The sequence below is a fragment of the Lutjanus erythropterus genome, chromosome 11 (assembly GCF_056507025.1).
Source record: "Lutjanus erythropterus isolate fLutEry1 chromosome 11, fLutEry1.hap2, whole genome shotgun sequence".
NCBI lineage: Eukaryota > Metazoa > Chordata > Actinopteri > Lutjaniformes > Lutjanidae > Lutjanus > Lutjanus erythropterus.
In genome coordinates, this window is record NC_139327.1 from 14636782 (window position 1) to 14775855 (window position 139074).

Consider the following 139074-nt stretch of genomic DNA (forward strand, 5'->3'; position numbering starts at 1 on the left):
GTGTGACACATTATGAAGCAGGAAATATAACAGCAGAGACCCCAGACTGTTGAGCACTTGAAGTCTTACATCAAGCAAGAAAGAATTTCACTTCCAAAACTTCAACAATTACTGTCCTCAGTTCCCAAATGCTTACTGAGCGTTGTTAAAAAAAAAAAAAAAAAAAAAAGATGATGTAATACAGTGGAAAACATGACCCTGTCCAAACATTTTTGGAACATGTTGCAGGCATCAAATTCAGCATGAGTGTATATTTACATTTACATATCTTTTAAAAAAACAATAGTTTATCAGTTCAAGCATTAAATATTGTGTATTTGTACTGTATTCAGTTGAATACAGTTAATGCAAATAATGGCACAATGTTTTTATTTATGTTTTAATAAAAGATCCAAGTATTTTGGGGTTTGTAAATAAAATGTATTTTCTATGAACTTTGTATAGAATTACGTCTGTATGGACCATTCAAATGATAAAAATATTTAATGGCCTTTCTTGTTGCTTTATAAGGTTGAATGTGTGTTTATATGTCCTTGTTACTGTTTACAATACTTGAAACTGCAGCCTTTTCAGTCTTTGGTCAGAGGTGGGTTCTTTATGTATGTCTTGTATATAGAAAAACATCTTTGACATTGATTGAACTGTTGTTGTTACATGATAAAGTAGAGCCCTCATTTCAAAAATGTTGACCTGAGAAAAAAACACATCAGTGAATTGTTTTGCTAAAACTGCCATGCCCACTTTGTAACCTCCTTTCCTCTATCTGTTTTCTGATGATGATTAATTTGAAACCAAATTGCATCCAAATTATACCTCTATGCAATTACTGCAAGCCAATATTGATTCTGTAAACAAACAGCTGAATTTATTTACTAAAAAACCCTCCAAAATCACTCATATTACAAATGGTTATCTGTTCAATAATGAAAATAGACAAGCCTTTTCAAAAGATGATGATGAGTTGTACAAACTTTTGAAACATAATGCGTAATGCCAGCAACTCCAACTTAGAGGCAGTGAAACTTACAATATTTTTTCTTAATTTAACAAGTCTATTCTGAATCACTGACATCAAAGTTTCCTGTGTTCCACATTAATATTCATGTGTGAAGAAAAAAAAAACTCTCAAAATAAGACATGAAATGCAGATTAGCCTCTTGTGAGAAGATATGCAAATAGGAACCCAGACACTTGAAGCTTTTCTTTGCACATGAGCAAACACTCCACATGCACACATACTGTAAATATGCTTCTGTATTCAAATCTACCTACACACCATTTAAACAGAGTTTAAAATTCATAAGGTCACAATCATCTAAGGATTTCATTATAATTCTGTAAGGCCAAATATAGAAATAACCGGCAAGTTTCATATGTGTCTGAGCAAATCACAAAGTTATTGAATTACAAGAGCAGACTAGCTTTAATTGAAGGGTATTTTTGGCAGTATTCTATGAGGTAATACAGAGTAGACAGGTGGGTAAAGGAGTAAAAATAAATAAAACCCTCCCAAAACTTCATCACTACGTCGGAATCCTGTTAGATATTAAAATTCACACAACTTGGGAATAACTCAACATCACAACATGAGTTTTTGTGTGTTGCTCGTTGGTGGTCATGGGCAAACAACCTTGAAATGTCCCACATTTTCTCACATATATAAAAAAAAAAATCACCAGTCTAATGAACATAGTCTTTGGCACCTTAAAATGGAAGGACCATGTCATACTGAAGACGATGTAATTCTTTTACGGCTCAAACCAATGTGGACAAAACTCCCCCAGTTTAAGAGAATCTGCAATGTGTGCCTGTAACAAGTAACAAAATATTTGAAACTGAAACATTAAAACGGACTTCATTATATTGGAATATTATTCTGCAGAATTCAATATTAAAAGGAGTTTAAATTTAACATATTTAGTAGAAGTCCAGTGTTTGTGCATCTTTAAAAAAAAAACACCATACATATCTGCACCTGAAAGATCTCAAAAGCTCTACAGAAAGCTCCTTTATAATAGCAAAAAAGTACATTCACGTACATATTCTAAATTATTCAACATTAAAAGGAGCCTTAATTTATCCTATATAGTAGAAATCCAGTGTTTGTGCATCTTTTAAAAAAGTACCACATAGCTCTGCATCTAAAGCTCCACAGAAACCTCCTTTATGGTAGCAAACAGAAATACATTCCCTTCGTACTTAAATAAATATGACTGGACAAAACCAGGATTGAGCCTCAAAAAAGCAAAAGCAGAAGAATTCAGGCTTGCACTACACTAAAGATAAGAATAAATCGGTAATATGACATAAACCTTATCTTAATAAAATACTTCTCTCACAAGCTTTAAAAAAAAATCTTAATTCATGTGAATATCATATTCATGTAAAGGCTTTGATTCCACATATATTATTATGCATCTATGTAACCTATATTTACACTCTAAGATCAGACTTTGCTTTAAATCAATTTCAAATATATCTATTACATCAAACAGAAACTTACTGCCCAAAATGATTTTCCTTTGATGTCAGCAATCATGACCTATCATCGCTTTGTTCAAATGATGGATATCTCAGCTCGGAACAAGAGCCACATGTAAACTTACAGCGAGATAATTAATTGAAAATGGGTTAATTCCTCCCACTGCGCTAGTCCACATTAATGGGAAAGAGATAAGAAGAGTCTTAATAGTTGGTCAGACCTTCTTGGAGAAGTGTAGCCGGAGCAGGGCTTATCTAAATCCTCTTGGCAGAGCTATCTGAATGGTGAGAGGAGAGTGCAGAGGAGTGCTTAAATTTGCCTGAAAAGCAGCTCTTATAAATAAAGTAGCAGCAGGAAGATCTTCTGATAGCGCTCAACTTCACTGTTCTGTATTGACTAACTTATTCAATACTTTGTGTTACATAAAAAAGAACATATGAGAAGTAATATCACTTGATGGTGTGAATGAGTGTGCCATAGTAAGTAAAATATGGGTCGCACTTTATTTTTCAATGCACTAAAAAGGCCGTTACTACACTTTCTTAGAGGGTAGTTAAACTGTAGAATAAACTAAAGAGTGTTTTACATCCCATTGTTAGACCCTCATTAGACATTATTAGGAGGCAATTCAGAACATATTATAACAGAACTGTACGGTAAACTAAAGTGAATTCACATATCTTCTTCTTAAGACACACATTCTTTGGCTGGTCCTATACAATTAGCCAAGACCAACGTCATCTTGATATTGACCAACAGTATTACATCATTGTTACAGCTTATTAGTGTACTGTTGGGTATATAGTGTCTAATAAGGGTATAGTTGTGTTTGTTGAATGTCTAATAAAAAACATATTTCTAGTTTTTGTCTAATCTGCTACATTGTACAGCTTGTTATGTCTTTTTAGTGTTCTATAAAATAAAGTGCGACCAAATACGATAAGAGCCCTGGTTAAACTATTTAAAAACAGTCTTCTTTTAGTGCCTCTTCTCCGTCCTTGCCTCTGGAAGCAGCTGGCCTCTCCTGCTGGCTGAAAAGAATCATGTCCCTCCCGTGTGCTTGATGTCACCGAAAGCATGAGGCGACCTGAGTTTGGGTTACGACGCCGTCTCCGCCAAAGTGGCTTCGCCTTCGCTCTGCCTCAGCGACTGCCTGCTGGAGTCTCTGTCTGCCTCATCCTCTTCATCAGATCTGCCAAGACCCAGGTGTCTACGGCACACAGGGGGGCTATAGGGGTCAACACACAGACAGACACACCATTATATCATTACTTGGCAATGTATGGCAGAAACAAAAGTGAAAGGCGTAGAGAATAGAAAAGGTTGTTGTAAAAGTATGGAATGGGAAATTCAGGCTGCAGGATTACACTCCTCCCCAGGCAGTAAACAACGCATCCCCCCGAGGTGTGCATAGCATATGTGCACATTGTTATCATGGTGACTCACTCATTTTTATTTTTAATTAGTATATAGGAAAAATGCATCACAAATATTCTTGCTTCATGGTCATAGAAACAGTGTTACCAAGCTGAAGACACAAATAAAAAAAAAACACCCTACAGGAAAGTCAAGTAACATGACAAATATATAAACTTTCCATTGCATGTGGCACAGTGTTATATTAGCAGATAGTATGTGCAGTTAGTCAGCTATATGTCAAGAGAGGGATCATGCGAGGGATTAATTCAGGACTGATGAACTCAATAACTCATACAGCTCAGCTAACAAGAAATTTGTGTTCTGTATTCTACCTTGCTTCTACCCACCACACACTCATTAAAGGTAATTTAAACCCAAGGCTTTACATCCTTAGATTATGTTGTCATGACAACACATGGCATTGACAATCACTCCATGCATTTCTTGAAAGGCGACTTAATGTTCTGCAAAGACTTTGTACATCCACATTACCACTGGTAGTGCTCTTTAACACACACCCTGAGGACGCAAAGTGAAAAACAACTAGAAAAATGTGAAAAAGCAGAACTGTCTTCATGTGATATAGATTACAAAATCTACTACCAGTATGTTTTGAAGTATTAGATATTTGAAAAAGGTTTAAACAGTCTGCATTCCAGCCTTGACATACAAATTTTGGCACGTAATTTGGTAGGTTCTGATAGGTCACTATTGGTGACTTCCAGGGCTAAACTAGGTTGACGCTTTGTGAGATGAGCTAAAGATCAAAATGTACAACCCTCTGCATTTATAAAAATTGAAGAAAAATGTGTTGTTGTTATTAATTACTCTGTTAGGTTACTTGTGGAACTTCGGCTCTCTGAGTACCATAACAAATCCCAGAGTCCAGCACTTGAAATCAAGGTTGCCCCGTTGTCCTAGAGACAAATAAAATAGTTAATGGGCTACAAAGATATGGTGTTTGGGACAATTCTGGGGCCGTAGAGAAAAACTAGGCGTTATTTAGATAAACTGACCACATATTGGGAAATTTAAATCTCTCGTCTAAAAATATATTAAAGTCACATTTACAGACCCTACAGTGCATGTTAATGATGACTAGTTCACTGAATCATTCATGGTGCGTCGTGTAGGTGTATTGTTATAACATGCACCAAGGAACTGCCTGTGTAGTGACACTTTGTTTAAAGCACCAGTGTGATCGATTTAGTGGCATCTAGCAGTGAGGTTGTAGATCACTACCAGCTGAATAAACTTGGTCTCACTCTCCCCTTCCAGTCATGAAGGAGAAACTGCAGTGGCCTCAAAACTTGTGAAAGACGCAAGGAACCGGCAAGAGCCAGTGTTTGGTTTGTCTGTTCTGGGGTGCTGTGGAAACATGACAAAATGGCGTCCCCACGGAAGAGGACCTGCACCCTCTGTAGATACAAAAAGTTCATTCTACAGTAACAAAAACACAAGATTTGTATTTTCAGGTGATTCTACACTAATGAAAATATCCATAAGAATATTGTATTCAATTTCTGCCATATTCTGCCAACAAAAACCACCTAAATCTCATCTCATCTGAAACTGTATGTGCCAGTATCATCTTCAGTCCACTCAACACAGCCTAATTAACCCAACAGTGATTAACCCAAGAACCAGTGTTCAAGTACACAGACAAATCTGTTCAAGGACAACTGAAAACAGAAGCCACTGTCTTTTTTAAAATCACACAGGAGGAGACGATACAACTGTCAGTAAAATTACATTTAAAATAGATAGGCCTTTGAAGCTTCGAGCTAATCTTAGCGCTTTAATTATGATGCAAAGTGTTCACATCAAGTAATATCAGCAGTCATGTCAAACCTCTTTAAACTCTTTCAGTTAAAATGTTAAAGCAAAAATTGGCGTAATTTCATTTGTGCCTAATTGCCAACATCTGTTTGTGCTTGAAGAACAGCCACAGCCAGACATCCCTCTCTCAACACTATGTACTTATAACAGCATCAAACACAACATTAGGAGAAACACATTTGCAGATGTGCAATCCATCTCTGCAAAATGGAAACAGGAAAGTGCTGTAACACTGCTTCACAGCACTAGTATGTCTGATGACTGGTATTCCAGCACATCTCTTCTGATGGGTGAAATAAACATTGAAGCAATAAAGTGAAAAGTAATCTTCAGTGAATTGCAATGACGGATTACAGCATGCTTCTCGATAAGACAGATCTATGCCATTTAGAAATAAAACTGAAGTAACAGAAGTGTGTCAGTAATGCAAGCTAGAGGTATAACTACAAAATACAGCTGTAAATTTGTGATTTTTTTAAGTGACAAAAAATGTTGGCAGGTGCTTAGCTTGTTCGTAGGTTAGGCAATCCTCGTTGGTAAAAAAAACTAGCTCATTCGCATCCTTTCCAGTTTGGAAACGGTGTTAGATTGAATTCAAAATATTCACACAGCAAACTTAGTTAGTACAAGAAATCAAAGATGTAGCAGGCTCAATCTCAGGCTCCTGGGTTATCATCACACCAAGCATCACCTTCCACTGTTGGCATCAGTCACTGTCAGGCCTGTAGAGGTACTTCATGACCAAGTTATCCATCTTCTTCTGCTTCTTCTTGGTTTCCTTCTTGCCATGACCTGCAGGCTCCTTCTCATCATCATCAGACGGTTGTTTCGGGGCCCTCTTAACACTGCTGGAGCTGCGGTAGGAGATGGTCGAGTCGGAGGAAGAGGACTCAGAAGACTCAGATGAGGAGGAGGAGTCCTCTGACTCGCTTTTCTTCTTCTTAGATCTCTTCTTGGACTTCTTGCCCTTCTTCCCCTTTGAGCTCCTTTTGCTGTGTCGATCGTCTGAGGAGGAGTCGTCAGATAGAGAGACTTTGCTTTTCTTATCTCTACGACTGCGGGAGCTGCTGGTGCTCATGGTGCTGGATGGCCGGCTGCTGTAGTCCAGAGCAGAGCCTGAGGCAGATCGACGTAGGCTGGATGTGCTGCAGCCAAGCCCCTCGTCTTCTCCCTTCTTCTTACTGTCCTCGCTTCCTGGGCCCTTCTTCTCCTCATCCTCTTCCTCGCCACTAGACTCATCAAGCTTGCTGCGCTTGAACTTAATGGGTTTGAAGCTCAGCACCTCATTGATTGCAGCCTCCAAGTCAGGGTCCAAGTAGTTGCGGTGGGAGACTGTCTTAATCTCAGATGAATCTGGCAGAGCACTGTCTGAGGATCGTGGTTGGGCAGGGGTAGAAAAGCTGCGACTGAGGGAGCGGGGACTGTAAGATGAAATCCCGCCCTCACTGAAAGCCACACTCTTGCCATCATCGTCATCATCGTCATCATCTACATTCAGGCCGAATTCACTGAGGCCACAGCTTCGGGCAAGGGACAGGCGTGAGCTACTTCGTCTGTCGTCTTTCCAAGAGCTGCTGCGATGCAACAATCGGGGGCTGGTGCGGCTCACGCTGCTGATAGTCGACTTATTGTCGTCATCCATGTCCAGCATGCCCCGCCTGGTCGACATCCTGCTGGGGGCCACAGAGGATACCATGGACTCCTTATCAAATTCTGGACTGCTGCGGGAGGTCCAGCGGGAGTCCAAGCCCTTCCTGGCTCTGCTGGTGGCTTCAGAATAGGCCAGGGAGATGACGGAGCCTTTGTCGTCAAAGTCTTCCTGTGCCTGGCTCTTCTTCGAATCCTCCTGGAGATCTCCTGACTTGGACTTGGCTTTGCGAATTGAGGCGTGGTCTGGTGTGTCAGGTTGTTCTTTGAGAGTGCTGAACAAGGAGCTCTCATCACCTTTTCCTCCAATGGAGTCTTTCAGGTTGGACCGTTTCCTGTAGCTTAGGGAGCTCATGACAGACACTGATCTGTTCTGCTCGACGTCTTTCACATCTTTACTTCCCTCATTCATCTTCTCCTTACCTTCTTTCACTTCTTTGACATCTGCGTTTGCTGCATTTCTAAGGGGTTACCAAATGAGATCAACAGCGGAGAAAACCAACAGAACACAAAAAGAACAAATTAGAATATCTGAAAACTTAAAGGAATACATTAACCTCTTCCACTCCATCTCTTCCTACCATACTGTCTTAATTTTGTCCTTTTTAGGGGAGGGCAGGGGTCCTTAGGGGGAGACAGCAGTTCAACAGAACATGCCATATAGAAGTTATATATATAATCTGGAATCTGGAAACCTGAACCTTTAAGTGAAAGTTTAGAGGGTATAACAGCTTAGAACAAAATGATGGAAGTATATGGTGGTCATTCCCAAGTTCTATCATGTCTGAAGTTGTTGCAGCAGTTTTGAGGTTGATATGTTGATATGTTTATTACCATTCAAAATTTTTTTTAAAATGATTAAAAAATGGTCATGATCCCTTCAATATTTCTGCAAAAATTGCCTTTTCTGTCATTTTATAGGTCATTATATACAGAGAGGTCAGGTTTCACTACAGCTATGAGGCTTAACATTGTCACACATGAATACAATCAGGCTCACTGAATCCACATGAGTTTCATCTTTCCAGTCATACCCAATTTATGACATACCAATACAGTTAAGGGTATGAAGCATGCAGAAATACTGAAACAGAATAAGTGAAAAAACACATTTATACTGCATGCAAATGACTACATTATTTTTGTCCAAAACTGCAGGAGATTAGCATAAACTTTGCATGTCTGCATAAAACCCATTTTCACTTAGACATTTTGCTTTAAATATTTAGCTTTAACACTGAGTGGACGACAGCCTCTGAAAGAGAGTGATGGTGGACGTCCTTGTGGAGTTGAAGAGGTTAGACAAAACCTAATGTGCTAACTGAGACTCTAGATTTCGGTCCTTTGACACTTACTGTTACAGAATAAATCCGTCATTTTCATTTTGTCCTTGGGACCAGTCACAAGTCAGGGAACATATACAATACCTCTGGCTGTTGCCGTTCTGTACAGTGTATACACTGTATAAAGTGAGGCAATCAACCAGTGAGAAGATCTATCTAACTGTGGCAGAGGCGTCATTTAGCAGGCGCGCCAACTGGCCATGGGCCACTTCAATAAATTTGACAGCAGCCGCTTCCCCATTCCGCCTGCTGTCATTAGACAGATTACTGGTAGAGAGAGATGACACCTAATCACATGAAATACCCATCCTTCTGTTACAATCTGCCCCAGGTAATCCAGGGCCTTTTTGAGGCTGGGAATGTGGGTAGTTTTATCACTACGTTACCGCAGGGGTGCACATGGTTATCTGTCATGATGTAAAGGGATGTGAGCACTAACCTGGTGCTCTTCAGACTTCCCTCATCTGACAGGGTCTTTGTGGAGCCTTTGTTCTTCGAGAGCCATGACTTAACTCCATCCACACGATCCTCCACCTCTGAGTCTGTTTCTGTCTCATCCCCACTGCGAAGACACAAAATCAGCTTGTGAGAAGCACCCGAGACTCCAACACAACACAGCCGAAATATTCATCCTAACAAGTCATTTTTACATCTTCAAGTGTAAAAATCTCTCAATGAAGTGAGATTATTCTACTTGTTTTTAATATAAATCATCTTTTAACAATCTTCCCAAATCCTCACCCTACTTTTTCAGACTTTAAAAATAAACTGTCTTGTTCGACGATTCAGAATCAATTTAGTAAGAGATTTTCAGAAAAGAAAGTCCACTAAATGACTTGTTATGGGAATATTTTATGCAGTGTAACATCACAAGAATTACACAGGCAAAACAGTGGTTAGTTTTCACATCCCAGAAGCTTTTTGTTAGTAATTTCGTAGTTGCATTCATTCTCATTTAATAATATTGGTCAGTATGATGCAAGGCAATCCTGACAGGCTCCAGGTAAGCAGGTGTGAATCACTAATATCAACATAGTCAAGATGTTTCTTGACAGAATGTTCAGCAGACATGGATGAGTGAAGCAAATGCATTATCTGGGCAGCATGTAGATGAAGCTGTTGGAGGCATAATTAACTTGTTTGGCTGGTTCTGGGCTGCTAGCATCTGTGTGGCATGTCACCCACTCCTGGTGATTGTTATTGGAGTTGAGCCACGAGACAGCCCCGTGGCCCCGCGCTTGACATAACAATCAATATACAGAGACCTGTGGATCCCGATGAAAAAGCTCAGTAGATCCCACCTGGATAAGGTCAATTCTCATTCATTTCAAATTCATGGTGAATTTTCTGAATTATGCATCACATTGTCCTCAAATGTTAATGTGACAGGAAACGGTGAGGGAGAGGAGAGCAGAGCAGGATAACCTCAAAGGCTTGGTAGTACCAACAAGGATTCATTTTTAAACCTGATTAAATCATGATTTCATTTCAAATTATGTTGAACCAAACTTGAAAACTAATTCAAAATCAAGAAAGATTTCATTTAAACCTCTCTTTACATCTCAGTTTAGAGTAAAACCTAAACAGTTTTTACTCTAAAATGAGATTAAATTTAGTTTAATTAGTTCCACCAAAACTTTAAACTCCACTTTAGTCTGCCAGCCTGCAAAAAAACAATCTGCCAGTTGCTGCGCTGCAGTCTTTTTTTCTTGACTGTGCTGTTGTATGTCTTTAATCTATTATTTAGCCATACTTCTCCATTAATTCAGCCAACAATTTGGCCACAATACTTACCAGTTAGCTTACTCACGACCACTGTCATGACTAGGCTAACTTGGCTAACTAACTTTTTAGCTAACTAGCAAATAATCTAAGATTTTCCTGAGGAACACCGAGCAGCCAAAAGTTAAGATAAGAGAAAAAATGGAACTTTATTAATCCTGAAGGGAATTCTTGTGGGTGGTTGCTCCAAAATTACATCAACATCAGAATAACAATAGAGCACCAAATATAAGTGATATATAAAATATAAAGTGCTTAAGGAGTAAATGCCAGGAAACAGTGCAAAATAGAATAATAATAGAAGTAAAGTAAGTTAAGAACATAGGTTAATAATAGGTTAATTAACGTAGTATTGGTAGTTACATTGAAAAGTAATATTGGCAGTGATACTGGGAAGTAATAAAAAATCATATTGCATCAGATGAATGTAAAAACACCACATGATAATAAATGTAATATTTTACATGATAATAATAATGATGAAAAGAAATATTGAATATAAAAATATTACACATGATGATGAAAAATAATGTTGCACATAATATACTTTCATATAACTATAATAGAAAAGTAATTAACAGTAAGTTAACAGTTGAAATATGTTTGAGATTTACATGAAAAATTCTCCATTTGTTTGAGGACACACTGCGGTCCAACTTCTGCCTTTCTTGGCTACATGATGTGTGAAAATGAATTTTCACATTTCACAGAGACAGTTTTAAAATTCGACAAAAACGCATATGTTCTGGAGGCCTAAACTACATTTAACTTGTGTTGCTATAGTGAGCCCTGTCAGAAAAAATTACATTTTCCATTATACAGTTTTTGGTGTGAGAGCAGGATGGCGTACTGTATATTAAACACAATGTAGCAGTGGCAATGATGACAGGGTTGTTATAGAGGAGCTGCAATTTTCAATTCCTCTTGATTTACAACAGCCTTTGAGTTTCATCTCAACTATTATTCATAGCCTCACCAACCCATCAATCTTGGATATTTGCCTTGTTTATCTCTGAGGTGTAGATATATTTTATCCGGAGTCAACAGACAGCTGACTATCATTACAAATGAGAAACAGCGATGCAGGTAACAGATCTTGATTCTTGGACAAGCTTATCTATCTGAGCCTTGGAACATGTTGCAAAACGTTGCAAAAAATGCTTATAAGGAGCAGACACAATATTCAAAGAGGCGTGAGATGACAGCCAGACTGCTGAGCTCTGTCATTTGTCCACACAACACATATCCATCTATGTAGGTGTCCCAGTGAACAACGTACTATTTCCTTTGTCGTCAAGCTTTTTGTCACACATTCAGTCATGTTTCCTCTGAGAACAAAGTGTCCTCCCTCCTCCCTTCTTTTTTTTTTTTTTTTTTGGTGGTCTGCCTAAAAGCTAGTTTTTTTTAACACATGAAAGGTGGTGGCGGTGCTGGTGGTGTGCGGGTATAGTAAAAGAAAGAAGCGTTTCGTTCTTGGACTGGATGATATTCAGGCTTTCAAGCTTTCTAAGAGCATTAACATATTTAAGTTTCTCATCATCAACCTTACAGCCAGGCTTTCTGAGGTAATGATGATCTCACAGAGACTAAATGGCCTGATTATATTATTTTCCACAGGAAAACCTGTTCATTTCAGACTTTGAGAGGTGCTTCATGAGGCAGAAAGCGAAAATTGTGAGTCCAAGTTCAGCTATTATATGCCTTCCCTTTCCTTTCTACTCCCTCTCTCCTCCACTGCATGCCAAATACAACCGATAAAAGCCCACCAAAAGAAGATAATAGGTTCATTAACACTGGAAAGTTGATTACACGTGTTGCTCATTTGTCATCTCTGTGATACTTTGACTCTTTAACATGATATATTACACAACAAAATAGTGACACCAGCCCACAGCGAAATCATCTCCCTCTTCTGCCTCTCTCTAACACACACTCACATACACATGTGAAATAGAAGGTGGCTTGCAATTGAGTGCTGTGCAAATGGTGTCACAAACGATTTGTCCTTGGCCCCACACTACCAGCTAACCAGTCCTGAGGCTCATAGATACAAACAAGCCCCAAGAATTTAGAAGTGAACACTAATAGCTTCTGACAATTGGCCTGCGCTGGTTGTAAATCTTTGTCACAAAGACTTAGACTCAGCATCAAATCTCGTATGGCTTGGTTCTATCAGTTTAGCACTTGTGGTACCAACACCATGTTTTTGTGGTATGTGCTAATTATGTATTGACAGAAAAGAGCATAGGGCATCCGTAAGCTGGAATTACTGCTTTGTGGTTGTATGCCTCTGCCAAACTCTCAAGACTTGGAAGGAATTTAATAAAAAATAGAAACTGTGACTAAAATGAGTGCAAAGGACTGATAGAGGGCTTCAAATGTTTTGCAGAACATTATATTCCTAGTGAATCTGACCTTTGACCTTTTGGACATAAAACGTCATCAGCTCATCATTTTATCTCATTAAATAGTTGTTTTAAAATTTGTCATAATGAGCCTACGAAATCTTGAATTAAAAATCATTCAATCATACAAAATCATTTGTAGCAACTTTGGAGAAATTCATGTGGTCATGTGGTCAAAGTGACCTTAACCACCAAATTCTAATCAGTTCATCCTTGAGTGCAAGTAGATGTTTGTGCTAAGTTTGGAGAAATTTCATCAAGGAGTTCTTCAAATTTCACATTCATATAAATGGGGCAGACATGAGGTCACAGCGACCCTGACCTTTGACCTCAAAAATCTAAATAGTTCTTCATTGAGTCCAAGTGGAGATTTGTGCCACATTTGGAAAATATTGCGTGCACAACACTGGGATGTACACAAGGTCATAGTGACTTTTGACCACCAAATTCTAATCATGTTTCATTTGAGTGCAGCAAGCGGACATTTGCATCAAGTTTGAAGAAACTCCATCAAGGGCGTCTTGAGATATCGTGTTCACAAAAATCAGACGGACATCAGGTCACAGTGACCTTTGACCACCAAAATCTAATCAGTTCATCATTGAGTCCAAGGGGACTTTTGTACCAAGTCTGTAGAAATTCCGTCGAGGAAAACATAATGTCTCTGGCCACAGCTGTCGACAGCACAGAAGATAACAAGTGTACATGACTAACAGTCACTCATGATTTGTACCTTTTATCAGAGGTGAAAAAATACATCCTTTCCAGTCAGTGCATACTGATGGAAGCATTTACATAGCTTTTCATACTGCACGGTCCTATCTTATATGTAACCTCTCTACTTAAATGTAGCCTGCTACAGTCTGAGGGGAAGCCCAGCTTGAAAAACAGTAATTTAACCTGCATTATCTCCCCTCACAATAATCATAGCACAGCAGTTGTAACCTCTGTTTTCAAGCATTGAGTACAGAAATACTGAATAGAAATGTAAATCATCTGGAAAATCCACTTCATAATTAGAAGAAAAATCACCTCATCCATTATTGTTCATCAGTGCTGCTAATGCAATGATGTTGGAGGAGAGAAAATGCAATTAAGTAAACACGGAAAATCATTGCTCTTTTCCTTCAGTTGCACGAAAAGAAAAGTGGAGCGCCGATACACACGAGCAGAGTCTGATGAAAAATGGATAACAAAAAGCAAAGTGATAAAGAGCGTGGCGCCACGTCTCTTTGAGGAAGCAATCAGAGGTTAAAAAGTTATGGATGGGTATATCTGCTACAAAACTGAAGACTACATTTCTTTCATACGCTCTGATGAAGGTTTAAATTATTTAACATGCCACAAAGATTCCTTTCACTGCATAAAAAAACTGCAAGAAAATGGAATTCAGCCAGTCAAAGGCAAATATTTAACATTCACAACCAGTGACTACACATTTTAAAAGCAAGACAAGGTGAACATTTGTATTTCAAGTTAAGTGTTTCACAACACAATGTAATGAGATTGGATTAGTGGAGTATTTGCATGCGTGGAAATCAACAGCGGAGCGTTTCATTAGTGCACTGTGCCGTCACTGTCCACTTGCTGACTGTGCAGCCATAGTGTGCTGGGCTGCAGTCATTTCACAGTCACAAGCATCGCTCACACAGCTGTATTTGGGTCTTCAGGAGCAAGCAAAACCCACCGTGCTATGTTTGTGTGGGAATAATACAGATAATCTCTTTATGCTATACTTACAAAAAGTATAAAACAATATTTTTCACTGAAAATAAAACAGATATATTTCATATATTTCACTCATATTTTCCCATCAGACCATAATATGGAGGTAACACTAAGATGAAAAGAAAAAAAACAATCAGTAAAAGCAATGAAGTCATCATCTTAATTTAAAGGTATAGTATGCAGGATTTTTCTAAAAACATAATCCCTGTCAAACATCACTTATGACTAGGGGTGTCACTTTCAATTTCAATAATCAAAATCAAAGGCAAAATCTGATTCTCTTCACTCCTGTCCAATTACTGCATCCAACATGTGTCCAAATAAAAACACATTTTCAAAGATGACACAACACAGATTACCAGCTGCACTATCACATGTACACATCTTATTTCTTTTTTCAGAAGAATTTGAATTGTCAATGACAACTGTCAGTAAAGCTGCATGATATGATACAAAAATCATACTGCAATAATTTTGACAGATACTGCAATTGCTATATAATGCATGACTAGTGGGAATGAACACTTTTGTGTCACAATTTTTATTTTTACTGAAAAAATAAAAAAAACTTTAAAAACTATCATAATGTGACAAACGGGTTTTCTTACATCTGGTAGGCCATGTCATCTTTTGCAGTACTACAGTACTTCATTATAATGCTGTTTTGTCAAATATTTCTCCTTCGTCAAAAAAATGCAGCTTCTGTGATTTGTTTACTGCCTTTTGACATGTTGCAGTTTCGGATATATTTTGATTAATTGTGCAGCCCTAGTTGTCAGGGCAGGAAACCAATGATCTACCAACAGAACGGCAGTCAGTGCTAAAAAAAAAAAATGCTGAAATCGAAAAATCAAAAGTCAAATCGAACAGTTGAATTAGAGAATCGTGACACCCCTACTTATGACCCACTCAAAGTGCATGGTAGTGTCTGTATCTGGCTTTATTTTTTTTTTTTTTTTTGCTGTGTTTGGGACATTTCTAGAAGTCAACCTTTGGGCAGCGGGTGACTCGCCTGCAGCCAACAGCAGTGTGCAGGGTGTGAGGTCAGGACTCTATAAAAACATAAGGACAAGGTTACATCATCGTCTCCGTCTCTCTCATCTGCTCTCTGTTGCAGGTCTGTGTCTCTGTTTGATGGAGGGCAGGGCTGAGATCCACACACACACACACACACACACACACACACACACACACACACACACACACACACACACTGCTGTGAAACAATCAGAAAAGAACATTTAATGTCCCTCCATCTCTTCATTCACTCTCTAGCTTGCTCGCTGCTGTTCGCTCTAGTGGAGGAGGGGCCAACTTTGAATGGTGTGTTTACAAACAACCAGCAAATCCTGCATAGTATACCTTTAAGGGATTTTTTCTTACCTTTCAAACTAATAATATTGCACATTTATGTATATATCATATGAGTGATTTCATATGGATGTATCATAAAATGAAAATAATCCACAGTGTATTATTCCCAATACAAACTGAGTGAGAGATGGACTTGTTGCTTGTGATTTGGAAAAGCCACAGGGGAACAGAAGACGGGTAAAAGTCAACTCAGTGCAGAATAGCTCTAAGCCTAGATCCAAACAAATGCACAATGAAGGTGTCTGATGATGCTGCAAATTTAGAAAAAGGATGGTGCCTGATACAAAAATATTCACAGAGACAATGATGCAGTATTACCGCAGGTCCGTAATACTTTGCTGTTTTTCATTTGGCTCATATTTACCAAAGGAGTGAGACTGGCTGAAAGGAGAATGTCGGTGTTATTTAGACTTGTAGTCTATTTACTCCCTTTCTAGTTTACATTTCCTCTCACACTGAGCAAAGTATGCCATGCGCCATCAGATATTTCAAATAACTTCTTGTTGCTCTGAGAGTACAAAAACAAGCCCTGAGATCTCCAACGAGGCCAGCTGTGTACAGACACCTCCAGACACTTGGCACAAATAAAATGAAACTAAATGAAACACCAGGGCCATCCTTTAAGCAGAGCTTTTATCTGTGATGTATACCATAGACACAGCTTTCCATTCTACTTAAAATTACTTCTCCTTGCAGTGTTATTGTGAACAGCACAAACTGAAAGGATAAGGAATACTGCATGATTCTCTCTTGTGGTTGAAAATCGGCGAGAAAAAGCAAACTTGAAAACAGCCACAATGACGGAAACAAAGGATGCATTTTTCATTCTCACGTTTTGTTCTTTCTTTTCTGGTATTTTGTCACCATGTCTTGCAAACTGCCAGAAGTGTGGAATACACCAAAATGAGAACGGGGGAAAAAAGAGAAACAGAGAAGGTGAGATACACAAACAACAGCGTGAAAAGAGGACACAATGAGATAACAGCAAATAAATAGTTTTACACTTGCATATAAAACAACTATCCATTGTAAAGCAGTGACTCGGTAAATCAACTCATGCTGGCCTCCTTCTCAAACACAGCTGCTGTGTGTAATGTCGTCCTTTTCAGAGGTCTGTATTACTGCTGTCCGTGTTTACCTCAGTGGGCTCAGAGCTAGCATAACCCTCAACCCCCTCTGCAAAGAGGGAAGGAGTAACCAAACAGGGCGAACCATCACCGAGACAAAAGATCAGAAGCAGTGAGCCGAATTAAACCAAGGGAGAAGTATTTGGAGAACAAAGCGTAGTACGACTAGCAGAGTACAAAAGATATACTCTGGAGGAAGATGTAGGAGAGACAAAATGAAAAGATACACATTGTGATTGACAGGGTACTAAAAAAACTAGCAGCTCTCATTTGGTAAGTTTCTTGCAGCTTAGGGAGACAACTTGCGATGGTGCTCAGGTGCCGTATTACAGAAACCTCCTATCTTATGAGGGATTCAGTGCTATGTAGCGATGATTTTAACCAAATCGCCTGTACAGCATATAAGCAAACCTACAGTGGCAGCACAACTCATATAAAACACAAAAACCTACCAAGAGCCAGCGTCTGATTTGTCCATTTCAGGCTACTGTAGAAACAAGGCTGTGCAACATGGTGGACTACATAAATAAAAACAACTCATGCCACAGGAGCAAACACACAACTATTGTTATGTTCAGGTGATTATACACTCATGAAAACATTTTTGTGAATATCATATTTTATTTCTGCCCATAGATCCTCATAAACATTACACAATTGACTTTGAAGTCTTCAGTTAAGATAGGAGGAGTCTAAGACAGGATTTTTACCGATTTGGTATAACAGAAGCAAATTCTAACTTAGGTTAGGCTAGGAACTATCACTGCATCCAATGTCACATACTATGCACTACATACCAAAATGTGTACTACTGGTCACAGCATACTTTTGTGTAAATAAACAGCAGTATGCACATACTTGCCAAGCATATCGATTTCACAGGGGACAAATTTTCTTATGGAAAGTTATAAAAGGAAGGAGCAGCCTAAAATTTATATATCCTTAGAAAAACATTTGTAAAATGCTTGTTTTCTGTACTATTATTATTGAATTTAGAATTGGACTAATAGGCTAAATACTGTGGTCCTATTGTGTATTCCAGTTAATAATTATTTATAAGTCATCTGCAGGTATCTGTTACTTTTCATTCTGTTACTTTTATTCTTTCAAAGTCACCAGAATGCAAGTTTATGAAACTTAATTTTTTTTTCTTTTCAGAGCACATGTTATGTCACTTCTTGAAAGCATCCATGTCAGCTGGAGGCACGTCACCATGTGCCAGCAGTTATCTAATTTAAGAAATATGTCATGAAAAGACCTTACTTACATTTCTTACATTTCTATTGGTGTGTTACTGATGTTACACTCAAGCTGTCTTGGTCTCTGTTCGCCTTTGTCTGTTGTTACTACTGCATTGCATTGAGGAATATTCATGTTGGCATAGTGTGCAGTGCTTACATACTGTAATATTTCCCAAAAACTAGTATGCACCTTGGGTCCTATTAGTTTTATGCTCAAGTTTTGGACATGCTGAAAAATGTCACATACTGTTTATTAAATAGCATGTTAGTATGGAATTTTCAACGCAGCCATTGACTAATAAAATGTTTATCTGTAATGGCGTTTTTGCTAAATCAAGTCCTAATCTGAATTACCGTGGTTACCATACAGTTAAGTTTGGATCTGCGAGTTAGGAAGTTTCTGTAATACAGCCCCTGGCCTCTAACTACAGCACCATATTTACGGATGTACCAAGTACACATTACAGTGAAGCAAAGGCACTTTCATGTCAGTTTGTAGAAGATTAACGCTGCACTGTACCTGTTGATTAAGTCATCATTGTCATCACTCTCCATCTCGTCCTCTATGGCCGCCTGCAGGTCACCTATCCTCTTGAAGGCCAGCTTGAGGTCCACTTGTAAGCTCTGATTTGCTGCCTCTAAGCTCTCAATGTCCATTTCCTGGTGAATGGATCAGAGCACAGAAGAAGCACAGTTACCTCCTTCGGTGTGAACTCCAGTGAATCGTATCAAGTCTCCCAGCACCCAAAGCCTTACCAATTCATGTTTCTTGCGGCTCGCTTCGGCCTCCTTCTTGGACAGCTCTCCCATTTCTTCTTTCATGTCCCTTATCTGCCTCTGCATTCGCTTATTCTGGTCCTTCTCCCTGTTTTCTGCAGCGATGCGTTGGTTTCTCTCCTCCGTCATCTTTTCGAGGTTTTCCTTCAGACGGCCCACCAGGCTCTGGAGAGGATTCAAAGTGAAATGAGGGAACTTGTTCCCACAAAATGATCTGATTTGTTCTGTATTTACCCTTAAATGTTTGTCCCTAGCCCACCATAGTTGGTCACTGTTAAAGGTCCAGTGTGAAAGATTTATGGGGACTCATTGCCAGAATATGGCAGAAATTGAATAGAATATAAATAGGTATGTTTTGATTAGTGTATAATGACCTGAAAATAAGAGCAACATAATAATAAAAATGATAGAAATGAGCTGTTTATATAAACAGAGGGTGGGGGTCCTCTGTGGAGGCTGCCATGTTGAATCACCATATTTCTATGTTTCTACTGTAACCCTTTTTGCCAAGTTTTGCAGTGACTGTAGTTTCTCCTATACACTTGGAAGGGTGAAACTGGTCCTTTAACTGGACAAGCTTGTCATAAATCATTTGTTTTAGCCCAGTGAGTGCAGCCTGTTCATGAACTGAAACACATTTATCGGATTTCATCATTGGCAAAACAAACAGGACTGTTAGGTTGTTTAATCGACAATGCAATGCAATGTATCATTTCTGTAAGATCATCATATGTTTTTCAGAATTTACAAAATGTAATTTAAAAGAAAATGTGTAGATCCTATATATTATATTGTGAAATAGAAGCTAAAAATATTAAGAAATTGATGCAAGATAAAAGAATTGGGTAGTCGATACAGAGGAGCGATATTCAAGTTATATATGATATGTATTTGTATATATTTAACACATTTCATTTAAGTTGATCAGATATGAAGATGCAGATGTTGAGCTCGGGCATTGATGTGGATGTCTGTTGTTGTATGTCTTGTTTTGTTTTGTCAATAATTGTGGGTCTTTGTTTTGTTCAAAGTAGAAAGTGTACACTGAGACATCTAAATAAAATCTTTCAAAACATATATATATCAAGATATTATTTATAAGCCATATGGAGCAGCCCTATCAATGCCCCCTAAATTGCCATATAACTCGAACTGTTCCACTCTGTTTCATTCCAAAATGTCATCAAAGTGTAAAAAAGTAGAATTTCACGCCATGGTGCTTTAAGTCTTGCTGTCTGGAATCGGCAGACAAAAACATAAATTTAGCAGAGTCAGTAGTCATATTGAAGGGCCTGAAACAATTGGAAAATATAACTAGTAGAGCTGTCACAACCTGTCATCACAACAGCACTGTACTGTGAAGAGGGAATAGTTCAGGCTACAAGAGGTTAGATGCTGAAAAACGTCTCCGTAGTGGTGGTCCATGACTACGGGAATGTGATAGTCACAGATACATTAGACAGGATGATGTTATAGCCTACAGTAGATGACGTTACACTGTCCGTGCAACAGGACAGAAGATACTGGACAGAGACCTGCACAAAGACCCTGGTATGCGCCACTTAAAAATGAATGTGTTTGTACAAGCGGTTCTTGGAAAAGGCCCTTTGACTTGCATTTAAGTTTATAATGTTCACAGCCAAAACTGAAAGAAACTCGCAATAAATTCAAGTTATAGTCACTGACAGCTTTGACTTTCATCATTTTATTAAGGCTGCAACTAACTTTAGATTATTTTCATTGTGGAAAAATCGAGATATTATTTTTTTTTTATTAATATATTAGTTTAGTTTATAGAATGTCAGACAAATAATTGACTAATCCAGTAGTTTCCAAGCGTTTTCTGGAATGTCTCCTTCAGTGATGGGAAGCAACAGCTAACAAGGATTCAAGTTGAATATCTGAGAAATAAAGGTTAGCATCACAGCATCAGGAAATCCTTGTTTTTTTATTTCCCCTACCTAAATCTTTTTCTTTTTCAACTTAGTCTCATTCTATATGCCTCCCCTGCAGTGGCTCTACGGCCCCCAAGGCCCCAAACACTGGATTAATTATTGCAGCTGTACATTTTATAGTAATTTTCAAATGCAATTTTTAAGTTGCATTCATATTACAAATACACATCAAATTCCAGTGGTCAAAAATTACTCACTAGACCTTAGACGAATCCACAAACAAAAACATTTTGAACATGGTGTTTTTCTTGATAATGATTTATAATATTTTTTATTTCCTGATGTATACTTTTTTTTTTTTAGCAGCACCTCAAAGATATGGAGCTATGCAAGGGACACCGTACCCTCTCTTTATATAATCTCTGCCTCTCGATAAATATAAAATGAAATGTCAAATTTGCAATTACAGGTTCACAAAGCCTGTCTTTTACCTTTAGGAGGCACAGAGGATTATCTCACCTCTAAGCGTTTGATCTGTGTCCTCTCATACTCCAGCTTGGTCTCCAGCTCGCGGATCTTGGCCTCCTGACGGCACACCAGAGACTTTTCCACCATGGACTGTTCCTGGAACTCTAGCTGGCTCTGCAGAGAGTGGAGCTGGAGGAGGGACACACACACATAAACACACATATAATCACTCCCTGAGGAGCAGCACACCTCCTTCTTGACCTCTGCTTTGCCAGCTTCTCTGATGTGAGGATGTGACTATAAACTTAAGAGGCTGATGTTATGTGTGTGTATTAAAACTAAATTAATGTTCACTTTTTCACCCTATTTGTGTAAATTTAATCCATCTTGGCGCATGTAAATATTGTGCATCCAGCTTGAATAATGAGCTCTAGATAAGCCCGACAATCTACAATAAATGGTCAAAAGAGGAGCTTGTGGTTCAGGCTGAGTAGCACAGAGTCACAGTAATTTCACAGGCTTTGGGAGGGAGTCGAGCTTCATGCAAAGCACGTTTGTTCCATCTGTATCGTTTTCTCATGCCTGATAAAAGGAAGAAAGATACGTCACAACAAAACCGGCCCAAAGGGCAGCATGGCACCTAATGAGGGACTTTGCATCTGAGACAAGGAGGATTTGGAGTACGTCTTTGATATTACTAAAGAAGCCAGACTTCCCTCCTACTGGGGATGAGATAACCACTTCAAGGTCAGATGCTTTTGATGGCTATCACCGCGTTCTCTGGCAGGTTTTAACAATGCCTTACAGCCTGCTGTGCGTCTCTAGTGTAGCCAAAAATATTCTGATGGGAGGGCCTCGCATTTATTGAGTGGACCAAAGATTTGGCATGCGTTTAGTTTAATCTAATAAGAAAAAGGGTCTGCTGTTGGAGGGTGGCAAGAGCTCAGTTCTGTCCTTTAGAGAAATGATATTTGAAGCACATTCTGTTCGAGACAGATGCTTTTATTTGTTTAGTGGACTGCAACACTGAAAGGCCAGTTACTCCGAGCCTGAGTGAGTCTAATGTGCATGCAAACACACACTGAAGACTGCCGTATCCTCGCTAAATTCAGCTTTAACAGTCCAGAGGCAATTCATTTTGCAAACAAATGCATCAACAAATTAAATGGGCATGCATTAATACATGACATACATGACATGTTAGAGGTTATCCACTGAGCAAACAGCGCTCCATCAGAAATGCACAAACATTATTGTAAAAGCACTATTATCAACATGGGACTGCTGTAAATCAGGTGCATTAACCTTTTTACCACACGAAGCCACATTCATGTTGAGCCTCAATCATTTAGCTCACAACTCAAGCACAGTGTGCAGTAACTGAACCAATCAGCTCAGAAATAAGATAAATCATATTAGGATACTGAATCTCCAGGATTATCATCCACGCACAAATCTGCGAGTCGGTGACCTTAAGTCAGTTGTGCATGTGCTTATGTCATCATGCTAACATGCTCACAGTGATAATGTTGATGTTTAGCAGGAACACAGTTTCCATAGTTAACCATCATATTAACTTACTGTCTTGTTTGCATGTTAATATTTGCAAACTAGCACTAAACACCATAGGCTCCGCTATGCTGTAATGTGCTCTGTTGCTATTACTGCCCCCCAAGTACATCAGTTCCCAAAATGTTGAAATCAGATTTAAAACTCCAGTATAGTGCAAAATACAGAGATTTAGTAATGGGCTTTATCAGAAATGTGTGAACTATTTTGACAAGGGCCTGAATGTACAGTTACATTTATATAAAAAAAGTTAAATGATGATAATGCAAGATGAAAAGTTAAGTGATGTCTTGTAACACTTCATCCTGTGGAGAACATGACTGTGCATATTTTTTGGAAACATTACACTCTGACAGACGAAAGTCATTAGGATTCATCCTGTGGGGACCATTAATGTTTGTACAAAAAATCATGACAATCCATCTAATAATTGTTAAGATGTTTAATTCTGGACCAAAGCGTGAACCGATCGACACTGCCACTTGTTAGTGCCATGCTGCTAGGCTTAAAATAACCTTCAGAACAACAATTAAAGGGAAAATTTGACACTTTTTATGTGGATGTCCAGTCAGTGTTCATGGTAGATGTAGTCAACTGAAGCAATAAATTCCTCAGTGCTGTTGTACTGGCTGAGAAATTTGAGTTCTCTTGATTTCTCTTGAGCCATGCCTCTCTTATCGCCCCTCTCAGGCGATAAATGACAACCTCTCAGCCTACAGCTACAGTATTACTTTGTCGGTCAAAACATAGCATTAGATGACAAAAATACTCATTAACATATTCCCTGGTTATCCAGAGGCGAAGACCAGAAATACATGCTGAAATAGTCCCTAGTTTTTCCTGCATGCAGTGATGTCAGTGGATGCAGGGAAAACAACAGATTTTTCAGCATTAGGACTCAGGATTCTCAGTAATATAACACACACTGAGGTATTTGTTGCTTCAATGACTCCAGCAACATTAACTGGATGAAAAGTGCTGATTTTCCCTTTAAGTTCACACAATGCAGAATATAAATTAGAAAACTATCCAGTTTAAAGTAGAGCTGGAGGATAAAGTAATATGAAAAAACCATCTTTATTGAATTTTCCTTGATAACAATGATAAATTGTGGTTTTTCATAATCTCTCCAGTTATGTAGTTTGCTTGTATTTCATAAAAACTACATGTGAAATGGTCTGTGCATGGATTGGTAATCCTGATTAAGATGTCCCACATGTGAACATCACTTCTTTGTACAAAGAAACACTCAACAATCAGTCTTCGCCATGTTTGAGTTAATGCATATTAAAAGCACATAGCTACAGCCATTACTCATGCCAGAGCCAAAGAGCCTCAGAGCACAGAGCAGAAAGAGTTGATTTAAGATAAGAGATAAACTTGCTACAAGCTCTGCATTAACACAACACAAACCCAATATGGGCACACTACAGAGTTCCTGGGACAGTACAATATCTGTATTATTAGAAAAACTGATATTGGTCAGCATGGTAACATTTATCATGATCATTTTTTTGGTCATATTGTACAGCCCTACTTTACAGTAAACAACTCGAAAAGCCTTTAGTAACATTCACCACAGAATCGTGGATGCATGTTTTTTTCATTCAATTTAATGAACAAACATGCGAGCAAATATTGTGGTGATAACATCTAACCAATAACAGCTGAGCAAGGCAAATATCAAGTACAATAGTAATATAGAGCAGGAGTTTGAAATTTCAAAGAAGGCTCTGCTGCAAGCTTCTGTTGTGAGAACCTTCTTCATGTGTGAGAGTAAAATGGCAACTTTCACAGTTCTTCAATTGATGGTAATAATCATGTGAATCACACATAACATGGCCAGTGTGCAGTCAAAAGGTTTTGCCCAGTTATCACATTTTATCACATCAATAGTTAAATCATCTGATCACTATTTTCATACTTGTTTCCTATTGCCACCATTTCATTTCCCTAAGAATTTTCTGATATTTCAAAATAAAATGATGCATTTGATTGGAATGACAAACAAAACCACAGCTGTGATAAATCTGACATAGAAGCTGATGTATAAAGTTGAGAGATAATCACTGAAAGGACCAGAACGAGTAATTTAATCTAATTGGTTAAACCATTTAAACAAGCTTCTGACTTTATGTATATGACCCCTTCTTTTAAATACAAGTGCTGCTGAGAGGCGAAAGAACAATTTCTACCCCTGACTCTAAATCTTCGCTGATTCCTACTATTTAAATGCAAATTGCATTGCAATTTTGAGAAGAAAGCTGCCACAGAAACGAAGCAGGAGGGTTTTTTTTTTTTTGGTCACAATAATCAGAGAAACTCAGTGAAAAGCCGAAGTCTAATCAGAGAGAAGTGTTGAGGCAGCGGGCAAGTTCCTGGCAGGCAGCTGTAGTGCTTTTTGAATACTTCCTTGTACCTTTTCTTGGATCTCCTGCTTCTCCTTTGTGGCCTCTTCCAGCTGGGCCTGCAGGTCACTGATCTGGCTCAAGTCCCGGGCAGACTAGTACATACACACACACACACACGTGCACACACACACGTACACACAGACACAAAGTCAATAGTCAGAGAAATTGGGCTATGTGTGTGTATGTGAGAGAGAGTGTTGATGTATGCTTCAATTATCTGTAAATAACATCCTTTCAGTGTAAATGGTTAATAAACATAATACGTCCGTGCCAAATAATTATTCATGTGATCTGCTGTAGAACAGATTGCATCTCCATGATTGCAGAGCACACACTGAGTTTAGAGGGTATCATGTCCTCCAAACCTCAAAGCCGCTCTAGGTGAACATGCGGGAAAGAACAGAATGTTAATGTCAATGTTAAAGATGATATCCAACAATCTTTCAAACTAAACACAATTAAAGGTCCAGTGTGTAAGATTTATGGGGATTTACTGCCATAATATGGCAGGAGGAGTGGAATATAATATTCAGAAATATTGTCATTAGTGTATAATCACCTGAAAATAAGAATGATTGTGTTTTTGTTTCATTAGAATGAGCTGTTTATATCTACACAAGGCTCAGGTCCTCTTTTATCCGCCGTATTCATAGGCTGTATATTAAATAGTGGGTGGAGCCTTAAAGCCTTAAACATCAATTTTATACATACATATAAGCATATACCTTCATACATGTACATAAATCATATGAATTATATGAGAAATTATTTCTGTGGAAGTTCAAATCAAATATTTCATCCTATTGCAGGAAACTAAAGGAAAAGAGCTAATTTTAACCCATAATAGCAATAGCAGAACAACACAACACAACACAACACAGTACCCCATATCTTTGTTATTGTCAGGATCTCACTTTTATTTCTACCTATTTTTTTTAACTTGACCTTGTAAAATGATCTTTTCCTGCAAATTAAAATGTATAAGAAAAGAAACAAATCAGCTCGAAACACGTGTTGTTGAATATATACATTTTGCCAAGTAGCACAACAATGTTAAGTATTGCATTTTTATCATCCTGAAAACCCAGAGTTACATTACCTACTACTGTTTAGCTGTAATAAAGGAAACTTTGTGACCAGGCAGGCTGTCGTGATTTCCTGCTGAAAGGATGCGCCAAAACCAAGCAACGGTCAAATCACAGTATGTTACCCACCAGCTCCACACTGCACAAGCTCACAGAGGGGGCTCACCATGGGTGCCTCTACACACTTGGAAGGGGGGAGTGAGACAAGTTGTTTGCAATCTGCAAGGTCACCGCTATATGCCACTAAATCCTTCACAGTGGTCCTTTAACCAAATAGAAATTATGAGAGGATTTAGACTATTTTTGTGGTCTCTGTTCTGTTCCATTTTACTACTATTGTGTAATGGGATACTGACAAGGGTTTCCTATATGGAGGAGCAGGTCAGAGCATTGATAACCGAGGGATTCATACAACAGTACTTTCAAGGCTTTCAAACTCCCAGTCCAGGTGTTAGGCAGGTTGAGTTACCTGGGCAACTGCAGCTTTGTGTTTCTTCATCAGCTCGTTCATGTCCTCCTGATCCTCCTCCATACGAGACTGCAGGTCATTCTTCTCTCGCTGCAGACGGCTGACCTGCTCCTCCAACTGAAGAATTAAGAGAGAAGGAAACACACACACTTTAGTATGGAATGATAGGATTTATTCATGAGCTATTGAATATGATAAATGGTCATTAGCTGGCCAGGCCGTGGCAGTCTTGGAATCTCATCTAATGGCAATGAAACACAATCTGGATGGAGGTTCTGGCTGGAGGATGAGACCAATTGGAGATAATCAATTGGCTCATTTAGACAGGGAAAAGTGCAGCCAGTGCAGCATACTGGTGATGTCCTATTTAGAGTTCATCCTCTGCATTCAGGCAAGGGAGGGGGACTCAGGCCCTCAATATGCATTCTCTAATCTGAGACATTTACAAGACCTTCCCTTGCCATAAATGCAGCAATTAACAAGCAAGGCAAAGGCACACAGCACTCTGTGTGTCGTCCCCAGAGACACAAACATCCTCCGTCTACGAGTCTGAAATGCAGACAGTACTCTCATGAGACAGCCATTAATGAGCAGATGGAGAGAAAAAAAACATTCGACAAAGCTTATTTATCCATTAGAGCAAAATGTTGAAATCAGATATATGCCAAAGGGCATTTATTATTGTAATATCCCACCATGGCTTGATGATGTGTGCATATTAATTTTAGAGCCCTGCTGCACTTTGAAGAGTGCAAATTTGATAGGGAAAAAGCGCTCCATTAATTAAACATTGTTTGTTGTTTTTGGACTAATTTGTGCATGAAAAGAAGGGAACGGAAACATTAACACAAACAATTTCTCTTTTATCAAAACATCTGTGTCTGCATTGTGGTGAAAAAGGGGTAGGTATATTTCATTTTTCTATAAATGTGTGATATCATACACATTAACTAGTATGAACACACAAAAACCTATTGTGTTAGAAACATGTAGAACTGTTGGGCAGTCAAGCCTGCACAAGTCTAAACTTAGAACACAATTACTGCAGTCACACATTTTATTTTATTCTAATTTAAAGTGACCATATTAAACTCATTTTCAAGATTATACTTTTTATTTATAGAATAGGTTTACATGCTTTCATGTTCAAAAAACACATTATTCTTTTCATGTTGGCTGTACCTGCAGCACCTCTATTCACAGTCTGTCTGAAATGCATAATTTTTTCCCCCAAGATGGTTCTGCCTAATCCCACCTTACTACTCCTGTGCTGTGATTGCCAGCTACTACTGTGCTGTTATTTCCTGTCACTCGTTCCCTCAATACGCAATGCTGTTGCCTATTCTAACCCAACCCATGACCTTTTCCTCAGCCTACCCGTAGTTTTCTTGTAAACCTAACCAAACTGTAACTTAAAAGTGAAAAGAACGTCAAAGTTATGTCTGAAAAAAGTCAACAGTGACATTTTGCTTCACACAGGACACAAACCCCAGTCTCCTAGTAACAGGTACTAGCCAATCACAGCACGGGGTGAGACTCAGCAGAACAGTCTCAGGGGGAAAAAAGTATGTGTATGATACAGTCCAAAGCCCATTCCAAATTAACCAAAGTAACTCTGCATTATGCAAAAGTGTTACACAGTGATGTCACCAAGAGATGGAACAAAGGCTGGATTACAAACAAGGTGTTTCAGGAGCAGTGCTCTCTTTAGGAGTGAATAACTTCCTTTGGTGTGCACTTTGATCTTTACTACTTTGCAGATGTGTTACATGCACAAAAGAGCTATTTGAGAAAATATATATATACATATATATACAATAAATAAACCTTGATACAACATATGTTGCGTCCTCCAGACACATATCTAAAAGATGCCAAAACTCACCGACAGCTTATTTTTGCTCACGTCCTCCATTTGAATATGCAGGTCCTCTATTTCAATCTCCATACTCTTTCGAGCCTTCACTGCTGCCGCGCAAGTGAACTCTGACTCCTCCAGCTGTGAGAAACAGGAGGTAGGAAAAGGTGGCAAGAAGGAGGGGGTGAGGGACAAGCATTAGTGGGCCAAGATCAAGGATATCCTAACTCTGCATATGCAGAGGAATGTGGATTTATCAATCTGTGCATAATTTCATATTGTTGTTGGATTCACAAGCAGCTCGGATGGTCCTGCTCCCAAGTTGGGAATTGTTCCTTTTGACTTTGGTGTGTTCGTGAGCTTTTAAGTCATAATTTTTAATACAACATGGATGCTACAAAGGGTAGGGTAGGGTAACAAACACGGTATGGCTGGGTAAGGTAGCTAGAGAACGGTAGGGGAACATAAGTCGGGTAGGGTAGGGTACAGTACAGTAAGACTGGGTAAGATAGGGTAGGGAAGAACAGAGCAGGGTAGGGTAGGGTAAGGTAAGGTAAAATAGAGTAGGGTAGGGTGGGTAGATCACAGTAAGGTAAGGTACAGGTACAGTAGGGTAGGGTAAGATCGGGTGGGGTAAGGTAGGATCAGGTAGTGTACAGTAGGATATGGGAGGCTAGGGCAAGGTAGAACACGGTAGGGTAGGGTAGGGTAGGGTAGGGTAGGGTAGGGTAGGGTAGGGTAGGGTAAGAAAGTGTAGTGCAGGGTATGGTAGGTTAAGGAATGGTCAGGTCTGGTATAGTAGTGTGGGGTAGGATAGTGTAATGTGGGGTAGGGTGATGTAGGTTACAGTGGGGTAAACGGTAAGACAGGGTAAGCTTTAGGTAGGGTAGTGTAGGGTAGAGTAAAGTAGAGTAGTGTTGAGACTAGTGTCCTGGTGAAGATTCATCTTGGTTGCTCCGCCAGTATATTTTAAATCACAAAAATATTGCATTATCTGACTTTGTTATCAAGTTTAATCCTGACCAATAACTGACTAGGTCATTTTACATGAACAGCAACTAACACTTACAACCTAATATCATATTACAAATTACATTACAAAAACTGACATGCAATGACTGAATTAATTCGGTTATTAAGAAAACATTTAATTTTGTCCGCCATTTTTCTGCAAATATGACATCAACTAATACTCGGCAAGTTGTGTACCAAAATTTCCAAGTTGTTGCTTTGGGTTGAGGGGGCTTTCATGTGATGTTTTCCAGTCAGGAAATCATTTTTCTGATTATTCCAACACCACATGAATGCAGTATCTGAGTTCAAAAAGTGTCTTTTTTTATTCTATCACAGTTCTGCTGAGACACTGTTAAGTGTTCACTAGAGCAGCATACTTGATTTTTGAGCTGGGCGATCTCCCTCTTGCTGGGAGCGTTACTCTTCAGGTGGTCCAGCATAATCTGTGCATCAGCCAGAAGGACTTTGGTTCTCTTCAGGTCTTTCTTCAGCCTCTTCTCTGTCTCCACATCCCTCTGGCTCACCTGAATGACAAAGCAGCATTATCACACATACTCTATTTTTCTACCCTCCTTCAAAAAAAACCCGGAGCACCTCTCGAGCCTCAAAAGCACTTTCTTTCCAATCAAAAGAAGTGGCACACACTAAATCGCACACACTTAACTGCACTGACAGAGACCAGAGGCAGAGTGATGATGGAAGTACCTGGTCCTGGGTGTTCAGCAGTTTGGACTCAAGCTCTCTCCTCTCACGCAACACTTTCTGCTTGTCTTCATACTCCTCCTCCAGCTGCACCTCCATCTGTTTCAGCTGCAGGACACACGAGCAGTGTGTCAGGACGCACAAACAGATGATCAGCGATAAACAATGTCAGACATAACACACCATCGACCGTCCTGTTCGACATGGCTGCTCTCACAAGTCAAAGACGCATAGATCCCCCCTGAGCATCTGCTGGCCTCGACACTGCTTTTGAAATAAAATATTTATATTTACCTATCAAACTGCAGTTTTTTAAATTTATAATATAGATACAGATACAAACATTGTATTCTAATTTGTATTTATGTTGACTCAATATGCATGTACTGTGTTGGGTGGATGTAAATTTTTTATCTATTGTTGTGCTTCCTCATACATGACAACGTGTTATTTATACTTTCTTCTGATGAATACAGCATATTTGTAATCCACATGGGACACATTCTGATAACCAACATGAACTTGATATTCAAAAACCTTATACAACACACATTTATGAATACAAATGTGTATTGCCTTGACCAGGCCTGATTAACTGTTAGTTCAAGCTAAAGAGGCTGCAAATAGGAAAACTTTGCACAAGTCTAAGAGTGACGACGAGCAGCACCCACCTTCTTACCGCAGGACCGCCGGATCTCATCCACCTCTTCATCCTTACTCTCAATTTCCTTGGAGTGGGTCTGTCGCTGCCTCTCCATCTCCATCTCAAGTCGCAGCTTAGCCTGAGGGCATGATGACGATACAAATATAACAACACATGAAATAAAGGAACAAACCGAACAAGAATCTCTGGTTTTCTTCCAAAATTAGATATTTACAGTACCAGCTGCCTAATATAAGAGACAGACTCTTATGTTGTCTAATGTTTTATATGTTGGCACATTTCACTGTTTGAAAACTTGAGAAAAATGCCTTCGCCAGATTTTTGAGTTTTGAATAAATTCACACTCTCCACATTTGTTGTCCTTATTTTTCTTCTTTAGATAAGCTTGATATGTTTTAGAAACCAAAGAAAATTGGATTTCAAAACTTGTTCACAGTGAGATGTGATAAAACTCAAGTTTATCCAAACAAGAAAAGTAAATTACCTAAACAAAGCATTATTTATTTTTGTTTTGCTCTTACAGTGTGGTTGTTGTTGTTGTTGTTGTTGTTGTTGTTTTTTGTCATATCTTGAACCAAAAATATGGTCTCTCAGCCTTATTTTCTTTAGGTTGAGTCATAGTCTATATATTTTCATTTTAAGGGGATAAAATACCTACAACCATATACATCTAGAGAAAGAGTTAAAAGATGAAACAATAAGTTTGAAAAATTGCACCCACTTTTTCCAGTGTTGTATGAAGACTAAGTTTTTTAAGTTTCTCCATTTGTCTGTTTTCTGTTGATTTTTAATCTTTATTTTGTCTGGCAGTCTCATTAAGATTGAGATCTCTTTTGCATGAGAGGCCTGAGAACAAACTCACCCACAAAAACATAATTAGAAAACAGAACAATACAACTATACAATAACAGGGAAACAGCTACAAGAATCATAAAAAACAAAAGAATCTAGTCTGAGTGAAGTTTGCAGTTCATTTCATTTGAAAAGTGCATAATAACTGAAGTTCTGCCAACATTAGTGTGTAAATAATACTTATGTCACAATCCAATCCATCCAGTTATTTAAAGGATCATCCATATCATACATTTAGGGTTTAAGACACTGAATATGATGATAAAAGCAGCTTTTACCACTACTACTCAAATTACTCTCCACCCTGGTACAAAATACCACATCTGCGCCACACTGTACCTGCTCCAGCATCTGGATGCTTCCAGCCTGTTCATCCAGCTCCTCCTCCTGGTCTTTCACCTTGGCCTCCAGGTCACGAAGCTGCTTCTTGACCTTGGCCAGCGAGGCTTCATCCTTGGACTCCTGGGAGGACAGATCCTGTAGCTCTGCCTCCAGCTGCTGCACCTTCATGTTCGCGCTGCTCAATTCGATGTCCTTGTCCTGTGGGCGGAAGAGATGCACTTAATCGCACATCTGGACCAGCCCAGTTATGTCAAACAGAGACATGCGGTCCCTGAGAGAAGACATCAGAGTACATCAGAGGTACATCGTGTACAGTAGCTTACCTGCAGCTGCTGGCGGAGGTTAAACATCTCACCAGTGATTAAGTCTTTCTCTCGAGCCAGCTTCTCCCTCTGGCTCCTTTCTCTTTGTACCTCAGCCTGAGACTGGTTCTGCTCCAGGTCAAATCTGGAACACACACACACAGATACAGCTCAGCAAAATGTTGGTGGTACATAAGATTAGGGTTGCATATGGTTGAACAACTGAGTACCATAGGGCCAATGTGCAGAAGGCTGAAGTAGTCTAACATTAACTGTAGATGATTTAAGAGCATGACTGAAATTGCTTTTAACTTTATTTTATTTATTTATTTTATTCTCTTTTATACCTCACTGTTTTTATTTTATTATCTACTCCATAGCATATTTATTACTCTCCATTTTAACTCTTAGCTTCCATCTATTGCTGTTTTTACTGTCAGCTGTTTGGTTTGCATGAATTGTTTTACATCTCGATGCCATTTTAAATAAGTAAAACCTCCCAAATGGTCTTTCTAGGTAAAGTTAAGGGTTAATAATAATACTAAAACTGGTACAAGTGATCCAAGGTAGTTCCTTGTGAACAATATCTAACCCAAACTCATGTTATTTAGCAGCTTTTCAGTTTATGAGGCCATCCTCTCCATACACAGCCCAGCATAAGTTCAGTGCTACCTCGATTTCAGCCTCCACTGTTATCCCCTTCCATTAGCCATCAATTTACAATTGCGCTGTAATAATGTGCAAAATGTTTTCTTCAGTTGTCTAGGGCAGAAACACTTATGGTTAGTGAACTTAACAGCTAAGTGTTTCATGCTGTCAGCCCACTATAATTCCCTGTTTTTCTCTCTGAAGCGCAGCTGAAAATAATTTCACCCACAGAGCATCTTCAATTAGCCACAAGGGAGAGATCACATTCTGCCACAGCGATAGCTTCTCAAGTGCTTAAAGTCTGAGTCATTTTCTCGGCTAATGCAATTCCACAGATTACAGAACATTTCAGTCACTATTCAAATTAAAGAAAATGTTAGTGTTCTGCTGAGTGGGTCAGAGTGGCTCTGCCTGGACGTCCAAAGAGAAAGGAGAAATGTGTCCTCTGTACAGTGTGTCTAAAAGAAAGAAGGACAGCCAGATAGATAGAAAAGACAGCCAGAAAGACAAAGAAACTGAGACTGACTTCCTCTGTTTCTTCTCCAGATCGTGGTTACGGCTCTGCAGGCCCTCCAGGTGAAGCTTGGTGTCCTGCAGCTCTGCTGTCAGTTTCTGACACTTCTTCTTCAGTTGCTGCACAGAGCGCTGCACATCCTCATTATCTGTCTGCAAATCAGCCACCTGATGCAAACAAACACGCACACTTTTGTTATTGTTTTACGACAGTGCAATGCATATCATTATTCTTACAAACCTCCAATCCCAAAAAAGTGGGATGCTGTGTAAAACGTGAATGAAAAGAGAATGCAATGATCTCCAAATACTTTTGGACCTATAATCAATTTAATACAGTACAAGATTATTAATGTTCAAATTGATAAACTTTGTCATTTTTTTGTAAATATACACTTATTCTGAATTTGAAGCCCATAACACATTTTTAAAAAGTTAGGACAGGGGCCACAAAAGACTGTACAATGCTCAAAAAACACAAGTAAAGTCATTATGATGCAGTATGACTGTTTGGCGCCTGAAGTTGTATATTAAGCAAGAATGGGAAATAATTTCACTTTCAAAACTTCAACAATTAGTGTATTCAGTTCCCAAAAGCTTACTCAGTGTTGTTAAAACAAGAGATGATGTAACACAGTGGTAAATATGCCCCTTTCCTGGCTTTTTTGGAAGGTGCTGCTGGGATCAAATTCAAAATGAGTGTATATTTACAAAATTGAATATATCTTGCAATCAGTTTTTTATTAACATTACATCTTAGCTTTGTGGACTTGAGGTTTGTATAAGTAACTTGCCACAGTGTGGTAACCAAACATGAAAATAAAACTTGATTTGTTTATTGATTTAATATCAGAAAAAGTTCCTTGCCCTTCTCTCGAGTTGCCTTTTGCCCTGCTGCTCCGTCTCCAGCTTGTCATCAAACTCCTGCTGGAGCTTCTTTTTGGTGAAGTCCATTTCACGAATGGCTCGGTTGTATTTTATCCTCCACTCTCCTCCTGCAGGAAAGGCGTGCAATTCAGAAAATGCCTGTGTGACATTTGGGTGTCTCCTGCCTTTAATGCAGGCCTAGCAGGGTATACGACAAAAAGGCTCAAAAGCTCAGAAATGATGGATGCTGCGGATTATGGACTGCACTGTACTGCCTGCACTGGTTATCACATTCAAGGGGCCGAAATAATATAATCTTTCAGGAAATAAAACTTCTTTCATCAAATCCCGACCTTATAAGGTCAAAGAATTCGACAAGAAACCACAAAGAAGCCTTTGCGTTTCAGCTCTAATCTTGGATAAACCTGAGGTAAGAATTCAGAGCACACCACAATGGTAGTTAGAGAAGGACATGTCTAAGTGGCACTTTCCACAGTTCTTAGCCGACCCTAATTCTGGAGCTGTCAGAGGCTATCAGAACTATAACAGCGGCCAGGCAGACATTCAGGTTCAGGTTCATTTCCAAGCCTTATCATTTTAGAGGCTGTCCATTTCTCCTTCACATAGCAACACCGGCTCCTCCATCAGTGCTGCTCATTAGCATATATATAGCATAATGACAACTTGCAGGGCCACCGGCTCTGATCCCAACGATTATTTTCTCATTCATCTAAGAATTCTGATATGCTCTGTAATGGCTTGTCTGCTGAGATGGGTTGAAGGGGGGGGGGCGGGTGGGAAAGCAGAAAAAAAAAGTCTCCCGGACAATATGCTCTCAGCGGGAACTCTCTAACCCAGCAGGTGGAGACCAATCAGCAACAGGCATTAGTTGTATGCCTGGGAGGGAACATCTTAATCCCCTAGCGGTAAATCCCAAACTTGGAAAATATACTTAATAGCATTATGCAAGATGTGACCAAGTCTCACTGCCATGTCTCCTGCTGAAACAGTCGAACAAAGCCACCAATTCCCGCAGCTACAATTAGTCTAAGGGAGATTTTTCAAACTGTGCACATAATGCTGGTATGAGCTGTTCAGTAAATTATGCTTCTGACCTGAGCTGACATGCCCATTAGGCAGGCGAAGGCAGGCTGCTGCCAATGTCACCAAGTACAATTAATTAGGGAATTGAAAACAAATGTTTAAAAACAATGATGGCCAAGACTGTGATTCCAAAGAGAGAGAGAAGGCACTTCCTCAAAAATTGTTCTCCCTCAAATTCTGGACTTAAAACTAGACACATGGATGGACGACAGTCTCTGTTGTCTCTGGTGTCTACTCTAAGACTGGGTTGCACCAACAACAATGAATTTGATCTAAGAGTTCTAATCAGGGTTTAAACAAACTAGGTTTAAAATGAGTAAACCCAGATTGTTGCACAGTTAAACACAAATCTCTGTTTAGTAAAAAGTTAACAAGATGTTGAATTGTTTGCTAACTAGCTAAAAAAAAGGGTTCCCAAAATATTACACTGTTTTCTATCTAGCTAGAAAGAGAAGGTTGACAAAATGTTACATTGTCTGCTAGCTAACTAAAAAGTTTTAAAAATGGTTACACTGGTTCACTACTCACTATATAGTCCAGTACATAATAAGTGTTTAGTGTCAGAAAATGTTTTTTCTTACTCACTGTATAGTTCGCTACATAGAAATGTTTAGATAGGGAGTAGGGAGCAGTGAATAAGTGAATGATTCTGGATAAACTTTTGTTTGCTAGCTACCTAAAAAGCAAAAAAAAAAAAAAAGGTTACACTGTGTTACAAAGAGTTACAAAGTTTCAAAGAGAAGTTTCATCTTTCTTCATTTTAAGCATGGGTTTGGTTTGGTGACTTAATCAGATTTACAAATTCATTCTTTTTTTTTTTTTTGGCAACCCAGACTAAGTGACTAATAGCAGCTTCTGGCTCAACTAACCATCATCATTGTCATCGTCGTCTATCTCGCCGTTGAGCTCCGACGTTTTCATCAGCCGAGCTTCCATCACCTCCATCTCCTGGGATTCTAACTGTTTCTTCATGGCATCATACTTGGCCTGGGATGCACAGATTAACACATCAATCAAAAAAGAGCTTTTGAAATATAATTATGTTACAGTATATATTAAGATCAATATATGAATATCAGTGTGTGCATATGTGCCTGCAGATCCTTCATGTCCTTCTCCAGGCGGAGTCTCTCTGATGTCTCAGTCTCCAGCAGCTGTGATGCTGACTCACTAGTGCTTCTCTCATCAGCAAGTTCTGCCACCAAGTCTGTGATCTGGACACAAACACACACACATAGACACAGGGTGTAATGCAAAACTATAATCAAATCTTTTACTGAAGTGAAATGAACCTAACTCTGCCACCAATCTTAAACACCGTTCTCCCAGCATGCATTGTCACAGGCGACAGGACCCACCCTGCTCTCCAATCGATCCGTGTTCAGTCTCAGCTCATTTCGCTCTTTCTCCACCCGCTCGAGCTTCAGTTTCTGCTGCTGTATCTCCTCCTGGAGCACAGAATGTAGCTTTATAAATTACATGTAATATTATGAGTAAAACTTTGATATCTTAAGTATTACAAGAAACATTAAAAATGGAAAACAGGAAGTTCAATACTGCAGTGGTAGGTAGTGCATTAGAGGCTATCCAGCTGAGAAGAATCTATAAGGTTGGGTGCATAAGACAGAAAGGTCTCCTCACGTCTTTGCTTCGCATCTGATCCTCAGTGAGCTGGACCTTAATGAGGGGCTGGACTGTGGTGAAGAGCTTCCACCATGGCCAGTCCTTCACACCACGGTTCTTGTTGATGTTTTTCTGGATACAGCGGATCGCCAGATCCTGAATCTAAACACACATGCAGAGAAGAAGCAGTCATCAAAGAGGAACACTTACAGGAACGCAGGTGTTTGTTGTAGCGTACACACACAGAGACACACATTGAGTCAATGAAATATAAAGATGCAATATAACAATTTTTTCAGCCAATAATTTCAGACTTTTGTGTTTTAAAAAGATGTTTATATAGCCTGTAGTTTATGCACATCTGAGGGTAACAAAGATGTAATAAGACATTGTAAGTGTACATTAAATATTTACTGATGGTGTTCATGTTAACTGTGTTAAGGGACACATGTTTCAACTTCACAACACGGGTCACAAAGAGCATTGATAAATGGTTAATTGTGGTTAAGTAATGCTTACATAACCTGTACAATAATTTATAGTTTAGGTTATTAGCTATAATCCATAAAATGGAGGATGGACAAGTAAGTGGACAATGATTACCTTTAAATAAGTATTTATATGTTTTCTCTTAAAAAAATGCCTTAGCTGTGAAATTCATGACATACATTTTAATTAATAACTTTATTAACCATATACTAGTATTAGTTAGTACCTTAATTAACATTTAAACCCTTAATAAATGTTAACAAAACACATTTGTTGACAGTTGCTTAATGGTTATTATTGTATTTAAGTTTTAATTAACTGTTAATGCTTATGACTGTATTAACTGTTAATTGCTTTTATATAAACTATTAAATAATGCATAATTTAATACTTAAGTTAACATGAACACATTAGTAAATGATCGCTAGACACATGAGTTAAGTGTTTATTAATTGTTAGTCAATTTCTCCATTAACTAATGTTATTCAATGTACCCTTCTTGTAAAGTGTTAACAAATTTTTAAAATAAACCATTTGTTCATTTTGCCTTGTATAGAGCAGTTTGTCTATTAATTCATATGAAATGCTTTGACAATCTGTCAAATCAGATATTATTATAGCTAATATTTATCATCTATAATTTTATTATCGGAATAATAAATGACAATTATCGTGCATCGCTAATATTAATATAATCTATAAGTTGTTTATCAACAGAGAAAATAATGGCTGAACTGTAATATGTCCATTATGTGGTGTTAAATGTGGTATATGGAAACAGATGGTTTGAATGCATTGTAAAGCACAGGTATCATAGGAAAGCTGTGTCTAGAGGTCCATGAAACAATGCCAGAAAATTAAGAAAATCTTAATTGCTCAGTGGGATAACTGCTTTACAGAGCTCATCTACTGTTAGCATATCATCCCCGGCACTGATGAACAATATTTGAAAAACATTTCACTCCACATTCTTGTGTTATATTGCCTGTGTATTGGGCTAGCAGCTATCCCAGGACTTGCCAGTCTCCTCTGGAGAGTTTCTGCAGAGTGTGTTCCAAGGCTGGAAGCTAATTTCTGATTAATTAAATCAAACATGTTGGCAGCTAATTCCAAGTATTACACATTTTCCATGCTGCTTATGCATGAGGCTCTCTAGCAGCAGCAGCAGCAGATTATGGGCAAACCCAATTAAAGCAACACAATTCACAGCATCAGGTACATTTCACCCTGAAGGTACTCTCTATGACCAATTAGGATTTGTCACACAGTGAAAGGCGTAACATGGAGCAAAATGCAGCAAATCTCTGACAGAAGATTTAAGCAGGTCTCACTTGTCATATTTAGTCTAAAATGAATAGAAAACAAACAAAAGATTACACTACATGAACACCGTGGATGAACATTTCGGTATTCATACCACATTAAGAGGATGCGACAAGTGTAAAACTGTGTGATGTGAATTAGGATTGTGAGCCAAGATTGAGACAAAAACATGTTTCCTATTCTCTTCCTTACAATTCCACATGTACACAGAGGTGTTTTTAGTGTGTGTGCATGTATATGTATGCAAGAATGTTTGTATATAGGTTAGACACCTGAGTGCTGTGATATATACGTTATATTAATTGTGATATTATGTGTATATGCTTATTATCCCCATTATGCGATTGCTTGTCTGCTTGCTGTGTGATTTTCGCTTGTCCACAGCTAATCTCAAATACTCCTGAACCTATGCGCCTAATTTTGTAATTTGTGCACATTCATGACTATATGCTGAAGTACTGCTGTGATTCAAAATTTTTGAAAAACCTTGAAAAATCCTCTTTTATGGCTCCACACTGGCAACAGCCCTGGCCTGAGGCATTAGGTTTTCAGGTCATTCCAGCCTTATGAAAGCTATATCGCAAGGATGCCTTGAGGACATTTCTTCAAACTTGGTACAAATATACACTTGGGCTCAAGGATGTACTGATTAGATTTCGGTCATCAAAGGTCAAGGTCACGTTGACCTCGCCAAACACATTTTTGGCTATAACTCAAGATTTATTTTGCTAATTACGACAAAATTACACACAAATATCTAATAAGACGAAATGATGGAGAGACGACATTCTATATCCAAAAGCTCTTTCCTGTGCCATCATAATGTTCATCCTCTCTGAAAACAGTCTCTTAGTGAAGACGACTCACTGCAAATTATTCACTAAGATCATACAGTGATTATTTCAATTTTTGCCAAAAATACACTTGGACATACTTAATACCTTTACACAGATACTTTATACCTTTTTTTAAATTTGCTGTATTGTGAGTCTGAACAGACATGCATGAAAACTGCATATCTATCTATCTATCTATCTATGACCATCTGATGTTACTTTCATCCCACTGCAACATAAAATAATGCCTTGCTAAAGGACAGCGGCTGTAAAATATGTAATAGGTTTACATTATACAATGAAATGTACCTCATACCAATGCAGAGCCTACACCTTAACAGTGGGAGGTATTCATGTTTCTTTGATGTGGAACTATGGAGTTGAATGTTTAAAATGAATGAAATGTCCTGTAGAATCCCCTGTCTGATAAAGCTGTATGTTAACATTCAGTGTGCACTGTTGCAATCGAGGGAAAGGTTCAAATGAATAGCTATACTATTATAGGTTCGAGCTAGCTTTGTGCATACTACTTTACACTGATTTCAATGCAAATAACTTAAAAAAAAAACATCTGTAGGGTACCTGAAGGACAAAACTCCCAATGCGGTAAGTGCCTGCTGAGGCAAAATAACAGACTTTTAAAATGTCAGGTTGTCCCCTTGAGGAGACAGTTGAAAGACGGGGAAAAAACAAGAAAAAATGTGGTTTTGTCATTTAATGTCATATGGGCTTGGCACAGCTTCACAAGGGTAACATGCCAGGGAATATCAATCAAGGGAACTTGTGACTTTCTGTCACATCCCTATACATCAACCAGCAAGTGTCTGAGCGGCTTCACCAGAACTCATCCGCCTGCACTGTTGCAGAGGCAAATTATCATCTGCTGTGGCAGCTTAGACCTGATACTTCAAACAGTGCAAGAGGCAATGGAGCCCAATCAATTTCCACAAAGGGATAACAAGGTAACAGCAAGGGCGCAATTGGATGTTATTATATGATGATTATTCTAAGATTGAACAGCAACACACTCTGTAAATCTACGCAGAGAGAAGGAGAGATGAAAATAACTCAATAATCCACCATCCCTGCTTCTGTTCCATTACTTTGGTGTCAACTAATTAAATTAGGAATAAAATAAAAAGAATGAGATTTAGCAGGGAAAATGCCCTTCAGGTGATCATTTCAAGAAGAGACTATAAATTCAACAGTATACTTATCAAACCAGCATACTGAAGCTGTGAGAGCAGCAGGCAAAAAAGGGGAAAGCAAGGGGAAGCAAACCAGATGTGGCACTGCTCCTCACTCCTGATTTCTCTACAGCACACACTTTCACACAGTAAATGCTGCAGTTTGGCAATGCATGTTTGGACTGTTCCAATGCAGTGAATACCTTCACCAAGCCGCGCCCAACACGGGGCCAGAATGACTTTTTTTTTTTATCAAACTGTCTTATCAGTGATGTCTCATCCTCTGATATTATCGGAAGTTATTTTAATTACCCTGTGGGAATGACTAATAGGCCTGACTAATAATTTCATAAGTGGAGTTTGTTGCTCACACAGAGTCACTTCAATGAAAAAACAAGATTTTGGGTAAAATACTTCTAGCAGTGATGGATCACAGAATGACCACTGATTAAGTATTGCCATATTTATATATCTGCAGTATTATGGACCAGGTGGTTGTAGGAAAAATCCCAAAAGAAATTTTGTATTAAGTTACTGCAATTGCAAACCAAATTATTTCCTACTGATGCAGCTTCACGTTAAAAGCATTTCACTGGCATGACACGAGTTGACCTTTATTATGAAGTAGTTACAGGAAATGCAACGTGTTTGTCAGTGTGCTAAAATCAAAAATGTGTCTACAAAACAACACAAATGATGTTTTCAGCATTTTTAAGGGAGATCCATTTAAATATTCAGGGAGTAATTAAACAGTCAGGAGCAGCACAGGGAGCTGCTCATGTCTTTGGGATGTAAACAACTACTTTTACTTTCACCATTCACACACTCATGCCATGTGCAGCATAAAATCAGTCCACAGCTGCTCACAGAACAATGGAGAAAGGCCAATTATTGCCTGACATCTTTATTAAAATGACAGTAGTTTGTTTTGCTGCCTCCAGGATTCTGTGACCTGTAGTATCAAACCCCCCACATGCTGTTACCACCAGTAACTAAAGGTGTCACATGCAGAATAAAGGTGCAACTCCAGAACAGCCATTAACCATCACCCCTCAGTGAACTGCCTCCTTGGTGGAGGCGAAAGAGCATTTTCTAGTTAAGTGTCAAGTTATCATAATGGATCCCCCATATTCTCTTCACAGTGATATAGGCTAATAAAACATTAATTATGTAAGACAAAGAAAATATTAAACAATAATAGGCTAATTAAACCTAAATAAATCTTATTTATTTTATTTGAGAGTCCAGTGCCACAATGTCTGCTTGGAAAAATTCTGGCCCTGCCACTGCTATCTATAAGGTGCTTAGCTTACCTTAGCTCATAGACTGCAAACAGGAGAAACTGCTAGCCTAGCTCTGTCCAAAGGTAACAAAAACTGCTACCAGCACTTCTGAAACTCACTACTTAACACGTTATACCTAGTTTGTTAAATCCAAAATGTAAAATCAAAATGTTGTGGTTTTAAAGAGGATTATGTGCCAGACTATTTTTTAGCCCAGCACAGTCACAAGGCAGATTTTGTTAACCTCAGACAGAGCCAGGCTTGTTGTTTCACCTGGTCTCCAGTCTTTGTGCTTAACTACTGTAAGTTAAACCAGCTGCTGGCAGTATCTTCATATTTACCATACAGACATGAGAGTGCTATCAATCCTCATCTGACTCTCTGCAAAATATTACATATACTTCAAAATGTTGAACTATTCCTTTAAAGTACAGACAACTGTTGCTTGAAATTTATCTTAATTTATCTTTTGTGTTTTGTTGAGATATATGTGTTTATTCATGGGCTACTTTTTAACTGGCCTGACTTGAACTGATTGATTTTTGAGATAAAATAGTGACATTGTCTTGTAAATGTGAGTGAAAAGAGGAAGGAAACGTCTTTTCAGTGCTGAAATATGGCCAGTGTCAGGGCAAAACAGGGAAGCTGCATATTTTTCTTGTGCTTTTCATATTCTATCACGGGTATGACCATGATGGTAACATGCATAATCATGTGCAGTTCAAATAAGCCTCTACAATAGATCACCTTTGAGCCCTGAGTTCTAGATAGAATCTGCGGTCGCTCTCATCACATTCATTATTGCATGTTACATCTTACCATACCAACCTAAAGTGACTTAAAGAGTGATAAAATTACAGGATAAAATACAAATCAAGTCTTATCTTTCTATTAAAGATACATTTGCAGGATCTAGGGTACATATGGAGGAAGATGGGAAAAAAGTGCCTCTTTACTAATGGGTTTTGTAATTGCACAGTTGCCTAGCAATTTTAAATGGGTTATTCCTGCTGCCGTTTTTCCTCAAGTTCAAGCAAATTATGAAGCACTGAGGTCTTAGCCTCCTTCACTGTATGAATAATGACCTTTGAACTCAATGAAGAAAATAAATTGGCCTCTCTTTTTTTCCCCCATTTTCAACCAGCATCTATTACTCAAACTCTTCTGGTAAAAATAGTAATAAGAGAGAAGTGCTGGAAGTCCAGTAATATAAAAGGTCATATTGATTTACCTTATTGCAAAGATGACAATTTAATAGTTCTCGCTGGCATCATACACAAGTGAACAAGATATTTACTCACTAACAGCATGTCATACTGCTGTAGAGCAGCAGTGTTGATTCTGTTTCTGCTGGTTCATCACTGGCCAGCTGAAGCGGCACATTCACTTAAATAGTAATCACAGAGAGGGAGAAGGACTGCAGGGCTCCATACATCACAAGAGGACATGTATGAGGTCCAGAGAGATGGACCCATCACACGCTGGGAGAAAAATGGAAGATGGGTGGAGCAGATGGGAGTGTGAGTCAGCAGCAGGTTTGATAAGGCAGCAATTCAGGGCAGCAGTTTGATAAAATATAACAACATAAATGGACATGTCACTATCAAACATCCCCCCAGGGCCAGCTGATTGGATGAATTACAGTACAGGAGGGGAGGGGGCAAGGGGCGATAGATTTAGAGAACACATTTATAATTAGTTGAAGATTTACGGCGGGGCTGGTTAGATCTACCCCGAGAGCAGAGCAAACAGGCAATAAAATTAGCCCTGAGTGAGGAACTCTCAACTCCTACTGGACTCCTAGGCAACAAGGCCTGTGAAGCTCACATTCCCCAACTACTTTATTAAACAGCTAAGCCAAACAGCAAAATGGATCTTGATGCTTTCTTTGTTCGCTTTTGCAATTATCATATTTATTTTTGCACCTGCTTTCCTGCAACATAATAGAGGGGATCTATGTGACTTTCTCTCAATTAAGGGATGATTTAGATGAAATGTGTGTTTGATAAAATCAGAAAAATGTGGGTCGGCTACTTTCCTTAAATTCATTGTGCTCTGGTGGGAAAAAAGAGTGAATGCGACATGTACAGAGGCTAGAGTCCTCAGCAGTGGCCATGGTTAAATCCCAGCCTGTTCCCCTGTGCTGTGTGTCTCGACCGCAAGCAAATCAGATCAGTTTTTCATGTGCACGTCTCATGCAACAGATATGTTCTCATTTTAATCTCTGCAGCTGTCTGCACCAACTCCGTGCATCTCACATCCATAAATGTGAGGTTGATGCTTCGTAAAAGGGAAATGGAAATGTATTTTATCCATATTTTGTAACTGCTCTGGTTTGTAATCCCACAGTCTCTCCCTTCACTTTACCCAGCAGCTTGGAAACAAGGCACAGGAACTTCTTGAACTTCTTCTGCACCGTTTATTCGTGGGCAGACTGTAACCTTCACTGTACATTTACTGCCACTAGACAACTTCACTGCTAAACTTACATTACCAACGTCTGTCTTCCCAGAGCACAGCCAGCCACACTCACTCTTTTCCTTTCACTCTTTTGCTCGTCCAAACGCTGCCATGCTTATGCCACAATCATCAACTATGTTTATGTAAAAATAGATCAGGACTTTTCACACACATCGAAGGAAAACTGTGCACTAGTTTGGTTGCTCTTTTGCTGCTGATGCTTTGAGATACAAGGACAAGATGGAGCCTATAGAAAAAGGCTTTTCGTCATGTTTTTTTTGGATAAATGTTCACTTTTTGAAAAATGTTGAAACACTGAAAAAAATGAGAAGAAATGACTGTGATAATCCGTCTTATGATCTAGGTGTATTTATGACAGCTGTGAGTCCACATGTAATTTTGCTGAGTGAACCTGAAGATACAACAGGTGAAATGTGTTATTCACTCGAAATGAAATCACTGTACAGTTAGCTCACATCCTTATTGAATGTAGATGAATATATCCTTGGTGGTTTTGGGGGCTTAGCCAAACTTCATTTAAGAGTTTAAGCTGTCCCTCTCAATGTGACGTCTTGTTTACCTTTCTCTTCTTGAAGGCTTGCCGTGCCAGGTAGCCTTTGCAGGCAGATTGGAACAGGGTCAGATTACGCTTGGTCTGCTCATCCCTCTGTTCCTCCAGCTTAGCCAAGGTGCCAGCTCTGAAAAACAACTGAAACAAAACACAAACACACACACACAAACATAACATCAAATTAACTTATTAGCAGGGGATACAATTATTGAGAGATCATGTAATGCTTATTTTAGCCGAGGGGAAATTAGATTTAGAGGCCCCGATTTAGTGTGAAGCATGAGAGCAAAACAAAAACAGAACTGAGTTAAAAAGTAAATAAGTGCACCGAAGCATCAAATCAATAAGAAACGGTGTAATCCACGGACAAGTGAGTCTTATCTAAGTGAGAAAGCTGTGATTAAGTTATTATCTCAGACAATCAGCCTTGTCTGTATCTAATCTGGGCCAAAGGTAAAACACAGGTAAACAGCCAATAGTAAGCAGATCACGTCACGGCCTGTCTATACTTCAGAGGGATTAGGTGCTGTGAATGCATTCCAGATATGATGGCAGCAAGCTATTAAAATGGATGGATGATGACCCGTCTCCACCCAAGGTCTCTCTACACAAGTCCTGGTGCTTTATGAATTGCCAAATCCACATGTGATGTGTTAACAAAGCAGAAGCTGGAAATGATCAAGTAGTTTCAGTAGGGGAATCTGCAAACCGGTGAGGAGGAGCGACGCATTTAAAGGGATAGTTTGGATCATTTGATTTAGAGTTGTATGAGGTATGTCTTGATAGTCAGTGTATTAGCTATAACAGACAGTGCTCAGCACATCCCCAGTTTGGAGAAGCAAGCATGGATTTTAAGCAATGTACTGCTGTGGATAGGGTCAGCAACAAATTATGTTTTAGCAACTTAAAAAAAAGGTCCACCTAAAAAATCAATATCAGTTTATGTGTACACTATATTTAAAATATTTTCTCTGCTTTAATTTGCCGTCAGATGGCCTTTTCTGATTGGATACTGCCATTATTTAACTGTTTTTCTGTGTTTTAAAAGGACATTTAGGATTCTCCAAAGTCATTCAATAGCACAAACAAACTGACAGATTGAGGCAGCAGTAGACCAGCAACTTCTGTGGACTGCAAATCAAAGTGACTGATTTTCCCTTACGGAGTTTCGTTGATTTGAAGAGAGCAACACTTGATTTATATAACAGTGGTTTTCTGTCAGAAAAGGCTCTCTGATGGCAAAAGCAGTGGAAATATTATAAATATACTGTACACTTAAAGTGATATTGCTTTACGGCTCTCTCCAAACTAATCAAACTCTGTATGCGTCATTAGTCATTCTACCTCAGAGAACAAAGGAGTTTGTGGTTTTCCACTGCCTGTTAGTTTTGTGTTATTGTGTGACATAACTAGGCAGTGACAGACCAGCAACTTCTGTGTTCTGTGAGGTAAAATTACTGACTTCACCAATGGAATTTGGTTGGTTTGGAGTGAGCGATATTTGGCTTACAGTGGTTCCCAGTTAGAAAAGGCTGTCTGACAAGTGAGTGAAAATATTCTAAATATAGTGTACAATCAAGTGATACTGATTTGTACTTTTTCTAAGTGGCTAAAATACATTTTGTTGCTGGTCCTGTCCACAGCAGTCCATTGCTTATTTTCCATGCTGGTGCCCCTGTCTCTAAACCAGAGGAATGGAAACCAACATCTACTGCATATGTACTATCCCTTTAAATGCGTCACTCTTCCCTACTGGTTTGCAGATTGCCCCACTGAAGCTGCTCGAACATTTCCAGCTTCTGCTTTGTTGACACACCACATATGGATGTGGTAATTTTGGTGATGCGTGTGGTATCCTCTAAAACGTATATAGTGAAGTTGTTTTTAGACATGTGGCTATCTCAAATGATTTCATACTGTCGAGAGCTCTACCAGCTCCACTGCCACAGGGTTATTTGGGGCTGGTGTAATTGGCATGCAAGTGAGGCAGGTTGCTAGGAAGCCACTGGAATGCTTTGTGAATGGCCAACTGTGCTTGTCTACTTCTGAGCCCATTTCACACTCCAAAGTGTGGTGCCATGCGAAGCTGCCTCCAAACCATCCTCGTGTCATGTGTTTTAAAAGGACTCTGTAACAGCACACATATCTGGGAGCATAAGTTCCTCTGTTTTGTACATTATTGTTCTCTTTGATTTCCTTCTTGGCTGATGGCCACTTTTCCGGCTGATAGGATTAGACCTCAGTGTGCCAGGCAGTGTTTACTGTGATTACTTTACAACGGTCGTGGTGAAAAACAAAGAGGGCCATCAGTTGCGAGAATTTGCTCTAATGACCTGAAAAGAAAGAGGGAATTATGGTCACACAGTCGGGCAGAGTAGAGACATGCCTCTCGGGTATCCAGTGGCTAAAAGAGTGGAAGAAGGCTTGGCAACTCTCCAGAAATGGATGGAAAACAACCCTCAAAGAAGGACAGGTGTAATGAAAGACACACTCCCCCAGACAGTGTTATAAAAAAAAATACAGGGATAAAAAGAGCTATGTACTAAGAGGAGTGGAACTGGCAGTGATTCACAGTAAAGGTTTATTCAATCATTTTAAGGCTTTTGCATTTGTTTGAGACAAGGGTGTAGAATTGGGTAGGGATGATAGGGATATGTCCCTAGCAATAATTTTGATTTAAAAAAACTGTTAGTCAGCTTTAATTGATAAGACAAAGCACCTGTGCTAATTATAGATGCAAACTCACACTGGTTTGGTCTACTGCCTGCCTATAGCCACAGGTCTCTTTTAACTGCCAAAATATTTACTATATAAATTAACTGACTCACGACAAATCTTGTGATTTGTTGCCATCAGGGACAAAGACAGAAATTAATTATTCTGATACATGCTGTAATCTCAGTCAGCACTCCTCTGGCAGCAGCGGATCTCTGAGTCTCCCCTCGCACCTCAGACATGAGACCAGTGTTGGGCAAGTTACTAAAATTTAGTAATTAGTTACAGTTACTAGTTACTTCTCTCAAAATAAGTTAATTACTTTATCCATCAAGCATATAAAAGTAATTAGTTACAAGAGAAAGTAATTTTTGTGATACTTTTAAATGTCTGCTTCAGTTCTCTTAATTTATACATAGCTATATTGCTGTTATGTAACCATATTATTTTATTTTATAGTAGTTACATTATTTTAGTGTAGCTATATTAGCAATTTTATTTTAGTGTAGCTATAATGTAGTGAATCAACTCTGCCATCGTAGCTCCAACTGGTACGTGTTTATTTTCCCCATGAACCATGGCATAAAACACCACACATGATTTGAGATGTGGTGGCGCTACTCACCCTGCTCAGACCCATGTGGTAACTGCTCTTCTCCAAATCCAAGGACTCCAGTAGCTCCTCCACAGCCTGAGTAAAGGCACACATGTACACAAACATACACACACACACACACACACACACACACACACACACACACACACACACACACACACACACACGCTTAAGTCTTTCAACTGCTGGATCCAGTGGGAACTTCTACTGACACCGCAACACTTCAGTAGTCCACATTTCCCCTAAGTTGCCATGCTGAACTAATGGTACAGTGCAGTTTCTTCTCTTCTATCACATCCATTCCCGGCTGGATTTTGTTTTGAAAGTCAGTCGGCAAGCATGGGAAAAAGTCTGGCTCCTCCGAACCTCCCAACCCCAACCAAAAACCAATTACAACATGTCCCCATGAATCACGGCTTATTCTTCGTGACCCCCCTGGTGGTCTTGGCCCTAGTGTAGTTTTGAACACATATAAAGTCTATATAGAGGTACACCATCAGCCAGCCTGGAGCCTCTCCCTGTCTATCTACAACTCTGTGTATACTGTAGGTGTATTGTTGTCTCAGCCTCTTCTCTCTACTTGAACCTCCAGCCTGAAAGACCACATCTAGATTACACCAGGAGAGGTTTGCCACGAGCACTGAGGGGCTTTTGTTTGCCAGTGTTTCCACAGAAACACAGCTCTGGTACACAGACACAGGGGAAAAGAGCTTTTCTCTCCCTTAACCCCATTCTTTCACTCTCTCTCTCTCTTATTTCTCTCCAGAAACAAACTTTTGTATTCTTTTTCTCTCTACTCCACTTCAACCAGTTCCTCTCTTGCAGAGGACCAACGCACCAATGCACAGTACGCCCTCACTGATAGCTAACTTGTAAGAATAAAACTTCTTCTGAAGGTTTTTCCCCTCACAATTCATAAATATAAAACACTCTAAAGAGGTAAAGCATCAGTACTGTCAAAGCCAGGATTTCTCTTTTTTTCTCAGCCAAGGACCCCTGACAAGATAGGAGATATATCGGTGACCCAATCATGTATGTCCCCTGGAATAATTTAAAGCAGCCTATTTTTTATACTTTTACTTAGCTATGTGCAAGAACAACACAAGAGAAATGTATTAGAAAGATTTTAGACAAATATTTGCACCATGTCAACACAAAACATATATACACACACGTCAATAGAGCGTATTAGTCCATACATAAAATAAAATGCAGGATGTAATTTTTTTAAATAATATATAATAAAGAAATATGTGTATAAAATGTTTTGCGTAAATAAATAACGGCTGCTAAAAGTCTAATCACAAAAGAAATGCAGGAAATAATGAAGCCTTTTGTAGAATAACTAAATAATTTTCTTTATATCACAATAATTTAAATAAGTGATTCTGAAAACTTTTCACAGTCTGTCTGGAAAAATGCCACGGTCCACTGAGGGTCCCCAGACCCCGATTTGAGAACCACTAGTCAAAGCAACAGGAAAAACTCTTAGCAACTACATTTAGAAATAAAGGCGCTAACTAGACTCATGAAGGGTTCTTTGGCTTATCACCATTGGAGAACCCTTGTTGGTTCTTGGTAAAACCTTTTACAAAGGTTCCACTTGGAACCCATTCAGAGAGTTCTACTTAAAACCCAACATAAACACACAGAAAAATAAAGGTAGTAACTGGAACCAATAATGGTTCTTCTGAGTTATGCCACAGAAGAACCATTTTTAGTTCAACAAGGATCCTTTTGGGCCCCATCAAAAAATAGTTATTTGAGGCATCATTAATGATGCTCCAAAGAACTTTAGCAAAAATAGGTTCTTTAAGGGACCATTTTTGTGAAAGCTGAAAATAATTGGTCTTTTGAATGTTTTTAATGAAAATATTATGGACAGGTTGAATGACAAGCACATGAACATAGTTTTTGGCCTTTTGTTTACATTCCTTTCTGAAGGTAAATACCTCCAATAAAATGAAGATTTTATTACTTTAAAGAACCACACAAAGTATACAAAGAACCATGCCCTAAATAAACAGGTTCTCAAGTTGCAATAGCTCCTTGTAGAGCCAGAGAGCCTTTTGAGGAACCATTTAAAAATTATTATTTTTCTGATAGATGGGTTGTACGTAGAACTATCTGTGAAAGATTTCCACCCAAAACCCTCTATTAGGCTTTTTCCACCAATATGGGACCAGCCCCGTTCCGGTTAAAGGACCTAATTTTTGACTGTTCAGAGGAGTTCCAAAAAAATAAATGAATTTGTTTGGTATCTGAAACATATATTCCCAGTGGAAACCAAAGACAGCAGGTTTTCTTTGGGAATCAAAGTGTGCATGCTATAGTCTGCACCATCTGTTGATCACGATGGTTCCACTAAACACCGGTGGAAACGCCAGCTGGTTTACTGGACAGCACCAAGGATGAACCCTGTCTTCAAAAACCGATTCAGAAGTGAATGGTCCTGAATAGAACCTCAGCCCTTTTACAAGCCTTATTTCTAAGAGTGTAGTTTCTGATGCCCACATTACAAAAGATGATAAGTACGTCTACTTGAATAGTTGTTTTTAGGTTTGAATGCAGTAAAGCACTCTCTCAGCCACAATACTGCTCTGCCTCTTTAACAGGCATGATACTGATAAGGTTAAGTTGATTAGATCATTACAATGGCTCTGATGAATGAGGGTTTATTTCTCTGTCAGTTGGCTGCTGACAAATCAGGGGCAGATGTAATGAAGCTGCCTCCTCACAACATTAATCTTCACTGAGCTCGGGCACAGGCGGAGCTCTACATTCCCCTCTCTCGTTGATTGACTCACTCTCTTCTCGTCCTTCACAATGTAATTCCTCCCATGCTTCTTGGTGAGGTGCGGTGCCAGCACATCAAAGCGTCGTCGGAACTCGGAGAACACCATGTGATCGGGGTAACCTGTGAAGGTCAGAATTGAATAATAACATTATATTCTGTGTAACAGATATTTTGGGAGGGATCATATTTGAAAGGGTGTGCATAAGACTGTCATTACACTGTCACAAGCATGTCATGACACCTGTCATGAACAAAAGGAGTCTTTATGAATGAATTAATTACTGTTGTCACTAAGTGTCATTTAGTCAGTTATGTCATTTTAATGCAAAGTTGACATAGTTTAAGATATATTTGCTTTGACAACATGATAATAATAAAGACAATAATGTCTTTATTATGACAACTTTACATTAACCACAACAGTTTAGCTCTCTCACTGTCATATGTGGTTGGTTTTGGCTGTCATGAGATCATTATGAGTCATGAATATTTTCCTTGACCTCAAGTAAAGTGGCACATTTTGGACTTGTCAGAAAGATGTCATTCAGTTTTATTCCACTGTCAAATGTTTTTGAAATAATTTCATGAATAATTTCCTGAGCTTCAACTAAAGTGGTACCACTTGGACCTGCCGTAAAGATGTCATTAAGTTTTATTACTTTGTCAATGCTTTTGTAACAGTGTCATGAATCATTTCCCGGACCTCAACTTAAGTGCTACAATTTAGACTTGTCATTAAGATGTCATTAAATGTAATAAGGCCAGTCTGACAACACTGCATTCCCTGATGGACAGATAGCAGTTAGCCAGATAATAGTGTCTGCTGCTATATGTAGCTGCCATTAGCTAGTTAGTTTGTGGAGTTAGACACCTAATTAGCTGACTCAGCCCCACATACATGACAGTTTAATGTAATGTTAAAACATAAAGCTAAACTGTTTCTTCAAGTCTGATAATTAACACAATGCCATGTTATGTTATGTTATTTGAATGTCAAGTTGGCATAACAAAGGCATCTCAAACAACTCTGCATTAAAACTGACCCTTAATGACAGCAGTCACAAACATAAAGACTAATTCATGTTCATGACAGGTGTTATGACATGGTTATGACAGTCTCATGCACGTCACTTAAATAAAGTGTTACCTATTCCTATTTCAAATGCATTTGGACAAGGAGGTTGGGGTTTCTATTCCTTTCCTCGGCATGTGATTTAAGCAGCTGCCTCACCTTGCCTGTAGATCCTGAGAGCATCGAGCAGCTTGGAGCCACGCAGCTGAGCGCGGAGCAAGGCTACATCTAGCTGCATTAAGCCAGGATCTCCAGCCTCCCCTTGGGTCTCACATTCCCCTCCTTTGAACAGGGATCCACTCAGAGCCTTGAGGGCATCTGCCTTGGGCAATATGCAGTGAACAAAGTGAATCCTGGACCTCCGCACCATATCAAGGAGAGCATCCTGGAAAAAGAGAGCAGGGTAAGGAACACTGCTAGGAACAGTCCAACAGCCAGTGCAATATCTTACACTACATGAAATCAGTAGTTTGACTTATTTACTGGACTGGAAAGCAGATAATAAAAAAATCTGCTAAAAAAGAAATCATGTGTTTCAGGTTGCAAGTGGTAAAAACATAAATATTGAACAAAATCTGATAAATCATTATGTCACCGACTCCTGATTGACCTCCAGCTGAAAAGACAATGCATAGAGACAGAGCAGAGGGAGATGGGGCCATGTTTTGAGATAGAACAACATATTTGATAACCAATTAGCTAATGTTAGCATTCAACCACTTCCTAGCTACCGTTAGAGAGTTACATGATACAATAGAAAAGGCGTGAATTAATTCTTCCTTCGATATTGCAGAATCAATTTACGCCTTTCCTATTGTATCTCTCAAATGGCAATGTTAGCTAAGAGGTGGTTAATGCTAACATTAGCTGTTGTCTAATGGTAGCCAATGGGTTATCATTTATGTTGTTTTACCTTCTCTGTCCATTTTCTTTTCAGTTGATGATCAATCTGGTGTCGGTGACATAATGATTTGTAGGATTTGTGTGTTTATACGACTTACAAACTCAAACAAAGCAGTACAACATTATCCTGTTGATAACAGCATTTAACCGTCCCATTGTGACATAAGAGGAAAATGGCCGCCACGTGAGTATGGTGAATATAAGGCTCAGTTTTGACCAATTTACAGTGGTGGAAATAACTAAGTACATTTACTAAGTACTGTCATTAAGTACAATTCTTTTCTTTACTTTCCTCGGGTGTTCCCATTTTATGCTACTCATACTTCCACTTCATTACATTTCAGAGAGAAATATTGTGCTTTTCCCAGATACTTTTAAGATGAAGATTTCACACAATGGACAATACAATAAGCTGTTAAAAGACAACACATTGTTAAACACTTAAACAGCTGTTTCACCCCTTTTTGGCTTCTGAAGTCTTGCAAAAAAGATGTGCAGTCTGGGCCAAATCTCAGGCGTCTATGTGTTGTTAACAGCTCCACCAAATAGTGATTTTTCCCACTAAACTACTCACATAGTTTCACTTCAGCAAATTATCAAATGATCCAATATCAAAGATTATATCTAGACAAATATAAGAGAAATGGTCCAAAGTCTCATTTTGTGTATCAGAGATTAGTTTTTTCTGCATTAATCATCTCACGACTAAACGACTAAAACAGTAACATGCTGCTTAAACATGGATGCATCAGTATTGACAATCTAATGATATCATATATAATAACATATGAGTCATAGGGGCCAAAACAAAACTACATTTGAACTACATTTTGCTGCTAATATTTATGTATATTTTATTTTTCATGCAGTACTTTTACATTGCTGTATTGATACTTTTAATTAAGTAAAGGATCTGAATACTTCTTACACCAGTGCCAATTTGTGATTAGGGATACACACATTTCAATGTTTATTTTATACCCTTACTCCTCTTGAGGTTGTGTTCTCTGCTTTAAGAAAGGACCATTCTTTTTTTCTTTTTTTGGCCGTTGATACTTTAATTTTTTAAGTACCACGGCTTGGAGAGCAGACAGTGCAGTATTCCTAGGATTTATTTTGTTGGATCAGTCCACACCTCACAGTTAACAGCCCTAACTATATCTTAATCATTTATTTGCCAGAACAATGCCATGTGCAGATATTGTAAAAAGCGAGAATATTAAAAATGGCATGGCACTGGACTTATAAAACATCATCAGTGAACATCCAATCAATCCAATAACGTTTTTGTGAGGCAGAAGAGAGTTGGAAGCAAAATAGTCGTGGAACTGTTCTCATAGTATATTAACACAGGGCCTAATATCATTTTCAAATCTATCTCTGGGAACAAGCCAATTACTGGCTTCCATCCCATCCATTTCCTTTAAAGCTGCATTAAGCAATTTGTGACTAGTATAAGGTCCAAACTATACAGCAATACAAATTCACAACTATGAGCCTGGATAGACTTTTCCCATCAACCTGTTAAAGGGTAATTCAAGTATTTTTAAACCTGGGCCCTGTTGTTGCATATTTTGTGGTCTAAATACTCACTCGGTACAAAAAGTTTTGGAAGCCAGAGATAGATCTTTTTTGTTAAATGCTGAAGAGAGCAATATAACGCTGTTGCTGGTTAAACAAAAATGATCTCACTCTTGAACAAAGGGGTCTAAATCTGTAGGAATCCTGTCCATAATGTTGTCAGACAGGTAGAACAACAATCTTACTCTGTCAGTGGCAAAAACAAACACTTTTGGTGGTGGTTTTCGTGGCAAAACTGCCCTCAAGGTTTATGTTGCAGTAATGGCAGTTCATTTCGTGGCTTCTTTCTGAGGCGATCTACTGGACCAATTCCAAAGCATTTTGTACCTTGTAGTCATTTATAGCCCCAAATATGCAAATAAAATAGCAAGTATATTTTCAGCTTCAGCAAACTGATCAGGAACCAATTAATAAAAACACATGGAGACAGGGATGTTGATTATCATTGTGCTTGGCAGTACAGGTGGACAAACATAAAAACAAATAGACTGATTAGTTCCACCCTCTCCTCTCACCACTTGAAGCTTTATCTGAATGCACAAGGACTTCTTCTTGATAGCAGCCACCCCTGTGGTGAAGGTCTTCCTCATGCTAGTGGCTCGTCGCAGGGACAGCTGGGAAACACCTTCGAGGCCTGCGATGGAGCCGGACAGAACGGTGGCTCCAGCCACTCGGCTCATGAACAATGAGCTGATGATCTTCCTGCAAGAGACACACTACGTCATCCTACAGATTTACAGTAAAAAAAAAACATCAAAGGAATACTTATGTGAAGATAAGACTCCTCCTGCATGTGTGTGTGTGTGTGTGTGTGTGTGAGGCTTACTTCTGGGAGTCCTGAAGGAGGTTTGTAGCGTTGGTAGAGGCAGGATTCTGCTTGGCGTAGTTGAGCCACCCACATGCGTTGTACTCCACCCAGTCAGTTCCGTGACTGTGGCCCAGCAGGAAGTGATTATCCTTTTCGCTCTTCAAGAGGAAAGTGTGACCTGATGTAAATGTAGGAGGTAGTGTGAGATTCCCTGGCTCACAGTACATACATAGCAGTGAGATGACAAAAATGAACAGTATCCTTTGGGAGTTCAGAAAAATGTTGATACAGTCTGCATGAAGGGTTTGAGGCGAGCTGACTCATCTTCTGGCATGTACAGTCTGTCATAAACCTGGTCTGGGGGCATATTTTATAGGAATATTAAAGGAATACTACAGGCAGCCATGTATATATATGATCCTCTGTCTTCCATGACTAAAAGTTGCTACTTGCCACTTTGATCATGAAGGTGACTCTACTCTATATAGGCTAAAATATATTGTAGAATTAGTATTACTGACAGAAAAAGGCGCAATTACAAATCTGATACTTCGGCACATCAGAGCGCACCATGGATTTATCAATACACATTACAGATAGGCTACTGATATTTCAGAACCATGGTCGGGACCACAGATTCCACACTTACACAAACCTAAGTCTTTGGCTGTTGCTTTGGACTTTTTTGATTCTTATTGTGGGTTCAAGTCTGAGCTTATGTGTGTGTGTGTATTCTGCTTGCCTTTACTCTCGCCCTCAGCAGGTCCATAGTAGCTAAAGAGACGTCCCAACAGTGTTTCCTCTGATCCCTCAGGCTGCAGCGCCTCCTCCTCCATCAGCCACAACAGGCCCCGTGCCTCATCTGTTCGCACTGTCCGCACCTGTCAGTTAAACACACGAACACACACATGCACAATGCGATCCTAGTGTGAACACAAACCTTCTGTTTTACCTGCAGTTCTCCAGGAACATTAGCACATAAGTTGAAAAGACAGTCTCACCAAAATTAACTGATGACTGCCCTGAATTTATCTTTACTTGACCCTCTTCATTAAGATGTCTGCCTCAGAAAAGATTCTGTTCAACCAACAGTCCCATATATATGAATAACAAACCACCTTGCCACAAGGACATTTAGCTTGCTTTAGCTATTTAATGGGAACACATTGATGAATCAGAGGATATTTCAGCATTTATTCTTCATCCACCTCCTGGGTACATAAAAAAAAACAAGATAATGCTACTTTAGAAAGATTCTGAGAAGTGCTGGCCTATATAGTGTTTGTTTCCCTTAATATTCTCTCAGTAGTGTGCTGCACTGTATGTTTTCCCGGTATAAGCCGGTTGTGACAGGCCTGATAGTAAGACTAGTATCAGAAATTAAAGTTTCAAAAGCATTTTGGGTCCCTGCACCCTCCAGCAGTTGCTGCGATAATGGCATCATCAATTTAGCTTTTCCGTCTAATCGAAATAGAAACAGAAAGGGAGTTCATGAATATGGAGAGTGGCAGGGGATAAGGTATTAAAAAGTAATACAATTAGTATTACAATTAGTGTGAACACAGAGAAGAAAATAAAAGCCACTCTAGCATCGGTGATCATGGAGTGGAAGTGCGTGGGGAAAGGTTTTTGTTGTATCCTTGCATGGCACCAACAGGTAAATGAGACTTCACTGGATTAAAAAAGAGTTTGCTTTTCACTCAAACTTTCACCAGGTTCCAGAATACTAAAGCTACAGTACAAAAATGTGCACTATAATTCAACATACTTTTGTTTAAATAAACAGTAGAATGTATCTATTCGTAGGACTTAACTTCCAGAAAGTCTCATTGCCGGCTAAAGACGCATAACTGTGGTAACCATTGCCAACAATGAACTAATTAAAAATATATATTCCTAGCAAAGGGAAATCTTATTCACATTTAAACTGAAGGATTATTGGCACCAGAGCTGCCTTGGTCGCTGTCAGCCTTTGTCTGTTATGTTGTTGTTGTTGTCACACTACTGTATTGCATTGTGGGATATTAAAGCCAGGATAGTGCCCAGTGCTTGCATACTGTAATATACCCTTGGAAACAGTGTGCACCTCACATAATATTAGTCTCATACTATGGTTTTAGACATACTAAAAACGTTGCACACTGTTTTAGAATACTACATAGCATGTTAGCATGGAATTTTGTATGCAGCCTAGTTGTCTTAATTTTCACCTTTCCACTTTTAGCTAGCATACCAACCAATGGCAACAACTAACAGTAGTGTTCGCTGACGGTCAGCTGACTCATTTCATAATACTGCAGAGATACTGTGTATAGTACCACAGAAATTTTAAAGTACTTTACCACAGGAAGTTTTATGTGAGGGTGCTATTTTAGCCCACTTAGCCCTCTGTTCTTTATCTCCCAAGTTAGCATTATTGTAAATTTCCAAAAATGTACATCTTTAGATTTCTCTACAGATGTACAGATTTCAGTTAAGTGCATGATATGTACATTTAAATTATAAGTGTCTCTCTCCTCACTCTCTGATGTATCCAGACGTATCCAGTATCCTTATCCTGAATCCTGTGTTTTCCTGAAAGTTACAGCAGCTAGCAATCAGCTAGCAATGGTTAGCAGGAAAAGTACAATTATCTTGAATGAATAACAGATTTCACTGTGTTTGAACATTGTTGAAAACATTATAACGTAATGTACGAACACATCTTAACAAAATACGTAACACAATTATTTGGCTGTTTGTGGACATTTTAATGCAGAAATGTTAAATATTACAACTTTAAGTGCCTACCATTGCTTTTTCTCCATTTTTGTATGTTTCATTCTATGTTTCTGTATGTTTTAATGATTAAACAAACAATGGTTACAAAGTTATTTGCTTTGCATAGATGACTAAAGTAGTGTGGGTTGCTAGGTAACAGACATTAAAGTTGATAACTGGTGTTGGATTGAGTAGTTACGATTTCTTAAAATGAGATAAAATAGGATTAAATTAAATTAATTTCTTCAAGTAAATTAGGATTTGTTTCTGTAATGTCAAATTGGGAAAAATCCTTAGACTCTTCCTATATTAAGACTTAAGACAGGAAGTTACTGTAATACAGAGTCCAAAGTTAAATGATGCATTCTTTTTCCAAACACATTCACCATGAGCCAGCATTGTTTTGTGGATGACAATGAGCTCTGCACTGAGGCAGGCAGCTTGGTTAGCATGGCTAATGTCTGAATCCACCCTGGGAGCGCAAAACCAAAAACTGTTTCTGCAGCTATCAGGAAGTTACACTGGAGACATCCTTATCAGCAGTGCACACTACACTGACTTCAAATGCAACACACGGTATCAGTTTGGAGGAGACATATGACAACTGCGGCTACTAAGGCTGTTTGTGATAACGGACATCTGAGCTACAACAGGAGAAAAGTAATATCTGCAAGTGAAAAAACATCTTTGATCAAAATGTCTGTTCATTATAAGCAGCTGAACTTTAGAGTTGACTTTAGAAATGACTTTGAAGAATCAGTGTTTTCTTTCCCTTTGGTTTTTAGTGTGATGTACTACGGTTCACTGCCGCTTATGACATTCCCATTAGAGCGTGGACCCTTTAAAAAGTAAAGCACTCAAACTAAACACATTGGAATTATACCAAAGTGATCTATGACTCTCTAAACTCTGCCATTTCTGTTTCCATGGTGCAGATCACAGGCTGCAAAGGCCAAACATCGATTTTCTTTCTTGAAGTCAATTCTCTAACCTTTCTTTTCCTGCTCCTACCCTCTCTTTCGAGCCTCTGCCAAACACCTTTCAATATTTAAGAAAGAAAACTTCTGATGCTAAAAGACGATATTCATTGTGGCGCCCAGAGATTACCATGTGAAAATAGATCATGAAAGGGATGCGAGTCCCTTAGGTGCTCCGAGAAGAATTCAGAGAGAAGTTATTATACAATAGCGGATTTGTGCATGAAAATATCCAGACATTTGAGACAGAAATGAGGAAAACAGACACATTAAAACATAGAACTCACCAGCGCCTGGCTGGAGGCTTGGTCTACCACGGCAACAGACAGAGATGTGCTGGGCTCTGTGTCATCTAAAGCAAGCTCGATGTTCTCCTGAGGGAAGACAGGCAGATTGACAGACTCTTTAATGACTTGTGATGATGCTACATAAAAGAAAAACAACATTTTCTACAGGAAATGTAAATCATGTTGGGTTTTTTTGGAGTGAAAATATAAGAAAATTAAAAAATAGGTTTGCGTAGATTATATTTTGAATCACATTTAAAAACAGCCATTCATGACTGACATAGGTTTCAGTATGTTCGGTAGCTTGGAGCTCTTGATTAGTATCATTTTATGGACATAGATCAATATGTTGAGCCTCCAAATCCTTGGAGGAAACAACTGTCTATCTGTCTTACTGTCCTACATATTATTTCCAGGCCCAAATGGAATCTGCAGATTTTTTTTTAACAGTTTTCTGCAAAAATTCACAATGAAAATTTTCAGAATTTATCTTGTAATGTGATACATAATAATGATTTAAGCAACAAAGTTTAAAAAGTCAACCAAAATAAAATGCAGGACAGGTTTCTACTAAAATGTTACTGCTATATTAAAACTACATAGATAGAATTGGGTGCTTTTGAATGGGGTCCCCCGGGACCACCAGGTATTCATAAAAAGCACTGATAAAACAGAAACAGAGAACAATGATATGAAGTCATTAGGGTCAAACTGACTGACAAATCAAAACGATAGAATAAAGCATCTGTGATAGGACAAAGTTTACCTCCTGGGTCTACGGCTACCCCATTCAGCAGGATGAAGGTTAAACAAGAGGGGCCTGATATTCATGAAATGAAAATAACATGGAATAAAACAGCTCCTCTGAATGTAGTGTGCTGAATGGGAAGGTTACACATATAAATAAAGACAAATACAGACTAAATACAGAGTATTATTACTGAATCATACCATGTGTTATTCAGGTGTATGCTGCTGACATACACTAGAATTGCTGACTTTGTTGCTGCTAATTACATAACACCCCTGTCGCTTCTGCCTGTAACCTTTAATTTTCTTTTTTACAGGCTCTTTTTACTTCTTGCTTAGTTTTATATACCTTTTATTTTTTTATTCCTTATCTGCTTGTATGGAATTATTCCAGTTTTATTTTGTTGTTGATAAAGCAATGTCACCTATAGGTTAAAGGTTATCAAAAGGAATAAATACGCAAATGGATTGAACTGTACAACTGATTAATAGAATCAGGTGTAGGTGGCAGCTAGAAGACACCGTCGAGGTTGAGCTCTCAACTACTGTGCAACAGCAACAAAGAAACTAGTAGGATATAATAGGAGCACATGTGTTTGAGACAAGAATCTTTTGTTTGAGTTTTGTGCTTTTTTATTTCATTTTATGTCTAAAGGTTTTTTGTTTATTAAGGAATCTAGTTGAGTTTTTGTTTGTTCAGAACAATGTCACTCACAACGTCCTGCCTGAACGTACACAGACCAAAAAACAAAATCAATAATCAACAAATGTGAGTACCTGCGTGTTGGAACTTTATGGCATGTAATGACTTATTGTAGAAAAAGATCTCGACATCCTATCTTACCTTATTTTAGATTATGTAACCATGTTTCTGTGATTGGGCTTGGTATTATTAAAAAAAATTGCACACCAACACTGATATCTTGACTTCAGCGCTGGCCCTCAAATGATACTTCACCAAATCCATTTTACCAAAAAGAAAATTACATTACTCATTATGGTACAATTACTCTTAAAAGGAAGAAAAGTGTTCAAAGTGCTGGGAGCAGATGTTTTTTTCTCTGAGCACTTTTCTCAACCAGGATAGCTGGACTAAAGTGAACTGATGGTATCCAGTGACAACCCTATAAAAGTCAGTGTCATAAAAGTGTTGAAGTTTGGTACCCAGCTCTGTTCTCTGAGTGAGGAACCTACTACTTTTTCATACACAAGACATATTCCAGGAACCCAGGAAACTTCTGTTCTGTCCCTAAAAGAATCCATGGTCTTGAGGTAGTGGTTTCAAATTACCCATGAACTGTGGAGTCTGTGGGTCTGAACACTGCTGACTGGTCTAACACAACACACAACTGGGTGTCAGCATCACAATTTGGTAATCCACAACAAGGACATTGATTAATCATTTCAAAACATTTCCAACTTCTTAAATATTAGGACTTATTTTATCTTTGTAATATATGATAGTAAACTGAAGATCTTGGGTTTTGATTGTTGTTTTGATTGACATTTTATGAACCAGATGTCAATCAAAAGAACAACTGTAAGATTAACTGATGATTAAATTAATCATTAGATGCAGCCTGGTCCAAGGGCATAGGCTTTGTTGCAATACTGGGGAAATTTTGAGTATCGTACACCTCAATTCCTGCATTCTGGCGATTTAATCCATCAATTTGTGCCTTTTCTGCATTAATTTATAATTGGAACGTCTTTATTTATGTAAAGGAAAACACAAACTAAAGGCGCCTGGTGACAATTCAAAATATAATGAAATATACTGCAATAAGGCCCTCATGTGGTTCGTCAAAATAAAATCCCTTTGCTACTGTTCTGTTTTTAATAGGGGAAAGGAAAATGCACATGTTCAAAATACAGAGGGCAGCCTGTCCCTTCCATTCCACCACCTGAAATCCACGCCTATGGCCTAGTTCCAGGTACGGGGCATTCAGGGCACTAGTCCCGCAACTACGCACAGAGGCACTAGTCATCCAAGTAATTTAAAATCCTGATTCCTTTATCATGGTACATCTAGTGACGGTACAAGCAAGATATTTATGGATACTGAAATGAAAAAACAATGACATATTAGATGTAAGAAAACGAAAAGCCACAACAAATCTATTATAATAACAAGAACATCTGGCATTTACAATGACTGTTTTTTCCTATAGGTAAATGGAAACTCTAAAAGATTTCATTACTGTTGCAGATAATAGCATTTCTGGGATAAAGTGGAAACAAATATACCAAATTACCTCCACCAGAGCAAACAGACGTGCAGCAGCTCACAGTGACAAAGTGCAGGCGGCGCTAGAAATGTGGGAAAATGTTGGCAGTGCTAATAGTGTGGCCGTGACAGATGCCAGTGTTCGAGTTGACTGTGTGTGTGAGGTAGCCTGAATTATTTTTTTGTTCTCTGCCGTGGAGAGTATCCACACCGTTTCAGCCCTCGCAGCATTAAATTTGAAAATCTAAAGCGCATGCCTGTCGTGTGTATCACAGTTTAACCTGTCTGTCACTGCCACTGTTGATACCGTGTGCAGTTTTAAATGAGTTTGACCCAGTTTTCAATGACAGTTTTGCAGCTTCTTACACTTTCACGATGCACTGACAAGAGAGAATTACCCTACACAGATTTATGCAATGCTTCATTTCGCTCCAATTCCCTTTCTCCCAGGCAGGGGATGTGGGTGGGAATGTGGGTGGGAACTCCCAGGATCCTTGTTCACAGCGCTAAAAGTAATGTGATCAGGATTTCTGCTCAACTTTAGTGTACCATCAGCTGAGTTTTGCAAAAAAAAAAAAAAGCAGGACATTTCTGAGATTAAAGTTGGGACGGCAGTAATGGATGGAAATATTTATGTTAGTAATGATAGAAAAAATGTCTAATATTTATCTTTATATCTCAAATTCTTAGGGGATGCCTGGGCTCGGTTGTTGTGGTCCAGCACTGCCAGACAGAAATCAAAGGAGGGCAGAAGAAAAATAGTTCCTTCATCAGGGAGCAACAGCACTGCTGTGCGGCTGGGCGTGTCTCCCAAAGGCAGTTGTGAGTGGCTTTACTTTGATCTCAGCAGAAGAGGTGAAGACTGGCATCACTAATGAGATGGTCTAACACATGAACTTGGCTTGTCACAGCTTGTGACAGGTGGGAGGGATTGTGCATCTGATGTGTGAACACATACACTATTGGAGCTGATATATCTGAGAGAAAACAGCAGACAAAGGCAGAGGGAGGAAGAGGAAGGAAAAAGAAAGAGACGAAGAGGAATGAGGCCGCATGTATGCGTGGCACATAACACTTCACATGTCCTTACCTCTTTGTATCTCTCCAGCTCCTGGACGAAGGTCCGCTGATAGAAGAGGGTATGCAGACGTTCTTGAGTGTAGTTATGGCACAGGTCCTCAAAGGTTGCGCTGCACTCGCGCTTAGCCAGCCTGGGGTTTTGAAAGCCTGGTGTGTCCACAATGAGCAGAGAGCACAGGGAATGCTGGCTGGATTTCAAGGCCCTGAAGCGCACAAACAAAAGCAAAAACACACACGAACACATGCACCACATAAGCATTGACACTGTGATACTTGAGGCAACTTTTTATTGATTACATTCACTGCATATAACCCCTAGCTTTAACCTTAGCTCGCCGCACTGCTTCCCCAACTTTAACCCTCACTACACATCATGTTAAGTCTAAGTGTGCTGAAGCTCTAAAGTTTAAACAGACTCTTTGCCTGGGTTGCACTCAGGACTGATTTTAAAACCTGATTAAAACTTGGCTTAACTTTAAATTATGTTGCAGCAAACCTTTAAAGCAGCTTACAATGAAAAAGATTATGTGTGAACCTCTCTTATTGCTTTAGTTTAGTTTTTACTCTAAACCTAGATTAAATTTAATTCTGTTGCACCAAAACATCAATTTAAAATATGATCTAGTTTTAACTTTAAACTTACACTTGAGAAGGTTTAACTTGTTTAAATAAAAATGGCTGCCTTTTTGAAATGGACTGAGCAAAATAATCAGATTCCTCAAATACTCTAATACTGTAAATTCAGCCAACAAGTTTTTGCAAAGGAGAAATTAAAGCCTCTCTGCCGTACCATCATTGGCTAACCTTTTAGCAAGCTCACGTGTTATGACTTCTGTTTTCTTTTGTTTTTTTTCTTTTATTTGTAAACTAGCTAGCTAGCAAATTAAGATTTTGTTAACATTTTTGCTAGCTAACAAACATAACTTTTTTTTTTTTTTTTTGATCTAGCCAGCAAACAGAGTAATGTTAGCTTTTTAAGTAAAGTTAAGATTACTTACTAGGTCTTGGCAGCATTTAAATTTAGTTTTTATTTAATCATTTATTTTAACTTCCCTAGGCAAGCAGCTCAATATTGATTAAACTCTACTTAATTTCAGTTTAAGTAACTAAACTTGGATTTATTCAACTGAGATTAGATTTTAATTGGGCAACAGAGCACTGTGTAACTTAAAATCTGGTTTTACTAATTTTAAACCTAGTTCTGACACCCTTTGATAAGAACTAATCTGAGATTAAATCAATCTTTGTTGGTGAAACCCAGTATTATACTTCCAAAGTACCCACTGAAAACTAACACAAGCATCACTAAAATATCCCAAATCTACAGTAATGTGACAATTTATTAAAGATGCCAAGATTTAGAAAAGTGTCAAATATGTCAAGTTGCATTAAGGGTATTTATTAAATAATGCACAAGGCGTGTGCACATTTCCATTATATAAAAATGTTGATGAAAACTTGACATCTTCAATTCAATACAGTACAGCTTTAGTGAAGTAATGGATCAGAAATACTAACCGGTTTATTAAAGAAATGAGGATAGTGAAGAGTTCAGAATAAAGCCCAGATGCCATGGCCTCTAAACACTCCATGGCCGTAGCCTTGGATCCTGGTATGAGAAGCAGCCAAACACAGAAAAATTCAGAAATAGCACACAACAATATCTCCATGAACAAATAATTTTTGAAAAACCATTTGAATTAGAAGAAGAAATGAGCAGTAAAAGCTAGAATAAAATTGTGGTCACAACATTTGCCTCTAAAAGAATGTACAATAGCATCATATTTGTGTATATTAGGCCCGAAGACATAAAGTATTCAAAATTGGGTCTGAAATTGTCTCTATAAAGCAGTGTCATTTGGGACTCAGGTGTTTCAGAATTGGTCAGATCAAACAGCACACACTCATGTCTGTGCCTGGCGGCAATGGCCACCTGTTAAGCTTCCCTAATTCATTCCACTATCACACAAAATAGTGGGTTTATGGTGCCGGGGGCATATTTCCATGTGTGCATACACATCTGTGAGTGCATGTTCTCATGTGAGGGGAGATACAGGAAAGGTGAAACAGAGGTGAGTTCTGTCCATCCCCACTGTGACAGACTTTTAACTGTACCCTGCTGCCCTTCAAAGTGTGTTGCAGTCTTGATGGAATTCAGGGGACCTGCGCACGTGAAAAATCAATGTGAGGCAATTATGATTTCAAGGACAATGAATGAAGAGCAGATCCAAAATTGCTTGTCCCGACATACTGTGTGTACTTATCTGTCAATAGCCATTGTAAAGCTGTGGTATTCATTACTAAGATAAGCTTTACTTTCTCCACAGCATGCAATTTCCCCCAGGTGATGAGCACAGCCATGTGTGTGTGTGTGTGTGTATGTGCACTCTTAGAAATAATGGTGCTAATTATAAGAGCCTTGGAGAACCCTTTTTTATTCCTGGTAGAACCTATTAAAAAGGTCCCGCAAGGAACCCTTACACAGGGTTCTGCCTATAACCCAACATAAAGGGTAATACCTTGAAATCTGTGCAAAAGGTTCCACCCAGAACCCCCTATGAAAGGTCTGAGAACCCTTCTATGGCACCAATCAAAAGGGTTCTAACAAGAGCTGTTTTATATTCCAATAGTTTCATCTAGAGCCCAACCAGAGGGTTCAAGCGAAGCCATTTTAGATTTTAAATTTTAGATTTCACGTGGAACCCACCCTTTTGTATTCCAAGGGCTTAATTTATAATTTATTTGTCTGACCCATGTCATGCATGTGCAGGATTATGATTATTTAATCTATATTGTGGTCACTCATCATTTTAACAATCAATGCTGCAGTTGATAATGTTTAAATGGACCCATTTGAATCATGGGTAACCATCTGAATACTTGATGGTGAAAATCGTTTAACAGTCATGCTTTCATCAATCCTTAAAGAGCTCTTCCTTCCAAAAGGGTTCTCTGGATGAAAAGAGCTCTGGGTAGAACCAAAGCCCTTCAGTGAGCACCCTTTTGGAACCCTTATTTTTTAGAGTGTGGAAAAAAAGAGTGAGAGTGACAAAGAGAAAGAGAAAGAGAGGAGGAAGAGGGGGGGAGAGGTGGAAGAGTCTGTTGGTAAATGTGGTCTGTGGAGTACCTGCATCTGCTGTGCCATTTTCGTCAGAAGCCTGGCGGACGGAGCTGGCTCTGGGCAGGGTGCCTTTGGCCTGGTGCTTGAAGATGGAGGAGGAGAGCTCCTCCAGGGTGCAGCCCAGCAGGTAGGCTGCCTTCTGGGCCCACTCATGACGTGCAAATTGTTTCCTGCCAGCTGAGACACGTGCATGAAAACCTCCATTAGACCTTCTGCCAGCTACCCCAGGCACACGGCTAGCCCGGTAGCTTTGTGACAATCCCGTCCCTGACAGGGTAGGATTATGTCTCTGGTCAAGCTGACACTGACACAGCTGGGGAGAACATGCACTAAAAGCATGCTCAAAATGCTGCCGGCTTGAATGCATTTAAGTACAGTTGAAGAAAAGACATATCCAACAGCTTGAACAGCTAATGCTTCATGTTCATAAAAGTCTGTGAAGTTGAAGTGATAATTGCCCCCTTTTATCGTCTTGAGAATTAAAGAAAAACTTATCATGAGGGGACACAATTAATTTATTTACATAAAGAGCTCTGTTGGGAAACACAAGATTCTCTTTAATCTAGTGTCTGAGTGATGGTAACATGCAGATAGGAGCGCAAACTTTAGTTTTAATCCACCATGAAGTGCTATCTTCTGAGACTTAAGAGAGAAACGGGGGGGATTTCACACAGAGAGTAGTGGGCTCTATCTGTTTCATCAGCACTGCAGACACCCTGCATACTTCTGCTGATGATAAGCAGGATGGTTGTAAGGACAAAAAAAAGACATTTAAATATTTCCTTTGATAGATATTCGCCACCACAATTATTTAAATTCCAGTCAAACATCAAAAAGGAAATTGGGTTTGCCCAGTTATTACTGAAGCAAACATTAAGGAGAGCATGACTGTTCAAGATTAAAAAACTACACATGTACAATATTTACTCTTAAAAAGTCTTTTTTCTATTTACACTTGTTAGATATATGTGTTGACACTTCAGCACAGCATACAGAGAAAAGCAAGTTGATTTCATGTGGTCCCTTTAATTCGTTTTGGTGGATTAGAGACCAGTGCTGCCCTCTTGTGTTACACGATGAAGCTGCACGACCAATGAACATACTGTATTTCAATCAGTTTTATAGCCTGTTTTACAGTCAAACCACAAACTACTGTAAGTTCTGGCTTAAAAACCCACTTTTAATTAGAGTATAAATATGAATATTTTCCATTGAATGAATTATGTTGTTGGAGAAAATATAGGTTGAATAAAAACATTCAATATAACGGACAAGCACTTCAAAATATGTCAAATACAGCAGGCCTCATGACATGTAACAGCCCAAAATAACAAAAAAAAGCACAAAAATAAGAATTACCAACATAAACCACACCACGTTCTTGTGGGGGGGGGGGGTCCCCACAGACAATCAACAATTGAGTCAACATAGATCAATATTGATGTTGCTGACATTGGGAAAATTGGAAAAACAATAAATTTCTCCATTACTGTATCTCTGAACTATCTCTTTAACCACATTACACACATTTAGGCTGTTCTGCATTCACATACTGTTATTTTTTCACTTTAATTCACTGAGCCTCAAACTGTTTGGAGAAGGAAACAAAATATAATTGCAGTCAGTGTGACTTTTATCCCATCATGCATTGTTTCTTCATCCGTCCATAAGTCACCCAGTAATTAGCAGATCAGAACAAAGTAGTTTCGTGTCTGCATTTCCAATAGCAGATTCAGCGCGGGGTGATATTCATTGCTGAAAATTTGTTCCTGAACTGTTCCTGGATGGTGTTATAGTGCCATGTAAAACACTGGCAGCCAGCTGGAGGGGATAACTGAAGATAATTTGGCAAGCTATTCTGAATAAGTGACTGGCAAGTGCAGTGAAGACAGAGAGTGAAGAGTGAACAAACACACCAGAATCATAAAATACAGTTACTGCTGCTATTCATTCTTTGTGATTTGTATCTTGTATAATAGTTAGATTTGTGTTGCCCCATTATTTACATTACCATTCGTGTGACTTTGTTAAATTTGCACTAGAGAGAATTCAAAAACTTCTACAGTACAAACCTGAATTCCAAAATAGTCGGGACATTGTGGAAAACATAAATAAAAACAGAACGCATTGATTTTCAAATCCTTTTTGATTTGTATTTGATCATATACAGTACAAAGACAAGATATTTAATATTCAAACTGATATACTTTTTTTTAAACATGCACTCATTCTGAATTTGATCCTTCCAACATGCTCCAAATAAGTTGGGACAGGAGCAAGAAAAGACGGGGAAAGTTGTGGGAAGCGCAAAGAGCACCTGTTTGGTGGCAACAGTCTCATGATCTCATGATCTCATGATGTCATGGATATGACAGCGGGATCCTCCACAGGCTCACACGCAAGGATGGGGTGAGGTTTTGGAGCAACATATGCTGCCATCCAGATGACGTCTTTCTCAGGGACATCCCTCATTATTTAAGACAATGTCACGTTCTGGACGTGTTTCACCAGCTATGGTTTTGTAGTAAAAGAGTTCAGGCACTAGATTGTTTCCCACTGAAAATGCGTGGTGCATTATGATGTGTAAAATACGACTTTTTTGGAACGTGTTGCAGGCATCAAATTCAGAATGAATGTATATTATCAGAAAACAATGAGTTAATACATTTGAATGTTACATATCTTGTCTTTGTATCACATTTGATGCATCGAATCATTGCGTTCTGTTCTTTATGTTTTACATAGTTTTTCTTTATATTTTTCATAGCGTCCCAGTGATTTTGGAGTTGAGTTTGTACAAGTGTGAAGTCAAGATTTTTAAATCTCTGTTTTTGAAAGATCATTATTTGAAAAAAACATGGTTCATTCTATCTTTTGAAAAGCCTGCTGTAATGTTTTTTTAAGCAAGGACCCTTCACACAACAGATGTGACTAATAGTAACCTCAACAACAATAAAAATGTTTTTGACAGCCACTGGCTTTTCAAATGGCAGACATCTCATTTTAAAATGAAAGTAAAAGGCTGTGGCAGGCAGATCTATTACTTTAAAGCAAAAAAAAAAAAACAATCAAACTCTCTTACATTAGGTGTCATCATACAAATAGCTTCAAAGACAAGAACAAATCCTCATGTTGAAAAGGACTACTGTGTTCCCATTAGTTCTCTGATGCATTCTTCTGACAAGATAAATTGTTTGTCACGGCTTTAGGCCAAAATCAGATTGATGTTTTTCCGTCCTTGAGCTGCATCTAACAATTAAACTCTGGTAGTTTGCCAGTAGCATCAGGTGCTGGAGCACAAACATTGTTTTGTTTGTATAAAATGGTCATTAAGTCAGGATTAATAACCTGACACAGATCTAATACAAAAATACTATCTATCACCTCACCTGCTGGATGTCCTGGATTTTAATATGTAGTTACCGAATTTTCTCCTGCCTATATTTTTAAACTTTCTAGCCTCAGATCAGTGCAGTGGAGCAGTTTAACCTGTTCACTGTGCAGCATCTTTTAAAGTGCAAATGCATAATTCAGTTATATGGATTACAGCTGTCTTGCATCACGCTGAAGATACCTACAGTGAGATAATGCAGGCTTGACATTTTTTAGATTACTTATTTGGCGAACAAAGGTAATTTTGGGCCATTTTAGCTGCTCCATCATTCTCTGTGTGTACAAATCAAGGATGAGTGTTTGCCTCTTTGTCATAAATTTGTGTTATATAACAATTAACATTATCCATAAGGGATGCAGCTATGGAATGGAAAAGCATTTGGTGAGAAATCTTACCTTTGGTAGCTCCTGCAGCCCCAAGATGGTAGACGGCCCCGAGGACGAGCCAGAAGGCCCTCTGCTCATCACTGCTGATCCCCAGAACCTTCATGGCTGCTTGCAGCTTGGAAAACTGCTGGGAGGTCCGCTGCTTATCCTCAGCCTGGCAGATAGCACATTCAAGTTCTTTTTTGAACTATTAACAACACGAACTCCTTACATAAGTATAAAATAGGATTAACAAAACTGACTGTATCTCCAAAGGCATAGTTGCTGATAAATATCACTGATTACTCTGCCTGTTGTTGAGGTTGCACCACTTTTGAAAGCACACTTTGTGACTCATTCTAATTTCTATTGTGAATAAGAAATTTTAGTATTATGTCTGTTATAGGCCACATATTGTGCAAAAGACTGTTGATGTAGCTTCATTGACTGTTTACATGCACATTAATTTTCCACTATTACTGTATTCAGAATAGGACAATATTCTGAAGCTGATGCAGGTAAAAGCATATTCAAACCAACTTTTTCGAGAAGATGGTTGAACGAATGCAAGAGGGAAGCTGAGTTCGCAAGCAAAATGGCTCAAGCGACTCCAGCTGTTCCACTTTTCCATAATCGTGTATGCACAGCTGCATGTAAACATGAGTATTAGTGGAATTTTCATTTTCATTAAAGACATAAACAGCTTAGTATGAATGTTGTCTTTTTTGGAACAAAGGCAAAAAACATTTTGTGCATGTAAACGTAGTCAATGTCACGGCCGCTGACAGATGTGGATAGAAGTCAAAGATTACTTAGTGCTCATTTAAGTGATGACAACATAGATTAGAAAATAATCAGTGCATCTTCATGTTTTGTTCATTCCTGTAATTCATCATGACACATCATGTCACTGTGACAGTAGATGAGTTGCATTATGCAAAGTAAGAGGGCTGACCACTTACTTATAAATTATTGGTAGGATTCTTACAGTACTTGGCTTGTATATTTAAAAAGATAATAAACACAATGCTAGTAATTTGAGAGTAAGTTTTGGTGCACAAGGCACATCAGGTACACAGCCATTGTTTTAGCTATACCAGCCAGTCATTCATATAAAATAGGGGCTGACCGATAAGCAATAATGTTATACATTAGCATTGAAAATGAAAATCTTGGGGTCAAAATGTTGAATAATAAACTCTAACACTTCATTTAATTCCTTTAAGCAAGCTTTTGATCAAAAAAGAAGTTTTCAATATTATCTTAAAATAAAAAGCACAGGGAGCTTCCAGCAGCATTTCTTTAAGTTAAGTAAAACTTTTAATAAATAACTAAAAAAAATATCTCCCAGAAATTCGAGAAAGTAAATAGACAACTAAGTTAACTGAACTGAATTTTGTACTAAATGCTTTTATGTATAAGTTTGATGAAACTATAACTTTTCAACAACTTTTTTAGTGTTGTGGACTGAATAGTGACTACACAGAGCAGCGGCTGCATCAGAGCCAAATCGGCACATTTTTAAATGAGTTTATCTTACTGTTAATCAGATAAAAATATGGGTTCCAATAATTGTAAAAATGCTGAATACCTGATCCAATACTTGATCAACTGCAATATAAAACTTCGTAAATCTTCAGCTTTTGAAAAGATAAAAGTAATTAATTAAAGTAACTGTTCAATCTCCCATTAATAAGTAGTGTTTACCTTAGTCGGAGGCATGATTCTGAATGCATGGTTTTCAGCAAAGTGGTTCAGGTGCAGTTCAGTCCTGATGAAGAAATGAGAACATAGAAGACATCAACATTTCTCGTGTCTACTAAAGCCTGAAACACAATTAGAGGCAATGTAGCAGTAATATATCACTGCAACATGTCATCATATCAATCCAGTGCAGAACTGTAGTGTATTGTGTGTTTTACTGACCTGAGAGAGCTGTCGACTCCAGACATCAGGTAGTAAAAGACATTAAAAGTGGATTCTCCGTCTGGTCTCCTTGTCACCCTCATCTTCTCCAGCAGCATGGTCTGCAGGGCCACAAGAGGATAACAGGATATTTGCATGATAAACAATAATTCATTATTATTATCAGCATGGCGAGTGAGAATAATAACAAAGCCTGCTGGAGTTCTGAGAAGCATATAGACTAGTTTATGACACACTGCGTGAGATCACAGCAAATATGCATGAGTGGGAAATTCAGATTGCATTCAAAATCAGTACATTTACAGGACAGCTCAGAGTTAAAAAAAAAAGTTCTTCTGGCCATTTTATCCATCTGGATCATACTCAACTTGTGACTCAACTTGAAAATAAATCGATTCACGCTGTTTTTTTGTTTTTTTTTACCAGAAGAAGGGACAGATATGTCAGTTTTGTACGATGGCAAAAATGAGGCTGTTAGTCACAGAGAGAAGGCTGATCTTTGATGATCGCCTTTCAGGCTTTGCAAAGATCAGACTGTGAGCTAAGCAGGGAAGAAAACTATTAGCTGAAGAGGAGCAAAAGTTATGCATAAATAAAGATAATTCTGGGACGCCCTGGTAGCTCAGTTGGTGGAGTGTGTGCTCCATGTACTGAGGCTGTCAGCCCTCTGCAGTGGCCGTGGTTTCAAATCCAGCCTGTGGCCCACTGCTGCATGGAATCTCCCCACTCTTCCCCTCTTTCCTGTCCTCACTTCAGCTGTCCTATCAATTAAAGTCATAAAAGCCTCCCAAAATTTTAAATGAAGATAATTCTGATCCCATAAATGTGTATTTCATACTATGAGGAAAATATGCCATTCTGCCCCTGGTAAGAGCAGTTTATGTTTATGAATCAATCAGTATTTCAGTGATTGCATGGTGAAAGAGGTTCCAGCTGTTTAATGTTGTATAAACCAAAGCATTTGCAAATAAAATGCAGCTGCAGTTATTAAAAGCCACAAAATATCTAATTCATCTGTAAATCCTTGCAAGTTCATTTAGTTATAGTCAGAATCTTTTGTGAGCTCGATGAAGACACAGGCAGTGTCTCCTTCAATAAAAGTCTTTTTGCCTGTGTCTGTGTGCCCCAGTGGTACTTCAGACAAGTCATCTGAAGTTTCTCCTCTCACAATAATGGCCCCTTCTCTGAGAAGCACCGGACAAGCTGATTGCTGCTGCTTGTGCAATGGTCTGAGGACGTTTACACTTTTTCTTTAGCACCAGAAAGATTGTTGATTTTTGAGTCTCATTCCCGGGACATAAAATACCACCGTTTTGGGTTGGTAACATATCTCGAGCACAGCAATATAATGAGAAACACAGGCAGAGGCAGGGTCTTTGCAGATACAGCCACCCCCACCACTTATGTTTATAGGTCTATACATTGTTTTCAGGAAAATGTTGCATATTGTGCCTTTAATAATTCAAGTTAATAAGTCAGTTAATTTGAAAACAAAGAAAATCCATCTTTGTATTGCCTATATCTCCAAAACTCTACAGCTCACACCAAAATAATCTGAATAAATAAAACACTACAGGTAAGAGGAAAAATATGTCTTTTTGATTTTGGGGTGAACTGTCCCTTTAAATACAAATATAAATGTGTTTATTTGTACCTGGATAGAGGCTGAGGTCACCAGGCCCGCCTGGTCAAAGTCCAAGGAAACAATATGGGAGAAGCGACTAGCATTCCCATTCATACAGGTAGACGCATTCCCAAATGCTTCCAAAACTGTGTAGACCGCCTGCCATTTCTCTGCTACACACAAGAAAGAACAACACAGTCATTTAGGAGGGTCTCAATAATACAACAACATGCACTATATTTTAATAATCTGGGAATTTTTTAACCCACTTGAGAATGTTTTGTTGGTGCTGCCAGCGATGGTGAGCAGGTATTGGATGATGTGTTGACAGTTGGTGGTCTTGCCACTGCCACTCTTGCCCAGCAAGACAATGGACTGATCCTGGCGAGTGGTCAGCAGGTTCCTATAGGCAGACTGGGCCATGCTGTAAATGTGTGGGGCAGTGTCCTCCCTCCTGCAGCCTTTGAACATTTGCATCACCTGGAAAGAAGACAAAGACACAGTGAAAGAGAGTATGGAGGACTGAAACTGCCAAAATGGAAAATAAATAAATAAATAAATAAATGGCTCCATGAAGAAACTGATATGCCATTAAAGGACCAGTGTGTAGGATTTAGAGGTATCTAGCAGTGAGCTTGCAGATTACAAACAACTTGAGCAAATTTAAAAATATGAATTTATGTCACACGTTATCAACTAATTAATGTAAATAAATATTATTTAAATAAATAAATATATAAATAAACAAACAAATAAGTAAACAAATAGACAAATACATTCATTAATAAATTAATTAATTTGGGGAAAAAATTAGGAGAAATGTAAAGGGAATATAATACAGAAATAAATACATAGATTTTAAAATTCATAAATAAAATGGAAAATGAAAAGGAGAGCAAATGAAAATACATAAATGGGGAGATTAACACAAAGGTAAGTAAATACAGAAGCAAACTGAAACATAAATATCAATTTATGTCGTATTTAATAAATTAATTAAGGTCTACATTTATTTAGAATATTATATCCAGATGCACTTAATTGCATAAAATTTATTTATCGAGTCATCTATATACTGTTTTATTTTATGTTTTTATTTTGTCAGTTTTGGTCCTCCTATGAAGCGGCATAAAGAGGACAAAGTCATAGAGAAGAAGTTATAAATGTCAACTGCTATCTCATATTCTCATATTTTGCTCTCCTGTAACAGATGTGTCATTATATGCACAGGCTGGAGTTTACCTTCTCAGAGTACATTGAGGGGGCGCTAATTGGGTTAATGACCACCATGTTGGGCCCAGCGTGGGTGTGCACCAGGTTACCGCCGTAGCGCTGCCTCAGGGAGTGCATCACGCTCGACTCATTCAAATACTGCAGGGAGGCCAGGTCCTCCACTCGGTCGAACATCGGAGGGTTTGCCTAGAGTTCAAAGTCAGACACAGTCACGCACTCACCCAGCATCATCTGTAATTGATGCGATTGAGAGTTGATTTGGCGATTAAATACCTTCTCTACATCATCTTCATCCACATCCAATAAAGATCCATCACTCTCCAGGCGGATTTTCACCTTCCCCTCTGGCAGACTGCCTGCCTCTGTCTTCAGGAGGGTTGCTGCATCAACACAAAGCACAGACTTAATTTATCATGACATACGATCTCCACCTGAGTGCAAAAGCTTCCATCTTATCTTACATGTCTGACAGTGTGTGGCAGTTGTTTCTCTTTTAATAATGCCTAAGCTTCATTAAAACTAAACAAGCATTCAATGTCAAAAACATGCTGAGTCTAATTACAAACAGCCTGAGGAAAAATGGAGGACTCTAGTCGGGTGCCCTCTTTTAATACTAAAATATCAAAAGCATTTTCTAAAGCCCAGTGTTATAGTTCAACAATCTAATGTCTCTCAGGAACACACGCATCAGCACTGACGGGATAATAAGCAGAGAAATACAACTATCAAGAAATGACAAGTGGACAGATATTTAAATGCTGAAATCTTTCCTGACCCAAGGAAAATCCATCCTTGTGGACGAGCCATACTTTCTCCGTGTTATACCAGGCCTTCTCTGCTGTTATCTGCTCCTCAGTCTTCCCCTGACGAAAAAGACAAACAATCAAGATGAGAAGAAACTTGTTTGATCAATAAGTGTCCAATACAAAATGAAGAGGTAAAATGAAAATAACTGCTGAATGATTAACAGTTACATGCAACAACTTCATAATGGTATTCCACAAGGATCTCACAAATGACACATTCACAGGCACAGATTAAAATGCAGCTCACATTCACATGAGACATGCAGGGAGAACTGAATTCATTGGGCAGAGGCCTTCTTCAGTATGAAAACCTGCATAACTTTGTGTGAGCTGATCCTCTAGCACAGTGGTTCTCAAACATTTTCATGTCGAGGGCCCCTAAAGGGACACTGACCCCCATCAAGATTTTGTCCCAGGACCCCATTTCTTTTCTCAAGTTAATAAAGGTTTTCTCCTGATAACAAAACAAATATAACTCTTCTCAAGACAACAAATCTCAAGATCATTATCTCGAGATCACAAGTTAATTATTTGATATCTAGAGATGACAAAGCTTGTTTTCATGTGATAACAGGTTAATTATTTTGTTATTCAGAGACAAAAAAAAATCTTGTTTGCTTGTGATAATGGGTTAATTTATTTAATTATGTCAAGAAAAGGAGTTTTGATAACTAAATACTTAACTCTTGATCTCAAGAATTGCAAGTACAGCTTTTGTTGGCTTCCATACTTATGGCTGGAATTACAGTGAAAACAATTCCTCTTTTTGCTGTGGACCACTTGGAGCCCCCTTAAGGACCCCTTAAGCACCTCACTTTGAGAACCACTGCTCTAGCATTTATGTCCGTTATGTCCAGAAGACAGCCACAATAAAATGAGAGTTTTAACTCAAATGGTGCACACCTCTGTCACCTGAGTCCTTAGATGGGGTAGAGTTAGGGTTAGCAACTGCCGGAACAGTGCGTATATTTGGAGCAATGGGCCTTCGGAGCAACGGGCATTTGTTTACAGGACAACAGGCTGGCAGACAAATAGGTTTTCAATCCGAGGGGATATTTTTCAGGCTATTGGGGTTTTGGAATAATGGGCCATCAAAACATCGGCATGACACTACTGAGTGTGCATTTAATGTGTTCACTAAAAAGAAATGGCAGGCAGGAGGTGAGACAGGAGTATCTCATCACAACCAAGTACATCACACAGACAGAAACACACAAGTTTGGAGGGATTGTACAGAAAAATACAAACAACACAACAAAGAGCCAAATCAAGTCAAGTGGAGGGATGGATGGAAACACTTGAAGGACACTTGACTCAGACATACAAACAAGCAAACATAATAAATATCGAACAGCTGCAGCAAAAATTCCTATTTTTTTGTCTTTTCTCTTCCTCTGGTTAAGATGCGGGGTGAGAAGGTAGTTAACTGCAGAGTTTTCAGTGATACCACAACAGCCAGTGCTATCAGGAAACCTGGGCCACTTTACCAGCTCATCACACGAAAACCACAAAACACACATCACTGTGAAAGACGGGTGGATACAACCAGAACAACATTCAGTTGTAGCTGTGGTCAGACCTTAGATGCAGCTGAGTGTGCTGCCTGCAGTATGGCCACGGGGTCCTCAACAACCTTGGGCTGGAGAAGGGAGGGAACAGAAATTAACTGAGGAGTCAGTATGTTTTTGTGAACTAAATATTAGATTCAACTGCAATTTCAAAATGCACAATCCAAAACAAGGCAAATCACGGCATGGTGAAAACTTTTCTAGTAGGTCACAAATTATTTTGAGTAAAAAAACATAATGCAAGACACTGCAGCAGTTCAACAACGCATCGGTAAGTCAAGCAACAGTAGCAGAATAAGTGAGTCATTCAAGTAATTCACCATAAAGAATTACAATATTAATGCATTAATGAGCAGGGATTACAAGGTGCATTGAAGTACAGTGTGTGGGTCTGTGGGGAAATTCATGTTCTGTCATATTAACAGTCACAGTTAACAAGATCAGTTGTACACAGTAAGGTATAAAAGCAGGGCACCATGCAGCCAGTTGTAAAACAATGTAATAGTCAGTGCTAAAGAACTTAACTATAGAGATAGTACGGTACTCCGTAAACACAAGGATACCATTCAATGTGATAGATAAACACATATTAGTGCAAGCAAATCCAGGGATTCCTGGAGTTTTTTTTTTTTTGTCAAAGACACATTTGATAAGAATTTTGCAAAGTGCAGAGTCTGTTGAGCTGAGAGTCTGTTTACTGGTGCATATGACTACACCAGTGGTTCTCAGCCTGGGGCTCGGAACCCTCAGTGGGGTCACAAGATCATTTCTGTGGGTCGCCAGATGGTTGTGGAGAAAAAAGTAAAATATTGTGGCAGGTAACACGGAAATAGAGCCAGGAAACAGCCCCTTAAAGACATTCAACATGAGGTGGCGGGTTTAGTATGTATGGAGGCTGTTGGTCCTCTGTGGCGGCTGCTGGTTCGACTCCCGCCTGTGGCCCTTTGCTGCGTGTCATCCCCACTCTCTTCACCCCCCCTTTCCTGTCTACTCTTCAGCTGTCCTATCTATATAGGCAAAAAGAAGCCCCAAAAATATATATTTAAAAAAAGACATTCAACATAAGGGATTAGCACTCAAAAATATGCAAAATACAGCTGGGCTCGAGAAATGTAACAGTCACCTCACTAACTAAAAAAGTAACATTTGGATTTTGTAACATAAAATCGCAAACTTAACAAACTACTCAGTCCAGCATTAGGCATGATGGGAAATGAGGCCATATTTGATAGTTTTTGCAGTATGGATTTTTAGTGGTGGTTGCAAACACCAACCTGATTATTCTGGGAAGGTTACAGCTCTAAAAGGCTGAGAACAACTGGACAACAGGATCACCTTAGTATCTACATTCATTTGATAGGAACGGCCAAAAACAGCAGGACCAATACAGAGCTGCACACTGAGTTCACTGTGAACTGAATTGGTAGAAAATTAAGCCATTATTAATCTTATTGAGACCTCTAAAATCTGGTCAAGAATCCCAGACCCACCTCTGGTGACCCCTGGTTTATGTGACGTTACTACATTCTGGGCCCGTGACCGCAGAATGAACTTTAGAGAAGAGAGTGTTGGACAAAGACAAGTGGGCAGGCACAAACAAAGTGGGTCAGAGAGGGGTCAGTAGAAAGAAACAAGCTTAGATTCCAGCACTCTACAGGTAGGAGGGAGTGCGGCGAGCCCACAGTCGAGCAGGCTGTACCTGAGAGGATTTGTGGCCTCTGGCACGCTGGCCATGCAAAAAGCAAAGAGGACAGTGGCAAGTCAGGATCAAACAAACCACAGAAAAGCAAACGCAGAGACATGGGACACGATTTGGGACATGAGGAGATCAGAGCAAGGAAATGGAATAAAAAGAAGTGCTTTTCAGCACTTTAGATTTTGACAGAGGAACTGCCACATAATCAAGCACTGCCAAAATAATCACAATAGGCAAAGTACATCATCATGCAGTACAAAGGTGCTCCTCTGGACCTGATAACAAAGTAATTAATACAACTACAGAATGAATGGGGGGAAGGAAATGAGAAGGAGAAACATGGAGCACTAAAGCTGTTAAATTCATTATCAGATGTGTACAAGTCATCATAGAGTAGAGAGCTCATCATCATAGAGAGCTCATAGAGTACAAGGACTCATACTGTTGTCTTTTCTGAAACATAAGTGTGTTGCAAATCAATCACACTGCGTACAATTTAGAATTTATGGGCCAGTTTTGGGGATTATAACCAGTTTTATCAGAGTATCTACAGAATTTACCAGAATTTGTCCATTAACATTATCAGAACATGAGATGTTTTGGTAACACTGAATTTAAAGGAGTGTGCATAAGACTGACATAAGACCATCATAACCTTTTAATGACACCTGTCATAAACTGTCATGAATATTTATGATTGTGTCATTCAGTCAATTGTGTCATTTTTAATTCAAAGTTGACTTTGTTTAAGATGTCTTTGTTATGACAACTTCAAATCCAAAATACACCACTTCAGTTCAGGTCAAGGGAATTATTCATGACACTGTTATAAAACACTTGACACAGTAATAACATTTAATAATATCTTAATGTCTTAATATCTAAAATGTATCACTGTTGTTGAGATCAAGGGAAATTATCAATTTAAAATAGTCTCATGACAGCCAAGGTCTAAACCAACCATATATGGCAGTTTAATGTCATGTTAATACATGAGGCTAAATAGTTTGATAGTTTCATAACAAAGACGTTGACAGGTTATGTTGCCTTGATTCAGGCCTGGTTATCATTTTCAAGTTAACACAGAACTGGTTGGCTTCGTTAATGTCAAGTTGACATAACAAAGACATCTCAAACAATGTCAACTTTGCTATAAAACTGACATAATTTACAGAATGACACTTAACGACAACAGGCAGAAACATTTGTAAAGACTTCTTCATGTTTATGACAGGTGTCCAGCTCATATGGTCAAAAACAGTAATCTGAGTCAAGAGAAAATTCTTATCCCTCAAAGTTTCCTATTTCACACCAGGTGGCGAACAACACAGTGGGTCCCTGTAATTGGAACTCTATCAGGTGTGAGACGGCCCGGCATTTTTGGACACATTTTCCTCTGTCTGGGGAAGCGAGCAGTTGACTCAGGCTGGTCACAGGGTAAAAGCTTTTGTAAAGCATGGCAGGAGCAAACCAAACAAATACAGGGAGAGAAAAGTTACATCTTTGCCCTCAATGTTGAAGATCCTCCTCACACGCTTGTGATCTTCCTCGGTGGGAACCAGCTCTGGGACCTACAGTTGGATAGCAGGACCAGCAATCGGGCAGCCAGAGAGGTAAATGCTATAATCGTCCACTTTAGACAAACTGAAAACTGAGTGGCCACACACAAACAATCCATGTGAAAAAAAAAAAAAAAAAGTCAAGCAGTTTGAATGTGAGAAACACACACGGTTACAGAGGGACACACACCTGTTTATTCGGTGGAGACTGAGTCTGGAGAGGTGCAATAGAGGACGGTTTACCATTGGGGACCACAGGGGGACAAGATGTCTCCTTTCCCTTTACACAATAAATGCAAATATCCAGAGACACACAGTTTGACAGACAAACATGCACACACACACACACAGATGGAAATGACATGGGAAGATGACAATGAGGATGACATTAATGTTTTAACTTCCTTTGTTTTCTTTTCACTTTGGATTCACACATCCAGCACAACTTCAAAGCAGGTTTGTTCCTGCTAATTTAATTTTCCAATTAATTCAGCCAGGAAATGAGTAAGGGAAAATGACTATTAAAGAAAATTGGATCATTAGGCACCGCAGCGAAAGAATAATGGTTCAGGGCTTTTGTTTGTCAGTGGTTACTTAAGCAACAATCTGTTTCAAATAATTAAATAATTTGGCACTGTCTCAGCTGAATTCTCTCACAAATGCATCAACATCCAAAGAATCTGGGGAGAAGGCACCTGAAATTAAATCATCAAGTTTTATAACTTTGCTCTGTAACTGTTGTATGCAGCTGTGGCACTAGGATCAATACTTCTAGTTTGGTCCCATATCTGCTTGCAGCTAAAACTGTATTTCAAGTTGAGGTTGTTCTGTTAAAAACTTTTTCAATCATGATACGATCATTGCTGCTGATTTGTTTTTACTTTTACATGGCAGCAAGGCTAAGTAGGACTATTACAATGCAAGTTTTAATTTCACTTTTTCTCTCTGCAATGTAATATGCTTAAAGTTCAAAAGATGAAAACAAATAACTACTAGTGCTGTAATGGCACTAAGTCAGGATTTTTGCAGCTTAAACAACACGTTAAATGTAAGACTTCTGCGGACCTTTTTAAGGCCATTGTAACATAATTTAAGCAATATAAAGTATGTTAAATAGTCTCATGTTAATCAATTAATAAAATATGCCAATCCAGTTCACATAATGTACAACTGTAAGACGACTTGTCCTTTTCACAACTGAAAGTTTTAGCGATTACAGAATTGGGGAAGATGGTTTGAAACAGCTTATCTATATCTCCTTGGCTTTTATAGTGCATGCATTAGTGATTATTAATTCCATATTTGTTGTATTTTGTTGTTGTTATAGTGTGATCAATACAAATTTAAAATTCATATTATTGGATTTTAGACTTATTATCAAAGTATTTGCTAATGATACTAGTTGCTAGTAAATTTTCATTTTCCAGACCCTTCCTGTCCAGGACTGAGCTCCTGAAAAGTTGATTTGTTACAGGTGGTTCTCAGAGATGTTACAAACATTAGATGGTATCATAGAATATGCAACATTCATGGAATTAAACTACCCAACAATATAAAGCAGTTAGAAGCTGCTAAAATGCAACATACACTTTAAAGGAGCAGTAATATTAATACAAAAGCATCACATATAAAAGTAAAACACTGACAGGGACCATTTTAATATAGAATAAATACTTTTACTTTTGATCCTTTAAGTACATTTTCCTGATAATACTTAAATTATTTTACTTAAATAATGTTTTGCACGCAGGTCTTTTACTTGTACTGGATTATTTCCACAGTGTGGTATTACTACTTTAGGATCTGAATACCACTGATTACTGCACATCATACTTTTATTCCAGGGATAGTTTAGTTGTATCCATTTGTAATGGCTGATGTCTGCCGTTGTCGGCAACAGGAGTAGTCACGGTCATATGTAGATCCAGAGAGAGCAGAAAAATAAAAAAAAATCACCTCCCAGAAGGCTTAGTCACATATAAATATATAACTGAGCTAACATCTTGATCCTGCCCTTAATATTGGAAACCTAAATCTCTCCCTAGAGCAGTTAAAAACACAATATCTCTCAGCAAAAATACCAGCTGCATATCTCCAAAATCAAATCCTTCGCTCTACGATCGAATACACAACCGGTTGCCAGATTTCATGGACATCTGTTGATAAAATTTTAAGATAACCTCCTGACAGACAAAATGCCAGACACACTGAATAACACGATGAAACATAACCTTGTCTTACCTACAAATTCAGCATTCTTTTCATAAGTCCAAACATAAATAGATTTTAGCTGAAGTTAAACTGAATTATCCAAGTACTATCTCCATGCTGCACATATACAAACAGGCATCACGGTTTTCTGGTCAACTGTTTCTGAAAACAGCTGTTTAACTGACAAAAACTACTAATTAGTTTACTCTATAAGAAAATAATTTGAATTCCTATCGTGTTACTTTAAAAGGCACCCCAAAAAGATCCGCTGCCTCTGTGGTCTACAGCAGCCAGAGCACAGCTTCAACTCCCTGCCTGCAGAAAGTGACAGTAATGAGTCACAGCTCGGTGCTCACAGAAAACTCCAACTGACCAGACTACCAGAGTGCAGGCCATGAGCACCGCCTCATACCCACTGATGAAGCCTGATCATGAGCTGGTACATGCACCCTGCTTCCCTTCACTTATTCAGGGTAGCTTCATTATAACAAGGCTCATTTTGTCAGAAATCAAGAGCTGAACTTGTACATTTGGAAAAAAAAGTGCACTGTAAAAAGGTCACACGGAAATGTAGTAGAATTAACTAGTCTTTTCACGTTGAGTTTATTTATTACTTTAAATTCAAAAGAATCTTCTGACCTGAACTCTTTTGATTTAAATATGAGTGAATGACAGTTGAATGTCATGGTTGCTCGCTTTCCCCAAAATGAAAACACTGGAGATGAACCATCAGGGCTAGCACTGAATTCAGTCCATTAGACTTACAAATGAAAAAAATATAATAAATATTAATAAATTCAATTTAATATCTGTCATCTGTCTTTACTATTTTTGAGTTTTTAAATTAACTTTCACAAAGTTTTGCCAACCTATAATCTTTTGGTGAAATCACTTACTTTTCTCCTCAGAAAAAATGGAATCTCTGAGTTTTTTCAAAAAACTATTTACTAATTACAGTGAATGTCAATATTGGTTAATAATTTAATACTTTTTAATTGCAATCATTTTCTTTTCAAGCACCCAAATACTAACAAATCAGGTTCACAGCTCACTGTGAACAACTTTTGTAATACAGATGTTTTTGGGGGGTGTTGACCTCAAAGACTCAAATTTACCTAAAAAGGAAAAGTAAATGATCTCAACCAAAACATTCTAGGTTATAATTTGATTTAAAACTCAAAAAAGTAGTGAAGACAGCTGCTTTAAAATTCTTATTTTTCTCAACTTTTTTTATAGTGTGTCTTTTCAAACTGAGAAAATGTAAAGGTAAAACAAATTTGTATGTAATGTCCGTCAGTATAACTGAACAGTTGCTGTTTTCACTTAATACCTTGAACATATTGAACATGTTTTCCCGAGTAAAACTGAATTAATATAAAATGTATATGACTAGAAAGGTTTACTTGTTTTGAATCATTACAAAATTACCTTAACTTGGCTTTTCAAATTCAGTCAACTCAAAACTTTAAGGTAACCCAGACATTCATTTTTTTTTACAGTGTTTTAAGAGAGTCACTTGGTTGTAGCCTGTTATGATGCCAGTTGTAAGAACAAGTGATGATAATCCAGATCCAAAAACATATGTCAAGTTGAATTTGTCTTTCAGGTTAAACATTATGAGTAGGTTGAATGTATATGAACTGTAATGTCTGTGTTATTGTCACACAGCATGCTCCACCCCGAAGTTTAGTAGCAAACATGCACTTTTTCCACTCAGTACCTCCGGCTTCTTCACAGCAACTGGACGAGGCTTTGGGATGAAGCCTGCAGGAGGAGCCAGAGGGTCTGTCTTTGTGACAGGGATGAATCCTGGAGGTCTAGCCAGGGGACTCTGTTTTGGGGGCACCGGACTAGACTTTCTGGTTGGGATGAAGCCGGGCGGAGGAGTCAACAGATTCTGCTTGGGGGCAGGGATGAACCCAGTAGGCGGGGCCAAAGGGTCGGTTTTGGGAGCAGGGATGAACCCAGCTGGAGGGGTGAGGGGGTTAGACTTTGACAGTGGAGGGTTTGGCAATGTTTTTTCTGCGGCAGGTTTTTCCTCCTCTTCCTCCACCTTTTCTTTCTCCTCCTCTTGCTTCACTTCTTCTTTCATGTCCTCCTTGCGGTCCTGAGTTCGGGTGCGAGGCCGGTGTTCCTTGGTTCGACTTCTGCCCATCAGGCTTGTCAGGCCCATGGAGATATCATCCTCCTTTTTAGTGTTGGTGGTTTTGAGCACAGAGTCCGCAGCAGAGGCAGCCTTAGCAGCCTCAGAAACAGCCGGCTGGTTCTGTTGTTCCGTCCCAGAAGGAAGCACACGTCTAACAACTCTCCTCACCACCCTCACCACCTTTTTACCGCCAAAACTCTGGTCCTCCGCTGATGCGTCCGGATCCCCCATGTCTGCCTTACTACTGGGCTCTTGAGCTGTTGATGCAGTCGACAGTGGACCACTTCTAGTGTCTAGCCCAGGTTTAGTGACTGCCTCAGGCTGACTACTATCTACATCAGACTGGATACAAACAGAGCAAGGCAGACAATAGAGAAGATTATTCCCAGGGCTGACGCAGATAAACTGTCAAAGATTTCAACACCAGGTTCTCGGCTCAGAAAGTCTGTCTAAAGGATTATTCAAACATGGGTTTATATCAGCGAGTGTATTTCCATTTCTGTATCTTAAAACCCTCTCTCGAGCTGGTGTATGCAACCACTCATGTTAGTTTACGCAATCAGGCCATCTGATCCAACATTTTCATTCAGCTCTAACTTCAGAGCTTCATGGCAAACTGTTGGATATGTATTCAACACATTTTACTCAACACATCAGACCTCAAGGATGCGCACAATGCATTGAGGTGAGAAACACTGTATGTAAACATGATTTTTGTTAATGATGCACAATAATATCAGTATGGCAACAGTACCTGCTGATAAGGGCTTTGAAATGAAATATGAAATTAACATTTCTGCCAATATTTAATCGCCCATCTTTAGAGCCGTCATCCAGATCACAGTGACAAAGAGAAACAGTCACCAAAAAACCCTGTCAGCACAAGTTTTCTTATTATTTTCCCAGTCAATGCGTACATTTAGAAAAGCGTTGTATTTCACAACTGCATCTACCGGTGGGCCATCACGATAACAGCAGGCATAATAATATGTTAATTCCATAGCAGGAGAGACTTGATGTTCTCTGCAATTACAAGGCAATTAGCCAAAATCAGCTGGAAAACAAAGGCATAGCAGAAATCCCACAGGGCACTTTTCAAATTGAAAGTAAAGAATCTAAACTGTAAAAATCTTTAAAATATTTACACTTAAGTTTGATCATAGATTTGTTGTTGTTTTGATATGAATCTATGACTTTTGATAGAATCCATCATTGGTAAATTGGCTGATAAGAACAAGTGGCCACTCTGATTCAAACAGCGGACCAAGGGATGCTCAGTGTTGACAGTAAAGACACTAAGTGAACAGAAAATGTTCCTTAAAAATATACTTTTCCTCTGGCCTATAGCGCTAATCATCCATCTAGGTTGTTGGCCTGAGTCACAGAGTTTTGGAGATATTGACCGTACAGACTTAACTCTGAGCACGATTTCTGGAAAGAGACACAGGTGTTGAGTTTTTGGAATGTATTTTCTGGCGCTTTGAGCACCGCAAGCCAAGTGTCATTTAGTCCCATTATATTCAAGAGACATCTTTACAGTCGATATCTCCAAAACTCTGCAACTGACACCAAACGCTTTAGATGAATACAGGCTACAGGCCAGAGGAAAAGTATTTATTTAGGGGTGAACTGTCCCTTTAATGTTTATCAAAACAGTAGTTGCCCTGACTATAATGAACATCCCCAGGTCCATGCTAAATTAAACTGACTTCAGCTTGGAGAACACTGTGATCATGATTAGTATTCATTTTTTTCTCTCATGTTGTATCACAGCACACAAAATGGTTTCAAAAGTGAATTAGTGCCCAACAGCATGCAGGTGAAAAAAAGCACTTACATCTGGCTTGTTCTCAACTTTAACCTACACGAGAGGAAGCAACACAAAAAAAGATCAAACCACACATTCAGACCAAAGCGTTTCTCTATCAACATAAAGCAACATTTTAGGACAAAATCAACAAACAGCAGCATACAAATATGAACAGAGAGGCAGAAAAACAACACAGAAAAGCGAGACTTCCCTTTTGCTCCCAGAATGAAAAGCGTGATTTGTACGCCATGGTGATAGGCCACAAGTCATGGAACAAGCTGGACGACGTGGAGGACAAATGTATGGAATGATGAGACAAAAAAGAAGGCAGAGACGCGGAGAGGAAGATGTACTGTGCAGAGACGGAGAGCGATGAAAAATGGGAATTTAAGGGTGAGTGGTGGGATACTGGGAACTTGTTTTCTGCACACAACAGGTCATACACCAACAGGGCAGTGGGACCATGCAGCACTGAGGACAGAACACATGAACAACATAATGAAATTATGATTACTTTCTTCAAACTACAAGAAAAAACTGGAAAACATGAACATAAACACCCTGTAAACTAAGACTAAAAGTCAGTACTATGTGGTAGGGCCAGGCAATATATCAATATTACATCAATATTTTGATATGAGACTAGATATCGTCTTAGATTGTGTTGTCTGTTCCTGGTTTTAAATTCTGCATTACAATGAAGTAACATGATTAACTGAACTTACCAGACTGGTCTTGCCCACTTAGTCATTATATCCTTGTTACTAATGACTATCAAAAATTTCAATGTGTTAAAGGAGCAATATGTAACAATTGTGTGCCAAAAATGAGTACTGCAGTCCAAATGGCAAGTTGGAACCACAGACGTTAAATTAAATAAGTTAAAATCCTATTAAATATAAGATTTAAATAAGTTAAAATCCTATTACTACAATTTATAACTGTCAAAAGGGCTCCTTATTGATGAGTTTCAGCATCACAATATACCACCTTAAAGGAGCAGCAGTGATGATTTCAGACACTTATTCATTCAGCAAACATTTGGCATGAAATGGGTAAAACAAAAACAGTTATTCTGGGCCAGAATGGAAATGTCAAAGGAGGACCCTGCAGCTGTAGTGGTGCTGTCAAAGTAGCAGGTACACCTCAAAATGTTTCCGTAATGTCTAATGACATATCATGGTAATTTTATGATTTATTACAGTGAAAATAATACAGACTTCTCCTTTAACATTTTGTGAAAGCGCCACTAGTCATCCCTACAATATTGTCACAACACTTGAAGACAGACAGACAGACACGTGGTCAAAACTATTGTGATATTTAGTTAAGACCATAACACCCAGCCCTTTGTATCATATTGTATACAATCATCACATTTGCAGCATTTGAGAATGTATGTTGCTTCAGAGAAAATGTGTATATTGAGATATACTGAATATTGTATATTATGGAATAATCTAAAGACATAGAGGCATTATGTATGAGACCAGTCCTATTATATGAGCCTTACTCTCAATCAATTACCATAACTATGAGTGAAGAACTAGCCTTTACCTCAGTCAGCACACTGATGATTACATACAATGTTGGTCATTTGTTAAACTTGTAATGGCGACACAAAATCAATCAGAAAACATATGACTACTCCACACAACAGAAATAACAACAGCAAAAACCATTAAAGCCAGCAATATTAATGGCCAACTGACAAAGGAATCCAGCATACTTGTGATTTTCACACTCACACATCAGCACACTTACTGACCAGGCAATGAAACGCAACTTGGTAAAAATTTGTGTAATGCCTATCACAACTTCTCATTACCAGTATAAACTAAAAAATTCTGTCTTTCTCATTGAGAAGACAGCGAAAACATGTTTCACCATCTCTGGCCCCGCTTTCATCAGAGTCCACTCCTATAAATAGTTTCAGCAGGAAAGGAGGCCATTCTGAGACGCCATCGGAGCCCAAATGGAACTGCTAAGCAGAGCATGTACACCCTGAGCAGATCACACTTGCTCGCCACACACACAGTCCACCAGAGGCCCGAGCCCATTACCTTCTCTCTAGGCCTGGTTAACCTTCCAATCTTCGCTTTGCCACTGGAGCAGCGCGGTCAGGGCCGAGGCAGGGTAGGACCCGGGTCTGCAAAGAGCACACGCTCACTAGTCCTGTGTGAGTGGGAGGGCAACCTCGAGGGCGGGGTCACAGCCAGCACAGCACAGTCAAGCTGTGGTCTGGGAAGTGGAGGAGGAGGGGGGGTAATGTGAGAGGAGCTGGGCAGGGAGATAGAAGAGGGACAGCTGCTGGGATACAGACGGGGCTATAAATAGAAGTTGGAGAACCACTTCAATTAACACAGACGCTTTTCCCTGTCACTCCTGCTGACAGGGAATCAATGAGGTAGTCTCCCTCATCAGGTGGCATACAAACTTCTACTGGTACCATAAGACCACTTAATAAATGCTTTATGTATGGTTTATAATCAGGTTATTAATTAGGTTGTAATCACTTGATAAATTATCAATTAACAATTATAAACAGGTTATTACACAGTTATATCGTTTATGACTCACTATTTGGCAAGATCTAGAATTAATGCTATTAATTAATTTTTCTAATGAGTTGCTACCATTTCTAACTGCAAAAAGGGAGCTTTAGTGTTAAAGGTGCAATATGTAACAATTACATCCAAAAATGAGTACAGCAGTCCAAATAGCAAGTTGGCGCCATTGATGGTATATTAAATAGGTTGAAATCCCATTCAATACACAATCATGAAGCAAACAGTTTCCCCCGCCCCCTTCTCCTCAGACTCGAGGAAGCTCAGGCAGGCTGCAGGAAAGCTGTAAGAGTGCAAGACAAGGTCAACTCGAAATCTGGCAACAACAATCAAAGATTGGCCCTGCACTGTAAGATGATGTGCTGTTACTAACTGTCAGTTGTCTGTCAATGTAAAGCTAAGCCTGTTATCCTGAAAACAAAAATCCACTGCTCTGAAAATACACACTCTGGAGTTTAGTGACTGCCTGTCTTACTGTCTGCCAGACACCATTAATGTATTGCTCAGTTTAACCTCTAAAAGATTATTAATGATTTGTCATGACTCAAAAACACATACTAATTTATTCAGCAGACATTATGCATTAATTTGAACTCCAATTAATGTGAAATGGCCGAACAGACAGTTTAGTTACAGACTGCAAGAAATGCCAAAGGAGGACATCATGGCTGTGGCGTTAATGTCAGATTTATTACAGTAAATATATTAAGGATTCCTCCTTAAAGTCTAAGTACCACAGTATAACATTTTAACAACCTGATAACATATTTCATGCCAACATATAATGAAAAAGGCTGCTGCTGGCATGCTGAAAAAAAGTGAGCAATATTGCCAAAGTCTGAATCTGGTAATTTGATATGTTAATACGATATATCAAATTAAACTGTTGACTATTAAGATATGCTGACAGTGGTTATATGCTCATAACTTAGTAAAAACATCTGATGAAGCTGACAGGTGTAAATGCTGCTGATGGAGAAGACATGGTAAGCAATGAGTGCTGAGGATTAACTGGTCACTGTTTCCCTTTTTATCTAATGTGTTCAAACAACTTATTGATGATTTATAACATCTTTGCAACCTTATTAAAACAGAACTACGAACCATTTATTGACTGATATTGTCGGCCCAATACTGGCCTATCAAAGCTGTATCAGTCTTTTTCAGCATCTATCTGATATGTGCCAGTATGAAAACTTTTGTTAACCAGAACATAATGCAAATTGTTTTTATTTGTTTACTTTATAGGCAGCATTGAATGTTTGATTGATTCTTTTTTAATTTAGGTTAATATCCACATATGTTTTCTTCTATTTGTGTTTTTTTTTATTCATAGTAACTTATAATTATTAAAATTACCAGTGTAAAAATTACTGTTTCAGTGTCCTGATATCATTTTGGACATTTATTCTTAAATTTTGATATCCTGCCTCTATTACATATCTTTGTCACAAGCGTTAAGCTCTTTTGGGGGATCAACGTAAAAAATGTGTTAGAAAAAATGTTTATGTTTCTAAATTCCATATATGATATTTTGAATAAATAATCAGCCAATATATTGATATCAAAATTCATTCATTCACTGTAACATGGGCCCTGTCAAAGAGTAACCTTTCTGTCCATGCAGGTACACTAAAGCACGTATGGAGAAAGATAAACAAGCCAATACATAGTAAAAACCTATTATGGCCACACCACATATGTAATATTTGTGGAACACAAGCTGCTCACCATGTCTTTTACACCACAAGAGGGAGCTATAAACCAATGTATGAATTTCTCTTTTTCACAGAGGCCTCTGCTTGGGCACACTACTGACCTAAATTTGATAAGTTGTATTGTTCAGTGACAATCCTTAACAAAAATGTAGCACCAAGCTCAGACAATCAAAAATGGCATACAGACCAGTCCGATTCTATCCAAATCAAAAAATGTTTGATGACTTAAAGTAAAAGCTTCATCAACACTTCATTACTGTAAAACCAGCTTGGTAAAACACGTGTTGAGTTGCCTGGAGGTCAGCATTCAGCTCAGTGGTGCCACGAAACAAAAACACGGAAATATAGCAACAGGCTTGGCTGGGCAGGGACAAGCTAATCCAACCCTGGCACGATCCTTTCCTCTTCATAAACTCATTAACAGTTTCATTTATCAATTAACCACTTTGTGTACAAAGTATAAAACAAATGGAAAATCAGACAAAGCAAAAGCATCTGTGACAATACCTTTTTTTTGTTCTATTTTAATTCTAACGTGCAAAAACTGAGCCTACCTGAAAAAAAAAAAAAATCTGCTATACAGTGTGTCTTCCTTGTAGTGAAATGAGAAGTTTATATACAAGCACTCAGCCAGACGCACAGCCTAGCTGGTCTATCTAGCACAGTTTGCTAATCCCCAGAGTCAGTTACTGGGACACAGCATCGTGTCGGCTGTTTGTCCACACATGGCTAGAGCACAGCAAAGATTAAGGACTATACACCATAAACACTGCTGATTCTGTCCCAGTTAAATCCGCCACTATTCTGAAATCTGTTCAAATCATACCACACTCCTTCAATATATATTTTGTTATAGATAAAATATCTATACCTTATTTTTTTTATTTGAATGAAACCTTCATGAATGAATGATGCCTATTTTGCCCTGAGGGGGAATTTGTTATGCACAAAGAGCATAGAAAGACATCAACAACCATACATGACACAGACCTAATATAGCATAGGCATCATAAAAATATCATAAGAGAGCATCACCTGGGAAATCAATAAAGGGCATCAAGTGCAAGTTCAAGAAAGTGTTAAATCACCCAAGTGTGTATGAGCCGCAGAGCATCGGCTCTAACCAACTTCTTATTAATCTTGGTTGTAGTTCAATATAACATTAACTGAAGTAAGATGATCATTTCAGATTAAAATGTCATATCATCCCGTGTATTTTGAGAAAAAAAATATTTGACCAGTGACTGTACAGCCAGCAGTCCTCTGAAAAGTCCAAGATGTGACCCAGATTTTACTCAGTAATAGTAAATAGGCCTGAAAATCTGAACTTCTCTCTGAAAGTGGGCCACATGGATATGATTTAGAAACCTCACCTGTGGTTCTCGTGTTCAAGGTGGAGCAGAAATTGAAAATGGTCTCATGAAACAGCCAAAGACAATTTCCAAATTTAACAGGCAAAAACACATACAGACATCAAGAATGATGCTGGGAGCTTTACTGATTTTCTCACATTGAAGAGAACCAAACACAGTTACAACAGCACACATGCACAATCTCAATAAAAGTGAAGAAAGTGCCACCTGTGTGAGGTGAGAGAGACTGAAAATGAAATTAACTTCTTGTTCTATTGTCCATTATATCCCAATTTAAATATAGGATTTTCCTTAAAATGTCAGCAAATATCCTGATTTGTTTTTGTTTCATCTAACCCAGTGTGTGTTAAATGTTAAATGTGTAGAAGAGTGCTTTATGTTTGATATGTTAAAGGCACAGTTTGTGCCTCAGATGTAACTAAGTTATGTTTTATAGCTGCAATGTCTAAGGAGCAGGAATGTGTTCATGTTTGGTTTGATGTTTTCTAACATGTATGGAGGTAGAAATTATTTTTTCTTTCGCTCTCACTTTGTTATTGCTTCTGTCTATGTTTGTAGTGTCTTGAGAGATCATGCATCCTCTGTTGCATGACACTTACATTACTTTACCTCGCTCCTGTTTATGGCTGACAAGATGAGAGTGTATCTGACAAGTGCTTATGTCCCAACACAGAGTCATGATATCAGACATACAACCAAAAATGTCAAGTGTGTTCTGTCTTAATATGTCAAAGAGCAGTCAAAATAGTGCCAGTCACTACATTATACATCTTATGTCACTGTATGTGCCATGGCTAAAATACTAATGAAATATGAATTCATGTAAAGACTGGAGAGAAGGGGAAATGAAATCTTGAGTACAGCTTCTATCGTGAACCAAACGGTTTTATCCATGGAAGCCCCACCTCTTTCTAATCCACGCCTGTGCTAATACTGTCTGCTTCTGCAGCATCACCCCACTGTAAAGGGATGACGTGATTTATATGGGCAGCCTGGGGAGCAGATTACACCATTTGCTAATTTCCTAATGATAAACTGTGTCTGGACAGCAGAAATACGGGAAACGCGTGGGGTGAAAGATAAGTGATGCCGGGATATCAGATGAGACATTTGGCAGCATGAGGTCAGCAATGGACCACTCTGACACTCAATTCTATTAAATGCAAACAGGTCAAATTAGCTCCTGGAAGGTATGATCTGGGATATTATTGTTAATATCACCTGAACCTGCTTGTTCCTATTTGTTGTTATGCTACAATATTTAAACTATGTTTTGAAAGGGATAGTTAAGATTGTTCGAGGTGGGGATGTTCAAGGTATTTATCCATAGACAATGTATTGCTGGTGTACATGGTGGTCAGCACACCCCCACTTTGGACAAGCAGCAGGAGTGCTCATGTAGGAAGCAAAGTGATATACTGCAGTGTACTTTATATTAAGAATATTTTCACAGCTTTACCTTGCTGTCAGACAGCCTTTTCCGACAAAAACCACCATTGTATAAGCCAAATATCACTCTCTCCCAACCAATCAGACTCATTTTACAAAAATAGTTATTTAGCGTACATAACACAGAAGTTGCTGGTCTACCGCTGTCTTGATCAGTTTGTTAGTTTGCATTATTGCATGACTTTGTGAATCCAAACTAACCTTTTAAAACACCAAAAAACACACAGTAACACAAACAAACTGCAAGGTAAAATTACTCATTTTGCTTATGCAGTTTGGTTGGTTTGAAGAGAGCAATATTTGGCTATTCAATGGTGGTTTCCTGTCACAAAAGAACACGTAAAGGTAAAGTCAAGTCCAAGCTGTTCATAAACACATCAGGATGTCAATTACCACCATTCTGGTCTGGTGAAAGGTCCTGAGCAAAGTGAAACAGTGAGAAAAAAATAAGGAAATACAGGCAGATGGCAGGCTCCCTGCAAATACAACCTCTGACTTCAACTGGGTCATAACTGATGATTGAAAGGGATTTATTCTAATATGATTGTTTTTTAGGAAAATGCTGACAATTATGCCTTTAAATTAATATAGGTGGACATTTTTTGTATTGTTTTATTTTTGTTTGTTTTTCTGGTGGATGAACTTCATTTTGCTGCTGACCCTGTCCACAGCAGTACATTGCTTAGCTTCTTACACTGATACTCCTGCTACTCCAAACTGGGGGTGTGTCACTGCCATCCACTATAGGTAATATACACCGACTATGGATAAGTACCTCATACAACTCCACTTCAAATAATCCACACTATCCCTTTAAAAGAAATGCAGCCAGCCAGGACAGCATCCATCCTCGAGTATTTAAGTTTCAAAGGTGGTGGTCAAGATGTAAAGTCATTGTAAAAATATAAATATCACGTGCAAATTATTAAACATGGAAGTAAAAAGAATAAATATGAAGTCAGCTCTGCCAAACAGACGTGGGTGTGCATTAACAGTAAAGTGTCATGTGGTGTTCATGAGGACATCGACCAGTTTAAGGGACGGCCTTTTAGCACTGCTGACTTGTTCCCTGAGAAAACTGGAATCTCAGCTTTGCTTCATAATGCCTCTCTGAGCTGGGCACAGGGTATTGCAGCCCCACTTGCACACTTGGTCATCTGGGGTATGGCAGGATTCCCTTATACAACCTGAACAAAGGTGTGGCATAAGCACTCTTTTCGACACACAAGATTACATAATCCTCCTTCAGATCCCACCTTGTTGTGGTTGTTTCTAGCTTTTATTTCTTCGGTGTCATCTCAGCAATGTGATGACCACTGGATTGTCTATGATGAACAGCTCACAGTAAATCAGAAAATGAACTGAAAGCAGAAGGGCCAAAACAGAAGAATAGTTGTTCTGGCCTTGTGTAGTGTGGACAGTGGCTGCCACCCAATGGACAAAAGGTTCATGTGCTCAGCTGTCCATATTTAGCCTAGCCATGAAATAATTTCATTTAGGCCCAGAATAAATGTAGGATCACATTTAAAGTTGTTTCTTTCTCGTGAGAAGCAATCTGCAGTACCACTGAGCCTCTAAATAGCAAACAAGCAATTGTTGTGAGATTATATTCTTTTAGTGCCAGAGACAATTACACTTGGTGAGGAGATTCCAGCTGGACAGTCTCTCGTGAAATTGGTGAGGGGCATATTGTGCAGGCCTGGCACTGTAATCAGAAACCATTTAATGACAACACAGGAAGAGACAGCAGACAGTACACACAGGGAGAACAGGTGTTCAACTGATACCAAACCTGAACGGCTGGTTTTTGGTCAATAATGGGCTCCTTGTTGTATTCAGATTACAGTACTGCTAGTAAATCGCCACTGGTTGTCAGGTAACCACATAGTGATGAAAAGACCCCAGGAAGTCACTGCATCCACCCAAGTCCAGCACATAGATCCCCCCAAAATCACAACTAGATAACAAAACACAGACTAGGTTTAGGCGGTATCCATTTTTTCATGCCAGTTTATGACAGCCAATACAAGACAGTTGGGTTTTACAACAGCCAATAACAACACAGGGTGATTTTATAACAGCCAATCACAGCACTGGTGTTGTTTGTATGACAGCCAATCACAACACAGGGGTTTTTCACTGTTTTTTTTTTTTTTATAATAGCCAATCACCACAGTTTCATGGTGGGCACCCAAGATTAGTGTAACCAATGACCAAATCTGAAATACAGTCACTATCTGCCCTTCAGTCCTTGAGACACCACAAAGCAGTATATTAGTAAAACTTTATGGGCGCATTATTTTATTATTTTTACTTTTTTGTCTAGCATCTAGGATTAATCATGTTAGGATCAGCATGCTTTTGTAAACTTTCCACCACCTTAAATTACTCACATGCAGGTTTTGCTCTTGAGGACAGAGCCAGTACTCCCTCCACCATGGGCAGAGCTAATCGTCATAGTGATGCTACAACACACACTCGGGAGCTTCGTTTTGGTCTCGGCTGCGGCCTTCGGTTTTAGAGGTCCTTTGGACAAATCTAGGCAAGCTGTTCCTCCCGCTTCCAGTATTTATGCTAAGCTAAGCTAACAGTCACCTGACTGTAGCTTCATTACCAGAGGACAGATATAAGTGTGGTATCAAACTCCCCAACTAACACTCAGCAAGAGAGTGAATAAGCATATTTCTAAAATGTCAAACTATTTTACTTCCTTCTAAATAAATTCAACCAACACGCAAAATCTGTTCATGTATCACATATGGTTCTAACTGTGTTGCGGAGCTCTAGATCCAGAATCCAGATCTTATTATAACCACCTATAAATAGTGCTGTTGGTTCTAGGTCACACTCACATGCACATTTTCTGCTTTTTAATGTGGCCTGTCTTATGATGATCGAGATCAGCTGAATGTAGGACAAAGCAAAGTAAATGAACTGTGTCTCTGGCTGTGTACACATTCATTCCCACAGTCTCATGTAACTCGTTATGTTATATTGGTAAAAGTATCGGATGGAGGAAAATACAATGTGACATACATACAGTACAGCACATATCAAGGTCACCCCTGCTATTTTACAGTGCACTTGAGACTAACTGTGATGCACAATTTCTGTTTAACTCAACATTAGATAATTAATGGCCTTTTCCCTACACTCATAGCATGGGAAGATAGATGAAAAAAATAGAATAACATAATAATAGCCTCATGGTTGTATGTCTCTGCCAACCTGTCCAGTCTGTCCAGACTCATATGATAAATGTTGTGGAAGTTCTTATTATATTAGCATGAAGGATTTAAGATAATAATTTCCAGTGAGGAACAAGCTATGTAGAGACTATTTTTACAGAGGAGCACAGAGGACTGATAGAGAGCTTTGTCACATGCTGCAACAATAATCACCTGAAGCTCAATATCGGCAAAGCCAATGAGAGTGTGGCTGACTACAATGCTTCAAATGTTGCACCAGAGAAGCTTCAAATTCTACAATGTGGATGCTTCACACATATTTTCAACCTGCCAGCACAGAAGATGTGCTGCCATTGTCTAAACTCCGCTGTCACAAAACCAAAGACTTCAGGCAGCTCAAATTCAGATGTTTGTTGTTCCAGCTAATAAAGAGTTTAACTTGATGCTCCTCTACATGCTGCACATGATTATCTGAGCAAAAGAATGGGCTGCCAGCCAAGTCTCACAAGACCATATGGCAGTGGTCTGTGGTGGCGTTTGTGCCGTTGTTTCCTTCAGCGTCCTATTGTTTGGTGTCAAAGGAGTGGGGGAGGGGGGAGGGGGGATTATATATACACCAGAACACATTCTCTCTTTCAAAACACACACAAACACACACACCCTTACATACAAGCACAATAGCACATCGGCAGTGTCATCACAGTTCTGCCCATGATCCAGACATATTTAATCCACTATATGTGGGTGTAAAACCACATGTTTAGAAGAAAGAAATATCAAAATGAGAAAAAAAATGCTGGCATATGCAGTAATTCTAAGTGCTGATAACTTTTACTCCAGGTAGGTACCACATGTATTTAAATAACAGATCCAGAAGCTCCAGTACAATGGAAATATGAAGAATAATTTCCTGAAATCACAAGACCCACCTTGAAATCATAGCCAACATAAAAGGATAATTTGGAGATGCGACCACTTGTATATGTATTAAACTATGAAATGGCACTGAAGAAACAAAAGTAGTGTGCTCTTAGAAATAAGGGTTCTACCCAAAACCAGCTGTTTCTGATGAACCCTCAGCAGAACTCCCTGAGTGGGTTCTAAATAAAACCCTTGGAATCTAAAAGGGTTCTCTATAGAACCCTCTGGGTGGGTACGACATGAAATCCCTGGGTGAGGTCTTGTCGGCAACCTTAGAGGGTGGAAAGGTTCAGAGTGGAACCATTACAACATAGAAGGGTTCTCTGTAGAGGCTCTAACAGACCTTTTTCAACCAACATGGAACCGGCCCATTGCAGTTCAAGCACTTAATTTTGAGCCATTCTAAGAATTTCCACCAAAAAATAAGCTTGTTCGTAACCTGAAAAGTTGGTTGCCAGCTGGAACCAAAAATGAGCATGTCATATTCTACATGTTGTTGTGCATTGTGTGATGTTCCTTGTTAACGACACTGTTGATTACAATGGTTCTGTTCAAACCTGGTGGAAACATGGGATGGTTCGCTAGATAGCACCAAGTTACAATAAACAGTTCAGGAACCAGAGCTAATTTGGTGAAAAGAGCCATTTGAGGACCCAGAACCTCCTATGAAGGCCCTTTTCCACCAAATAACCTCTGGTTCTTGAACCAGCTCCATTAAAGACACTTGAAGCCTTGCTGCCATCTAGTAAACTAGTCTGCATTTTCACCCATTTTGAATGGAACCATGGTAATCAAGGATGACATCAACAATGGGCTTTGCACAATGCAGAATGGCTTGTACAATTTGACACACCCACTTTAGTTTCCAAGGAAAATCTGCTATTTTTTTTTTGGTTCCTGCTGGGAGCCAACTTTTTAGATTTCAAACCAATTTATTGTTGGTGAAGATGCTCAGAATGGTTATGTGCTTCAACCAGAACAGGACCAGTTCCATGTGGTGGAAAAGACATATGAAAATAGTGGGTTTAGTAGGCGTGTCATATTCTACAGGTCAGTATGCATTGGGTAACGCCCTCTGTTGATGACACTTGTCATTACAATTTCAAATCTATTCACTCAATGGACAGAAAATGATTCAACAGCCCTACTTACATCAAAGATGTCTTTGTGCAGGCCTTGAGTCATCCTCAGCCAGCTGCGGTTCAACTCACTCAGCTCCAGAATCGTCTGCACTTTTAGCCGGACCGTGTCTCCAGACTGACGGATCATCTCCACGATCTCATCCCTGTTCTTGCTCTCCACATTGATGCCATTGATTTCCACCAACCTGTCTCCTGGCACCAGGCCCAGAGCCCTGTCCTTGGTCCCAGCGCCTGGCTCGGCAAAGTGCACCACACGCCGACACACTCCTCCATCAGGCTGCCTGTCCAGCATGGTGGTCCTTCGCAAAGAGAAGCCAAAATCCCCAGTGTTGCGCCGCTGTAGCTCAAGCTGTCTTGGATCTGGTATTGGTGGAGCAACAAGCATAGGCAACTGTAGGTCCACACCAGGGAAGGTCTTCTCCACCATCTCAGGAATATGAACCACGGTGGGGCTTTTCAGGTTAGGGTGGAACTTCAGAGAAGATGAAGTCCACTTCTTCCCAGAAACATCTGAAGCCTCCGCTGCACTGTCCTCATTGATCTTCAGGGAAAAAGACACGTGCCTCTGGACTACCACAGAATTCAACTTGGCCAGTTCCCCAAATTTAGCTGCTCTCTCCTTTACAGAGCTCCGATGAAGTCCCAGTTCATTTCCTTTCATCGTTTCACCAGAGGTACTTGCACTTATTTGGCCCATGTCCTGCTCCAAGGTGTTGTGAAGATGCTCAGCCTCCAGGCCTGTCAGGCTGAGCTCCATGTTGCTAGCCACCTTTATTGGGATAGGACTAGAGATCTCCAGCCTGCTCCTGGAGTCCCTCTTAGAGCTCCCTCGATTGAGATGGAAGAAACCTCTACGTATGCTCATCTCTTCCAGGCTCTTTAACTCTGCCTGAGACATACGCTCTTTCTTGTCTTTCTTGTCTTTCCTCTCCTTCTTGCCTAAGTCCTTTTCCTTCTCCTTCTCCTTGTCTTTCTTCATTAAGTTAAACATGTTCGAACCTTTGTGTAGTCTTTTACCAGTTTGAAGTGTTTACAGCAAGAAAAGCTTAATTTAAATGATTAGGAGAAGTACCTGAGGGCATCTACAGTAGTTCGGGACTTGCCATCTGTAGGGAACAGGAAACAAAGAAGAAAAATAAGGAAATATATGCTGAGAGCTCAATAGAACCATCTAATTTAGTTTGTATAGTGATTATTGGCCAGTATTGTTTATTATGCACATTAACGACTAGAGTTGTCACTATACCAGAATTTAAACTTCAATACATTACTAGTACTAAGTAATAATACTGGATACCTCCTTTGACATCACAGCAAAAAGGAAAAAAAACAGTTCTAAGCTCACAAAAAAATCTCTTTTTTATTAACAACCTGTAGACAGTGCTGGTACCTGTGCAAGGTAAATCAGGCAGAACAATAAAGGTTGAACTGTGAGGTCTTTATGGGCACTTATATCATCTTTTTTGAACTTATGATACTATGTTTTAATTTAACAGATATTTTATCATTTCATAAACGTGGTATTGAAATATATCTAAATATCAATACAACCTTATTAATGGCACATACTGTATGTTGACTAGTATCACACGTAGCTGACTGGCCGATGAAAACAAAAACGGCCAAAATGTCCAGTGGTAAATATGCCAAATAGACTATATAAAACACAGTATCTAAGATAAAAATAGCATATTAAAAAAAATGCTTGCTGCACATAGAGCAGAATTAAACAGTGACTCACAAGAATGACTATATTCACATTCAACCTTTTGCTTTGTCATATGTTAAGTCACATCCTCTATGTTATGGATGAAGAAAGAACAAAACAATATATACTATATGGCTATTTAAAACATTTGTTGGTAATTGTTCTAGAACTCTGGAAAATTAACAGCCATATTGGCCCTCAAAAAATATCTAGCATGAACTATGACAGAGTTAATAGTCCTGCTATACTCAACCTACATATTATGATTGCAACACATACAAACATTTTATCAGATAAAATAATAAATATAGTCTCAGTTTCCAGTTTTCTCATAATTTTTATTTAATTTTAATTTTAGTATAGACGTACATTTAAAAGAAGTGCACTGTGTGTAAGAGAATTGACATACTGATGCATCACAGTCTCAGCAAAGGAAATGGCCTAGCTGGCAAACATTAAAGACCGATTTGGGACTCATTCTCTCAGTGCTGTACACTGACAGGTGTGGGCCATGATACTTTTGAAGTTGCCCTACATACACACACTGTTTGGAAGAGCTTTGACTTCATCTGTCTTGCTGCCATGCCAATGTTGAGCATCATCTGTAAGGTGATGCAGAACATTTGTGTGTAAGATTCTCCATTGAGCCGACGTGAACTCATAAACACTACATTCGTACTTAATCCACACTTAATCACATCCTGAGGTCAGTCAGGCAATGAAATAGAAGAAAGCAATTAAAGTCACTTTACAATTCTGTGAGTATTCTCCTGGTGACATTATTCAGGAGATGAGAAAACATCCTTTATTTTTAGCTCGACTGAACTTACTGTATGTACACGTTATAGTGAGGTTATCGCTGCGACTAGTCCACAGCTTGGCCGTAATGCTCTCCCTTTAAGCTGCTTTGCCCTCATTCTCCAGCACCGGTGGCCTCAGGGAACACTTTCCGTAGACTGTGCAAACATGTCATTCAAATAAAATAACACAAAGTACACATTGTTAGCACACATGTACACTGACCTACCTGTAACTGCCCGCACATGACAGCGCCGTTGTCTTGCTGGAAGTTTTCAGAATTTTCCTCCTTGGATTTGACAGTAGGTGCGAGTGATGTACTTGTGATGCGTTCAAATGCCTGCCGTAAGGTCGGACTTAAGATATTTGCTCAATAACTTTGTGGTTTATGAACGACTTAATACATGTAAGTTAAAAATTTAAAAAGCTGCTATTTTATTACCATGTGTAGAATAGAAAAGCGAATATACAGATAAAAATATAACTTTCTGAATTTTGTGCATGAGAGAACAATGAATGAATGAATAAATATTTGTTTAAAGAGTATTTTCAACACCTTTTACTTATACTGCTTTCATGCAATCCATCTTTATACACTATGTCATCCATATAATATATTGTGCCAAATTAAGCAATCGTTTTACAATCATATTTGGGTCGTTAATTTTTTAATGTTAGTAAATCCTACTACGTATGAATATAACACACATATAAACTGGGCAGCAGTGACACCTCCTGGTACTTTTACTTACTGGAGGGCTGAATGTGCAGGTCCAATATAAGCGCAGGTGTATAGACTGTTGCCCAACCTGGTGGACGGTAGCTAACTACATTTACTAAAGTACTGTACTCATATACAGTTTAGAGGTACTGGTAAGTAACTTTATAGTTTTCTACTTTTAGAAAGCCAATTTTGCACTTTTTACTACACTACAGATATTTGCCGACTTTAGTTACAAATTACGTTGCAAAGTCAGATTATTAATACAGAATATAAATCAACCAATTAAACATGACATATTATTAAAGATTAATCTACTCAGCACTATATAAAATAGCTCAAATTAACTCCAACTGCAACATGAATGCATTACTAATTATAATTTCAGTAGTAAAATACATATTCTGAAATGGGCTGAAAAAATCCTCTTTCTGGACTGGAGTCTTCTTCCCTGCAGTGGAAGAACAAAGAGGAATAAGATACTAAATTATCAGGCATGTATAGTGATACATACAATGTATAGACAGGTTCCTTATATACAAACATTACAGGGTGGCTTTGGTAGCTGGTCAAAAGATTATAGTTAACAGATGTAATCAATGTACAGTTTGCATGGTTTTGTAAATCCTTGTTGACTCAATGATAAAATGCCATTTCAGATTTGGATCTGTTTGTTTGTCTTTCATATCATATTAACATATTACATAAAATGTTGGCTAACAATAGTTGACTGTCAGCACAGTCATCAGGTCTCTGAATGAAATCATCCCACTAATTTTGTTATTCAAATAAATGTTTAGCTAAAAGGAGCCAAATCACAAAAACTTTATGGGTTGCTGACATGTCCTGTTAATTTTGCTCAACTTACTGGGTTTTTCTGGTTATTGATAATAAGCAAATTAACTCAAAGTTAACATGTTTATGATAAGGCTACTTTACAGGCACATTTGACAGAAATTTAACAGCTACTGTAAACATCCTGTACAAAGTATGAGACACATGTGACAGGCAGCTCTGTCTGAGACACTGATGAATGCTGCAGACATTGTGAGTCAAGCTGAGCTGTCAGGTAGCAGAATTTTCAGTTCATTATATAAATAATATTATGGATGCACAATATGGAGTCTTTTTTCAGCCAATACCAATAACTGATAATTATATGCTTCTCATGGCTGATACTGATAAGACAATCAATAATTTCACATTTTTGTATTTTCAAAAGAAGTTCATATAACTAGGAGTGTGCAATAAATATCAGTACTGATAGATAATTGATAATGGCCTATTACAGCATGTCAGTCTATACTGGTATTGGCAGATATTAGTCAATAAATATTATCGTTACCATTTGTGTGTCCCCTACTATTCTATTATCATGTCAGTATGGCTGCTGTGAAAAAGGTCTACTGACTTTGCTTGAATTGTTTTGAGAACTGGTTCCTGGTTGCACACTTAGGCTCAGTTGCATAACATCACCCTAAGGATTTTTTTTAGGATGTTGTAAGGACAAACCCTTTAACCTCTAAATGTTTGCCCTTAGCCATGTAAGTATTCCCTTATGCATCAAAAGGTCCTTAGCAATTATTTTTTCTCTGAAAATTCTCATAATACTGTATTAAAAGTGAGTTAATTTGTGAAACGTAAGTGAAAGGCTGAATTTATGGTAACTGAAGAGAAGGAGGAGATAACAAAACACATTTTATGTGACTGGGAAAACCCACTGAACACTATGAGCAATGTTAGCAACATGTCAGAGGGCAGATTTAACATTAGCACTAGCAACATCATAGCTAGTTTTCAAACATTAACATAATCATGTCACATATTTACATGAACTATACAACTTTACCACCACCTTTTGTCACCACCTTTTGTTGATCTCGTCAATGTTTAGCTTGCCCTTTTCTTCCTGTCACATTTTATATTTCTTCACAGCAGCTTTCTCACCATAATACCAGATTTTTTGGGCAGTTAGCTATCTCTTGCTACATCATCTGCTTGCGTTTATTTGTTGCATCTGTTTGGTTAAATTTACTTTGGTTTATGTTCATGTGCTTTCCACATTCTTCAAGGGGATTGACATTCTCATCTTCTGCCCAGTTTGACTCTCTTTTTCTTTCTGTATAAACTTAAGGTTGTTAATGCAACCAGGTGTTGACCCACATTTCCAAACCATGAGAGCCCTTTGCATTGCAATACATCTTCCTTACAGGAGGATCCTTTATGGTCCCTGCTTCTTCAACAAAGGTATTGTAAGTGCAGTAGTAAATGGAGGTATGAATGAATCACAGCAAATACATTGATTTGACTATATTTACAGAAACATTTTCGTAAAATGCTGCACTACATCAATAATCAGTGCTTCCCAATACAGACCACCAAGAATGGTATAGAAACTGAAACATCTCCAAATCATTCCAAAATTAGAGCCCAATATTAAAGGTCCAGTGTGTAAGATTTAGGGGGATCCATTGGCAGTATATGACAGAAATGGAATATAATATTAATATGTATGCTTTCAATAATCACCTCAAAATAAGAAGTTTTGTGTTTTCCTTATCTTAGAATGAGCTGTTTATATCTACAGGGGGTCCTGTTTCATGGAGGCCACCATATTGCACTGCTGTTTCTACAATAGCCCAGAATGGACAAAACAAACACTGGCACCACATATGGCCTTTTGTGTTTTTTGCATATTTTGCAGCCAGTGTAGGCTCTCCTACTTGCTTGGAAGGGGAGGGTGAGACAAGGGCTTTTTTTGCAATCTGCAAACTCACCACCAGATGCCACTAAATCCTGCACACTAGTCCTTGAAGGTCTCTTGCACTGGTGAGATTTTCATAGGATAGAATCACATACACTGAATCTGTCACAGATTCTCCCTGAAATTGTTTGAATAATCACTAGCTTAAATTTATCCATCCTGAAAAAAAAATTCAATCAACTAAGAAATACAAGTGCAGTCATAGCTGGAAATATATATATAAATATGACACAAAAGAAAATATAGTTTGAATTATTTACAACAGGGGTTTTCAAAGTGGGAGGTAGGTTCCCAACAGTTTCAGGGGAGGTTCAGTGAATAAAAGTGAAAAAACATTAGTTAGATTAGTTAAATAGATCACAGAGAATAGCCTAAATGTTTGTGATCTGGCTAAAGCTGAGGTCAGAAACCTGCAACCCTTTTGCCCTGCTCTAGTGGGTAGCTGTAGCTTTGGCAAAACAATGGAAATGAAAAATTTTTTAATTTTAATTTCCATTTATCATTTCTATAGGCCTAAAAGTAAGTCTTGCATTCTCTGATTTTAAAAGTGCATAAACCAAATAATAGTAATTTCAAAAGTTTTAATATTGTATCAACTAAAATGTGCATCACAACCTATGTCTGCAGCTTGGCCCCTTTTTCTCTTAAGTTTTGCAGGTGACTAGCCTTGAGTCTCCCGAAACTAATTGTAGATGCCAAATCCAAAAAATAACAGACACCACAGAGGAAAATGGAGAATTTAATAGTTGTGGCTCCAGACAGATTTCTTTTTTCTATTTTGGCCAAGTAAGAGTGTAAAGGTTGCAGACCCCAGGGTTATAGATAGTTCAGAATTTAACTATTATTCCCACTTTCCCAGAGTCAGATATTAAGGGGGAGCCTCTCTCCAAGCTTTATCTGAGGGTAGGCCTGCAGTCTCAGACTTTGAAAGCCCCTGATTTATAGCCATGACTTTTTGCTTCTTCCTATTTTGGCAATATTGTGCAGTCTGGTTTTGGTGCGTTCCTTCTCATCTGGATTTCTCTTTGAGGTGCACTCCAGTGTTGAGTCCGTCTCAAAGGAGATGGCTGGTGCCTGGTTTGGGACACTGCTGATCTTGTCCCTGGACATGGCAGAAGTGGTCTGCAGTACGACCCTGCCACGTAAAGAGTGTTTGAGCTCAAGCAGCAGTGGGTTGTTGTCCGAGTATAACTCTACTGGCTGCACAGGGTCTCTACCTGTCTTACAGCAGGTGCAGCATGCAGAGAACAGTACTCTGAAAATATAAATCCAGCCGAGGTAATGTAACTCCACAATGTTCAAGATGAAGCAGCCTAAACTGACGCTGAACATGAAGTTGAGGAAGATGGTCTTCTCTGTTGCTCGAGACACAAAGCAGTCAGTTCTGTTTGGGCAGGGGTAGGTCTCACAGCGGAAAAGGTGTGGAACTTCAAATCCAAATAGATAATACTGTCCGACGAGGAAGATGATCTCCATGATGGAGCGCAGCAGAACATGGATGATGTAGATAAGTAGGACTTGACTCGAGAGTTGGGTTGGGTCCTTTCCTACCTCTTTCATTTCTTCTTCCAGCTGGCTCCTCTCTTCACACTCATCCTCCTGTGAACACCACTCCTCACTGTTATAGGTGGCGTTATAAGGGCTGCCAGCTTCCAACGTTGTCTCTTTTTCTCCTCCCATGTGTTTGTCTCTCTCAAGTGCAGGTGAGGACCTGGGCACCACTTCAACCTCGTTGACCTCTAATTTTTCATTCTTGGTGATTTTTTGCAGAACATAGACAATGTAGAAGATCGAAGGCGTGGAGACGAGGACGATCTGAAAGACCCAGAAGCGCAAGTGTGAGACAGGAGCAAAGGTGTCATAGCAGACATTGTTGCATCCGGGCTGTAGGGTGTTGCAGGTGAACTTGGACTGCTCGTCGCTGTAGACGGCATCCCCCACCAGGGCCACAAGCAAGATGCGGAAGATGAGCAGCATTGTCAGCCATATCTTTCCGATGACTGTGGAATGGTTCTGAACCTCCGTTAGGAAGCGGCCAAGAATGGACCAGTCTCCCATTTCTAAGGAAACACAACAGTTGAAACATGACTTACAGCAGTCAGGCAGAATTTTATATTGCAACCATAATTCCAAAAAACTTGCATATTGTGTTAAATGTAAATAAAAACATAATGCAAGGATTTAGCCTATATTCAATTGAATACATATACATATTGCATATACAATGTATATATTAATGTTAATGTTTAAACTCTATTGTTTTTGTAAATATAGACTCATTATGAATTTGGTGCCTGCAACATGTGTTGGAGGCATCATATTCAAAATGAATAAAAACAATAAAAATGTATTTGTTTTAACATCAAATATCTTGTCTGTGTACTGTATTCAATTTAGTATAGGTTGAGAGTTATTTGCAAATTATTGCTTTCTGTTTTTATTTACATTTTAGACAGCGTCCCACCTTTTTTTGTAATTGGTGTTGGAACAATACAGTTATAATGAAACTGAATCCTGCATTCTAAAGGAGAAAAAAAAATAGGCCTCTTTCCAGGGCAGCAGGTGCATGAAACCAGATGTATTTGCTCATATACAGCTTTCAAATGTTATCTAGCTTTAAATATTGACCCAGAAATCCCTTTTGAATATACAGTAAAGATCATACAATAGTTTTCTCTGTGTCATGGCCTTGTGTCAGCTTGCCACAATAAAACTTGACCTTCAGTATTATTTTTCCACTATGGATTTTTATGGATAATCTGCTTTAGTAACAACAAGCATTATTTTATCATTTGTATTTTATATAATATTTTTATTTTATATAACATAAGAGCAGATATTGCATTAACCTGTAGATGTCCAACACTTTCTCATGTTCACAAGAAAGTTTAGTTAGGTTTTTTTTAAGTTCCTGGGTTTACAAAGTAATTGTCAAAGTAGGGGACACTGGGGAGTGTTATAACATTATGCTAGTTGTAACAGTCAGCTGGACCAATCAGACAAGGACTGCAGCAATGTCATGAATTTTGTACATTCTTATTTGCTTTGTAACTTCACAGGAGAATTGCTCCTGGAGCAACATTTAGATCTTAAGACCAAAACACTCATTTTCAGGTAAGAAAGTAAAGTTTTTTTTATTTTTTTTTATTTTCAACGAGTATTCACTACATGATAGATGCTGCAGTCTGACTTATGTAACCTAAAGGAACAGTTTCTCCTGTTTAATTTGATGATTTGTATTCCTGCCACCCTCAGGCACACATGCTAAAACAATTAGCTATATAATGTTTGCTTGGGGTCAGAACAGTTGAAACAGTTCATTAAAATTAAAATTATTATTATAAAACTTCAGCATTGTGTGAATGGAACACTTTGCAAACTCAGGGCCAAAAGAAATGTGGATCAAACGTGTACGTTGTCAGCTCTGGGCCCAAACCCTGCAACCCAGGGGCAGCCATCTACATTTGCCACAACCATGACAGTGATTGCACCCTTATGTGACATGTGCACATTCAGGAATACAGTCCACACACATATAAAGTGTTTTTTGTCAGTTCAAATTGTTCTGTTTATTCAAAACTGTTTGTCTTTATTTGTCAATGAAGATCTTGCATAGATTTATAAATTAAATCCTGCGCATTTTAAATTAGCGCATTGGCTCCCATTCTTACATGAATCCCAAGATGTTACGACTTACCCCCGTAGTGGGGTAGGTTGTAGCAACAGAACTCATTGTATTTGTCAATAACTCACATAATCTTTGATTTTGTAGCAGACATCCAGGTGAGTTTCATTTGCAGTCGACAAATATGAGTACCATGTATCAAAGTTTGAGAGAGCTACATGAACAATTCTTGAGTTACTAATGTTTAAACAAAAAGTTCTGAAATGTATCTTATTACAAATGTAAAAAAAACTCAAATGTAATCCATGTTATGGTTGTGTTCTCCTGTCCTGGAGGAACTTACCTTTGGAGAGTCTTCCTTATCCAACGCTGGAAAAATATCAGAGGAAGCAAACCGCATAACTGTATTTTCAAGTGCAGCCCGTTGCTTGATGTTATCGTGTCTTTTGAGCAGGATGAGGAGAGAATGGGCTGACCACACATATTCCCTAACTCTAACTGAAACGTTCATTGCACTGTATGTGAATAAAGGCTTTCAATGTACAGTGGGACAAAGATTGAAAAGTACAATGGGGGCACCTTTACTGAACGGCCATTCGCAGGCATGCAGAGAGTTCAAAGAACATACTGGAAAGAGTGTGCACAATACTGATTCAAGCACGGATCTGTGTCCACTTAAATTTTTGGAGCTGAAATACAAGTTTGGCTTCCCTGAAGATTTCCATGCTTTGGTCTTGGTGGATGCATCAAAATGTAATATGAAGAATCCCCGCAGCACCATAGATCAATTTTCACGTCACTTATTATCAAAGTTTTCAGGGTTACTGGCAACTTTTCTTTTTTCACTTTTTGTTGTTTGGAGCAAAGAATACCTCAGATCTTATTCATAAACATAACCTTCTCCCACTCGCTGCTGAAAAAGTGAAAATAACCAAAATGTTGGTAAGACTTTAGTCAAAGGGATGTGCTTAAGACTGTCATTAGACTGTCATAATCACGTCATGACATCTGTCACGAACATGAAGGAGTCTATGTTTGTGACTGTTGTAATAAGTGCAGTTCAGTCAATTATGTCATTTTAAATGCAAAGTCGACATTATTTGAGATGTCTTTGTTAACAAGACTTAACATTATTCAAGCCAATTATGTCTTTGTTATGACAACTCAACATGTTTAGCTTTATGTTTTAATATTACATTATATTGTCATATATGGTTGATTTTGACACTGGTTGTCGTGAAGTCATTATAACTGTGTCATGAATATTTTCCTCAACGTCAAGTAAAGTGGTATATTTTGTACTTGTTGTAGGATGTCATTAAGTTTTATTACACTGTCAAATGCTTTGTAATGGTGTCTTGAATAATTCCCTGGACTTCAAAGTGGTACCATTTGGACCGGTCATAAAGATGCCATTAAGTGTTATTAGGCCAGTTTGATGACAGAGTGCAATACCGAGGTGATTCAACTTACAGAGTTACCTGTTAGCTACATTACTTGTTGCTAAAGGCTAACTGCTGTCTGCTATTACTTGTACCTGGTGTTAGTTAGACATTTTTGGTTTGAATTTCAAGTAGTTTGGAGGAAAAAATAACTTTATTTCATTTGATATTTGTCATGAAAATAATCTTTTTATCTACCTTAAGTTCTAAATTTGTGCTGTAATTCAATACTGTTTGGTCTAAGTCTGTACTGTGTACATTGTCTGGTGCTGCCAAGCAATCTGAGTTATAGTTAATGTTGCTTTGGTGAAATTGCAGCTTTAAACAGCCTATTTTCTTTCCTTGAAACTGATTGTTGTAGCTGTTTATGAGCTGAATTGAAAGTTTATGTTTTTTCAGTGTATTGAGATGTTTTAGATAAGATAGATAGATTTTAGATAGATGTTTTATATAAAATATGGGACAAGAAAAGGACATCAGTGTTAAATCTTATCGAATTTAATGAAAAGGTTAGAATGATATCCAATCGTATGTGTCTTGGTTATCTGAGCCCTTGTTGCTTATGAAGGTCATCTGGCATTACCTAATGTTCTTGTAACTCCAGATGCTCTGTACTTTTTTTTTTTTTTTTGTCTGTCTACAAGGTTGAATGTGTCATCTGACCACACAACGGCATCCGGTATTCTTAGTATTGCTGGCCTGCATCTAAGACCTGCTGAAAAAGAGACATTTAGTTATTAATTTTTCACAGTAATGTATCATGTGTTTCTTCCTATCAAATTACTAAATTAACAAATAATGTGTGAAACATCTTTGAGAAAGGTGCAGAAACATCAGGCTAATTTAAGGCAGCTATGATTCATTTCTGGAGTGAGTCAGTGGCCACTTTTTCTGAGGGTTGAGGCCACTACATGTTAATCATTATTTATACAGTTCCATGATAAATTACATAACCCAGTGAAGGACAAAAATGCACTTGGTTCTGAGACTAATCACGAATAAAAACATTGCTTACAAGAAATGTTTTGAATATTGTTGAGAAGTATCAATTCCCATTTCCTGTGCTTGAAACCATGTAGGGTAGACTGGGGACAATTTCAAAACTTTGTTGCAACTGTCCCTAAGCTTAGCAGCCATACAATACAATAGTATATTTTTAACATTAACAAGTCATTAAGGGGTCCATAAAAAGATAGTTAACCCAAATACAAATACACATTTAATAGAAGTTGGTTGCAATCCAAATTGTTCCATTCTTTCTGTCTCACTCTGAAACACTGACAGTTCACTAGTATTTGTAACATCTGCACCTTGATTCAAGGTAGGCCTTTGTTCTATACAAAAACAAACAAAACTCAGTAACTATTTTTTTGATAAATATTATTGAATAAATAAATATTGTAAAACAATTATTTTCTAAACACTATATGCTTGTTGAGGAAAAAAACAAAAGTTAATTTGAATATTAAGTGTATTTTTATATATTGCAGCTGTCCCTGTAGGGTTGGGGTCAGTAGCAACATCTAACTTATTCCTTTCAAATAAATACTGTAAATGATAAATTACATGTAATCATCTTTAAATGATATAAGTAATTGGCAGAGAGATGCAAGTTTACATATATATTGAAGGCTGGTCTAGTCCAAATAGTCTGAGTAACTCAGAGAACTGTAAAAAGGGCAGCAGCCATTCCCAGTCTCCCCTAAATCTTTTCCCTACTCTCAAAAATAACTTTTATTAAATCAGAAGCCTTAAAATATTTGTCAAAAATGTGATGTGAAATTATCTTAATAACTATCTCATACACATAATTAGAAAGGAAGCATTCATCCAGTCATTCATTATCACTGACCAAAATGGGGTGATTTTCTGGGGGAATACACAACTACGAAATTCTGCAGAAAACTATCCAATAAAATATGACTAGGAAAACAGTTTTAATGCATTTTATTTCTTTTACGCGGTATGTTCACGGTCAAGGAGCCAGACGGGATGTATGTTATTTTGGTCCACTAGCGGTAATTCGTGAAATTCGGGCTCTGTGGTTTTCATTCATCCCCATCCCATGAATGAACATAAACTGCTACACACGCGGATTATTTCCTGCTCCGTTTAGACGGAAACACCTCTCATTGTAGGGAAGAAGAAATACCTATATTTTGTAATGCATAACAAACCGCTTTCCAATTCCAGTTTTATTATAAAAACAAATTGACGGTTACTGAAATACAATCATATCCCAGCCACATGCGACAGCAGTCGACTATAACAAATGCCCCTCGCAGAATCAGCGAAAAACCATCCCAAGGGGTGTTATAGACATGCGACTACATTAAATTAGTCATGTGACGGGAGAGGAACCATTTAGATAAACTCTTCCAAATATATTTTAGAAGACATTTAAAGTTGGTAGTCTTTATTTATTTATCTACGTTTTATTAGCGACAAAATACCTATAAGAATTCTTTTTTAACACACTAAATTTAACATCCCCCCTAAATAGTATGTAAAATGGTACAACCCTGGAGGTTACCGGAAGTTGTTTCAGCTGCCATGTTTGGTTGCTTTGTTGTAGGCTTCTACTTGGTTTCCTACAGAATTAGTAAGTGTGGAAATGGAGCCGAGCTGGAGTACGTTTCTTTTTCAAGTAAGTTGACTCTTCGGGAGGGAAACTGGGATAGTTCGTAAAACAACCATAAAAAATGTAAGCGCGGGGTATTTTAGCGGTAAAACCAGATTTTAAACGAGTAGTGCCAGGATCAAGTAACCAAGCAAAACAATGGTATATGAATCCAGGCTTCCAGCTGTGAGGCTTGGGAATGACGCTAGAACAAAAAATCAATTCTGCCCAGCGAGTGTTTGAAAAATATGGCTTGTTTTTCAATTGTGTGAATACTTAGATAATGAATGTTGAAATACTCGACAGCATTTGCGATTTTTCAAGTTTGTTTGCCAAGTCGAAGCCAGCAAAACATGCGGGATCATTTGAAGTAAAGGCTGGAGACGCCACTGCACCGTTACAATCGAGACAGACCTGTTTTTTTCCCTGTGATTGAGAGCTTTGATCGGACGCCGTAGTAGGATAATGAGATGTAACGCCGACGAAGATTTTAATTGTAACGCGGTTAATACCACCGATAATTTTGATTTAAAGTAAATAATGTTAGTAAGGGTTGGACAAGTGTGTACTTATGTTATCAGCTGCTGAGATTTACTAACGGCAAGTCCGCGGTGAACTTTCCGCTCGCCTCAGCCGGTTCGGCAGTTACTAGCCAAGTTAGCTAACGATGTTTAGGCTGCCTTTATCAAACTCGCTGGCTAATTTAGCTTAATTTGGGCGAGGCTGCCGTAATGAGCTTGCAAAACTAGCATTACATGACTTGAAAACCAGCGCTTGTTCGGCTCTCTGTTTATTAACTAGCTATTTATTCTGGGAGACCGCGGCAGAGAGGAATTCAAACTATGCACACAACATCAGCTAACACTAGCAACGAAGAAGAGGCTCGTTTGAAATTAGCAACGACACATTACGCAATTCATATTTATCCATTTCAGACAGAAAGTGAGTGAGTGCAGCCGCTGCTGAGTGATATCTGCCACGGTTTACTGGTTTTGACTGTACTAAGATGGAAGTCTATTGTTCAGTGAAATGAATGAAATGTTTTATTCCCATGGCCTTACTCAGCCTCAAAGAATTAAAGGGATAGTTCATCCAAAAATGAAAATTTAGTCATTATCTGCGCACCCTCATGCCGATTGAAGGTGGGGTTTAGTTTTTTAGTCAACAAAACACTGCTGGAGTTTCAGTGTTTTATAATCTCCCAAACATTTGAAGAGAATGGTGACCAGTTTTCAAATGTAAAAGAACAAAAAACAAACAAACAAAACAAAAACTTAATATAAAATGCCTCTATAGTGCTTATCTGGAGTAATCCAAGTCTCCTAAAGTCCCTGCATGCTATGCACTTGCGTGCACACACCGTCACACTACGCACACCCAATTCAGAAGGTGTGCATGCATGTGAAAGTGGCTCCAAGCTAAGGATCACTAGTGGCTGAAAACATTGTGTGAACATCATCTTTCAAGTTAAGTTTGTTTTTCTGGATATTTTTTTTTTATGCTTGAAAACTGGTCATCATTCACTGAAATTGTTTGGGAGACTCTGCAACACTGTTTTCCTGTGAAACCCCAGTAATGTTTTGTGGACTGAAAAACTGAACTCAACCTTCAGTTGACACGAGGGTGAGTGGATAATGTTTAGATTTTCATTTTTGAGTGAACTATCCCTTTAAGTCTGGTGTGAACATGAAAAAAGACCCCAAGCCTTAGTGGAGAAGGTATATTTCAAATGATAAATGTTTTGCCATGGATTCGATTATTCATTTCAATGCTGGCATTTTGACATATATTCAATCCTTTCCACTAAGTTTATCTCTGGTGTATTTACAAGTCCAGTGAAGGACTTTTGTTTGTATCACCTTTAAAGTTATCCCCCAAGCATGAGTTAAGGGAGTGACAAGCTCCCCATGGGAAGAACTTCCTCAGTGAAGTTTGCAGTAGTTCAGCATCATTTACAGAAGTACTTGAGAATACCAGAATTTAATTTTATTTTAGAAAACTATGAAACAGGAACCAATGTAAGCACCAGTCACCTTCCAAATGCTGATAAAATATCTAAGTGGCCCAAACCAGCAAAAAAAAAACACAATGGTAATTAGGATAACACAATATGGATTTTTTTTTACAGCTGATGCCAATAATTACCTGCTTCTCATGGCAGATAACAATAAGATAAATGATGATTTAACATTTTTTATATTTCATGTAACCTGTAGTTTACGTACACTTGAGGGTAAGAAAGGCTCAGATGTCGAGAGCAAAGATATTCATTGCTCTGACTGAACCAAATCTAACCATCATCACTGTTGCAAGAAAAACAAAGCACAGTTCAGACTCTTCAAATGTTCTTTTTTTCTAGTAAAATAAATCAGAAAACTTAACATATACTTTGGCTTTTATATAGTATTGTGCCTAAGAATTGAAATGAAATGCTTTGAAATTACCTGTCAAAATCAGATATATTTATAGCCAGTACTTATTGGTGAAGTTATGGCAATACTGATAGAGCTGTGATTGGCTGATATTATATTTATCATTGCGTTGTAGCATTGGCTGCTCAGTTTAGGCCTGTAATGTTTTTTGCAGCCTCATATGAGTGGCTGGTACTAAGTTATTGAGAGCAGGGTCAGGTCAGGTTTAAATCATGAGTTCTTTGAGTCCCTTTCCAGTTCCAGCCAATAATGTTTATTTAATACTGAGTGACAAATATGAATATTCTGATACAGTTTTCTTCTTCCTGGTATCTAAAATTTGCATATCTGCGGATGCTAGTACCAAGCCAATACCAGTGCTTTATTAAATTTTTTTCACAGATATATACTACTAACCCTTCATTAATATGATGTGATTGCAGTCATTGTTTTATGGCCTGGCTCAAGTTTAACCATTTGTAAAACATGAACAAATAAATACAAAGAATGCAGAGAATGAATGCCATAAAACATGACTGGGGAAAAAAATGCATATGGAATGTGAAGTTTCAGGGCAAATAAATTACTCAATAACAGATTGGTGCACAAACTCATGTGCTGGCCAATACCGATACCAGCTTTCTAGGCAGTATCGGAAGAATTTTGTGACGCCGGTATCGTATCAAACCTAATGACACAAGGAAAGCAATAAAAATCAGTTTCATGAAAAACCGTGATTAAGTTCCTGCCGATGAGTATTGCTGTACCAATAACTGTGTTTAGTTAATGCACTTTGAAAAATTTGCAGTGAATACTTTCCAACATCAAGCAAGGACTCACAGTTGTAGGTGTAGCATGCAACGTGAAATGAAAACACTGACATCACAAAGGACGCAAAGCCCTTTCAAATATTTGAGAGATTTTAAATATAAAAGTTGGAGAAATTATTTCAGTGTGTGTATCACTATTTTCTGAATGTTTTCAGTTTTTAGTAGTATCACAATAATAATAACTGTGATCATTTTGGTCACTATAATCGGGATATGAAATTTTCGTTTAGTTTCATCTCTAGTGACAAACATATTATCTTCAGAGAAACATGTATACATTGTGCCACTTGCAGTCCACTGTACTGATAAACTAATTAAGTAAATAGGTTAATTAAAATGTGTCAAACTGATGCTGAGACAGAGCGCTGGGACATGGTGGAGAGGATGCATATATGAAAGTCATATAACTTGTGTGCCATAATTACCAGGCTACTGTGCAGGAGTTTTATTCATGGAAGAATACAGAATTCTCAGAATTGCTGCAGGGAAGCTTGAACTACTGGTATCATAAATATGTTAGGGAACTTCAGTATTTCTCTCTCTGTGGATAAAGGTCTTGCCTCACAAGCCAAAATTAACATTTCTTATCCAGTGTTGTTAACACCAGGCCTGCTTAGTATAAACAAGCAAGAGTTAGAAAGAGCATGAATAATGCACCGTGGGATGCTTTTATCATATTTATAATAAGTTGCGTTTCACAGGTTTTTTAGATTCATCACCTTTTTTGTGATATTAGTAACGTTTTGCTCTGCTGTCAGAGAGACTGATCACTTACTCACATCTCTGGGCACTATTTCTTCATGATGAAAAAGGCAGCTGGACAGTGTGGCTTGTTGTGGAGTGTCTGGCATCTAGCCAGAAGCCCTGCATGTATTATGTACCTCGCACTGTTACTGTGTCAATCTCATGGAAATCTGTGTGCAGTCAACATTCGGGTATTTGACGTAAGGAGGTAGAATATTTCATTTTACTAGCATCATGCTGTGCAGCAAGTTTTTAAGTTCTCCACTGTGCTGTCCTTGTATATTAAGTATTTTATTAAGAGATGTAGTTTAAATGATGACGACGATTAACACATTCATGTTTAAATTCTTTGTCAGGGGATTTAAATTCTCCATGTTGTTGTGTAAATGAGCTTGAATATGATCGTAAGTAGAGCTGTATCTCCTCTCTATTTCTGATGAATGTGCAATATATTAAAAATCCAATATCTGCAGGGGTATAGTTAAGACCCCTGGTGAATCATGTCGTTCAGACCAGTTTGGCTCTGGATGCGTAGTGATACATCAGTGATTCTGCAGGGGGGAAAAGAAAGATGCTAAAGAGTGCCCCAAAGTGAGAAAGTCATAATGCAATCGCTCAGTGCCTAAAACTCCATTCAGGCTTCCTCTGGAGAATGCAGTAGCCATTCCAGCAAAACACTGTATAAACTGTAGTATGATAAGAAAAAAAATACATAAAAAGTGCTAGTTATACATTCATTACAGAGGCGTTCTGCCAATTTACAAAAGAATTTGGCTGACAAGCTCCGAAACATCAAAAAGAAAATTGAGTTCAACAGGTGGACGCTTAAAATATTAAATGTTTTAAAGACTGACTCATGTTGCTGAATGATTTTATTGTCTTTACAAGACACTGCAAGATATATAAACATGGTTAAAAATTTGTTGGCGAGGCATCTTGCATTTGGAGACCACCTAATTGATTTGCTGGTGTTGATCTCTTCCTTAATGCAGTAAACAACTGGCCAAATTACATTTTGGTTATTCCCATTCAGTGGAGTTAGATTTGATGTCAGAAAAGTGTTCCAGTTCTGTTTGAAATTGTACTTATCGATTTTGCCATTGTGTGTATACATGCATTAAGTCAAGTTGACATGTAGACGACCACAAAGTTATTCCAGTTACTAACATGATAGAAACACTTGGCTGCTCACACATCCAGCAGACATGAATCAACATCATCATTCATTAGTAGTCATGTCTGTGGCCATCAGACGAAGTCCAATATTTTGACTCTGGTTTGTTCTCCACTAACTCCAAAAACAAACTGACCCTTTTAAAATAAGTATTATTCATTGTCTTTATAAAATATATTAATCAGTGGAGTTGTAGCGATAGTCAGAAACTTAAAATTTAGGCTAATGTATATACATATGATCGATATGATGAACTGAATTTTGGACCCCAGGAAGAGTAGCTGGTGTCATGGGCATTAAACAAATGGGGATTCTTTTAAATGAATAAATAAATAAATACTGCATTCATGTGGTGTTTGAATAATTGGAAAAGTGATTCCCCAGACTGGAATATTCACATTATGTAACTCTTTTGAGAAACCATTACCACTCAAGTTGCTAAGTTGGTGTCTGTTAACATCATAGATGCAGAAATAGGATGGACAAAGGTAAATGTTTGGTTACTAACTTTTTACTAATTTGTGTATTGAATATCATTTTTTTCCTCACACATAATTTGTAAAATGGTACTAGGTTGTTTCTATTAGGTTCTAATCCTAGTTAGAAATGTTATTTATTAGGGTGGAAAGTTTACTTTTGAAAATGTTAACCTTTACCAGCCACCGCTTGATAGATGTTAAAATTTGCTCAATAGTCAATCATTATTTTGTGTCTGAAACTGACTAATTTCCAACTCTGGTAACAAGTCAGGTAGCCTTCAATCAGATTTGGCTTATACCGTTAGTAGCACTTGTTCCACTTTACATTTTAAAATCTCATAAACACACCAAAGTCAGAATAACAGTTTCCCATCGCAGGAAATGGGACCACCCCAAGCAGCACATGAATGCACCATATGTCCCTGTGCCAGAGTACAGGTGTAACATTTTGCCAGTCAGTAGCCCTATCCCTCATTTTGTAGACTTAGTCAAATAAAATGCATGGAAAAGGTCAGGAAAATCACAAGTGATACCATTTTCGTTGACAATGGCTTCAAAAATGGTCCCAGTGAGTCAGCATGTACAATAACAGGGCGCTGGAATTGGCTTACCTAAATGGAATGCAGTTGTTTTTAATGTTACCAATTGCACCTGTGACAAGCCGAAATGTCTGCTGGGAAACAGGTGTATTATCAGAACCGTAGAGGCTTTGAGCAAACAAAAGCTGATAATAACAGTGGAATGTGACTGAATATTATGGATGACTTTAGGGATCCAGAGAGTGTTATATATCATGGTTACAAAGGCCACCTGCCAGGTGTTCTCATCTCTCTGTGGGTTATAACTACAGTGGTTATCCTGGCAAAGTGTGAACTTTTTAGTTAACTTTTAAGTTTTTGTTTTTTTTTGACTTATTACCTATCCAGTTTTGGCCTTTTATTTTCAATTTAAACCCGCTAACATACCAGTACAGCTGAGAGGTCTAAGTCATCAATATTTGCTTATTTGGCACATACAGTTTGTATGAAATCAGTCTTTGTAGTTTGGGGGATGAGATGCAATTCTTGGGTACAGCAAGATGAGAAATTTCATCATTGCTCTGATACCAAAACGATAACTGATCAGTGCCATATGCATGCTATGTGAGAGATGTACTGTGTATCAGCTAGCAGGTTAATATTTTAAATGTTGGTTCATTCCTCATCAGTTTCCTTCCATCCAAGTGTTTTTTCAGATACAGCACTTCTGTATAAAGTCCCAGTTGTGACCACATGTTTGCAGTTTTCTTGAATCAAGAGAGCTCTTTGTGCTCCCAGGTAATAACATGTTTCATAGATTTTAAACTGCTGATGCATCTCACAGCTGTTTTGTATCTATTCCTTGTTCCTGACAGGCCTGTTTGCTATGGGATGTTGTATTAAATGGCACCACTTTTGGAGGTTTTGGCTCATTGATTTCAGTGTTTTGGGAAGAAGGATGACATGGTGAGTTGGTTGGAAATTGCTGATATCATCCTCTTACATGATGCAGTCCAACCCCAGGCGAAAGAATTAATATATCAAAACCTCTACTAAAAGATTTTGCCCACTCCTAGCAGAACTGAAATAACCTCAACTTGCAACCTACAGCATCAACAAGCAACTTGCTGAATCTCTGCAATATCTGTATCGCTTTACAGGGTATGAAAAAATCCAGAAGGATTACAAACATAATGTTTTGTAAGAACTCGTGTCAACTCAGCAAAGGCCCTGAGTAGCAGCCAAAGATTTCAGAACTTGTATACAAGTGAAGTGCAATCTAGAGCAAACTCATAAACTAGGGAAAAATAGTGGACAAAAACAAAATTCTGTATTTATATTACATAAGTTTTGTTTTCTGCCTCCTCATTTCCATTTTTATGTTATTAATTATAGTTTTTGTTTGTTTTGTAGAAATTGAGATTTTGGCAAGCAGCTGTAGAGTGTGACACAAAGGATTTCAGAAAGACAGTGCATAATCTGACTCAGACCATGAGCTCAATTCAAGTCTACAGTGGCCCGTGGAGCCATCAGGACACTCCCTCCATTTTGATGTTATTTATGAGGGAGCAGCCCCAGTTGTCAGAGCGCATTTGTGTCAAAATGGTCAGAGCTGCATGAAGGCACAGCAGCTTACAGGCCCAGCACCTCTGTGTTAGAGGCAGCCTGTCTGCAGCGGCTATGTCTGCTGTTCACAAGCTTCACAAAGAGGGTTCCCGGCTGGTACCCCCCACCCCCCATCCCCCCCAACCCAAACATAAAGCCCCCCCTCCACCCCCTACCCCTGGTGTGCCAGCGGACTGGCATGATGATGACTAATCCTGGAAGGTGGCAAGTGTGAGCAGGTGCTCAGACAAATGGATGGGTGGGCTTTGGTGGCATTCTCCACGAGTTCCCAGGTCCCATTGCATATGAGGGAATGACGGCAAGTTTGGTTGAGTAGTGTGTGGATAAACAATGTCCCTGTCTCATGAATAGATGAGCCAAATCAATGAAGATGAGCATACAAAGATCCCCTGCTGAGGCATCACTGCTCAGATTTGTGTCTCTCACAATAGGCTAGATGACATAAGGAGGACATTGTGTGGTTCATTTTTCTTTTCTCTCCGCTGCCTCCTCTTTTGCTACTCCTTTCTTGGCTGGCCTTCTTCGATGGATGATTGAACCTCAAAGGGAAAGGTCAAGCATTTCACCTTGCCCTTTCTTGCTGGTGGTTGACAACATAGTTGTCTTGACTGTGTCCGTTTACCGAGACAACAATGTTAACTGTGACACAATTTTTATTTCTGACATGGGAAAAATACTGTTTTAAAAAAGAGATGACCACAGAGTTACCTCAAGAAACTTTAACAGAAGTAGGGAAGTAAATTTTTCTCATTAAGTTAAGCCAGAGCCACAGAGGAATCTGAATTGATAGATATTAATGAATAACCATTAACACCCATCCCTGCTAATAGTGTCTTTGCAGCTGTGTCTGCTTCTCTTAATTGTTATGGATATAGGCAGGGTATCCCCAAGGTAAATTGGAACATAAAGCATTTGATAAGGTGGGTAACTAACTCTTTAGAAATTGACTTGAGCTCAGTTATTCTTAAAAAAAAAAAGCTGTTTCCACTCGAAGTACAAGGAACTTTCAGTTCCTTGAAAACTAGTTCCTAGAACCGAAAGGTTCTTTTCACCCATTGTTGTCTGTATTTCAACTGTGGTTTAAATACCCACAATGATTCAGCAAATTAGTTCATTCATCTAAGCAATGTCATTTTTGTGATGCCATGTAAAGCAAGAGACAGGTCTCATCTGTTTTTACATCTCCTGTCCAATGAGGAGAAAACTGGTTTCCAGCTGCAGATTTTTAAAAATGGTGGCGGATATAAAATGCTGCCAGTACTCAACCAATTAGACATTGGCCCTGCAAGTTCCTGTACTTTTGGAAAGTAGTATCCTGAAGCAGTGTCGTTTTGGAGGTCAAAATAATGCCCCTGTAACTTAAAACAAAAGTAAATTTACACCCTGGTTTCTGCAGTGGAAATGCACTGAGTTTCTACAAAGGTTCCTAATTTCCAGGGAAAGTTCCTGCAGTGCAAACGCAACTTTAGACTAATTTCTGACCTCTAACCTTCGTTAGAACACAACAAACCTAAGCTGACAAACCCCAGTGATTATAAATAGCCTGCAGCTGCTTCACAATAAAAGCCGTAATTATTTTTGCTGGAGAGCTTTAACTTTGACAGGGCTGAAATGGAGGAAGAGTTAAGTTTGAAGGCTTCTTGTTGCTGCCTTCAACTAACTTCAACTTAAGTTCTAACTGAGCTCTGTATCTGAGCTAATGGTCTGCTCTTCCTCAGTGCACTGGACTCTAATTTGGTATGCTTGCTTTGCAGTCACATGATGAATCAGCACTGTCATGATGATGGGATCATTTTTCATTCAGTATATTTGGATTCTTTTTGCATTAGTGTTATGCAAAGTCAACCTCATTAATGACAGCTCCAGTGCCCATTTTGTATTTTGTAACATCTTACTAACCTTTGCTATTTTCATGGACTAATTCTTAAACAGACATGCCAAAGTAAGGGTACAGTGGGGAATTATCACTGTTTTGAGACTAGAATCCCCAATATTGATGTGCATTTCTATACAGGGTTGGGCTCAACAATAAGGATTGTCCGCTGGGGCATCTGAAATACTGTGTCAAGCAAATAAATCTGGTAACTCCCTTACATGCCTGGGCAAGTGGTAAAAAAGGAACATTTTGGACGTTTTTCACTATTTTCTGACATTTTGTAGACCTTGCATTCCGAGATTAAACATGATAATTAACTTTACTCTTTGTGGTTATTTGATAACTGCTAATAAAACAGTTTTTACAGGGCAAGTAAAAATTGATTCCTGGCAAGTAGATTTCTGTCCCATTTGCCATTTTGCAAGTTCAACACTAGATGCCACTAAATCCTAAAAGTGTCTTTATAAGCTTGTTTTTATTTTTGCCAACAAATGTGTGGAATTTATTGTGGCTCAACCCAATACTTATCTCTGTTTTTGTTTGTTTGTCTCATCAGCAGGCCAACGAAGCCCTCCACCACCAGCACCAGGTGGCCCAGAACAGTCTGCTGCCACTTCTTAATGCAGGAGCGGAACCAGTTGACCAGAAGCCTGTCCTGCCCATCCAAATTGACCAGAAGCCCCCATCCAGTGCTGCCGATCTCCTCAAAGACAATGTCGCCAGCGGAGGAGGCGCACGGCCACCAGTGCCTGTCATAAAGAAGGAACACAAAGGCAAAACACCTTTTGTCTGTGGCTACTGCAACAAGGCCTTCCGTGACAGCTACCACCTGCGACGTCATGAGTCCAGCCACACCGGTATTAAGATGGTGTCGCGGCCAAAGAAGACCGCCCAGACAGCCCCCACCATGGTACCCATGATCTCCACCATGCCACGAGAGAACAACGGCAACCCCTCCTACATCTCCACAGTAGCAGGCATCCTCTCCACAGCAACCACTTCCGTTTCCTCGAGTATCATGACGTCATCTGCAATGGGCAACGTGCCACAGCAAAACATCCCCAAGAAACCCCCCAAACCTGTCAAGAAAAACCACGGTTGTGAGATGTGCGGCAAGGCCTTTCGCGACGTCTACCACCTGAACCGCCACAAGCTGTCCCATTCAGACGAGAAGCCTTTCGAGTGCCCCATCTGCCAGCAACGCTTTAAAAGGAAGGACCGGATGACCTACCACGTTCGCTCTCATGATGGGGGAGTCCACAAGCCCTATGTATGTTCTGTGTGCGGGAAAGGCTTTTCCAGGTAAGGATCTTATTTTTGGCCTTTTGATGGGTTGTTGAAAATGATGCATTTTTGAGTTCGTCATCCTATAATATTGTGGCTGATACTCAAGAGAAAAGGGAAGCATTTCTTAAGTTGGTACAATGACCACTTGCAATAATCAGGGATGTAAACTCGCCACTGACATGTGCCAGCCACAAAACTACAGAGAAGGCATCAACTGAAAGCTGAAAAATACCTGCCAGTCAGAAAACCTGAGGCAAGAGAATAAATTAGACGAAAAAGCTGTAATAGAAATACTAATTTTGATCAAATAACAAAGTGTTGATCTATCTGATCTATCATTTGCTATCATCCTTAAAACTTCTGGATGAGAGCTAGCTCATGCATTACAGGATGTAAACAATGTGTATTTACCCAGCATCATCTCCATTAAATAAATTAAAGCTACTACATGAAACATTTCAGCATTAAAATGTCTAAAACCACTATACATATATTTTGTTGTGGTGTGTACTTGCCAATTGTTTCCAATAGTCTTCCAATGCATAGAAATACAGTTTATTCAAGGTTACAGTGTGTCTCCTGGTAGCTGCTGCTAGATAGTTACTATAACTTCATGGCAAGCACAGAATACATCACATGCATCAGAGGATGAGGAAGGAATCCAGCATGACTAAACATAATATGAATAAAACTTTAATATTACCTCATCCATGAACATGATTTCTGCTTGAGTCATGTCAGATTTTCATTGGCTGTGGAGGTTGTTAAACAGTGAATAAAGTAGAGATGTACCGATTTCAATTTTCTTAGACGATTTCCGATTTTTTGAAGGGTCTGACCTACTGATTCAGATTTTGGCCAATTCCGATCTGCAGTCTTTCTAAGAACTGTAATTGACAGCATTCACAAACATTTTTGCAACTTTTCTTGTAAAAATTAAATTGGATGTTCATAATAAAACACTGACTATTAAATATTCATAAATATTAAATATTAGATTTCAGGTGATTTCCTGTGGAAGCAGATGTAAACAAACCTGAGACTGACTCGGTGCAACAGTTTGCTGCAGTAAAACTTTGCCGTGAAAAAAAACAGGGGCAGAAGTTATATGAGTCTGGATGAGAAAATGTTTGTGGAGACACATCAACACAGGTTGTTTATTCTTCAGCCAGAACAGGAGGTGAGATTTTAACTGTGAACAGCAGTCTGCCGCTGGCTAACATTAGCCTGAAGAGCTAGAGAGTTTACGGCTGTTCTGCGACATTGTCAGCTGCTCTGTCTCGTTGTAGACTGTCTGTCTTCTCTTCATCCTGTTCTTGGAATCTGTCGCTGACACCAGCTTCAAGCTAGCATATGTCTGAGTGTGTAGCTGTTATCAGCGCTGTGTTGACGTCACGGTCAGTTTGTCTGCTGCGCGCATGATGTGACCATCGTGCAGAACACGTGTGTGACAATGACGGGCACAGAATCGGAGTTGTGACGCTGACCGGCCGTTCACCGGTCAGGACCTGTCACGTGAAAACCGGCCCGATTCCGAGCATTGCCGATTAATCGGTGCAAGTCTAGAATAAAGCCACTCCCATGATCCCACACCACTTCATGTCATCAAATTACACTTTTTGTTATTGTTTTAATGTAAGAAAGACATATTCTTATTCAATACTCCGTATTACATGTTGTCTACTTAATGATGTGTGGTTTGTTTTGCTCAATTTTTAATTCTGTTAGTTGTGACCATCACTAGAGTAATCCTGAATGAAACCAGATATGATAATTTTATTTGCTTATTTTTTAAGAAAAAAAATCTCTGTGGAAGCGTACCCCTGGACCCCTATGGTGTCCTCGTGTTTTTCTCTGCTCACGCATCCTTCTCACCTTTTCACCCCTAACCAGTTTACATTCCTTGAGTAATCCAACTGACAAACACACTTTTTAGGATTGGGAACAAGCCAGTTGAGTTTTTACTTTTAATTTTGTGCTTTATAGTAATGATAGAAGTATTTTTCCACCATAATGATATTTTCCCACAACATATTTTTTCAATAGCTATATAACACTGTTCCTCACCAAAACCTTTACCTTCAACAATATTTGAACTATGGGTAAAATGTGAAGAAAAAGTTTCAACTATTTTTCGTCCTTTAGTATTTCTAATTTGAAGACTTATATTCCTCTTGCTCCCAGACAGACTTGTAACAGTAAGTCAGACTGGCAAGCCTCAGCATTGGATGGCTGCTAAGTGCTAGCAGCAGATTTCATGGGTAGATAATATTACCCGTTTCAAATGTCTTTGTACATTCCTCATATAGCTCATGAGGTGGCGGAATAAGTTGTTATGTTCCCTCCTAGACCAATAGCATATTGGTGAAAAAAGCCCAACATAGTAAGTACTTTAACAGGCAACTGAAGTGGACTTAAAGCGTATTTAACTTCCTGTAATATATGTCAGTGAATAGCTATGAAAATATTTGTTTCTTATTTGTTCTCCGGGCCTGTCTGGCAAAGCAGGATTAGTCATTTAACAGACATGTAAAATGCAGAGACCCTCTCAAATCCCTCAGCATGAACTGAAGCATCTGTTTCAAGTATTATTCACTGTGGTTATCCAGCTAATTCAGTAAACCAGCTTCTTGAGACAGTCCTGGTGCAGCCTGGGACTCCTACAGATAGGGCCAGTTGGGTATCATGTCTTCATCGCTGCACCAGCCACTGGTTTGTTAGGGATGACTAGGCCTGTGACTCTCTCTATGTAGGTCTGAGGAGGTGTTTGGTACAGGGACAATGCACAGTGACAATAGCAAATGCTAAAGTGGTGAGAAAATGGGGGCACATGCAAAGATTGTTTTTACAACTGCTTGAGTTTATTCATAAGTTCTCAATCAACAAGTAACAAGGCTATTGTAAACAGGAAGTGTGCCTCTGAGATCTCATTTATTCTTATGGTAGTGGAGACGGAAAGTAATTTCACCCTCTGATGGTTGCATTCCAGAGTCAAAGAGAAAAAGCCATGACTTGTCTGTGTGGGATTTTAAAATAACATAATGATAAACAAATTCTGACAAACATACCTTTTTTGATGATGTACTTGGTGGTCCTAAAATTAGTGTTTGCTGTGTTTTCAAGTAGGAAAAACATACTGGATAGATTGAAGTATTTCCTTAAAAATTCTAAAATGACCATCTTTCATGTTTGCAGTTGTTCATTAGATTGTTTTTGGCAGTGAATACAAAGAGAGGATTTATTTTAACAAAGAATGCATTTGCCAGATGCTACTTTTTTTTCCACTTTTTAAAATGTCACAGAACAGCTACCCTGATGCTTGTAGCATGACTTGTATGCATGGTGATACAGGTACTTAAAAAGTATTCATATATCTGAAATACACATTTAAAAAGCCTTTAAGAAGCCTATTTTTGTACACTTCTGCTTTGCAGAAGTAGGCACCACAGAATAAATGTATTAGAAAGAGATTAGACTCTGAACAGACTTAAACCTCTCAACACGGAACACCGATAACCCCAATAGTCACACATCAGGATAGTGTGTTTCACTCTTACAAAAAATAAGATGCTGATTTTCTGGTTATTTTCAATAATACAACATACATAAATAATAGAAAATTAAAAAATTACCTAATTAACAAAAAGAACAGTAAATGCATAATAAATACATAACTTTTATATGATGAACTTGAATTAATGACTCTGAATACATTTCCTGGACCTCCTGGCAGAGTGCCACAGACCTCTAGGGTGTCTGATCCCTATTTGAGAACCCCTGCTGTAAGCATCTCCACTGATTTTTGGGCAAAAGATGAGCTGTTAAATGTAAAGCGAAGGAAATTGACTAGAATTATTATGACAGCAGTATGTGACATTATGGCATTTACCTATAAATTTAAAGGATATATCTGTAATGTATTTACTGTACTAAATCATAAAATGACCACAGTATGTCATCAGAGATTAGGGAGACATATTAAGTTGAAATACTCACTACTCTGACAACATTGCTACAGCTGTGGCATCCTCTGTTTTTGTTTGCACGTTAATCAGAGCTCAAATTAATGCCGAATGTTTGCAGAATGAGTTACTGTTTGTTTATGACTCATAAGAAATCATAGCAATCTTCTAGAAGGAGCAGATGAACAGTTAAACTGAGCAAATTGTTCATGGAGTCTGGCAAGCAGTCACTTAACTTAAACTCCAGAGTGTCTATTTTTGGCATAGTGGGCTTTTGTTTTCAGGATAACGTGCTTAACCTTGCATTTTCAGAAGTTGACAGTTATAAACAGCTGATTAACTTGCAGTCTAGGGCTCATTGTCATCTGTTATTGTCAGTTTACAATCTTGCTTGCGTCTTGTGCTCCTGTAGTGTTTCTGACGCTTGCCTGAGTCTGGAGAGGAGGGGCAGGGGAAAAAATAAACAACTTGCTTCAACCATAGATTGTATATTAAATAGGTTGAAAACCTATTCTATGACTCCAACTCGCTATCTGGACTGTTTTTTTGGATGTACAGTTGTTACATATTGCTCCTTTAAGGACCTCTTTCTTTCAAACTAATTTCAACTGTCAATATATGTATTTACTCAGAAATAAATTCTTTTTTTGTCACATGTGAATCTTTAAACGGTGGCATTAAAATGTCTTTCATTTAACTTGGCAATACATGCAGACACCCTGGTCTATGAATGATTCAGCCAGTGGTGTTTGCATTATTCGGTCACGCTATGATTTATTATAGAAGGTTGATTGTATGACCATTTACTGTCCATGTAGCTTCTCAGTGGTTATTTCCACATTTATAGCTCTGTAGCAGTTAAGACTTGTACTTGCATTGACCCCCCACACTATTTCAACCACATGTTTAAACAGTCGCACATGGGAGAGCACCAGTGTGGTAGAGTATCAAGGGAGGGGGAGGCGTCACTTGTCACTTTGCGGTTCCCGCCAGCATGTCACAGACTCTCTTTCCCCTGGGAATTCAGTGAACCATGCGGTAATGGTCAGGTCAACGCATTTACCATGTAGTGAATAAATATTTCGTTTAAGAAGGTCTCATGGTGGCTTCGTATTTAGATTGATCAACACAAAAAACATTTGATTGCTTTTTAAAGCACCAAAATATCTGGTGGTGTATGTAAATCCGCTTAGAGTAAGCAGAGAATATTAACTCAACAACAAGTCAAAAAACTGTAAACTCTCTTTCAGTTTCTCAAATGCAAGTATTTTCTGAGTTCTTTGGTCCTCTGTTGCAATGAAACTAAATATCTTTGGGTTGTGGACAAAACAAGACATTTGATGATGACAGCCTAGGCTCACTTAGGCTTTGGCAAATGCTGATCAACATTTTTCACCATTTTCTGACATTTTATGGAGCAAGCCAATAATTCGGGGTCCTGCAGATTTCAACAAGTTCTATTTAAGACTTTAAAAGAGCTTTTTGAAGACCATTCTGAATGCAACTGAAGTCTTGTTCCATGTCCATACTCACAAAAAAGTAAATGCACATTTTACATTAGTGGTTACTGGTTCAATGTTGATTTTGTTTTGTTGTTATTACAGCGTGTTCGATACATTTCTTTTCCCAAAAAAGGCATATGAAAGTGACACTGTAGTTAATGCCACTTTATAAAAGCAACATAAACTTAATCCAATCAATTTATTGGGCCTGTTGTAGGAGAAATAATCATGTTTACGACATTTTAAGGCTTAAAATTCAGATTATTAATTTTAGACTTTTTAAGAACCCACAGAAACCTATGAATCAGTTAACTGAGAAAATGATCAACAGATTAATCCATAATGAAAAATAATAAAAAAAAAAATAGTAGCTCTAATATTGATGACACCAGAAGAGTTCTGTGCTGCAACACAACTTCAACAAAAACATCAGCAGTGCACCCTAGCCAAGCTGTAACATTAGCACTGTGCTGTGTAGGGCAGTTTCAGGCATGCCTCCAACACGGTGACGTGGGGCAGGGATTCATCAGCATACTGGAAAGTGAGAATGGGGACTGAATAACAGGGCACTGAGTCACTGCCACTCAGCCAGATATGTAGGCAGGCACTGTCTGGAGTCTGCTCTCCTTGTCAGCGAGACAAAAAAAGAAAGAAAGAAAAAAAAAAAAACCTGATTCCGGTTCATGGCATTACTGAGAAGACTCCACTTGACTCCTCTCGTTTGTATCTAAAAAAAAAAAAAAAAAAAAATCCAGCAGCATGAAACTTTCCGGTTTGGGAGCAGCTGCCAGTGCTGTAACCCTTACTCACTCCATTATGGCACTTCTAACATGATTCAGCTCACAGCTTCACCAGAACTAACAAGCCGACAGAGAAGGATCAGTGCCAAGAAGAATTTGTGAATGCACTGAGTTTCAGTGTAAAGGTCAAGAGGCAAAGAACTGTTTTTGCGCAGCTGCTGATATGCAGTGAAGAGTAAATCATACAGTAGAACATGGAGGAATGTGTTGTCATCTATGTTTGTGTTTTATTTATTGTTACTTTTAGCCTTCAATTTAGCTCTTTTTCTTTTTAGGATACCATGTGTATTTGGACTGTAAAGGGCATAGAGCTGCAACAATAATCCCCAATAATTTAGATAAATGATTAATGATTTTGAGTATTTTTTTTTTTAAAAACTCTAAATTTTCTAATTTCAGGTTCTTAAATGTAATGTTTTTTTCCTTTATTCCTATGAGAGTAACTGAATATCTTTGGGTTGTGGACAAAACGAGACATTTGAGGATGTCATCTCAGGTGTTGGTGAAAAGTGTGTGGCATTTTTCACCTTTTTCTGACATTTGAAAGACCAAAAATGAAACAATTAATCAAGAAAATAATGGACAGATTAATCGACAATGAAAATAGTCAAGTTACAGCCATAAAAAAGTAGCAGTATGTGGATAAAAATGTATTTAGTTGTATTTGTGTTATATGTTGGTGCTGAGCAGGTGAAAGAAGTAAGCAAGTGTTAGTTATCCAACTTGTTTCATAATGCAAAGTTCAACGAGAAAGCAAGTAATCTGTAAAAAATTTCTCACAGTTGTTGACTATTTCAAAATTACAATCATCCATTACTCAGAAAGAAATGTAGCACAAAATCATTCTGGGGATTTTGGGAAACAACAAAAAAGATCCCTGGAAATTCTTGATAATTCAGTCCTTAGAGAGATGTTGTGCAAATTCAGTCTAGGGTTTTAGGAAACTAGTAGGCAAAATTCCTGGAAATCCTCATTAACAGTCTCTTCATATTTCTTTATGTAAAACCCAGGCTGTAGGGAAATAAACAAGATGTGTAGTGTTATGCTGGACTGTCAATTCACTTAGGAAGCAAGTGGAAAATGTACAAATTTGCCATGTCAGTGTGGTGCGTTTACGAAACTAGGTCAAACTAATTCATGCACGATTGATCATGGAGAATTAACCGCCACTGACTGAAATTTTCAGGATTTTTTTGTGCTCATCCCCTCATTTTCAAAGCAAAAGGAGCATATCCATATGATTTTGCACTTGCAATGTATAGAAGGTTGTACATGAGGATTTTCAACTAGTCGAAAAAAATTAAATGTGTTCTTGTTTTGTTTTTTATGTAATCTAGGCCAGACCACTTGAGCTGCCATGTGAAGCATGTGCATTCTTCAGAAAGACCGTTTAAATGTCAAGTAACGGTAAGAGTCATTACTGTCAGTTTCCACATTATTATTATCATCATTTACATTGTTGTTGTTTCTGTACCCCACTGTACTTTGACCCCGTCTGCTGTGCGCCTGCAGGCCTGTACCTCTGCTTTCGCCACCAAAGACAGACTCCGCTCCCACATGATCAGACATGAAGGCAAGGTCACCTGTAGCATCTGTGGGAAGATGCTCAGTGCAGCCTACATCACCAGCCATCTGAAGACTCATGGACAGACCAACTTTAACTCCTGTAACAAAGGTATGTTGTGCTTTCAGAAAGCATCTGAAAATTAAGGTTAAAAATTTGGTAATCACAAATCAGTTGTATCTACTTGTCTAAACCATTAACTGAGGTCTTTTCTGTAAGTGTCACGCTCCATTATCTTTCTTAGTTTTACAGCCTTCTAAAGAACTAGAGAGAACTAGAAAGTAATAACAGTTGTAGGCTTATGTATTTCAACAAAGGAAAATAACAAAAAATAGAAGATTTCCTGTTTGAAATGATCCTTTCTAGCCATTTGAGTTTACAAGGTGCACTTGAATGCACCATGAAGGCCCTGTCAGCGCCCACGTGCTCTGCTGTTCATAGCAATGTAGATTTCAGAGTTTACGAGGTGCAACTGAATGCATCATGATGTCACTGTCCTTTGTGTGTGTGTGTCAAACAGACAGCAGGGGACAGAAGCAGCACACTCATAAATGGCACCAAGAGCAGTAGAGACTCTCACAGCATCATTTTTTATTACGACTATTTTGGTGCAAACATTTATCCACCAGTGTGGCGACGAGCCTTCTGAGATTTACTCACCAAACAGAAAATCTTCCTACATTTGACAACTGGCAGTTGCTACTTTTGGACCCTGGTGCTTAGTCACCCGCTTGGCTCTTCAAATCAGACTTTATAAAGACCACAGATCAAACTATTTAGAGCAAACTTCAGCCAATAATGATCAGTGTCCAATTGATCGAGCACCCTTATTTCCTAATGTATCCTATTGTTTTGGTACTGTCAAACTCATATGCTATATTAGATTGCAGTTTGACTCGGTTTTTCGGTTTTTGAGTTGCTGCAGACAGGGTTTCCACTTATTCTTAAAAAATCTTTAAATGTCTCAAATCCACTCTGAATTTTAGACCTTAAAATTAAAATGTTGCATTAAGTTCAGTCTCAATATGTGTTTTCACATCCTTAGTACCTTTTTGCCTGAATGGGAAAAATTTAATTCATAATACTTTTTAAAAGTTCTTAAATTTAAGTTTTTGAAACTTGGAGAAACCCTGTGCAGAACTACAGTCAAACACTCTTTCTTGTGTTTTTTTTTCCAGAGGGTAACGAAGTCTGCAACTCGGCCTCTGCCACACCTGTGACCGTTTCCGCCCCCATCACCACAGCGATGAACCGGGGCAACAACAACAACCCCGTCACTATAGCTGCACAAATGAACATTAGCACTAACACAGTCAACATCACATCTCCGGTCAGCCTCCAGCACCCAGTCACCATCACGGGGCCCGTCAACATTGCCTCTGTCAATATCCCGGCCTCAGCACCCATGAATATCGCCCACCCGGTCGCAATAACGACCCCCATGCCCATGAACATGGCGGGCCCGCTCAACATCGCCATGAGGCCAGTGGATAGCATGTCGTTTCTGTCCCAAGTCTTGCCTTCTTCCCCACCCTGGTAAAAACAGAGAAAGAGCTTCGGACTGGCCAGAAAGAAAGGGAAAATGAAGTAAACCAAGAGACTCCTGTCCTCATGATTTGCACCTCGAGCCCAGCTCTTTCTCCCCTCCTGAACCATGTTTACTTCATCAAACCCTGAAGTGAACATTTACGCAAGCTGTGCGGCCGGTAGGAGCTCCACAAGTCACAGCTGCATCCCAACTAACATTAAAAGTGGCTGACATGATGATGCAGAACACTTGAGTAGAAATCGAGTAGGATTTACCTTGAAATCGGGACAACCGTTAGCGTAGTCAGTTTAGAAATGATGAAACTGTGATTTGTATCATGACAACTGAGAGGAGATGATGAGGACTCCGTAGGAAAACACACCCATGTGCTTTTGTAAAAGGGAGATGAGAAACGGACTGAAGCAATAACTATAAATTGCTGTTTTTGATGTTTTACAAAATTCTCTCCCCAAAGCCTCTGGGTGTTACTTTGTATGTTGTTTTTTTTAACTATAGCCTGCTAATCACTATCTATTTAATGTTATAGGAAATGAGTCTAGTAAAAGGGACAGCAGCTTCCACTTGCATGGAAGAATATTTTTTCACAGTGCTATAGCTTTTTTTCTCTTCTCAGATAAAGTAGGTATGTTCTTGAGGTACAGTGACTAACTTGTACAGTTGACATAGTAATGTATTTTCATGTCAGCATTTTAATTTTTTTTTGCTTTTGTCAGTCAAGTGGATATTTCGACACTGTCCTCTTGACAATGAGAATATTTGTACTTTGTTTTCTATTTGTACGAAAACGCAAAGGTTTGTTTTTATTTGCCTATTTGTAGTGTTTTTTTTCCATGAAGTCAGAGTGGAATGAGTCTTGCACTGAAAGCATATCCTACACACAGGTGAGCAGCAGTATTATCAAAGATCAAATTGGAGTCTTAAGTGTTTCGGTTAGCCAGCCTGCACTTGAGGGCCATCTAGTGGCTGACTGTGGAAAAGGCCTGACCTTGTAGTGAAGCTTTTTCAGGCTGTTATTGTCATCACAATGGTGACAAATTAGTTTTGTCTGACTCTTCTGTACACTGTTTTATGTTTTTTATCATTTGTCATTGCCCCAAGATGATACTAAGGACCCCTCGCTCAGGAAACACACATAAAAGCCCATCACTCATGAACTTGGTTCCTTTTAAATGAAGTATATCTAACTTATATCTTGATTCTTGACTTCTCCATCTTCTTTTTTTTTAGATTTTCTTAATCATTTGGCATTGAGGTATTAAAAATCATGACCAGACATCCATCAGGGAGAAGAAGTCCAACAATTGACCCATCCTAAGTGCTGCCACTTTTTCCTCAGTGCTCCAATAACAGTTAAGCAATCTTGGTACCTGGCAAAACCTTGGTCAACTTTCTCCTTTAGATTAGATAGATAGATAGGTTAGTTATATATACTATGTGCTTAGCCTGTCCATGTTGAACAGAAAATCAGGTTTTGAAGCTGGATAAAAACAACAAGTAGCTCCTGAATTCCAAATCACATACTTTTTCTTTTTACCTTTTAGTCTGTACTGCAACTGAACTTACAAAGTGTGTACTGTTGCATACAGTATGCATAGAATTGGGACATACTACTTCCTCATAACATGGCGCCATGAACTTTGACCCTCTTGTTCATACACCCATCACAAAGGATTGTTGGTCAGAATAGCCTGAAAAGCGCGCTGTCTTGCATACTGTAAAGCGTGACACGATGCAATAGGACATCCTGGTATTTTTGGCATATTGTGTGCAACATACATGACATGTGTGTGTCTTTTACATGTCCAGTTGGCCAGTACTCGTTGCCTTCAATAGTTTGGGTGACTATATACTGTTTAGCATGAGGAGTGTGGCTGAGTAAGGTTAGGATAAGATTATCAAGGTAAGCCAATCAGAGGCAGACTAGGGTGAGACAAGTTGACTGATGTTTTGCCAGGTAGCAAGCTCGCTCAGCTGTTATTAGAGCACAGAGCGAAAATGAGCAGGACTTAGGAAGGGTCAATTATTGATTTTAAATATAGCCGTCCATTTAAATAATCAACTACTGTGCAATGGCATACATGCTGTACCTTTTTCACATTTCCTTTGAGGTCAAGTTCAGCTCAAGCTGCGTAGTTAATGTGGCTGAGATCTGGATGAGTTTGATAAAAATGCAAGTTATTGTCCATTAAAATAATGGGACAAGATCGATGTTGCATGACCCCAAACACTGTAGCTGTTGAACATTAACTATTTTTTAATGAATGCCATGTGATCTCAACAGTGTTGCAGCTCTTTGAGTTGATTCAGTTTCTACTGAAAAATGCAATATGCATGTTTGTCATTTTTCCCAATTTTTGTTTGAAACAAAATATTAGTGTAGCTTTTTTTTTTTTTTTTTTTTTTTGGTTTTATGCATTTACGTAGACACTATGATAGCCTGTTTGCCAAATTTGATACAATAATAATGTGTTGAACTGAACATTTCTTGTGGAATTTGAACATCTCTTTATTTTTAAGGAAAACAAATAATTGGAAATTCCAGGACCCTTGTGAAAGCAGTTGAATGTATATCTTTGTACAAAACTATTTTAGTTCCAAGGATATGGTAGTAATAGATGTGAAAGATAAGATAACCTTTTTTATAAATCTTTTGTATTAGAACATTAACAATGGTAATTTTGTATATATGAGAGACTAGGCTTTCTGATTAGCAGAAAGGTCAAACATTCCTACATTTTTTTAAATGTATGTTTGTCAAATTATTACATAAACATGCGCAATGTTATGTGCCTTTTATTTGGGTTGTCTAAATAAAAGAAAACTATGAAATTTGTTTATGTATTAAGTAATGTAACAAAGCACTTTTTCAAATACCTATGAGTTTATTACTATATGTTTAGAATTTTGGTAGAGAATTTTCACTGTTTTAACTAGAAACTCTTCTGTTTATGAACAATCAAACACAAGCCTTTTAATGTTTTGCTACTGCAGTTTTACAGTTATATCACAAAACAAACAGTTGACTTGAGGAAAAGAGAAACACCAGCCACTTTAAATTTCCTGCATGCTGATATCCATCAAATAGGTGGTTTTGCCTATTATTTGCACATGGTGTTTTACATATTGCCAACCGTTTTCCAAAACATATTGCTAGCTTTTGGCTAGACAGCAGGAAAGTGGGGCTTTCTTACACACTGAGTGATTGAGACCATTGGTTAAATGTTGAGTTTCCTCATTCGAAGTTGCTGGTAGCAAAGAGTCCTCAGTTACGTCCTCATGACGCGTCTACAGGCCGTGCAAGCAGTCTTCAAATACATCCTGCAGAGCACATTGGCCATAGTGACCATAGTTTGTGGGGAAGCAGGAGGTCTCCTGGAATAAACCAGTGGTTCTCAACCTGGTGTTGGGATCACTGAGAAGGTCACTGGATGGTTGTGGAGAAGAAGATGAAATACTGGGGCAAGCAGCACAGAATGAGAGGCCCTATTCAGCTCTCTGTGACACTAACAATATTCCAGAAAGACACAAACATTAATGAAAAGTTAAATTTGCAGTCTGTAACATAAATATTAAGTCGAGCAAGCATTATGGGAAATGTGGGCCGCATTTTAGACTGGGGAGCAGTTTTTCAAATTGTCTCACCTGTATCATTGATATAATTCGAGTCCTGAGCTCCCACCAAGCTTCAGAAATATCACCCTAACTTTCCACAGTCTAGATTTTTTTGTAGGATTTTAAACACCAACCTGATAATTCTGGGGAGTCGAGACCAGCTGGACTAAACAGTAGCACAGAACTTGGCTAAAGCTAGCACTGTAACACATGTTGACAAGCCAAACATCTCAAGCTAAAGATCCAGATATATGTCTTTCTCCATCTAGAAACACGACTACAGTGGGGTGTAACGTAAATAATGTTCCATCTCTGCTTGAAGTTGGAAGTAAATTATATGCTAATATGTTAGCCATAACATATACATTTCAGAGAGAAATCTACTTTTTACTCTGCTATATTTATTAAAAGCTGTGGAACTAGTTAATTTTAAGAAAAAATGAGCATGTTTATAAAATACAATAATTACTAAAAAATTAAACAGGTGATTCCCAGTCTTTTACCCCTTACAAAGATGGTGTCTAATTGGGGCCAAATGTTATGTTTCATGTCTACAAATAGTTCAACCCATGTGACATGGCCCCTCTAAACTTGGGTGTCCAGTACCAGAGAACCTCTAGGCAGTTTTTAATCCATTATCAGATTTACATGCATTCAAGGTCAGTTACAGAGACAGAGTGCAGTTAAAATCAAAGCAAACTGTTTGCAGGACCAGACTGGGATAATAATTCAGGTCAAAAACTAACAGCATCCCAGACCACACATTCAAACCAGACCAAAATGTCATGCACGCTGTTAGCTTGAATAAGTCTGCTCATTCTTCTCTGATCTCACTCATTGACAATTTGCTTTCACGCACAGAACTGCCTCTGTCAATTGTCAATTCTAAACGCCCGAGCTAACGCATGAAAACCCCTTGAGGGCAGCTGTTTCTGAGACGGCGGCACTACCACATCTGGCACAAACAATCATACCACATTCAGAGTCACTTAGATCATGCAGCTTGCCCTCTGTTTGGTCAAACCACTGAAGCTTTTTTGCTGCAGGCGTGTTTATCGAGTTGCAACCAGACAGAGGAGCTGGATGGAGCAGTTGTTCCCAAAGTAGACAGTAAGTGTAGGCAATATATAACCAATACACAGATGTCCCATTTTATTGAATATGTTTTAATAATATGTAACACTCTGTTTCCAATTCAGTTTTTTTTAAAGACTTTAACAGAATCAAGTCGTTATCAGTCTAGATTATAATCTGACATAATCTCATTATAATTTCAAGACATTTCAGAAAGACAAATAAAAACGTTGAAAGCTGAATGAAACATCATGTTTACTGCAGTACAGAGTTGTCCAGTAGATGGTGTTGTCTATGCA

General features: G+C 38.6%; 2 protein-coding genes and 1 pseudogene across 6 annotated transcripts; 1 reads left to right on the top strand and 2 right to left on the bottom strand.

Moving 5' to 3' along the window:
- Nucleotides 1-839: 839 nt before the first annotated feature.
- LOC146318758 (unconventional myosin-XVIIIa-like) lies at nucleotides 840-101095 on the bottom strand. Of its 5 annotated transcripts, XM_084730894.1 has the most exons (48): nucleotides 89795-89924; nucleotides 87942-88202; nucleotides 87759-87781; nucleotides 85496-86263; nucleotides 81755-81844; nucleotides 81505-81576; nucleotides 80009-80035; nucleotides 78321-78380; nucleotides 76711-76798; nucleotides 76209-76315; nucleotides 75945-76121; nucleotides 74972-75182; nucleotides 74733-74875; nucleotides 73079-73179; nucleotides 72860-72923; nucleotides 71183-71327; nucleotides 67400-67570; nucleotides 65791-65881; nucleotides 64283-64475; nucleotides 60216-60302; nucleotides 56934-57072; nucleotides 56210-56369; nucleotides 55899-56085; nucleotides 53059-53284; nucleotides 51838-51947; nucleotides 49040-49105; nucleotides 45709-45837; nucleotides 37569-37712; nucleotides 37286-37375; nucleotides 37022-37141; nucleotides 36797-36914; nucleotides 34824-34951; nucleotides 33970-34124; nucleotides 32817-32940; nucleotides 32491-32691; nucleotides 31307-31417; nucleotides 30639-30743; nucleotides 30311-30457; nucleotides 28947-29060; nucleotides 27062-27178; nucleotides 25516-25599; nucleotides 21579-21716; nucleotides 19144-19329; nucleotides 18908-19047; nucleotides 16852-16896; nucleotides 9170-9292; nucleotides 6432-7848; nucleotides 3573-3710 (listed from the first exon to the last, which is right to left on the bottom strand). In XM_084730894.1, the coding sequence occupies exons 2-47, from the start codon at nucleotides 87979-87981 to the stop codon at nucleotides 6447-6449; spliced, it is 7467 nt and encodes a 2488-aa protein (XP_084587020.1). In that variant the 5' UTR covers nucleotides 87982-88202; nucleotides 89795-89924; the 3' UTR covers nucleotides 3573-3710; nucleotides 6432-6446. The 5 variants fall into 5 exon arrangements, with proteins under 5 accessions (XP_084587019.1, XP_084587020.1, XP_084587016.1 ...); XM_084730890.1 differs by lacking the exon at nucleotides 80009-80035; XM_084730893.1 differs by lacking the exons at nucleotides 6432-7848; nucleotides 80009-80035 and having other exon boundaries at nucleotides 840-3710.
- Nucleotides 101096-106803: 5708 nt separating this feature from the next.
- On the bottom strand, nucleotides 106804-108180 carry LOC146318759 (gap junction delta-2 protein pseudogene; annotated as a pseudogene).
- Nucleotides 108181-113690: 5510 nt separating this feature from the next.
- Nucleotides 113691-135285, top strand: LOC146318760 (vascular endothelial zinc finger 1-like). The gene is made up of 5 exons (XM_084730895.1): nucleotides 113691-113794; nucleotides 123982-124727; nucleotides 132314-132383; nucleotides 132489-132651; nucleotides 133719-135285. Exons 1-5 carry the CDS (start codon nucleotides 113762-113764, stop codon nucleotides 134078-134080), a joined length of 1374 nt encoding a protein of 457 aa, XP_084587021.1. The 5' UTR covers nucleotides 113691-113761; the 3' UTR covers nucleotides 134081-135285.
- Nucleotides 135286-139074: the final 3789 nt, after the last annotated feature.

What these genes read in the sequence shown, in the direction of transcription:
- LOC146318760 (XM_084730895.1), top strand. Translation starts at nt 113,762, where the DNA reads ATGGAGCCGAGCTGGAGTACGTTTCTTTTTCAA. An exon ending in CGTTTAAATGTCAAGTAACG is followed by an intron (nt 132,384 to 132,488) that starts GTAAGAGTCATT and finishes GTGCGCCTGCAG; the next exon opens with GCCTGTACCTCTGCTTTCGC. An exon ending in CTTTAACTCCTGTAACAAAG is followed by an intron (nt 132,652 to 133,718) that starts GTATGTTGTGCT and finishes TTTTTTTTCCAG; the next exon opens with AGGGTAACGAAGTCTGCAAC.
- LOC146318758 (XM_084730894.1), bottom strand. Translation starts at nt 87,981, where the DNA reads ATGGCGTACAAATCACGCTTTTCATTCTGGGAGCAAAAGG. An exon ending in GAGGCCACAAATCCTCTCAG is followed by an intron (nt 78,381 to 80,008) that starts GTACAGCCTGCT and finishes TCCCTTCTCCAG; the next exon opens with CCCAAGGTTGTTGAGGACCC. An exon ending in AAGCCTCCAGCCAGGCGCTG is followed by an intron (nt 57,073 to 60,215) that starts GTGAGTTCTATG and finishes TTTAACTGACAG; the next exon opens with GTGCGGACAGTGCGAACAGA.